This window comes from Apodemus sylvaticus, chromosome 21 (assembly GCF_947179515.1).
Source record: "Apodemus sylvaticus chromosome 21, mApoSyl1.1, whole genome shotgun sequence".
In the NCBI taxonomy this organism is placed as follows: Eukaryota; Metazoa; Chordata; class Mammalia; order Rodentia; family Muridae; genus Apodemus; species Apodemus sylvaticus.
Genome location: NC_067492.1, coordinates 12,249,541 through 12,378,664, shown reverse-complemented (window position 1 = coordinate 12,378,664; position 129,124 = coordinate 12,249,541). Strand labels below are relative to the sequence as shown.

Below are 129,124 nucleotides of genomic sequence, written 5' to 3'. Positions count from 1 at the left end.
TGGTATCTATTTGGCAGATTCTGTACTATTCTTTTCTTCTTTTTTTGAGCCGTTACCTGGGTGCCCAGTGTTTTCAGAGAAGCAGTCAGCATGTGCGAAGTATGTGATACAATTGGCACATTTGTAAGTTATGGGATGCCACACACACAGAGTGGTACCCATATGCAGTCCTATTGTGTGGAAGGGCATCTGTGCCCAGATGATAACCGTCTTCCCCTGTCTGATGGGACAGGCAGGTCCCCTTCTGACACATCATGTCATCATTTAGGCTGACCAGAGAATAAAACATCCCTACAAAATTTATTTCATGTCATCAAATAACTTTTATAACCTATTCATCCTCAGCTATTACCTAGACCATCTGGAGGGCATTCGGGGTCTGTGGCAAAATGAAACGGTCTTATCTCTAAACACAAGGCTCTGTCTAGTCTGGCCTCGGACAATATGTCAGTCCTTCTGGCCCGCTTCTCCTTCAAGGCTTAACTCAAAACTACTTCCTGAGACTGGGGGATGACTCAGTGTGTAAAAGCTCAAGGTGCATAAGCCGTACAAGCTGGAGTTTGGTCCCCAGAACCCTTGCAATAGTCCCGATGTGGTGGTGTGCATATTTAATCCTAGCACAGCAAGATTCTAGCAAGACACTGCAAACAATCCTACAGCAAGATGGGAGGAACGGACAAGTCCTCTCTCTGCTCTCTGCTGTCCCAGCTTCCTACCTTAAAAAGATGTCATTACACCCCTACCTGTGTGTGAGAGAGAGTGAGTGTGTCTCTGTGTGTGTCTTTGTGTGTCTGGGTATGTTTGTGTCTGTGTGTGTCTGTGTCTGTGTGTGTGTGTGTCTATGTGTGTATGTTTGTGTGTGTGTATATCTATGTCTCTCTGTGTGTCTGTATTTCTGTGTGCATCTGTGTGTTTGTGTCTCTGTGTGTGTCTGTGTGTATCTGGGTCTGTATGTGTCTGTATGTATGTCTATGTGTGTCTGAGTGTCTCTGTGTGTGTCTATGTGTATGTCTTTGTGTGACTGTGTGTATCCGTGTCTCTGTGTGTGTCTGTATCTCTGTGTGTGCCTCTGTGTCTGTGTCTCTGTGTGTGTCTGTGTCTGTATGTATCTGTGTCTGTTTGTGTTTGTGTGTATGTCTGTGTATGTGTGTGACTCTGTGTGTGTGTGTCTATGCATGTGTCTCTGTGTGTGTGTCTCTGTGTGTGTGGAAGAGTGGGTCCCCCGTTTCCATGGGTTTCAGACTCTACTCCTCAGCCTTGAGCAGAGAACAGCGTGGGCAGGTCAGTCCTCTCCCTTCCACCATGTGAGCCTTTGCTCTCGGTGTGAGCCGTCCCTCCAGCCTCCTACTTCAGTTTCTGAGACAGACTCTCTCAGTGAACTTGAAGCTCACTAGCTAGCTAGACTGGCTGGTCAGCGACCACCAGGAATCCCTCCTGTCTCCCCAGTGCTGGGATTACAGACACATGTGTCACTGCCTCAGCTCTGACATAGGTTTGGGGCTAGAGCTCAGGCCCTGCTGCTTCTGCGACAGGGATGTTTCCAACTGATCTCTCCCCAGCTCCGTCTGTAATTACCACCTTTTCTCCTTTCTCCTCACTTCAACTAGTGACTATGAGTCTAAATTTCTGCCTCTAGATTTGCCCCTTCTGGACGTTTCATAAGAACAGAATCTTCCAGTTTGTCACTCCCGGTGTGTCTGTGTCTGGTCTGGCTTGTCTCACAGAGCAGCATCATGCCCCCTGGGCTCACACCTGTCATTGTGTGGACTCATAGGCACATATGACCTTTTAACATAACATGACTCTCTAGATGACAGAGTTCGCACTCAGCTGGGGATGTAGAGGGCTTGTTTGCCTGGTGAGTGGGAGGCCCTGGGTTCATTTTCCAGCCCTGTAAAAACAGAGCAAAAAGAAAAACAAAACAAAACAAAAAGTTCACAGTACACACTTCACAACTGTGTCACAAAAACATTACAAAAAAATGTAAAACTTTAATACTTGGGCTGGAGAGATGGCTCAACCGTTAAGAGCACTGGCTGCTCTTCCAGAGGTCCTGAGTTCAATTCCCAGCAACCACACAGTGGCTCACAACCATCTGTAATGGGATCTGATGCCCTCTTTGGCATGTCTGAAGACAGCCACAGTGTACTCATATACATTAAATGAATAAATAATTCTTTAAAAAACAAACTAAAAAAGGTGTTATTTAAAAAAATGCTTTAGTACTTTAAGCAAGTTTACATTTTTAGACTTGTGTCTTTTTTTATAGATACTTTCCATCTATTTATTTTATGTGCACTGGTGTTTCCCCTGCTCATATGTCTGTGTGAGGGTGTCAGATCTTGGAGTTACAGACAGTTCTGACTTGTTATATGGGTGCTGGGAATTGAACTGGGGTCCTCTGGAAGAGCAGTCAGTGCTCTTAACTGCTGAGCCATCTTTCCAGTCCCAACTTGTGTACTTTTAATTTTATACTTATTTATTATTTACTTTCGCGTGCCCACAGAGGGAATTGGTTTCCTCCTTTCATCTTGTGAGTCTCGGGGAAATGAACGTAGGTCATCAGGCTTGGTGGCAAGTTCCCTTATCCTGAACCTTCTTGAGGGCCCTACACTCAGTAGTAGTGGTGGTGGTGGTGGCGGCGGCGACAACGGCGGCAGCAGTGGGGTGTACATACCACCACACATATGTAGAGGTCAGAGGACAACTTTGTGGAGCCAGTTCCACCTTTACGTGGGTTCCAGGGAGTCATCGGACATGAGCAGCAAGCTCCTTGGCCTACGGAACCATCTCACCAGCCCAAAGCTTATGATCTTGTGTTGGGCCATATTCAGAGCTATCCTTGGTCACATGTGGTCCAGACCACTGGCTGGACAACCCTAATACTGCTCTTTTTATGAGGATAGACCTCACTTTCTCCCTGTTCAGCTAGGGAACATTCAGGCTGTATGTCTCTGTGAGTTCCTTGGGGGATAAGACTGAGTCCCTTCAACCATGACTGGCTCAGTGTAGGATTTGATGGGTGTCCACTTGGCCCCGACTTTCAGTGTCTGAGGCTGATCCTTCCCCTCCACCCCCATTTCTGCAAATCTCCCAGAGCCCCAAGCAGTGGAGCTGCCAGATAGAAGATGGGACAGACGGGAGCAGGGAGGATATGGTATCACCAGATGACTCAGGGGCTGGAATGCAGACGGAGCAGAACTGGCCTGTTATCTACAGAGGCCAAACTTCTAGTGACTTCCATCAGTAAACTATGTGAAAGGCCGCACGCAATGATAGTGTATCTCCTGGGTAAGGGCTTAGTTTATACTTCTAATGAGATGAGGGCTTCAGATGACACACGAGAATCTGCAGGCTAACTTCCATTTTCAGATTCTTGGAATTCTGATGAAGTGTAAGTTGCCAGCCTTGGGATTCGTCCTGGTGAATTCACCAGCTCTTGATGTCCCTTAGCCTCCATGGATGTGAGATCCACATATCTATTAGCTAGGACACAACTGGCCTCATGTGAGCATACTGCTACTGACCTGGTTAGTCCTCTGAGCCTGTAGGAGAGCTCAGGAACACGGGGGCAGAAAGGCAGCTCGCACGGTCTAAACAGAGCATGGGTCCTCTAAGGCCCTAAATGGACCAATGAGGAGGCATTGGGGAGGTGGCTCAGTCAGTTAAGTGCTTTGCCAACAAGCATGTGGACCGAGCTTGGGCCCTAGCGCCTATGTAGAGAAGATAGGCTTGTTGCTATATGGTATAATCCCAACCCTGGAGAGGAAAAAAGAGGCAGATGCCTGGGGCTCACTGGCCGGTCATCCTAGCCAGTTCTCTAGGTCTGTGAGAGAATTCCAACCTCGTCAAAAAAAAAAAAAAAAAAAAAAAAAAAGGAGGGGGCAGCATCCAAACGTGCTCTCTGGTCTCCACATGCATGTGCATGCACAAGCACATGACACAAAAAGAACCACTATACTATGTGCACCCTGTGATCGGAGTGTTCTGGGGGGGGAGGTTATACCCATTTAGGCTTGGGATCCACTGAATCCAACACAGGCAAGGATCTACTGCAAGCAGTCTATGTAGGAGGGGACCCAGAAACCACTTGCAGACCCTTCACAGACTCCTTTTTATTGGATATAGAATCTCTTAATTTCTTCCATCACTCTACCATGTTTGCCACATAGGGAGGACCCTCGTGACCATGTTCTCTTGAGCATAGGTGCTACCCAGACACAGCGTGTGTGTGTGTGTGTGTGTGTGTGTGTGTGTGTGTGTGTGTGTGTGTCCCACACTGTGTTCCTCATTTGCATCTGGCATAGCCTGCAAGCTTTCTCTGTGTTGTTAAGGATCATGGTCACAGTTGTTGCCATGGTGATGCCCAAGCATCTCTCCTATGGACAAGCAATGGGGCTCTTGGCCTCCTTCTCACGTGTGACAGGATTGGAAGTCAGCATCTCTCAGGAGAACACAAGCACAACCAGCCAGAGTCAGTGGGCCTTTACCTTGTGAGTGATCAACAGTATCAACTTGACAAGATCGAGAATCACCTAGAAGACAAATCTCTGGGTGTGTCTGTGAGGACCTCAATTAGGTTAATTAACAGCAGGGAAGACCTACCCTAAATGTCCCAGACCAAATAAAAAGGAGAAAGCAAGCTGAGCACAAACACTTGTCTCTGTTTGCTGACTGTGAACGCCATGTGACCAACTGCCTCACGCTCCTGCCGCCATACCTTCCCCGCTATGATGGACTGTATCCCCGCAAACTGTGAGCCAACACAAACTCTTCCTGAAATTACTTCTGTTATGTGGTTTACCTCAGCAGTGACAAGAGGAACTAATACAACTTGACTCCTTCATACACACCTTGGAGGCAGGGGCACCCTATGAGACCAAGTTACTGTATGGGCTAATACCGTGTCGTTAATCTCTCTCTCTCTCTCTCTCTCTCTCTCTCTCTCTCTCTCTCTCTCTCTCTCTCTCTCTCTCTTGAGACAGGGTTTCTCTGTATAGCCCTGGCTGTCCTGGAACTCACTCTGTAGACCAGATCTTCTTGCCACTGTTCACAACATCTTACAAATAATATCTTCTAAAGGGCACTTGTAATGTCACAGTGCCTTCTAGGCGTGACACCATTGTATTACTGATAATCCCTTGCCTTGATGAACTTCCTCAGCCCCTGCTGGAATCTCATGAGTTTACCTCTGAAGACATCTCTGTCTTGGGTTCTACCTCTGGTGCAGTCTGGTTGAGAGTGACCAGTTCACACAGGCTACTCCCAGAACTGGGACAGCAGGACCACCTAGCTTGAACACCCCTGCGATTGTCACCATGAACTCAATGCTCTATTTAAATTAATTAATTCCCCGCCCCCATGCCTCCATAGCTGTGTCGCCAATCCCACCAATCTCCTGGCCGACTGCTCCTAGAAAGCCTGTTTCCCAGCTGGGCAATGCTTGGGGCACCTTCCTGTGTTCTTTAATTCAACATTCGGGAGCCACTGAGGAGAAACTGACACTAACATAGCCTTTGGAATGGTGAGCAGAATTCTATTGATTTAAAAAAAAAACATTTTTAAAGGAGATATGTATTATTTTATGTGTGTGAGTGTTTTGCTTGCATTTGTATCTGTGTGCCACATGTGAGTCTCATGACAAAAGAGAGCATCAGATTTCCTCAAACTGGAGTTACAGGTAGTAATGAGTGTGGGTGCAGGGAATAGAATGTATTCTTAACTGATGAGCCGTCTCTCCAGCCTTGCACTGTGTGTGTGTGTGTGTGTGTGTGTGTCCATGTGTTTGCCATAGTGCCTGAGTGGATGTCAGAAAACAACTTACAGTCAGAAAGGCTGTTTCTCTCCAGCCTTTCATTTAGTCTGTGTGTGTACACGTGTGTATACATGTATGTGTATGTGTATGTACATGTATGTGCACATGTGCATGAACATGTACATGTTACAGCACATGAGTGGATATCAGAAGACAATGTACAGGAGTTGTCTCTCTCCAACCTTTCACTTAGTCTCTGTGTATACATGTAAGTGTTCATGTGTGTACATGTGTGTGCATGTGCATATTATAGCACATGAGTGGATGTCAGAAGACAACATACAGGAGTTGTTTCCTGTCTGTCGACCAGCTCGGGCCATCAGGCTTGGTGGCTGAGCTATGTCCCCAGATTGGTGGCTGAGCTATGTCCCCAGATTGGTGGCTGAGCTATCTCCCCAGCTAGCTCTCATGTGATTTATTTTTTCTTAGCATGCGCTTGCTGCCAGATCTAATGGGATAAGCTGAACTTTGAAAGACTGACCACACAGAATGAGGCAGGGTTTGGGCATGGTGAGGATTGTTTGCAATCCCAGTGCCAGGGATACAGAGACAGGCAGATCTCTGGCACTTTCTGACCAGGCAGTCAAGCAAAATTGGCAAGTTTCAGGCCAGAGTTAGCCATGTTTCAAAAAAACCAAATTGTTCATCACCTGAGAGATTGCACTCAAGGTTGTCCTCTGGCCTTTACCCAACACACATAACAAATATCCAGCTCTTTCTCTCTCTCTCTCTCTCTCTCTCTCTCTCTCTCTCTCTCTCTGAGAGAATGTGGCAAAGGTGGAGGTTGGCAGTAGGGGCAGAGTTGATAGGAGGGGGTCACAAATCACAGAGCTGAAGCCTTGCTTGCTCCTCATTGATAGCCCAGCACCCAGAAAAAATTATGGCCACCCCAGTCACTCTCCACAGAGGTGGGGGTCACACATGATCCCACCCCAGCCTTTGGACATGCTGTTTCCTCAACAAAGGTTGTATCTCTTCAGCGCTTGCCGGCCCGTGTGCGTACTTGCCTTCCCCTGGACAACTCTAACACTGGCCTCTTCCCATCAGTCTCATAAGAGCTGACCGACTTCTTTTCTGTCCTTGTAGCAGCAGGATCTCCTTCCATCTTGGCATGGTTTGAAGGTATCGGCAAGCTTCCCAAGAGGGCAGGGGAGAACTCTGGGGAAGCTAAAAGCGCCTGGCTGCAAGGATCAACCTGATGTCGCCTTCACCCAGGTTTACCCTGCCTTTGCTCCCTCGGTGTGGTGGTTTGAATTGTGTGACATCATCTGGGACAGGCTTTGCAATGTGATCAGCTTAAGACGAGGTTGCACAAGGATAGATTGACCAGTACCATGACCAGGGCCCTAAGAGTGAAACTCAGTCATAGCTACACAGAATGAAGAATGCAAGAATGTTTTATTGAGGAAAGAGCATGTCCAAACTCATGGAAATGGAGGCAGAGGGGAGAGCATTGAGTTATACGCCAAGGAGCACCAAGGTCGCACGCACTCGGTAGAAGCTAAGAGAAGCAGAGAGAACAATCCCTCAAATCCTCTGAAAAACAATGAACCTGTTGTGACCTCCAGAACAGAGGGTCAATTCCTGTTTCTAAGCTAACCAGTTTGTGGTACTCTGTAAAGGACCCCCAACGACCCTAGTGCAGTGGCCACAGCACAGTGAGCTACATACAACATGTGTGTGTGCACCGAGTGCCTACTGAACATCCACCATGTGCCACACCGGTTGTTCTCCTTCCTTGAGGGCAGTTGCTGCCTGGGAGGGGACTTGGCCTTTCACCTTTAAACCTGACAACCAGGATATGGTCCTTATCTGCCCAGCTTATCACCCTGGCTAATTAGCAGCACCATCTAGAACTTAACTTAATTGGAAAACTGCAAAATAATTTAGATATGATAATACTATCTCCAACAGGGAGGGTAACTTCTAGCAAGAGATAGATACAAGGTTGCAAAATAAGACTGTGGGATTGTTTTATAATACCATTTGTATGGCCTGCTGATTTCAGCTTTTACTTCATATGTGTATGTGTGTGCACATGTGTACATGAATGAACATGAGAGAGAGAGAGAGAGAGAGAGAGAGAGAGAGAGAGAGAGAGAGAGAGAGAGAGAGAGAGAATATGTATTTTCTTACAGGCCTATCCTCTGCCATCATCTTCAGGATTGACCTTCTGGCCAAAAGATTATCATAGCTGAACTGAGCTTGTTCACTGTCCTTGTTTATTTTGGAAGGAGGGGGCTGGAAGGATTGAGATACCCTCACCTGCATATCCATCCACCCCTCCCAACCAGTTGTATGCAGTTTTGCCCTAACTTCACATGGCCTCAAGGTCTCTGAGAGGGGCAAAAGGATGTGGGTAGGGGTTAGAGTTGGGGGAGGGTTGGGGGAGAGGACTCCATCATCCATGCAGAGGGCAGCAGACCTCTCAGGGTGGCTGCTCTAAGGTCATCCACCCTCCTGCCTGTAACTGTGACCTCTTGGCCTGTAAGTCAGCCCTGATAAACTTATTGGTTTCCCCAGAGGAAACTTGGGTGGAATGACTCCTGGGTTTGCTATTGTGGATGTCTCCTCTTTCTTAGTTAGGGCTTGCTGCTGTGAACAGACACCACGACCAAGGCAACTCTTATAAAGACAACATTTAATTGGGGCTGGCTTACAGGTTCAGAAGTTCAATCCATTATCATCAAGGCAGGAGCATGGCAACATCCAGACAGAAATGGGTCTGGAAGAGCTGAGAGTTCTACATCTTTATCCAAAGGCAGACAGGAGAAGATTCTCTTCCACGCAGGTAGAAGGAGGTTCTCCAAACCCACCCCCCTGGCGACATACCTCCTCCAACAAGGCCACACCTCCTAATAGTGACACTCCCTGGGCCAAGCATATACAAACTGCCACATCCCCATGACAGGAATTTTAGCAATAAGTATGTGCTCATGTATGAGCAAGTGTATGCATGTGCAGGCCAGATGCCAATCTTAGGTGATGTTCCACTTCATTTTCAAGACAGGATCTCACTGGTCTGATGCTCACCAAGTAGGTTAGTCTGGGGGTGTCAATGAACCCCAGGGAGCTCCCTGTCTCCGCCCCCTAGACATCCTGAAACTCACTATATAGACCGGACTGGCCTTGAACTTACAGAGATCTGCCTGCCTCTGCCTCCAGAGTGCTGTGGTTAAAGGCGCATGCCACCATGCCTGGCTTCCCGGGACCCGGGTTTTAAATGTGAGTTTGGGGCGTTGAATTGGGTCCTCATTGCTTGCACACGGCCAGTGCTTGGCTGCGAGCCATCACTCCAGCTCTGGTGGGTTGCACATAATCATCCTCCAGGTCCTGGCTCCATGGCTCATCCTTGTGGAAGCCCACCATCTCGGCTCCTGCCCTCCCCTCGCACACAGTCTTGAGGATTTCCCACACCTTTCATTGGCCTGTACTGTGGACCGCTCCTGCTGGACAGGGGTGGCTCATACTCAGGGAGCTGACGAATGAGCAGCTGCATGCGTGGACTAATGTGTCCTTGTTTTTCTGATATCGTGCCCTGGGTTGCCTATTCTTACATCTCACACACACTAGAGTCATTTGAAAGGAAGGAACCTCAATGGCGAAAATGTCGCCATAAGATGCAACTTAATTTATTTTTTATTAGTGATGGATGGGGGAGGGCCCAGTCTGTTGTGGATGCTGCCAACCCTGGCTGGTGGTTCTGGATTCTATGAGAGAGCAGGTTGAGCAAGCCATGAGGAGCAAGCCAGGAAGCAGCACCCCTCAATGGCCTCTGCATCAGCTCCTGCATCCAGGGTCCTGCCCTGCGTGAGTTCCTGTGCTGATTTCCTTTGATAATGAACATGGAATATATCATTATCAGAAGAGACTCTTTTCACCTCAATGAAAAATGGAGAGAGGGAGAGAAAAAAAAAGTAGTGTCATTTCCCCCCCTGAGCCCTTAGTGTATCCCAGATATGTGTACAAGGATGTAACTTCCACGGCTTGGAATAAATAATTCTGGCATGGACACATGTGTTTGGGCATGATGGCAGCAGAAATTCCAGTAAGAGGAAAAAAAATCCTTCTTAGAAGAGAGAGAAAAGAGATAATGGGTCTTGGGATTCTGATATCCTTATATCCTGCTTCTGAGCTATGAAGAGAGAGAGAGAGAGAGAGAGAGAGAGAGAGACAGAGAGAGGTGGCTCAGGCCCGCAGGCACTGTAACCCTGTGTCAGTCAAACTTCCCATCTCTTCCCTGGCAATGGGTCCCTCAGCTCCATCTCCAGTTGTGCACAGTAGAGACATTTCTAAACACGGGCCTCTGGTTCCACTGAGATAGATTCTGAGTCAGTGGATCTGGAGGCCAGCCCAGTAACAGCACTTTGCAAACTCTCACCAGGTGATGACAACATGCAGCCAGGGAGAAGCAGCACAGTTTGTTCTAGAATGTTCTGAAACCCTGAACGACTCTCTGTCCAGCTCCCACCCTCCTCCACAGCTGGGCTATGTGAAGGCAAGCATCGTGGCTAAATCCCCAAACTATGTGTGTGTGTGTGTGTGTGTGTGTGTGTGTGTCTGTGTGTGTGTCTGTGTGTGTGTGTGTCTGTGTCTGTGTGTGTCTGGGGGTGTGTCTGGGTGTCTGGGGGTGTGCATGTGTGTATCTGTGTGTGTGCATATGTGTGTATGCATGTGTGTGTCTGTGTGTGTCTGTGTCTGTGTGTGTCTGGGGGTGTGTCTGGGTGTCTGTGTGTGTGCATGTGTGTGTCTGTGTGTGTCTGTGTCTGTGTGTGTGTGGGGGTGTGTCTGGGTGTCTGTGTGTGTGCATGTGTGTATCTGTGTGTGTGCATATGTGTGTATGCATGTGTGTGTCTGTGTGTGTCTGTGTCTGTGTGTGTGTCTGTCTGTGTGTGTGTCTGTGTGTGTGTCTGTCTGTGTGTGTCTGTGTGTGTGCCTGTGTCTTTGTGTGTCTGTATGTATGTGTCTGTGTGTCTGTGTGTGTGTGTGTGTGTTGCACTTCCATGAGCCTGCGTGCATTCACGTGTAAGTTTGTGCGTAGTCCAGAGGACAACTTTGGCAGTTGCCTTTTCAGGTGCCATTCATATTGTCTATTTATTTTTGAAACATGGTCTCTCATTGGCCTGGAACTCAGCAAGAAGGCTAAGCTGGTTGGCCAACAGCTAAGAAGCTGCCTGCCTCCGCCTTCACTGTGCTGAGACTTTATACAGGCCGTGCCAGCGCCAGCGCCAGCGCCAGCGCCAGGCCTGACTTTGCTTTCTTTCTTTGTTTCTTTCTTGCTTCCTTTCTTTTTTGTAACACAGAGTCCTGGGGGTTGAACTCTGCACCTCTTGCAAGGCAAATACTTTACTGACTGATCCCTGTCCCCAACCCCAAAGCACCTTTACAATTTATTTGATTACATAAGACAGAGAAATCGAACATATCCACAAGATGTCCTGTGGTGTTTTGATTCCTGTATGTGTTGTGGAGGGTGGAAGCCAGCTTGTGGAAACCAGCTTGTGGCTGGTGGAAGCCTTCTGCTGCTCTCCTGGCTGAGGGCATCACTTTCAGCATCAGGAATCAAGAATTCCCCAACTCCTACCCAGTGCTCTCAGAAATGCAATGTGGGTTTTAGTCAATATTGTCACATCAGGATATGTGAACATCGGGAAACTCCAGACCCAAAGACAACCATGGTTCCTCTCTCTTAATAGTCTGAGCTGAATCGAAGGGTTTCCGCTGGACTGGCTACGCAGAAGTCCTCAAGGATCTCCTTTTTTCTGCCTCCCAGCTCTGGAATTCATGCGGGTACTCTGGGCAGAATTCCACGCCTCACATGTTCACAGGCCCTGACATTGCTTTCTGTTTTAATTATTCCTTGGTTCCCGATAAAGTCAGTTTTTGTCTTCCCCATCTTTGTTTTTTAAGTGGACACAAGACACATTTCTGAGCCCTATTCCAAAGAGAAAACCAATCAAGTGTCTGTTGATATGATTTTTAAGAGTGGGAAGGAACCAGACCCCAGGTTAAAATCAAAGCCTTCTCTGTGTTCACAGAAGGCAAAGATGTCACCAACACACACCCTGCCATAGCACAATCAGTGCCTTTGTTGGTCCCGAATGCTGTTCTCTCTGCTCTAACCTTAAACACATCCAGTTCTCAGGATGGACTAGCTCAGGCAAACTCAGCAGAATGCACCAAATCTGGTCTCCTCTGACTTAGAGCATCCGTGGCTAAACTAAAAGTAAAATCAGAGAGGAGGAGTCGGAAAAACACTAATGGGATTAAAGATTAGCAGTAACACATGGCTTGGGAACTGACCTTTGACCCAACACTGTATAAATTACCCAGCAGCTTCCGGCAGCAGGCAGAAACCCTGGCCAGCAGAGGGAAGGGAAACAGAGGACGAGAGGGAGGGTACAGGAACTGATGGAGATATCAAGGAGGAGAGAGCAGGAAGACAGGAGTCTCTGAGTACACGGGGCTTTGTACCAACCTCCTCCCCGCCTCCCACCGACTCCATGGAGATAATATTTGGCCGGAATAAGAAAGAACAGCTGGAGCCAGTACAGGCCAAAGTGACAGGTGAGCCTTCTGTATTTACACGGGCATCTTTTTTTTTTTCTTTCCTGTGTCAGAAGTTGCTTTTTGAAGCCTGGAAACCCATATATGGGAACAAGATTCTGAAACAGTCTCTGTAACCAATGGAGTGTATGTTTACACAGTGTCCACGGGGAGAGCAATTCCTTCTCACTGTCTCCAGAAGAGTGTCCGGAAGGCTACGATAGCCACGGCGCAAGTGGGAGAGGCCAGAGGACAACATGCTGGAGTTGGTTCTTCCCACCTTGTCCGTCCCAGGGATTGACCCCAGGCTGTCAGGCTTGGCCGCAAGTGTCTTTACCTGCTGACATCTAATCAGCCCTTAGGTGGAGATTCTTGCGCAATTGCCTTAGAAGTTGTTGGGAACCTTCCCAACTTTTGTGTGTATTTTCTATAATTCAATCCACAGCTCTGTGTGTGTGTGTTTATATATATTAAATTACATACGTTTCGGTGGCTATTGAAATATAAAAGAAAATTTTACCTTATCATTCTTTGAATATATTTCCCTTTTTAAAAGTTTTTATTATCTGTTTTTTTAAATAATTTATTACTTATTTATTTATTTTATGTTTGTGAATACATTGATGCAGTCTACGGACACAACAGAAGAGGGCATCGGATCCCATTACAGATGGTTGTGAGCCACCGTGTGGTTGCCGGGAACTGAACTCAGGACCTTTGGAAGAGCAGTCTTAACTGCTGAACCATCTCTCTAGCCCAAGTTTTTATCTTTAATCATGTGCATGTGTCTACAGGTGTCTGGGAAGACCAGAGGTGTTAGATTCCCTGAGGCTGGAGTTCCGGACAGTTATGAGCTACAAAGGGTACTGGGAACTGAACTCAGGTCCTCTGGAACTAGAAGAACAGTGTGTGCTATTAGGTTTCGCATCATCTTTGCAAACCCTCTCTTAAATTTTCAAAGATAGAAATGTCTTAGGGTTACTATCACTGGGATAAAACACCATGATCAAAGCAACTTGGGGGAGAAAAGGGTTTTTTTTTTTGGCTTCCACTTCGGAATCCCTGTTCATCATCTAAGGAAGTCAGGACAGAAACTCAAACTGGGCAGGAACCTGGAGGCAGGGGCTGATGCAGAGGCCATGGGGAGTGCTTACCAGCTTGCTCCCTGTGGCTTGCTCTTCATAGATAGTGGAAGGAGAGCGCTCCTGACAGCGGCCCTCTAAACTCACATACACCAAGGCCCAAAGTCAGGCCGGGTGCCATACTCAAGTCGGCCTTCTTGGTTACTTGAAACAAGAGCTCTCACCAATCTGGAACTTCCCAGTTTGTCTAGACTGGCTAACAAGTCCCAGGAATCCTCCTGTCTCCGCCTGCCCCGCACTGGGATAACAAGGCCGTGTTACCTATCACGCCTGACCTTTTTTTCATATGGGTTTGGAAGGCAAGCTCAGAGCCTCCTGCTTGTGAAGTAAACACTTTATCCACCGAGCCGTCTCCCCAGCCTCTCGTGCTGTGAAGCAAATGTTCTCCCTTAAGATTCAGCCCGTCACCTCCAGAAAACCACCGCTTCCCAACTCTTAGCCAGGCAAGGCACTTCCTCCATTCTGCACAGCTCTGGGCTGCAGAACTGCCTTGGCGCACTGTATTTGGAGTGTCTATTCTTCTATACCTTAATGGACAGTGGCTATCTTCAGACTAGGGACAGTGTCTGTTCTCCTTGGTCCTCTTCAGTGCTAGCAAACTGTCTGTCCTGTTGTCCCTTTTCTAGAAAGGACCGTAGAGTACATGGACAGATAAGGAATCGTCCACTCTGTGCACTTGGTTCCTTTCCATGACCCTCTCCATCCCATCCCCCCCTTTTTTCCCCTGAGATTTTTTTTCAGTTTGGTTATGGGATCTGGCAATAAACGGGTCGTCTTTCAACAGGCAACATTCCAGCATGGCTGCAGGGAACCCTGCTCCGGAACGGGCCTGGGATGCACACCGTGGGAGACAGCAAGTACAACCACTGGTTCGACGGCCTGGCCCTTCTCCACAGTTTCTCCATCAGAGATGGTAAGAGCCTGGCATGAGTTGGCCGTTGCCATGGCAACAGATACACGGCTGACTCCACAGCCCGAAACAATAGGAGGCTGTTCTCTTTCCATTCTGGAGGGTCAGGAGTCTGAAACTGATCTCACTGGGGCGATGCCCAAAGTATTGGCAGGGTTGCTTTCCTTCTGGAGGCTCTGAGGAGAACACAGTGCCTTGCTTTCACACGATTTCAGAAGGTGGCTGTACCCTTGGCTTGTAGCCACCTCCCTGTCTCAAAGACAGGACTTACAGTCTTACAAGGACTCTGTGATGCCACCATTACCAGTCACACAACCCCAAAGAGTTAGCTGAGTAAGACTTACAAAGTCCCGCCCATCACACGGGTACCACAGGGTTCAGATGCAGGCCGATCCTGGCGGAAGCATCACGCAGCCCACTGCAAACGACTCTTTGGAAAGGGAGCCGAGGGTTCTTCATCATTTCATCTTTTTTTAAAAAGATTTATTTATTATTTTATATGAAAACTGTAGCTGTCTTCAGATGCACCAGAAGAGGGCGTCAGATCCCATTATGAATGGTTGTGAGCCACCGTGTGGTTGCTGGGATTTGAACTCAGGATCTTCGGAAGAGTAGTTAGTGCTCTTAACCGCTGAGCCATCTCTCCAGTCCCCTCATCATTTCATCTTATGATAGAATCTGCTATGAAGGAGCAACAGTCAGAAAGGGGACAAGCTGGGGACGCAGACATGCCTCTGGTCAAGACGAGAAGAGGCAAGCTGGGCACAGCGCCTGCCCCAACCGTCATGGCTGTGTGTCTCTCCCATTGGCAGCCCAGTCCTCTGAGGGAGCTCAGATTGCCTGCCAGGCCTCTCGCCTCCTCTAGGACCCCCAATGGTTTCCCACTGCAGAACAACGAGGTAGAGACGCAGAATGTCAAGTTCCTCCTGCCTAGTTCAGAAGACACATGTGCAGGCAAATTGGGGTCAAGGAATAAAGAAGAAAATGAGGGGGTGTTCATTTTGTGTTGAGTACTTTATGGAGGTCTTTCATTCTTTAGATTTTTGTTTTATTTATTTTAGTAAATCTCATACAGGTGTGTATCCTGTTGAAGCCATCTCCCATATTCTTCTTTTACACTCTCTTCCTCTCACCTCTCTGATTTGTCTCTTGGTTTCATTCTGTTTTTATTACATATATGTGTGCATACATATATGCATGTATATGTATTGTGTGTGCATGTATATGTATGTATACGTATATGATTTTATGTGTCTATGTATTCTCTATATATGTATGTACATATATGTATATGTACATGTACATGTATACGTATATGTATATGGTTTTTTTTTCGAGACACGGTTTCTCTGTATAGCCCTGGCTGTCCTGGAACTCACTCTGTAGACCAGGCTGGCCTCGAACTCAGAAATCCGCCTGCCTCTGCCTCCCAGAGTGCTGGGATTACAGGCATGCGCCACCACTGCCCGGCATGTATATGATTTTATGTGACTGTATACTCTATATATGTTTGTGTATGTATATGTGTATGTGTATGTATATGATTTAAGTGACTCTGTAAGATCCAGGCATCACAAATGAGAGGAAACACTCATTTATCTTTCTGAGGCTGATTTAATTCAGTTAATACAACAGTTCCCCATCTCCATCCATCTTTCTGCAAGTGACATAACTTCATTCTTTACAGCTAAAAGAAAGTTGAATTGTATGCTCACGCCATATTTTCTTTACCCGTTCTTCCAGTGTTGGACACCTAGGTGGGTTCCAGGACAGCTATTGTAACTGCAGTAAACATGGATGTGCTGGTGTCTCTGGGGTGGGTGAATATCCAGGAGTGGTGTAGCTGGGTCATGTTGTAGATCTAGTTTTATGGGTTTGTTTTTTTTTTAAGATTTTTTTTTTTTAACGATGTGTACATTCTTACATCTGTGTATGGGTATGTATGTGTGAGTGCAGTACCCTAGGGGTCCAGAAGGCGGCGCTAGAGTTACAAGTGATTAGGAGCCACCCAACATGGGAGCTAAGCACTGACAGAGCACCAAACACTATTAAATGTGGATCTACCTTTCCAGCCTTTATTTTCACTTTTTGAGGAACCTCAAACTGACTTTGAGTGGTCAGACTAGTTTTTATTCCCACAGGAGTGGATCCTGGCCAGCCCTTGTTGGTTTCCTGGCTACTGCTTCCTCTGAGGTTAGATGAACTCTCAGTGTAGCTTTGATTTTGTTCTTCTGATGGTTCGTGAGGCTAGACATCTTTTTGTTTACTGGCATTTCGTAATGGTTTTCATGCTTTGAAACTGCTCATTTTATTAGCCCACTTAGCTTTTAAGAAACTGAGGGCCAGGGTGGCGTGGTGGTGCACACCCTTAATTTCTGCACTCCAGAGGCAGAAGTGTAGTGAGAATTTTTGTTTCTTTAAAAACACGTGGATATTACGGGCCTGCGTTTTTGTTTTAATCCCAGGTGTTGGGATCTGGGAACTGTTTCACAGCAGGTGGCTATGATTTACCTGGTGCTATAGCATGGGGCATGGTTTTTACCAGCTGCAGATAGTTCTGCAATTGTGTGATGTTTGGAATTCTGGGGACTCTTCAGAGAGTATATAAATGCTAGGGTCCTGGCTGTTTAGTTGGTGGTTAGATACTATTGGTTGTGACTTGTCAAGTTGTTGTGCCCTAAGAAACAAAAAGACGAAATTAGATAGCCTGGCATTGATCAACTTGCTCCAAAGAACTTAATGCCCCTAATCAGCAGAAAGGAGTCTAAGAGTACCATCACCCCCTTTCCCTTCTATCCTTTTTCCTCTCCTACCTAGTGTTACAGGGTTAAAGAGTTGAAGAAGAAGGTGAAAGAAAGAACCTACAAAGTAGGCAAAAGTCCAGCAACACAGAAGCAGCTGGGTCTCTGTGTGTTCAAGCCCAGTCTGGTCTATAAAGTGAGTTCTAGGACAGCCAGGGCTACATAGCAACATTCTGTCTAAGAACAAAAACAAAACCTAGCAAAGACTAGATAAAAAGAAGCAGCGGAGAGGAGGGAAGCCAGAGAAGGGTAGAGAATGGGTGCCTTTGTCTAAATCTCAAAGGATGTCAGAATAGAGAGCTTTGCTTAAAGCGGTGGTAATGGGTAATGTCAGGTCTCTCTCAGCAAAGAGACTGTTTCTGGGAGACAAAGTCATCCCACTGGGATCAGAGTGTTGGTGTGCATGTGCAAGAGTGTGTGTGGTACTTGCATGGAGGGATATAGTATGTGTATGTGTGTCAGGGTGTATGGGTACACACAAGTACATACAGTGTATATTGTGTGTGTGTACATATATGTGTAGTGTATGTTGGGGGTAGTAGTAGATGTATACGTGTGTGTGGTGTGTGTGTATTAGAAGTATGGGTAGACATTGTATGTGTGGTGTGTGTCAGGGTATATGGGTGTACACAGCATGTGTGGAATGTATTAGAGTGTGTTAGTGCACATAAGTGTGTGTGGTGTATGTCTAAGTATGTGGGTGTACATGTGTATGGGAGTGTGCATGTTGGGGAATGTGCATGTACCTATATATGTATGGTGCATGCTGGGACATGTGAACATACATACGTATGAGGTGTGTGTGTCAGAGTAGGTGGGTGCACCCATGTGTGTTTGGTTTTTAATGTATAGGTGGGTACACACCCACATTCCTGCCTTAATCACAAAGCTTTCAGACTCCAGCCAGTTCTCAAAGACATGAGGCAGGAGATTTCTGTTTACTGTGTCCCTTCAGATGGTGTGGTGTAAGACTTGTGACAGCCACGCAGAGGCAGAGGCTTGGTGACTTACTGTCATGCTCCAGCATCCTCTCTCTCTCTCTCTCTCTCTCTCTCTCTCTCTCTCTCTCTCTCTCTCTCTCTCTCTCGGCTCCTCCAGTGCTCCAGGATCCCACAGCTCTGTGTTTATAGGAAGCAGGTGGTCTGGTCCGAGAGTTTACATTTCAAGTGAAAAGAATTCACCTTTCATGCCAAACATCCTGGGGGCGTAGAAAACCTTAGCCAGTGCATGTGGATGGTGGCATCTAGAAGGCCTGACCAAAGAAGGACAGGCCAGCTCTAAAGTGGGTCTGTGTTCGGTGCAGCGCTCGGCTGGGGACCAACATCAGGCCCATCCCCCAGGCAAGCTTCCAGCCTTAAACATCAAGAGTTCTCCTTGAGCATCTGGAGTTTCTGCAGCTGACGTCCACGTGTAAGATACTTCTATCATGGAGGCAAAAGCAGCTTACAATGGAAGAAAGGGTTTATTTGGGGCTCACAGTTTGTCAAGGATAGCCTGCTGACAGGAGAGCGAGACACTGGTCACACTGCACCCACAGTCGGGAAGTAGAGAGACCAATGCCCAGCCCACGTTCCTCCAGCCCCCAGCCAAGGGATGGCCTTACCTACATTCAGACTGGATCTTTCATCCTCAGTTAAACCTCCCTGGTAACAGCCTCTGAGATCTGACCAGAGGTCTGTCTCCTAAGGCATTCTGAAGTTGCCACTGACAGTGAACCATCAGAAGGTATAGGCTATGTACACTGTGGCCAGATGCCCACGGCACCTTACCTCACTGAAATTGCCGACTTTAGGAGCTAGAAAGATGGTTGCCTAAAGTTGACTACAATCCTATGAGGCTGGTGTTGCTATTACAGGCATTATTCCCCTTAAGTGGAAAATGGATGTGGTTTCCATAGAAATGTACACTCAGGCCTCTGGAGAAAGATATGAGAATACACCTGAGGGTATATAGCCATCGGTGCTGTTAGAAGTCACCAGAGTGATCACGAGGGAAAGGACTGGTCATTTCATGGGACACCCCTCATACCCTCTCTATTAACTCTGATGCCATCTGTGTGGATGTGTTATCAGTAGAGTTTAACTGACTGTACGATGTGTTCAGACTCTGCCTGTGAGCGGCCATTTCTATGTTCATTACCAGCCTAGGAATCTATTATTGCTCAATAGTTGTGCAGTTTACTCTATCGAACCTGTCCACACCTCAATTTTATCAGTGAGAATGTTCACATTTGTGTGTTAAGAATGTTTACATTCAAGTGTTTATAACTTCTCTTACTTTGCTGTTGATCGGCAACTTAGGTGTACTTTTTGAAGATTTATTTGTTTTATTTATATAAGTACACTGTAGCTGTCTTCAGACACACCAGAAGATGGCATCAGATCCCATTACAGATGGTGGTAAGCCACCATGTGGTTGCTGGGATTTGAACTCAGGACCTCTGGAAGAGCAGTCAGTGCTCTTAATCGCTGAGCCATCTCTTCAACCCCCAACAACTTAGGTTTTCTTTTTAATTCAAAATATTTCTTTATTTTTAACTTTTTATTGATCCTTTGTGAGTTTCACATCATGCACCCCAATACCACTCATCTTCCCATCTCTTTGTATCTGCCCTCCTCACTGGCAACCTCCTCAAAAGAAAAAACTCCTCTGTCAAGTCCAGAAGGCAATATTTCACTCTGTCCTCCCAGCCTCTGGCTGTTAAAATCAAAGTCATCTTCTCCCTCCCCTCCCACCTCCACTACCTTCCCATCTCTCTCACCCTTCTTCTCTCCCTCCCCCACTCCCTTTCCATTCCTTCTCCCCTCCCCTCCCCTTTCCTTCTCTTTTATCTCTACCTCCCCTCCCCCTCTTTCCCCTCCTCCACCCTACTCCCTTCTCATCTCCCTCTCCATCCCCCTCCCCCTCATCTCTCCCTCTTCCTCCCCTCCCCCTTCCCTTCTTCTCCACCTCTCCCTCTCCCTTTCCTGCCCTCTGCCCCTCTCTCTGACACATACAAAACACATCCACGTTTTTTAAATGTGTGCAAACAAACTCACACTTCAAATTCCCTTCTCACACTTGCATGACAGAAGCTCGTCTGGGTCAACAAACCTCCCTCTGGACCCCAGTAAAGTCCCTAGAATGGCTGACATCAATTTCATAGGTTCCCAAAGGTGCCAGGCTGACAAGTGTCTGCTTCTGTTCCAGGGGAGGTCTTCTACAGGAGCAAATACCTGCAGAGCGACACCTACAAAGCCAACATCGAGGCCAACAGAATCGTGGTATCGGAGTTCGGAACAATGGCCTACCCAGACCCCTGCAAAAACATCTTCTCCAAGTAACAGCCCTTCTGAGTCTTGACAAATTCATACTTTTGGATATTTCTGATGGTCAAAACAGCCCACATTTTCTCCCCTATAAGTTTCCTTTGGGGGTAGATTAAAAAACCCAGCTAAAGCCGTGTGGCCGGGCTGTGACCAGAGATGCTGTATGATTCCTGATCAATGAAAGCAAGGGAAGCAGAGAGCTCTTGACGAATTGTCAGATGTTCACCTGCCCAGCTGGTAGGAGAGTGCTTGGGCATTATCAGTCAAAATTACAAATGTGTGTTCCCTTTAGTCTAGAGATACACTTGCTCCTGTCTGAGATGACAAATAGACAAAGTTATTCCTGGCTATGTCATTTGTTATGATAGAAGCTGCGAACAACCCAAATGCCATTTCCAGAAATCTGATTGGGTACACAGCAGTAAAACTGTGTGAGAAAGTGGCTCAGTAAGGCTGAAGAGGCGTGAGGCAGCTAGCTGTACGGTGCAAAAACAATCTATGATAATATTAAGTTAAAATGTTGTTGGTTGTTGTTATCGATGATGATGATGAAGATGATGATGATGATGATGTTTTAAAGCAGGATAGAGCTAGCTGGTATCTTATGATTTCTATTGCTGGGGAAAAAAAACACACCATGGCCAAAAAGCAGGTTGAAGAAGAAGAAGCTTATACTTCCAAATTGCTGTTTATCACCAAGGAAGTCAGGGCAGGAACTCAGGCAGGAGAGGAACCTGGAGGCAGGAGCTGATGCAGAGGTCATGGAGGGAGCTGCTGACTAGTTTGTTCCCCTGGCTTGCTCAGCCTGCTCTCTTATAGGACCCAAGCCCACCAGCCCAAGGATGGCCCCAGCCAAAAAGAGCTGGGCCCTCCCCCACTGATCACTAATTGAGAAAATGCCTTACAGCTGGGTCTCATGGAGGCATTTCCTTAACTAGGGCTCCTTCCTCTCTGAGGACTCTGGCTTGTGTTGAATTGGCACACACAAGCAGCCAGTACGGCTGGGGAGATGACTGGGGGGTCAGAGCACTTTGAGAGAAAGCATGGAGTCCTGAGTTTAAGTCTCCAGAACTAAGCATGGTCACAGCATGCCTGTGGTGCAGTGCAGCGGTCTGCAGACAGACAGCCTAGCTCCAGGTCTAATCAGAGACCTTGCCTCAAGAGAGAGTGATAGAGAGAGGCAGGGCAGCTGACATCTGCTTCTGGTCCACTGTGCACATGTGCACAGGTACATGGACCTGCACACACATGAACTACACACACATACACAAGCACATGCACATACATGCACACATACACATACATGCACACATATATACACATACATATACCCATACATATACATGTATACACATATACACACATATATGCATACACACACATGCACAGACACAGACACACACAGGCATACACACATACACACATACACACATACACACATATACAAACACACATGTACACACATATCTGCACATACATGCACACATACATGTACACACATACACATATGCATAACATACATACATGCACACCCATACACACATATACATGCATACACATATACACATGCACACATACACACATGTACATACACACATGCATGCACACACATACACACATATACATGCATACATATATACACATGCACACATACACACATGTACACACACATGCATGCACACACATACATGCACACATACACACATATACATGCATATACATACACACATGCACACATATACATGCATATACATACACACATACACACATGTACATACACACATGCATGCATGCATACACACATACATGCACACATATACATATACACACATACACACATGCACACATGTACATACATGTACACACATATGCACACACATACACACATATACATGCATACACATACACACATTCACAGTACACACATGTACATACACACACACACACCTCTTTCTCAAAGCAAGGCACATAAGTACATTCTGTGTTCAGGGAGGGAAATGCAGAAGTAAGTCCAGATGTATTTTTGCTTGCACAGGGCATAAAGAGATCAGAGAGGACAGTCAAGGGGGCGGGAAGCTGAGGAACAAGAGGGTGGGGAGATTTTTCTGGAACACATCTGAAGTCATCTGGGTTACAAAGCAGATGTGTGTATTACACATTCAACAATTAAATTCTTGGCTAGAGAGTCAGGCCTGCTCTCCCTATCTCCCTTCAGACACACTTCAGAGAGCTATGGAAAGATTCAGGGTGGATTGCCAAAGAGAGGAAAACTACCTCTGCTCTTCTGAGGCTGACATCATCCTTCCCTGGAACAGGGTGACTTGCCCTTCAGATAGGGCTGAGCTGGGGTGGCGTCAACAGAGAGAAGGGAGTGGGACTGAAGGACTTCAAAACCTTACCTGGAGGAGAGCCCTGCAGTTACATCCTCTGTCGCTAGGGAGAGCATCGTTCAACGTTCGCATCCAGTCTTTGCCATTTGTACCAATTAAACTCCCCTGGGTTCTCTTCCTGTTTGCAGTTTGCCATTTGGAGAAATGAACCCCGAGTCCTAATGAACATGTGCTTTTTTTCCCTTTTTGCCAAAAATTAATTCCAAGGCTGAGGATGGAGCTCAGTTAATAGAATGCTCACACAAAGCCCTGGGTTTGATCCTCAGCACAAGCTTAAACCAGACATAATGGACCGACGCTCCGTCTGGACAGAGTCTCTCATTAAACTTGGAGCTAAGCTGTCTGCAAGCAAGTCTGCAGCAATCCTACTGTCTCTGCATCACACAGCTTTTGGGTTCCTGGCATGTGCTTGACCATGCCTAGCCACACACTCAGAAGGTGGAGGCAGGATAATCGGAAGTTCACGGACATCCTCGGGTACATAACAAATTTGAGGCTAGCCTGGGATGAACGAAACTTTGTTTCAAAAGAAAAAAAACTGGGCAAACAAACAAACAAACACATAAATAATTTCTTAAACAAATTTTAAATACTGACTAGAGATTCAGATCTTGCCAAAGCAGAGATGAAAGGTTTTTCTAGGTTTGGGGAGTATTATGGGTACAGGTCTGGTAATCTGTATAGCTACTTAAAATAATCGGAGGCATACCAGTTCCTGCTGGCTCTAGTTAAAGAGACCTCTGCCCTTTTGACACTCAGGAGGAGTGTCCTGTGGCCACACTGCCCTAGCACCTCACTTGCTCGCTGACCCCCCATGATGTGGAATGTGCAGGTAACCTGATACAGTCCGCCAGATTCCTCAAGTGACCCTTTGATACCCAGAGCCTTTTCTCTACTTCTGAAGCAGAACTTGTTAAATGGTGAGAAGGCAGGTCATGGAGAGCAGAACTCCCCAGCTGGCCAGGCACAGCCACTAACATGGCCTGCTTTCTCTCCTTCTTTCCAGAGCTTTCTCCTACTTGTCCCACACCATCCCCGACTTCACAGACAACTGCCTGATCAACATCATGAAATGTGGAGATGACTTCTATGCGACCACAGAGACCAACTACATCAGGAAAATCGACCCTCAGACTCTAGAGACCTTGGAGAAGGTATGGTAGGCTTACAGTTAGCGTCCACTCCTGACCCAATGAGGAACCCCACTCCCCACACCCAGGGGAGGGGGGGAGGCAAGCTGCCCACAAGCCTCCACAAATGTCTCAGCCGCCTTAGCTTACACTTACACTTAAACAAGGACTCCATCTTGGTGACTGCCCTCATTCCTACTGGTTCCTATATACAGCACAGACATGTGCTATTTATTTATTTTTTCTTTTTCTTTTTCTTTTTCTTTTTCTTTTTTTTTTTTTTTTTTTTTTTTTTTTTTTTTTTTTTGGTTTTTCGAGACAGAGTTTCCCTGTGTAGCCCTGGCTGTCCTGGAACTCACTCTGTAGACCAGGCTGGCCTCGAACTCAGAAATCCACCTGCCTCTGCCTCCCGAGTGCTGGGATTAAAGGCGTGCGCCACGACCACCCGGCTGCTATTTAAGTATATATCAGTTAACCACAAGACACATGCGCGATGGGGACCCCAAAGATGATTCCACCTAGCGACACTGTAGCTATATTATTGGATAAACTCTTATGATGCCCATGTGATGAAATCATCTCATGGTGGCTTTCTCATGTGTCCTCCTACTGCTGGAGAGATGGCTCAGTGGTTAAAAGCATTAGGTGATCTGAGTTCAGTTTTCAGCATCCTGGCTGTAACTTGTAACTCCAGCTCCGGGGGGGGGGCAGGGGGGGGAAGAATCTGATGCCCCCTTCTGGCCAGGGTGGGTACTGCACACACTCGCCGGTGAACATACACTTTAAAACACACTCGTACGCGCACATACACTTTTAAAAAAATACAGACATAAAAACAAATCTTTAGAACATATCCCCGTCCCTAAAAGTGGTATAGACTTAAGTGACTTAAAATAACAGAAACCCTCTGCCTTGCATTTATGGAAGCCACAATTCTAAATCCAACACGTAGAGCCGGGCTCTGTCTGGCAGGTTATAGAGGGTTTCCTTCCTGTGTTTCCCAGCTCCTGGACTTCTCACCAGTCCTCGGTGTTCCTCAGGCCATAGACATATGAGCTCACTTTAGTCTCCACCTCCTCAGTCCTTTTGTGTCTATGTGTTCCAGTTCCCCGTGTTCTATAAGCACGCGAGGCGTAAGAACCCAGCCCACTCTCACGTGGGACAGAATCACCTTGTGGGGATTACACATTCAAAGATGCTACTGCCACATGGGATCACATTCACGAGCTCGGGGGTTAGGACTTCCTTCTGTAAGTTTGGAAGATGGTACAACTCAAAACCATACCCACAGTTCTTACAGGACTCAGGGTGTTCTACCCACAGTGACCTGCAGAGGGAGGTATTACTCAGGAAGCAAGGGCACTAGCAGACAGCACCGCTTCCTGGGAAGTGCTGGGCTAACATTAAATCAATAGATTTCCCCCGTGTCAGTTTGCTCCAGCTAGATGTTCAAAGCCACAGTGATGTCATAAGGCATTTGAGTGATCTGCTAAGTTGAACACCTATCTCAGCCAGGAAATTACGTCCAGTTCCTTGTAAACTAGGTGGCAAGGGCCCAACTGATGCATGCTGGGAAATACCGGAAGAGCCTGAGCCCGACCTAACTCTTGGCTGCTTTGTGTTATCCTGAGAAAAGGCAAACAACTAGTGCCTACCCATCCCACGGGTCTCCGGCTTTGGTCTGTTCTGAGCAGGGGCCATCGTTCAACTTGTTAGTAGAATTCCTGCTTTGAGTAAATGGCTTTAGAACTTTTTGTTTCCAGAGTATAATTATAAGCGGCCTGGGGAGCTACGCCTCTGCCTCTGTGGACTCCAACAGGGGTGAATTTAAAGGACACACAGAGTGTCTCAGACTGGCTGACAGTGGCGATCTATCTACCTCCGCCTTTGCTTACAGCCTTCTGTTCCTGAGGCACCCTGTCTCTATATAAGGATCCTGACAAGACCAGGATTGGGGTGGGAACTACAGGCACAAAAACAAACAAACAAAAACAAAACATGTGGCTCTCTAGCCCCCCACAACCGATTTCTGCCTCAGCGGTAATACAAGCTCAAATCTGGTCATGAGAATAGACATCTCATAAAAGGTAAATTATGCCTTTTTTCCTCCCGGTTAGGAGATTTTCAAAGAGATCCGTCCTCATTCTAGTCTTAGGCCCAGTCAGGTGTTCCCGGGATCCCATCTTCTCACCTTTACAAAACGGAGTGGCTATTGTATTTTACAGGTTGATTACCGGAAGTATGTGGCTGTAAATCTGGCTACCTCACACCCTCATTACGACGAGGCTGGCAATGTCCTGAACATGGGCACGTCCATTGTGGACAAAGGGAGGACAAAATATGTGCTATTTAAGATCCCTGCCGCGGCACCAGGTAAATCACACTGGAGATCTAACAAAGCAGACAGCGGGGTGACCCTGACTGAAGAGTTCGGATCTGTGCTTGTGACGCACTTCATAGATTATTCAGATGACCTCAAAGTTGGTTTTGTCCTTTAGCCGAAGGCAAGGGTTCTTTGGGGAAGGAACTCAGTTTTCTCCTTTAAACATAAAAAGAGACATTTCTGAGATTATTTTGGATAAAAGAAACCCTGTCACTCTTTCAACTTCCTGTTTTTTAGGCTCCTCCGATTCATGAATTCACTACTTTATCTATCCACCCACCCATCCACTCACCTGTTCATCCTTTAGTCTACACGCTCACCTACTCACCTACACTCTCAATCACCCATCCATTCACCTATCCATCGATCCCTCCATCTATTCATCCATCCATCCATCCGAATTGATCTCCTTGCCTAATCTCTTCATCCATTCACTTACCCCTAAGCCATCCATCCATCTATCCACCTATCCATACCTACCCACAACCACCTATTTACCTATACACAGATCCATACAACCATCCATCCATCCACCTACCTAGGTATTCAGTGATTTATCTATCCACCCATCTTTGTTAGCCTGTTCCAACCTTCTCCCTAGCTACCAGTTTAGTCCTTTTTAAAAGTCTTCTGGCAAACTTTTCTTATGCCAAGGTTGTGCCACCCCCTCCATCCTGCAGCCAAGCTCCCTCCCAGGGCTGTCGAGTGCTCAGCCCTGCTGGGATCCACTCCAAATCCACACCCTGTTCCCAGAGCCTTCTGGACCTCCTCCTCTCAGGGCCGGGTCCTGGAGCAAAGCCCAGGCCAGTGATTGCGTGTTCCCGAGGGGGAAGAGGGTGAGGCTCCCAACCTATGTTTGTCTAGGACCCTCCTGGTGGCCACACCCAGCAGATGAAGCCTTCGAGGGCGTTTGACCTGACCTTCTGGCCTAGGGAACAAGTTTATATCTGTGACCCTGAGAGCACCTGCCTGCTCCCTACCCTTACTGGCTGTAGAAAACTACCCAGCTGCGACAGAAACTGGGAGCACAGCCTCCCAAGGTCGAAAGGTGTCATGAATATTATCAAGTGAAACTGAAGTTACTTAAGTTTATGGAGGAGGCGTGGTCCAGTCCAGTATCTTAGAGTTCAGTCTGGGGTCTTCCAGACAGTTTTATTTGCTGAGGGACTGTGAGGCTCAGATTAGGTGACATGGTGTGTTGGTCACATGGCTTACAGGAGCCCTGACATCACCCAAGAGGAGGGGGCGGGGCATTCTTCACAATGCCAGACCTGACTTTGTGTTCCTCTTCAAGTGCGGAGAAAACTAGCCCACAGCCTCGCCGCATCCCCTCCTACCAGCCAGCTGTTTACAGTGTGCACAGGTGGCCGCAGAGAGGTGGGGACATTGACAGGGAACTCATTATAAGCCAGCCCCAGGACTGGGTGGGGAAGCCTTTTGCCCAGGGCTGATTCATGCTTACAAAGGACTCAGAAAACAGAGCGTACACACACACACACACACACACACAGAGCTAGGACCTTCAGAGCCAGCAGAAGCCTGTGAACTTCGGTTAGAACAGAGCTCTGTGGACCTCCCTCCCCTCCCCCATGCCCTACTGCTTGCTTTTCTGGGTATCCCCCACCCCACCCCCAACAGCACAGCAAGAAGTCACCTATGACTTGGATCATTGTGATAGACATTCACCCCATTTGACCATCTGCGATTGGGCATCCTACAGCCTAGCTGAATTGTCACAGTTCATATAAAGGTCCCTCGACACTGGATGAAACCATGACTCTGTCAGCAGAGGGCTAGACTTCCAAGCATGAGCATTTGACTGTGATTCTCCAGAGCTCATGTAGGAAGCCAGATGTGGTGGCACAGCTGTCTGTGATCCCAGCTCTGCAGAGGTAGAAGAGTGAAGTGAATTCCTGGGGCTCACTAGTAGAATAGGTGGGCTCCGGGTCCTAGTGATGAGAACCCCTATCTGAAAAGGCAGTGACAGCTCTGGTGGTCCTCGGTGCCTGTGCCTGTGCCATCTCACCTCACCCCTGAGACACAGGGCAGTCTGTCATCACAATGGATAGTCCTCTGCCGAGTGTTCTACAGTGGGTAGTCTTAAGAACAATGGGTAGAAACCCCGAGGAACATATTGTGTATGCTGGCTCCCCATGAAACACAAGAGCTGTGGGAAGGGCGCCCCTGGGAACCTTGGTAGAAATGCAGTCTGAGGGCCCTGCCCTAGGAACTAATACATTAACCTCTGCATTGATCACGGTCCCCTCATGATTCATGAAGGTCATGGCTTTGCAGCAGGGATTGGCAGGTTTTTTTTTCGGCCAAAGGACCATGCCAGTAACTAAATTATATAAGGCCCTGAGGACCAACTCGCTGGTGTCTGTCACAGAGGCTCACTTGGGCTACTGTCCTTGGAAGCAGTAATATCAGACCTCAGGGAAAGCAGTAGGTGTCCATCTCCTGGTGAGATTGTATTTGTGAAGACAGCTCGAGGCTCAGTATAGTCCCCCAGCTGGTGTGGAAACCATTGGTCCCTCAAGGCCTCCCTGGGTGAGACATTGGTTTTTTAGGTCAGAATTCGAGAGTTCACCACAGTCTGTGGACTCTAGTAGGAGTCTCTCGGTATCTGGGCCTGCAGGTTCTTTGTTGACGGTGCTCCTGAGAACACAGTCGGGCTGTGGGTGAGAAGTGCTATCCGGCTAGATTTCTGGGTTTGCTCTTCCCCAGGCGGCAAGACGGAAGGGAAGGGGCCCGTGGAGCACGCTGAAGTTTTCTGCTCCATCCCCTCTCGCTCCCTGCTCTCTCCCAGCTACTACCACAGCTTTGGAATCACAGAGAACTACGTGGTGTTTCTGGAGCAGCCTTTTAAGTTGGATATCCTCAAGATGGCCACCGCATATGTGAGGGGAGTGAGCTGGGCGTCCTGCATGTCATTCTGCAGGGAGGACAAGGTGAGACCTTCCTGTCTGCCTACCCCACCCCATAGCACTGACAGGGAGGCCACCCCTGAGGGATGCTTGTGGGACATTAGCCGCCGTTCAGTCCTGTTGCAGGCAGCTGCCGCCCTCTTAGAGAGTTCTGATGTTGGGACGGGTCACTAGAGTGGTCCTGAGTCAGGATGTCAGTAATTCCAACTGCAGACTGTCCTGGAAAAAGGATATGATCTTGGACAGACAAAATCCTCCAAACTGTCCACAGATGCACAGCCATCATGGGATCAAGTCCTTGTCTGTAGCTGGGACCTACACCATCTGTTGGGAAGGCTCCTTCAGTACAGTCTTGTAGGGGGCTTAGTGAGACCTGGATAGCAGAGAGCTTCCATATCGGGATGACGCTGGGGTCCACAGATGTGGAGTAAAAACGTCTCCTTCAGTTAGAGACACATGCGTGTTCTATACACACGCAGATGAGTATGTGCATGCATGGGTGAATGTTAAACAAATGTGTATGTATGTATGTATGTATGTATGTATTTGCTGTTGCTGCTTTTGACAAACACCCAGCGAATCTCAGTGTTACCTGTTCAGTTGACACACCAGTATAGAAAGCCACACATAAGCTCCCTTTCCTGGGCTGCTGCTGAAGCTCAGCTGGTAGGGTACTTGCCCGGCATACACAAAGCCTTGGGTTCAATTCCCAGGACTATATAAATTGGGCATAGTGGTGTGTGCCTGCAATCCCAGAACTCAGAGGAGGCAGAGACAGGAGAATCAGGAGTTTAAGGTCATCCTTTGCTACACAGCAAGTTCAAAGCTAGCCTGAGCTACATGAGATCTTATCTCAAAATAATATTTTTTCCCATCAGACTCTCCACCATCTTCCCTCCCCATCCTTTCCCTCTCTGCTGCCCATTCTGGAGAAAGTCACCATTATCTATTGGCTGGCCATCTCAGTACTTCTGGATATTTACCCATTACCATTTATAGGAACAAATATATTGGCTAGCAACCCTCTTTAACACCCTCTGTCTCATCAGAAGAAGGAGGTAGATGAGGTTGACCACTCATAATAACCTTCTAGAAAGTTCTCAGAATGGTATTCAAGAGGTCCATTGACCACCCTCAGTCCCCTCACACCCCTTTCTTATTCAGGAAGTCTTCTCTGACATCTGACTGCTGGGGGCCTCCTGGTGTTCTGTTTTTCTGGGAATAAGATGGCTTCCTCCCTCACTGGTCTAGATCCCCAAGCCTTCTTTCCTGGACCTATCTGTTATGTTTTATAGAAAAGAAAAAGAAGCCAGGGATATGTTTGGGGGAGGCTCAGGGGGGAGGGGGTGTCTCTGCAGGCCCATGCTGAGGTATCCCTTATCCCTGAGGTCCCAGCCATAGAGTTTATTGTTTATTTAGGGCATGGGGAGGGGAGGGAGAGAGAGAAAGAGAGAGAGAGAGAGAGAGAGAGAGAGAGAGAGAGAGAGAGAGAGGTAAAGGCAGGCCATGAGCACTCAGAGAGTGGGGAGGGGAAGGGGAAGAGAGAGAAGAGGGGAAGAGAGCAAGAGAAGACAGAAGGGAGTGAGGAGGGGGCAAGCAGCCCCTTTTATAGTGAGTCAGACATACCTGGCTGTTGCCAGGTAACTGTGGGGCGGAGCCTACAAGAAATGCCAACACTGTTTGCAGGAAATCCTAGGCTGGCTTTTTCTAGCTCCCAACCCCAGTTCATTTTTTTTTTCTTAAGAGTGCCCATCATCCTTGATGTATTCCAAATTGTATGTTTCTTGTGAGTTCCATCCCCCTCAAAAATTGTCCCTTGAAAGAAGCTACTACACATCACTATGTCTCAATGGTTCCCAGAGAAGTGCCCGGTATTATCAGACGGGCCTTGGTATTTGTAGCATGAAGGAGCAGAACAGGGAAGCCAACTCAAGTTGAATACACTGCAGCCATCTTCAGAGACAATGGGGCTCTCCTACTGCCAGGACCGTGAAGACCAGGAAGCCTGGAATCTTTAGCTGTGGAGTGGCCCTGGGCCAGAGGGTCCCAGGCTCCAAAGTCAACTGGGAGCAAACTCATAAAAACAGAGTGTCCAGCCTGGGGCTGGAGTCACAGCAAAGAAACCGTCTAAATAAATCACTCCTGAGCTTACCTGTCTGCGCTGACACACCCCAGCCCAATGACATCACAGCTCTCCTCTGGCTTCTGGGGGGAGGGGAGAAAACAACCAGATCAAAGAAAGCCACCTCCTCCTTCAGGAAGGTAGTTACAACAGAACTGCTGAGAGAGATAACAGAGAGAGGAGAGGAGAGGAGAGGAGAGGAGGGGAGGGAAGGGGAGGGGAGGGGAGGGGAGGGAGAAAGAAGAGAGAGGAAAGAGATGGGAGGGAGAGAGGGAGGGGGGAAGGGAGGAAGGGGAGGGAGGGGCGTTGTATCAGACAGCCCACCTGTAGAAATAGCTCATTACCACCCAGGATGATATTAGCCTGGTCACACACACAGCCAGGCCACAGCTCCCTGGGGGCCATGCAGCTCCCTAGCCAGTCCTGGGCCCACTCCCCTGCAGCCCTGAGCACAGCATGGGTGGCTGTAGCTAGCAGCCCTGGGAAGTAGGCTCTGGACTGCAGTGTGTGGGAGAGAGGACCCTAGGACTCCAGCCTCAGCTGGAACCTGGTACCTACCTTCTACCCGCAAGACTGTTCCCAGGGAGCTGATCTGGAACCACAGCAATGCTTTCTTGGTGCCCTCCCCAAAGGCTGCCCAGGGACCTGGGTGGCAAAGCTGCCCTACTGTGGCCTGAATGCCATAGAAATGCTGCAGTCCTGGGCTTTGCCTGCCTGTCAGTTTGACAGCATTTTGTTTTGTTTTGGTTTCATTTTCGCTTATTTAATTGTATGTGTGTGTGTGTGTGTGTGTGTGTGTGCACATGCAACATGCATATGTGTTCAAGCACAAGCAAAGAGACATCAACCTCCTGTGTTGTGCCTTAAGACACCACATACCTCGATTTTTGGAACAGTGTCTCTACCTGGCCTGCGATCTGCTAATTCAGCTAGATTATTCAGTCAGAAAGCACCAGGGATCCTCCTGTCTCTGCCCCAGCCCTAAGCACTGGGGATTATCTTCACCACTCCCAGCGTCTTCTTCATGTGTTTGCTAGGGATCAAAGTCAGGTTCCTCTCAAGGTTGTACAGTAAACAATTTATCAACTGAGCCTTCTCTGCAGCCCCTTGTCTGCAAGGGACTGCAGAGATGGGACCGATGGTGGGACTTCATTCAGACCTATCATGTACTTTATGTTTGTCCCCTCTACCTTCTTCCGTTCCCACACACCCATATGCAAAATATAGAATTTTGAAAGCTGTCAACTTCATCTGTTGGTGGGCACTTTGGTTGATTTTGTAGTTTGGCTATTGCGAGTAGCACTACCTGACAGTTTGGGTGGGGACAGAGCTCAGAATGGGGGAAAGGGACACCCATGTGGTCTGTGCCAGGGCAGGCCGGGTGCTGTGACGTCACCATACCAGGAATATCCAAGGGTGAGCTGACCACTGCATGGACTGACCTGGGCGTCTTCTTTCAGACGTACATTCATATCATCGACCAGAGGACCAGAAAGCCTGTGCCAACCAAGTTCTACACAGACCCCATGGTGGTCTTCCATCACGTCAACGCCTACGAGGAGGATGGCTGTGTGGTGTTTGATGTCATCGCCTATGAGGACAGCAGCCTCTACCAGCTCTTCTACCTGGCCAACCTGAACAAGGACTTCGAGGAGAATTCCAGGCTGACCTCAGTGCCCACCCTTAGGAGGTTTGCTGTGCCCCTCCGCGTGGACAAGGTATTGGGTTCAGGGAATTCTCTGCTTTCTGGGCAGCCCTGAGTCTGGGCAGAAATTTGTTTTGATGCTGATGACACCGAATTCCACATTGCATTGGGTTTCCTTTTTCGTTTTTGATTTTCTTTGTTTTGCTTTGCTTGTAAGGATGGAACCCAGGGCACCATTTACCACAGAGTGACAGGTCCCTGTCCTAGGCCTGAACTATGACATTTTTTTCATTGTTTTAAAAGCAGCTATGTTCTGTAGAAACATGAGGAAAATTAAGTAAGAGAGCAAGAAAGAAACAAACAAAGTGTGGACTGTGTTGCCAGCACTGAGGAAGTTAAGGCCAGCCTGGGCTACATAGATCCCCATTAAACCCACCATGCAAGATGAACATTGTATGCGTGTTTACTCCAGTCTGGATACACATTAGATAGATAGATAGACAGATAGATAGACAGACAGATAGATTGATAGATAGATAGATACATACGTACATACATATATATATATACATACATATATACATACATATATATACATATATACAAAACATGAATACGTGTACATGTATATTTTAATTGCACCTTTTTAACAGTTTTTTTAAATTTTTTATTTATCTATTATGAATACATCATTGCTCTTCTCAGACACACCAGAAGAGGGCATCAGATCTCATTACAGATGGTTGTGAGCCACCATGTGGTTGCTGGGAATTGAACTCAGGACCTCTGGAAGAACAGCCAGTACTCTTAACCACTGAGTCATCTCTCCAGCCCCCCACCTTTTTTTAAGTTTTATTGAGATATAATATAATCCACACACTACAGACTTCATCCATTTAAAGCATTCAATTCATTGTCCTTTGTATAGACAGAGCTGAGCATCAGCCCCCACCCTCAGTTTTGAACATTTTTACCAGTCTTAGAGAAATCCCGTACTGTCTACCTCTTAGCCACAACATCCCAGAAACTCTCCCCTTGCCCCGGGCAAGCACGGATCTCCTCCGGCCTTAAAGGTGTCACCTATCCCAATGCATCATGTCCGCGGAGTCTTGCAGCATGCAGCCCGGCAGTTCCCACTTCTCCCACTCAGGAGTCTTCCCTCCCTCGTGCATATCCACACTTCGTCTTCTCGCATGGCCCAGTGTGTGCACACTCTCTTGTCTTCTGCCTGGTGTACCAAGCATACATCTCGGCTTCGCTCTGTGCTCTTATTTTAAATATTCAGCTGATGGTCCAAGGGAGGGACCCAGCGCTGCCAGCTTGCATGATGTCCCCGCTGTTGAATTATTGTCCTTAACACTGTGCACAACCCTCCAGGCCAGGAGTCTTCCTCAATCAGGGTTGCTGCTGTCATGGCTCTGAGCAGAAGGAAGCTTCTGGCTCCAGAACTCACTGACTTCATGATATAATTAGTTTAAATGGAAGCAAGTTGAACTCAATTAAGACGCGGCAGCTCCTATTTACTGAAGGAGCCTTGGCTGCCAGGGCCTTGGCCTTGCATTTTTTCCTCTGTTTACTTTACATCACGTAATGACCGAAACAACTTCTGGGGAAAGTTAGGAGGCTCGTTTTACAGTTGGAAAAGCAAAACAAAACAAAACCAAAAAAATGAGACTCAAAGAGGTAAAGGAATGTGTCCCGGGCCACGGAGCAAGGCTGGAACCCCGGGCCAGTCACTAAAGGTGTATCTGTGAGTAGAGAGGGACAGGAATTCAGTTGTTCACCCTGCAGGCCTTACACCGGGGGAACAGTCCTCCGCAGTCCAGAGGGCCTTTGCCCACCTTCATTTCTGAGCTCTGCAGAACAGGGGTTGAGTCTCACCCAGGGAGCCCAAGAGCCAAGATATGGACCCAGGCTTGTGCATCTCCAAATTCGGAAATCTCTTCTCTCTGTCTGTGCCAGACCCTATCCCACATTTTATGTCACCCTGATTTCACATCCGTAACATTGGTGTTGTTTTAAGTCATGTGAAAGGGGATGTGACCCTCACCAGGGAAAGCAGCACTCCTGCTGTGCACGGAGGAGAGCAGCCACGAGTGAGACCTGGGAGTCCAGCAGAGGTCTGCCGCTCCAGCTAGGGCTGCCTCTTCCCAAGGTCTGCCGTTCCGGGTTCTCCTAGATAGGTTGTCTACTGTTGTGATGAAACACCATGACCAAAAGCAACCTGGGGAGGAGAAGGTTTAATCAGCTCGTGCGACCACATCATAGTCCATCATTGAAAGAAGCCAGGACAGGAACTCAAGCAGAGCAGGAACCTGGAAGCAGGAACCGATGCAGAGGCTGCGGAGATACTGCTTACTGGTTGCTCCTCATAGCCTGCTTGCTTCCTTCCCTCTTCCCTCCCTCCCTTCTTTCCTTCCTTCCTTCTTTTCTTTTCTTAAGATTTATTTATTTGTGAATTTGTGTATATAAGTGCTGTGTCTGCACAGGCACCTGCTTGCCAGAAGAAGGAATCCCATTCTAGAAGGTTGTGAGCCACCATGTAGTTTCTGGGACTTGAACTCAGGACCACTGGAAGATCAGCCAGTGCTCTTAAAAGCTAAGCCGTCTCTCCAGCACCCTAGTTATCTTTCTTAGAGAACTCAGACCACTGGCCCGGGGGTGCTGCCACCCTCAAGGGTCTGGGCCCTCCCCCATCAGTCACTAATTAAGAAAATGCCCTACAGTCCCATGGTATGGAGACATTTTCTCAATTGAGGTTTCCTTCTTTCAAATGACTCTTGTTTCCAGATGACGCTGGTTTGTATCAAATTGATATAAAAGTAGCCAGCACAGGAGCAGATGTCACGGGTGGAAAGAATGCTCAGTACATTGAGACTCTGGGTTTAATCCCTAGGATGACCTTGAAGAAAGCAAGGAGTCAACCCGTTGGGCATGTTAGCACATGCCAACAATCCCAGCACTCAGGACACTAAGGCGGGAGAAGTGCAAGTAGCAGCTAGGTTGGTAAGATGCCTGGTGAGACCTTACCTGTTGTTGTTGTTGTTTTAATTGAAGGATGAATGGAAGGAAAGGAAGGAAGGAAGGAAGCAAGGAAGGAAGGAAGGAAGGAAGAAAAGGAATGGAGAGGAGAGGAGAGAAAATGAAAGGAGGGGAAGGGAAGGAAGGGGAGGGGAGGGGAGGGGACGGGAGGGAAGGAGAGGAGAGGAGAGGAGAGAGGAGAGGAGGCAAGGTCTCATTGTGCCGGCCTGTAATGCCAACTACCCAGGAGGCTGAAGCAGGAGGATTGGATTATTTTTAAGGCGAATGTGGCAAATTAGTGATACCCTGCCTCAAGATAAAAATAAGATCTAAAAGCCAGGACAGGACTACAGGTTTGTTCAATGATATTATGTTTGTCTAGCAAACAGGAAGCCCTGGGTTCTAGGCTCAATTGTTTCAGTTTTACTGAAAAAACTGGGATGCGGAGGGAGGGGGGGACTTAAAGGACTTAAAGCATTAGCTTCCCACCCTCATGAGGGTGACTGAATGATAGTGGCACCCCATAAAATCACCCCAGCCCTGGTCTCTGCACCCCTTGTACTGGGAAAGCCTCACAATACAGTACTGAGGAGTCTCTTCTGGTCTAGGAAGAAGAGGGTGTCACAGACCACACAAGGCATGAGTCACAAGGCTGAACCCAGCCCTGGGCTGATGAGGGAGAGGGACCGGCTCCCTCCCTGCCCCCACTTAAGGTTTTACATCCTTTGATGGAATGGGGGAAAGGTTACTTCCTCAGACCCGAGCTTGAATGGGTTGACTGCGTGTCTTTAAAAGCCACCTTGTAACCACCAGGTGCTTTGAAATCAGCCAAGGCGAGCAAACCCTTGGATGGGCGGCTCTGGCCACGCCACTTAATTGTTGTTTATTGTCCCTTAAAGATGGCTTCTCTGCTTTCAAGTGGCTCAGCTGCCCGGATGTACAGATGGGAAACTTGGGTAGGTGGACACAGCCACACACACCCTGCACCACCGGCCTAGTTCCTTCTCAGAGCCCTTCCTTCTCAGAGCTCTTCCTTCTCAGATGCCTCAATTCAGGGGCATTTGCCTATCAATGCACCCTCTGCCTGCCTCAGTGGCCTGTTCTGGAGTCCTGCACCATCTGCAGCACCCCTGGGACGCAGAGCATCTTGAGTGATTGCAATGCATGCCTAGGGGTTCTCTGGACTTAGAAAGGTCTCTGTGCCCTCACTCTCTCCCCTGTCAGGAGTCTGTGTACACTGTGGCACCCTCTAAGGTGACACACACCTCCAGTATGACAAGGTTATTTGATCCCTTCTTGCTACTGAGACACAGGCTCCTAGATGGCAGGAACACTGTCTTGCAGCAGGTCATCCTTGTATTTAAAAACTCTTACATGTGGGGAATGCATGCATGAATTAATGAATGAATGGATAGAAAACATGAAGCCAAGTTTTAAAGAGGGCACAGCTCTCCTGTTAGCATTCATACCACGTCCTGGGGAGCAGTGCTCTATAGCCAGAGCAGATGGTGAGAGGTTATCCTCAGAGGTCTAGGACCTCATGATTACCTGTGATGCTCAGACCAGCTGGGGTCAAAGGAAGGCAGCGTGGAAGGGCCCCTGACACCCCAGCTGTTTATGTAGCGCTGCGGGCACCTGAGGTGGGGCTCTGCAGGGGTGGAGGAGTGGCAGGGAGGAACCTAGGCATGTCCAGACAGTGGGGCAGCCGCCCTGCCCTCGTCCTGAAGGGCGCCGCGGCACGTTAGAGATGGGTCTGTGAGAATTTGCTGTCATGGTTCACAGGATGCCACAGGAGGAGGCATGCTAGACCTACATGAGGTAGCTTTGGATCCTGAACCAGCAGATCTGGGGTTTGTCTCCAAAGGCCAATGTGAATATATAAGACGAAGTAGTATCCACAGAGGTGGGCTGAGTGCTAGGCCCTGTGTTAAGTGGCTTTTCTGCTGAGACATTGCCAATAGGATCCTCTTCTCCAGGACTGTCACTTTAGGGGCCTCTATCTGTCCCAGGGGGTATTACTAGTGAGTCTGTGAGGTTCCTGGGACTGCCTGGGATTTAGGGTGCTGGGTGGGGCATCCGTGTAGCTCCAGGCAGAACCTGGAGGGAGAAATGCTCACTGGCCATTTCATCTGAGAACTGAGGGGTCCTAGACTTTTCAATCCATACCCCTTCTAGGGAACCCTTTGAGACAGAACCTGCGGTGCTGCCGGAATGTTCTCCCTGTCCATCGCAGTAGCTGCCAACGAGAGTGCGGTGGGAGAGTGTGGGAGATTCGGCTTCATTAGGGTCTGTGGGCATTTCAATATCACTCCATCCTCTTTTGAAGTGTCAGTATCCACACAGGTTTCTTCTCAGTGCCTCAACTTCCTTTACTAAAGACTGAGGGACAGAATCTTTAAAGACCCTAGCAATCCAACTGTGGAAATGCAATAAATTTTCTCTTCTTTTCAGAAATAAAAGAGGAGCTGTTATCATTATAATAGGTTAGTTGTAGTTCTAGTGTTTGGACAGATCAGTTCCCGATGATAAAAGCTCATGTATCTGGGTAGGAGGAAGATTTGGTCTACTTCACCAGCTGCATTTGGGCACAGAGCCCTTGGGCCTCAACCCAGGCTATTGCTCCAGGTCCTGCAACGTTTTATTATTATTATTATTATTATTATTATTAGATATTTTATTTACATTTCAAATATTATCCCCTTTCCTGATTTCCTCTCCAAAAACCTCCTATCCCATCTCCCCTTCCCTGCCCACCAACCTACCCCCTCCTGCTTCCCTGTCCTGGCATTCCCCTACACTGGGGCATCAAGTCTTCATTGGACCAAGAGCCTCTCCTCCCATTGATGTCCAACAAGGCCATCCTCTGCTACATATGCAGCTGGAGCCATGGGTCCCTCCATGTGTATTCTTTGGTTGGTGGTTTAGTCCCTGGGAGCTCTGGGGGTCCTGGTTAGTTCATATTGTTGTTCCTCCTATGGTGCTGCAAACCCCCTCAGCTCCTTGGGTCCTTTCTCTAGCTCCTCCATTGGGGACCGCTGCAACTTTTAAGAACTGTTAACTGCTTGGCCAGTTTACATTGTAACCCTCTGAGTTATTCTTTATCCCAGCCTCCAGTTAAGAGGGAAAGTAGCTTGCTCAGCATCAAAGACTCACCATTGGGATTAGGTCAGGATCTGAATTCGTGTCTGTTAACAATGATGCCTCTGGCCTGGGACCAGATGCTTACATAACCATAACTTTCTAAGATCAAGTAGAAACCACTGTGTTTCACCCAGCGCCCCATTTACAGACAGCGAAGCCAACCAAGTGGGGTCAAGGGTCTTTTCAAACTCACATAGCAAGTTCTGAATTCTGGTTCCACACAGAAGCTGGTAGTTCCTTGGCAGCAGATGGGCAGATATCAGAGCTCTCTGCTTACCCCTGGAAGTTCCCTCTGGCACCAGGACTGCAGAGGAAGCCTGTGGGAATTTTTTTTTATTTTATTGTTTTTTATTTTTTGCTGAATTCTGGCTTATTTCTTTTCAATGCTGAGCAGGGTTTGGCTGCTAAAAGCAGCCGAGTCATGTTAGGTTACTGCTGTGTGTGGAAAATTAAAAGTTTATCCCTTAACCAGTCTGACCAGTTTCAGGCTGGAGCTAAAAGAGTGTCTGTAGACCAACTCCCTGTGGATCAAGGCTGGACATGCCTTGGGCGGGGAGGGGGCGGCACCCAACGAGGCACAGGCACAAGGTGAGATACTATAGTGCACCGGGCATGGGGCTGCTTAGTTCACAGACTCCATTGGGCTCTCCAGCCAATCTGCAACGCAGACACGTTCTTTGTCCCTGACCAATGAAAGTAGAGGAAAGCTTATTAAGTCATGAATTCATTTCCTGGGTGTTACAGGGCATGCACTGAGTGAGAAATGGTCTCTGACATCCTGGAGAGATTGACCATAGAGAAGGACAAAGAAGCTTCCTGAATAAAATAATTACAGCCCAGGACTGCTACCTCACAGGCTCAGCAGATTCAGACCGAGTGGTTAGGGAAGGAGACGTTTGAGCTAAAACCTACAGGATGGAAAGGGCCCCTCACTCTGCCCTCTGTCCAAAATGTTCTTGCTTCTAGGAAAATCTCAACGTGAAGCCATGGGCCTTGCTTCTCTCTGTGTGACTTCTGACATCTCACTTGCTCTGGGCATCAGCTTCCTTTCCTAACAATCAAGGGATCGAACCAGATGAATAATCTCTAAGGACCCCTTCAAGTCAGCCACCATGAAGGACGTGGATAGTTTGCTCTCTTTCCTAGCAGATGAGCTGCTGGCATTATGATAGGTTGTCTCGGGGGTAGCAGGCTGGAGAGGTGACTCAGTCTATAAAGTGCTCACTCTTGGGGCATGAGGACCTGGGTTCCGTCCTTGGCATCCATATGAAATATAAGCATGGCATTAAGTACCTGTAATCTCAGCACCAGAGAGGCAGAGACAAACATCTCTAAAGCTGTCTGGTCAGTGAATCCCAAGTAAAGTAAGAGACCCTGTCTCAAAAAAACACAAATGAAAAAAAAAAAAAAAAAAAGCAGAGTCCTTTCTTTCTCTTTAACCGTTCAACATGAATGACACAGTATGAGTCTCACTGTCCTCACCAGGAAGTTCATGACTAACAGTTTGCTTCAGAGGAAACACACAGTCATTGATGCCCTTCGCCCCAGGAAAGCAACAGTACCAAAGACAGAAGAAATACAGGAAAAGCTAGCCACAAAGTACAAGACGACACCAGATGTCATCTTTGTATCTGAACCCAGAACCCACTTTGATGGTGGTTGGACAGCTGACTTCATGTGATCGCTGAAGTCTTTGGCTTATGCAAGGAAGAATGAAGCTAAACACAGACTTGCAAGCGTTGGCCTTTACTAGAGGAAGACTTCCAGGAGACATTGAAAGGAATGCAGGGACCGGATGAGGAAGATTAGGTGGGGATTGCAAAGGCCAACGCTGGCTGGTGCTGGCGAAAAACAAAATAAGTAGAAATTCTGCTGTGATTCCTTCTGCTGGAACGGTGCGGATTTCTAAGAAGACAAACTAAAAATTTGCATAATAATGATGATAATGATGACAACAACAACAACAATAATAATAATAATGAGAATGACTGAGGAACACACCAAAGGCCAACATCTAGCCTCCATACACAAGCACACATACATACATCAGACACATGCTTGAAGAGAAAAAGCAGATTGGTTTTAATGTTAAAAATTATGTTGAAAAATTGGACAGAGAAGGAGATGTCAGCCATAGTAATAATAATATATGAATATTCCCTCCTCCAGCTTCTCATTTCACCCATGCAGTGACTTAGAATCCAGGGAGCTCCAAAAGTGTCCAGTGAAAGCCTCACCTCGTAAGAAATGTGGTTTCGTCTTTGTTTTTGTTTTTTCTGAGACAGGGTTTCTCTGTATAGCCTTGGCTGTCCTGGAACTCACTCTGTAGACCAGGTTGGACTCCAACTCAGAGAGATCCACCTGCCTCTGCCTCCAGAGTGTTGGAATCAAATGCACCCCCACTACCTAGTTAAGAAATCACTCTTAGGTGTAAAATTGCGTGCTGGTTCTGATTAACAGTTCAAGATCTCAGACTTACTCAGAACTGGACAGGTCGTTTTGTACAATGTATCCATTCTAGATGCACTGCTCACCTCTTAGTCATTCGGCTGTTGGCTCAGGTATCAGATCAATGAGATGCTGTCAGTTACAACACTTATACAAAGTATTCAGTGTTATCTGAGTTTCAGGGTATCACCGAGGGCTTGGAATGAATCTTCTGAGAGTAAGTGCTATAGTATAGACCTGCTGTGTAGTTCCAAAGATGTCGTCATTAACCAAAGTGTCTGTCTAGGTCCTACTGCAAACCATTTGTCAGGTGATGTCATTTAATCCTTGTAATCCGCCAAAGACTTGCATGCTGTTATCTTGCTTATACAAAGAAGGAAAGTGAGCCACAGAGAAGCTAACTTCTTTCCCAAAGTCCCACGCTTAAGTTTGTGGAAAATAGGGAAGTCTCCACCTCCTGCCCTGTTGTTCACGTCTGTGAGATTTCTCACATTGTCGTCCTCGGTGTATTTTATGAGCATATGTGGTTGAGCTCAGACCACGTGTACAGCTTTTTCTGAGGCTTTCTCTTGCTGTTACATCTTAAGCACCTGTGTTACTATAGATTCCCAAAAGTGTCCCTTGAATGAAGAAGCAGCTGTTTACAAGTGAATGGCCCATCATTTAAAAAGAGGGAACTTATTCTTTGGAGTATTTTATTGCTCTTTTAGAGAGATAAAGAGCTTAGGTAGGTCCTGACTGTAACTCCCTCTGTCTGTGTGGCCTTGACAGAGTCTTCTGTTCCTGTTGCCAATCGTCATTACTATTTAAGTGATAGTTGTGTTTTTAAATTGATTTATTTAATGTATAGGTACTTTGCATTTTTGTCTGTTCATTTCTACGTGTGGTGCCTCTTGGAGACCAGGAGAGGCATCAGATTCCCTGGGACTGGAATTAACAGTTTGTGAGCTACCTTGTGGTGCTAGGATTTGAAAGCTGGGTCACCTCTCCAGCCCCCAGCCTCATTACTTCTAACTGAAAATGACAGCAAATAAAATAGCTGCTTCCTGTGGTTACTGAGAGGCCAAGCAAGGTGATTGCACTTTGAAAACCTGTTCAGGTGAATACAGTAAAGCAAGGGTTTGTGGGAATAACCTTTTCTTTTTGTTGTCGTTTTTTAATTTATTCTTTTCAGGATGCAGAAGTGGGCTCAAATTTAGTCAAGGTGTCATCTACAACAGCAACAGCCCTGAAGGAGAGAGATGGACATGTCTACTGCCAGCCCGAGGTCCTCTATGAAGGCAAGATGCCTCCTTTCTCACAGTGTGTCTCAAAGCCCCACTCCATGATATTTCCCTTCCATGCAGGAACAAGCAAGGAAGGTTCTTGGGACCCCCAGGAAAAGAATTTGGGGATCTTTTAAAAATAGCTTCCAACATTTCTGGTCCTTGGATAGATGGCATGCACAGCTGATGTATTGGGATGGCTGTGATATATTAAACAGGCATAGCAGGCTCCTGTGTCTCCCTCTGCACTGTCACAATTCCTACCAAGTAGGCATTCTTGGTCCACTGGGCCCGAAAGATGCTGAGTTATATACGGAATGCCAAACCACAGGACAGGAGCCACACCCATGGGCTCATGTTCCTCAGCCGTGACAACACATGGGGCAGGTCTTCCTTGTGGTAGGGCATTTCTGGCACTGGAGGATGCTCAGAAACATCCCTAGATTCCAAACAGTCCTCACCCTACACCGGAGCCAGCCAAAAGCTCTCTGGGAGGTGCTACTGTCCATGGGCCTGAGTTTCTGTGCACAAAGCCCTATGTAGACAAATCAGTATTTCATACTTCTATGTGTACAGTGAAGCTGGGTGCAGTGGTGCATGCATGCCGGTAATGCCAGCATCAGGAGGCTGAGGCAAGAGGATTACTGTGAGTACCAGGTTAGCCAGAGCCACATACTCTGTCTCAAACAAACCAAATTGTATGCTGGTAATCTCAACTCTTGGGAGATAGGGGTAGGGAAGGGAATTTAATGCTATCTTTAGCTACAAAGTAGCCAGCATAGGCTCTAAGAGATCTTGTCTTGAAACAAACAAACAAAAAAACAAGAACACTGACTAAGCAAAGGGTAATAGAAGTAACTAAAGCTGCAAGATAAAGCTTCAGCCCTGCAGGCAGTGCTGACCACAGTGTTCTTCTAAACTTTCTCTTTGTGACATAAGAGACACACTCTCTAATTGCCCTATTTACACTTCTTAACCTTACCGTATGGACACATCCTGTGATTTGAAAATGTTCTGTAAGCATCCTTTTTTTTTTTATAAAGGTTATAATAGGATTTACTAAATTTATTTCATTTACTTAAATAAGGGTCTCATTCTGTAGCCCAGGCTGGCTTTGAACTTCCAGCGATTGTGTTGCCTCAGTGTCCTCTAGAACTTGTGACTGCACCATCCCAGGAGCCACATTTATATTGTGCACTGACACCCATCCAGGTGCCTATGAAGTTTTTTTTTTCATGTGTGCTTACATACACACTCAAACACAGCATTTTTAGACAGCCTTTTAAAAATTGCAGCGGCCTCTGATTTAAATCTGTAATTCTCTGATTTCTATCATGGATAATTACAGGCACTTAAGCATTTAAAGCCCTCTGGTCTGTGGCACATAACTCCTGAACCTTCTGGCAGGGACAGCATCATTATCTAAGGTCCCTCCCTACCTGTGACCACCTTTGATGTAATCTGGGTCAGCATCAAGGTCAGGGTGGTACTTGGGAACTGTTTCTATGGAATGAGGTCCAGTTTGGCACAAAGAGGGAAGTTCCCCAAACCGATGATGGCAGGGATTTAATTCGTGTTCTGTTCTCTGAAGGCCTAGAGCTCCCTCGGATAAATTACGCTCACAACGGGAAGCCATATCGCTACATCTTTGCTGCTGGGGTACAGTGGAGTCCAGTCCCAACCAAGGTACAGAGCCCTGCATCCTGGGAGTCCCTATGCATGCAGACTGACTTTCCCTAGACCCAACTTAATGTCTGCAAAGCAGACTCCTCAGGGCTTAAGAGTGGGAAAGGAGATACAGGAGAGAAGTCACTTGGAATAATCCTGAAGAGTTCTGTTCCTGTTTGCCCCTAGGGAGCCCTGACTATGTGACACTGTGGTGGGCTCTGGGGACAAATCGATGAGCAGGGAGTGCTGTCTCAAGTAGCCGCCTCACCTTCTTCAGAGCCCAGCGCTGTCCAAAGTGCCAGCCAGACACTATTTTTCTTTCCGATCAACATTTTTATTTACTTTTAAAGATACAGAGCTGACGAGGTAGCTCAGGTGGTAAGGGGATGTGCTGTCAAGCTCGGCTACCTGAGTTTGGTACCAGGAACCCACACGGGAGAAGGAAAGAACCAATGCCTGCCCTCTGGCTGCCACATGCATGCTGCGGCGTGATGCAATGATGCGAGCATGCATGCCCCACCCCCACACGCTGTAAAGATGCAGAGAGTAACAATAAAACAATACATTTAAAATTATTTAAATTTCTAAATGCAAAATATTTAAACAAAAATATTCACAAGCAAAAGTTAAGGTTACACGTGTGGACACACACACACACACACAGAAAGAGAGAAAAGTACAAACACGCCCCAAGCCACTTCCATGAATCTATACCTTACAAGATCAGGCCCATGAGCGCTCATGGGAACTCCCCTCTTTTATTTGTTGTTTTTCTTGGCTTTGTGTTTAGGATGCTGGGACTCAAACCACAACCTCGGGTATCCTGGGAAGGGGCTCCATCCACCCAGACTTAGTCAGGACTTTTTCTTTTCTTTTAAGATTTATTTATTTATTATATGTAAGTACATTGTAGCTGTTTTCAGACACACCAGAAGAAGGCATCTGATCTCATTGTAGATGGTTGTGAGCCACCATGTGGTTGGTGGGATTTGAACTCAGGACCTCCAAAAGAGCAGTCAGTGCTCTTAACCACTGAGCCATCTCTCCAGCCCGGGCTTTTTCTTTTAAAGCAACAAAAGAATTGTATCATATTTTAATTAGTGGCATTAAACACCTTAATTATATAACGTAAAAATTGTGAGATAGTGCCAAATACCAGAAAATTTCAGGACTCTGGGGTCCTAGCCTTCTGTAAGCCGGGTGATCTGTGTCGATATTGGAGGAGTTTGGCTCTTTCCTTCTTAGGGCTGTGCTGCCTGGGACAGATGTCACTCGGGGGTGATGTCACAAGTGTAGGTGTGAAGGCTGGATCTCCCCTCGGTGGCCTTCATGCCCTCCTGCTTCTCGGGAGTCAGCGTGCTTGCAGACACAGGATCCCATCTTTCTCTTCTCTGCATACACAGATACTAAAATATGACGTTCTCACAAAGTCCTCCTTAAAGTGGTGTGAGGAGAGCTGCTGGCCGGCAGAGCCTCTGTTTGTTCCCACGCCGGGTGCAAAGGAGGAAGATGATGGTAAGAGTGGGAGAAGGGAGCCCATGTGACCACACTTGTGATTACCCGTCGATCAGAGGCACCGCCCAGGGGCATCCCACAGTGGGCTGACTGATGGGAAGACCACACTCAATTCTAATATTAAGTGTAAGGTCAAGGTCTTCTACAACCAGGTTCTGTAATCCACTAGGGCTCCCAGAGCTTCCCACCATCTGTTCCCAGTAGATTTGTCTGACATGCTAACTTCTAACAACCAAGCATTTCCAGACATGGACGTTCACCTGAGCCTCTGTATCCAGAGATTTTACTGCGGTGCACTCACATGGCATTGCAGGTATCCTAAGTGGATAACCTTTACTGTTCAACCCCTCGTAGGCCAAGCAGAGACCATGTGGTCCAAGGGTCCCATCATAAATCAAATTGTCAGCTGAACATGGCTGGTATGCCTGAGCTCTCAGCATTTGGGAGGCAGACAGAAGACAATCGGGGGTCTGCAATCATTCTCAGACACACAGAGAATTTGAACTACCAAGACTGTCTCAAAAAAACAACAGCAACAAGGTAGATGGTAGGTAGGTAGGTGGATGGATGGATGGATGGATGGATTGATGAATGATTGGATGAATGGGTGATGGATGGATGAAGTTGTTAGAATACACTACCTGACAAACCCCACAGCCTCTGAAAACATTCTCATAGGAAAGATTGAATAAAGGCCAGACCTTCTTTGGGCACAGTATATATTCTCTACTACATAAAGTCCATATCCCTTCCACTGAGTCACACACACACACACACACACACACACTGTCTCAGAACTTGCAGCTTTAGTTTTAGGATTCTTTGCAAGGGTTGACCCCAAATCTCAAATGACCTCTCTTGCAATCATGTAAAGTTTTCACAGCACCTGAGAAATGTAGGTTTCCACTTAGCCAAATTGTCTTATCCCCTTTTGCTTCAAAAGTGCCCTTCCCACAGCCCTGAGGATACACAGGAAGGTAATAAGCTATGGGTAAAGACACCGCCCAGCCAAGCCAGGGATGGGGCTGCCCACACCTGCAGGGAAGGGCAGGCTGTCCCACTGAGACTGCCAGCTTCTTCCCTCAGGTGGGAGGGAGTGGTTTTCCACCTGGCCTTGGCTTACTTCTGATTGTGGCCTGGCACACAGGCAGGGGGATCCCGTGTCACTGTCATCTCTAAGGCAAGGGACTGTTTGCATCCACTCCTACTGAGGCCAGCCCCTTGCTTGGCTGGGCAGCTGCTTCTCACGCCTTCTCTCCCTGGGTGTGGAGTGACATTGTCCTCATTACATCCAGGGGAGGCTCAGAGTGAGGCAAATTGACCAAAGTCACGAGCTCCCTATGCAGAGGTTGGATTTGAATCCAGGCCAATCTGACATCACCTGTGTTCAGCTATTACAACCCAGGTCCTTTGGGGGCCATCTTGGGCACTCACTAAAAGTTTCCTTACCCTGCTATACCTTGAACGTGAGTACAGAGGATGGAGGACACCCCGACTTACAGGCAAACATTGGGGATCTCCAACATAACCAAGAGATAGATAGGTTGGATTTCTTCCAGCGCCACCTCAAGCCAGACATGGCCACACACGGCTTGGAATCCCAGCATATGAAAGGTAGAGGTAGGCAGATATGAGTTTAAGGCCAGCCTGGGCTACGTCGCAAGACCTGTCACAAAACAAAACAAATACATCGATGCTTTTGCAATTCAAGAAGTCCCTGTTCCACTGAGAAGCACAGCTTAGCCCACGTGTCCTCCCTGAACTGGCTGGGTCTCTCCATACTCGGAGGTTTCAAGGATTATGAAAGAAGCCATTCTTCAAAACACATGAAAATGAACCAAGTGCTCCCATAATCCACCATGCAGATCATCCCAGCACCCAGGAGGTAGGGGATTGGTGGGAATTAGCTTCTCTGCAGAGATGAAGACACGAAGGTTCGTTGAGACAAAGCCACTCTCCTGGAAGTAGGTTTTCTGATTCCAGTTCTGGTTTCTCTTCTGCCAACACAGAACGGCATATATCCTCTTCTCTCCTGTTTGGATCAAGGATGAGTTAAAAGGTGGAGAGGACACACCTCTGAGGAATGTCCTCTCCAGGTAGACAAGGCTATACTTTGAACACTGGACTGGGGATGGAGCTCATGGGAAAGGCAGCCATCTAATTTGCATGGGGGCTGTGGGTTATACTCTCAGTGCTGCGAATGGAAATAAACTGGGTTTTTTCTTTTGTTTGTTTGTCTTCTTGTAGGAGTCATCTTATCAGCCATCATCTCTACGGATCCCCAAAAGCTGCCTTTTTTACTTATTCTGGATGCCAAAAGTTTTACGGAATTGGCTCGTGCCTCTGTTGATGCAGACATACACCTGGACCTGCATGGTCTGTTTATCTCAGATGCAGACGGGAATGCAATGAAGCAGACTACCACCAAAACGCAAGAGGATGAAAATTCAGATCATCCCACAGGTCTGAAAGCACCAGGACTGGGCCACAGTGAAAATGACTTCACACCAGGTCATGGTGGCCCAAGCCTTTAATCCTAACACTCAGGTAGAGGCAAGCAGATCTCTGAGTTCAAGGCCAGCCTGGTCTACAACCTAAGTTCCAGGACAGCCAGGGCTATACAGAGAAATCCTATCTTGAAAACAAAAGAAAGAAAACAGAGTTCACTGGCAGGACCTGGGGACAGTAACTGTGGTTGTTGACACTGTTGTAGATGGCATCTAGGCCCCCTTAAGAAACAAACTTCTGGGCCTGTCTGTGAGAGTTTCTGTATTGTGTTAACTGGGCAAGGAAGATCCGACCTGAACGTGGGTGGCACCATCTCATCCCCTGAACAGAGGTCAGGACTGAATACAAAAGGAAACCCTGTAGCTGGAATGTTGCTACTTCTTGGGTTCTTTTTCTTCCACCCTCTCCACCTCTCTTCATCTACTTTTCAACCCCTAACATTAGGGAGAAGAAAAGAAAGGATAGAGGGGAAAGGGATCAATGATATCCTTAGACTGCTTCCCGCTGATTAGAGGTACTGATTGGAGGCATTGAGTTCCTTGGGACAAGTTTGATCTTTTCTTTCAGGATTCTAATTTCCTCTTTTCATCTCTTCTCACATGACTACATGACAAGCAGCAACCAAAAGCAGTCAACAACCAAAACCAACCAACAACCAACCAACAACAACCACCATAAACAACAGCAAACAACATCAAACAACAGCCAATACAGACAACAACCACCAGCAACTAACAACCACCGCAACCAACAGCCACTACAACAAACAACCAACAGCAACCAACAACCAACAACAACCAACCAACAACAGTAAACAACCACAAACAACCATCAACCACCACAACCAACAACAAACAACAACAACCAACAGCCACTACAACCAAAAACCACCAGCAACCAATAACCACCACAACCAACAACCAGCAGCAACCAACAGCTAACAACAATCAACAACAAAATCCAGCAAACAACAACAATAAACAACAACAAACAGCAACAAACAACAACCACTTCTAGGGCCCTACATCCTCTGAAAAGTCCCCAGAATTCCAAAGGTCACACTCTTGCAGAAATGACCTATAGCCGGCAAAACCATGCCCTGCTAGAGCATGAGGCAAATCATAGTTGTCTGCTTTAAGGCAGCCCCATAGCTCCACACCTTGGATTAAAAATAAAACATATTCCCATAATATTTCTCTGGGTCTTTTTTAAGAAACTAAATTTCTTACTGCAAAGGGCATTTGAGCATCAGCATTCATTCCTCTCAGCTTCTTGACTGTGGGTGTAACTGTTGGTATCAGGGCTTCTGAGACCTGTAACATCACACAGGCCACAGCACAACCCGCACACCTGTTGCCAAGGCAACAGCCATCATCTTCCCAGAATCCATTTGGCTTACCTCCCACCTTTACCTGTAACCATGTCACCATCCATATATAAAGGCCTCTCTCTCTCTTCCTCTCTCTCCCTCTCCCTCCCTCTCTCTCTTTCTCCCTCCTCTCTCCCTCTCCCTCCCTCTCTCTCCCTTTCTCTCTCTTTCTCCCTCCTCTCTCCCTCTCCCCCCTCTCTCTTTCTCCCTCCTCTCTCTCTCTCTCTCTCTCTCTCTCTCTCTCTCTCTCTCTCTCTCTCTCTCCCTTCACTTTCTGCCACCACCTTGCCCTTTCCTCTCTCAACGAAAACTGTTTGGCCTGGTGTGGTCTTTCTGAAGCTATCCGACGGTCCTAACAGTAACCAGTTGCCTCACCCTCCTGACATCATGCCTTCCCCACCATGATAGCCTGTACCCTGGTCCTGTGAGTCAACATAAACCATCACCTCCCTTTCGTAGCTTTTGTCAGTCATCTTGTCCCAGCATGGGAGAAGTAAGTAAGCTTGAACCTCTCTGTTGCAGGAGATGGCCATCCTGCTGTCAGTCTGTGTGCAAATACCTCAGTAAACCACTGAGGCAGCTCTAATTCCACATTATTAGAATCCTTGTTGAAAAATCAAGTATTTACCCATCAATTCTAGTATATTTAAGAAACCCCTTTCTTAGAAAGGCCTTGAGGAATGGGGAAGATGCCTCAGCTGGTGAGATAACCTGAGTTCAGGTACTTGCCCCACTCCCACAGCTATCCACAGAGATGCTGGACATAGCATTGTGTCTAGATCCAAGGCTCCCAGGAGGCAGAAGCAGGAGGGTCTCCTGGTCTTGATAGCCAGACGGTCAAATTAAATCATCATACTCAGCAAACAGATGAAATACCCAATGTTCCCTTCTAGTCCACACATGCATATGCACGTGTACCCTAGTGCACACAAATACACTTGAAAAATACCTTGAATGTGAATCAAGAATTAGATTAACCGTGTTATCATTATTCTTGGAAGAAGCAGCCACGAACATGAGAAAAGGTGGGGGGATCATCATGGTTCCTTCCTCCATCTGCTCCCTCCTTTCTAATGGACCAAAGTATGGGTGTGGCCTTCTGGCTTTCCCAGGCATGCCCTGTGTGTGAGTCGTGTGACCAGAAGGGCATGGTGCTCTGTGGTCATTCCATGCAAGGGTGGTAGAATATAAAAGGGAAAAAAAAACCTTGAAAGTCTGTTGAGAGCACGTTTGATTTTTATGTGGCTGCCTCTTCCAGGTCTTCAGAGCCTATAAAGTAGAGGTGCAGAGCTTCACCCTTCCTGGCCTGTAAGAAGTCCAATTGTATAATCAGCGACTGGAGGCTTACGGTGGAGCCCCTCTCTGCAGGGGGGAATCACTGACCTGGCATTGACCTGATGACCCATGGCGGAAGGGCCAGAGTTGAGGGTGGAAGACCAAAGCCAGGCTGGTCTGAAAACCAGCGAGAGGCACATCAGCATCTGCAGGGAAAGGGGGTATCCTGAGCTACTTGCACTTGAAGGTAGGCTGATAATGTGGAGCAGAGCGGAAGGAGAGCCCCAAGCAAGGCCATGGCTGGGATGGAGGAGCTCAAGAAACAAGCCATGTGGCTTCCCACTCAATTGCTGGGAGCCCCGTGGTCATCGGAGCCTCGCTGCTAGAGTCTAGTGGGTACCCAAAGCACAGGTGAGGTTCCCACAGGTAAAATCCATACATGTGTACGCGAGTAATTCTGGTGTGATCGCCCGTGTAAAACCAGTACCTTCATTTGTTCACCATCGTAGTTAAGAACTACGTGGTCCGTCAGCACAAAGGTCCTCACGAGACTGTCCCTCCAACCTCTTGTCCCTACACCCTGTCAGCCACCACCTATAGAATTTTGTCATTTCAGAAATGTTATCTAAAAACCAGTATCGTGCCCTGCACCTGTAATCCCAGCATTTGGGAAGCTGAGACAGGAGAGTTGCCTGGCCATCCTAGGCTAAAAGTAAGATCTTATTTGAGACAGTGACAGGTGGAAGAAGAGGGAGAAGGAAAAGGAAGAGGATGAGGAGGGGGAGAAGGAGGAGGAGGAAGGGGAACAGGAGGAGGAAGAAGAGGAGGAGGAGGAGGAAGGGGAACAGGAGGAGGGGGGAGGTCCTATATATGAATCATGCTGTGTTAACTCTTTTAGGTTGGACCTGTGGTGACCCCTCAGGCCGCTCTGACACGCCAATACCACCTGGTACAATGTAGATGCTCAATAAGTATTTGTTAAATGAACGTATGAATACATGAGTCAATAGTTCCCCTAGCAAACATTCAGCTCCACAGCACCTCAGGAGACAGACATTTCTCTAAAGAGCAGTGGCTGGGAGCTGGGGAAGACAGATCACACACACACACAGAACCCCTGGTCAACACACACAGTTACTCACTGACATTCCTCTCCCGTAAGTCCCTGATCTATCCCGCCACTCATGGCCCACTGCGTCCTGGTCTCACCAGCCCCTTCTGTTGCCCTCCCCGTGTCCATCTCGCCCTGAGTTTACAGTCAGCACGGATAGGACAGGTGGCGGCATGAAAACCACTGGAGCTTTTCCCCACCATCTATGTCCTTTGTGAATCTCAGCCCTTCAGGCCTGCAAGGTTGGAAATGGCTACAGTGGCCTGAAGGAACCTGGGTTTGGGTGGCAGAAGCGGAAGGGAGGTGACAGATGTGACAGTCGCTTACCCACTCCTGCTCCTGATTTAAATGTTTGAGGGTAGAGTGAAATGTGGGGCGGTTGTGTGCCCACCCCCACGTTCTCAGTTGCCAAACAGCGGCCAGACCTAATCTCAGGAAAGGGCCCAGTTCTGCAGGGAGGAAACAACATCGGTTTGTTGACCTTATTTAAGATGACAGCTGGAATACCATTCTGGTGAGGGAGGCCGGCACACCAGATCCTGTTCTCTCGGTTTCAAACAACCTCTGAAGATTGACGACAGGATATCTGATTTTTCTGGGTCCAGGGTTCTCTAATCCTGTTAAATTTCACACACAGGTTCAGGCCAGGCCACTTAGCTGAGAGCTCCCTCCCTCCGTACATCCTTCTTTCTCCAAAGGACCACAAAACAATGCCCCTTCTCCTCTGGGACTTCCTGGTTATGAAGTGTGTGGGTGGGCAAGATGAACAACCAGGAAGTTTGAGGACAGAAGTATCTCTGGGTTTGTTTACGGCTTTCATCAAGAGCTAGTTCCTGGAGTAAGTAAGTCCCGAGTGTCAGGTGCAGGAAAGGCTCACAGGTGTTTGTTGTGTCTACCACACGTTTCCCTAGTGTGAGCCCAGTGCTGGGACATACTGGATGTGTCACCTGGGTGAATCAACTCGGGAGAAACCTTCATGTTTTTGAGTCAAGTGTGCAGTATTGATTCATACTTGGTTCCTCCGGACCAAAGTTGCTGGTGCTGGGCTCACAGTTTTGAACAAACTGCTGGTCCAGGTTTAGTCAAAACCCCTTTGACCCCTTCTTACACTGTCTAAAGATCCCTGAGGTGGCTTTTAAATATCCAGAATCTTTCCTGTGGCAGATTAGGACACATATGGAAAACCCTTCACCATCAATACCATCTGATAGCATCTGATACTACATGACAGCAATGAGACACCTTGGGGCTTCAATGCCCCCATCTCCCCTCTGGAAGTTTAAACTCATATCCACTATATCACACAGGGCCATCTTGAGACGCATCCTCCAAGGTTGAGTCCCAGCCAAGAGGCAGAGAGTTCTCTTCTTGGCCACAGGATCTAAATGAGGTGTGTAGCACTGACTCTAGGCAGACTAGACATGATCAAGGGTCCCTCTTCCTGGTGATTGGAAGAAGCATCCAGGATGGACGGGGCTTCCAGAGACGCTTGGGAGCCCCTTTGTGGGGTCTGCAAAGGGGTCGCTCTGGCAGGTGGAGGCTACAGCTTGGGACTTGGTCAAGGTTGATGTGGATGCCTGGACAAATCAGGTAGAGAGCAAAGTTTCTAAGAAAGAGCCATAGAAAAGGGAGTAGGTGTGTGGGTTCTCTGATTATAAATTCCTGTGTGTTCATTGTAGAAATCCTAGCTAGATTAAAGTAAGATGAGAGCGGGGCAGTGGTGGTGGTGCACACCTGTAATTCCAGCACTTGGGAGGCAGAGGCAGGCAGATTTCTGAGTTTGAGGCCAACCTGGTCTACGGAGTGAGTTCCAGGACAGCCAGGGCTACACAGAGAAACCCTGTCTCAAAACAAAACAAAACAAAACAAAACAAAACAAAACAAAACAAAACAAAAAGAGCATAGACACAACCAGAATCCCAAGACTCAAAGAAAACCAGTAAAAGCATTTTGGTGTGTTTTCTATAGATTCTGTCGGTGCAGCATCTACAGGCTAGTGATCTATTTATAAGCAACACACCAGTTTGAAAACCTTCCATTTTTTTGCACTTAACAGGTTACCACCTTCTGTTCATGGGTGCATGTTACCCCCTCTTTGGGATGTGGCAGCTTGGGGAGCAAATACTAGCCTATGCTTTAAGTCATTTGGAATTTCTCCCTTTCGTAACTGATGGGTCAGTTTGCATGAAATTCTAGAGTCCTTCCCTTACCTGATATGCAAAGACGATTGATATTGTTTCCCTTTGAAAAAATATTGTCTGTACAAGATTAATCTGGTCAGCTTTATAGCTTGGGTCATGAAGGAACTCATGAGTCTCCACCCCTAGCTGAGGAGCTCTTGACAGGTGATGGCTGGTATAGGAGGGAGACTGGTTTTCTTTCAGAGTGTGGTCCTTGGTACTTGACTATGCTCCTCTGGTGGATAGCCCTACACCCAGAAGTATATGAGCAACACCATCTGGGAATCCATGGCTTATAAAAGGGGGGAGTTAAGTGTGGATGGGAGAGACGGTGGGTCTGAAGGAAAAGTTTCATATACATAGAATGGTATGTTGATTGTTTTTAAAGATTTATTTATTTATTTTATGTATGTGAGTACACTGTAACTGTCTTCAGACCAGAAGAGGGCATCAGACCCCATTGCAGATGGTTGTGAGCCACCCTGTGGTTGCTGGGAATTGAATTCAGGACCCCTGGAAGAACAGCTAGTTCTCTTAACCACTGAGCCATCTCTCCAGGCCCGATTTTTTTTATTTTTTATTATTTTACACAGAGTTTTGTTTAGCTCAGGCTGGTCTTGAACTCAGAGCCAAGGATAACTTTGAATTCCTGATCCTCCTGCTTCCACCCTCCAAGTGCTGAAGTTACAGGTACATGACATCACACTGTATGTGGTACTGAAGATAGAATCTATCAGTGCTAACAATCACTCTCCCAACTGAGCTACATCTCCCAGCCTGATAAGTTGATGTTTTAAAAATTGTATTATATTCATTTTATTCAGTGTGTGTGTGTGTGTGTGTGTGTGTTGATCAGAGGACAGCTTGTGAGAGTCAGTTCCCTCCTTCCATCAAGTGTGGGCCTTGGGGATCGAACTCAGGTTGTCAGGCTTGCTATCGACTGCCTTTGCCTGCTGAGCCATCTCTCCAGACCTATTTTTATTTTTGTGACTGGCTTCTCAGCATAATGTTTTCAAGGTTTGTCTATATTTTCTCATGAGTGACTATTTCAGTACCATCATGACAGAATACTACTTACTGTATGACTATATCACAGTTTGATTCTCTGCATATTCGTTGGTAAACATTTGGGTTAATGTTCTATTGCTGCAAAGAGACAACAGGATCACAACAACTCTTCCTCATTAAGTTAGCATGAACAAATCTACATTATGGACATTCATGCAGAAGTGTTCATGGTGGTGAAGAATCGAGTTCCATGACCTCATACATTCTAGGTATGACCTCATATATTCTAGGTATGACCTCATACATTCTGGGTATGACCTCATACATTCTAGATGGTACTCTACCACCAAGTCATATCCCCAGCACCATGCATCTGTTTTATGTGGACACATATCTTCATTTCTCTTGAGTGTATGCCAACTATGGAGTTCCTGGATCCCATGAAAACTCTACATTTTAACATTTTTTGAAGCGCTGCTAGACTTTTTTGAAGTGCCATTAGACTTTTTTCTCTCTTTTCTTTATGTATTTTTTCTTTACTATGTGTCTTAGTTAATGTTCTATTGCTGCAAAGAGACAACAGGATCACTACAACTCTTACCTAGGGATGGTTTTCAGTTCCTCAGGCTTTGTCCATTATTGTCATGGTGGGAAGCAGCACACGGGCAGACAGGTACTGGGAAGGGAGCTGAGACATCTACATCTGGATCAGCAGACAGCAAGAAGCCAGAGATACTGGGCCTGGCTTGAGCATTTGAAATCCCAAAGCCTACCCCCAGCAACACACTTCCTCCCTCAGGACCACACCTTCCAATCCCTGTCAAGTAGAACCACTCCCAGTGACCAACCACTCAAATCTGAGTTTACGAGGGGCATTCCTATTTAAACCACCACACTACGTAGTTGCTTTATTTTAATGCCCAGGATTTCTAACTCAAGGGCTGGAGCTCCCCCCTGGACTGTGTTAGAGGTGAGGCCAATACAGGTACTTCTTGTCTACCTCAGTTCCTGGGAAGACCCATGCAAGTCACCCACGGTCATCTGGTCAAAGGGAATCATGCTCTTCCTTTTCTCGAGCTGCTTCTCATATCCCTGGATCCATTATTCATCAGGGCCATGTATTTATTCTTGGGCACAGGAATCTTTGTGGCTTTATACTTCTCAGAATCATCCAACAAGCCAGCCTTGACTATATCGGCCTTGTAGTAAGTCCAACCAATCGCTGGTGACTTCCCCGACAGAGCAGCCAACCCTATATCATCTCCGGACTTTAGAGGGTTTACAATTGTCTTTGGATTTAGGGTATGATCAATCAATGCTTTATAGAGCAAGTTTATGCCCAGCCATCATTAGATCCTTTGCTAATCCCCAGCAAAGCTACTAGACTATTTTCAAAGTCTCTAGGCCTGTGGCACTCCTACATTTGTGGCATAAGAGTTCCACGGTGCCCACATCCTCCTTGGCTGCTGTTGTCATTTCAGCCACCTTCACGGGTATGCAGTGGCATCTTGGTGTGGATGTGAGCATGAAGTATGCTTCGAGAAATGCCTACTCAAACCCTTTGCTCCTATTTTCTGTGCTATTTATCTTTTGTTATTGAGTCTAAGAAAGTCTTGAGGGGGGGGCGATGATGGAGAGGTGTCCAGGGGTTAAGGTCTTGCTGCCCTTGTAGTTCAGTCACGTGGGATAGATTACAATTTTATCTAACTCCAGTTCCAGGAGATCAGATCAATTAGACTCTACAGGCACCTGCACTCAGTTATGTGCACGCGCACACAGACACACTTAGAAAGAGTGAAAATTAATTGCTTTCTAGTTCCTTAAATATTATGGTTTTAAGCCCTCATCAAAGGTATGATGTCATACAGTGCCACAGACTGGGGACCAAGCCAGTGGGGGACATTCTTATTCAAGCCGCCACTTGGAAAAATATCTCTCTCTCCTCTCTCTCTGTCTCTGTCTCTCTCTCTTTCTCTCTCTCTCCCTCTCTGTATGTGTCTCTCTGTCTCTCTCTCCCTCTTCCTCTCTGTGTGTCTCTGTCTCTCTCCCTCTCTCCCCCTGCCTCCCCTCTCTCTTTTCCTAAAAGTCTTTTTTTTTCAAGTGAGGCCTCAGTTCAAGCCAGAAAACAAGACAAAAGCCATAGTCACTGGTGGAGATTTAACAACTTCTTCTCTTCCTCACAAGGGCCCGTGGGCAGCTGTATCTATGATATCCCTGCTCAGTTCATATATCTGAGTACAAGTTTCCAGTGTTTCCTCTACAAAGTCCATCCACTGCATTGTAAGATGAGTGGTTACAACTGACATCCCACAGTTCCTGCCCTTTCCAGGAGGCAGGAGAGCCTCTGGTGGCTTTGGGACTGGTGAGGGTCACTTGACCTTCTGATTTTGTTGTCACCTGTGGTTTGGTTGGGAACATATGTGAGACCCCCAAGCCTGGCTCAGGGCTCTCTCTTACCCTGAGCCTAGGAATTGATGTGGGAGTGCCAGCATTGTCCACATTGCTGCCACGTTCTCTCAGCTGGGGGGGGGGGGGGCTACAGTTTGGTACGACAAGAGTGTGTGTAAACTGACAAACCGGCTTGTACCCGAAGGAGGTTCTCGACAGGAAGGACTGAGAGTCTCTCATTGTGGATGAAACAAATCCCACAAGCCTGGGTGTGGCCTGAAGCAATGGACACTGCTGTTCTGGTGGTCAGATGTCCAAAGTGAGCCTCATAGTAAAAAGCAAGGAGTCTGTGGGACACCTTCTTTCTGGAGGCTCTGGGAAAAACTCTCCATGACTCGCCCTCATGCCCTGACCAGTGTTCTAACGTCACAGATTCCGCCCCTGCTCCCAGGGGCACATCCCACAGTTCCTGCCCTTTCCAGGAGGCAGGAGAGCCTCTGGTGGCTTTGGGACTGGTGAGGGTCACTTGACCTTCTGATTTTGTTGTCACCTGTGGTTTGGTTGGGAACATATGTGAGACCCCCAAGCCTGGCTCAGGGCTCTCTCTTACCCTGAGCCTAGGAATTGATGTGGGAGTGCCAGCATTGTCCACATTGCTGCCACGTTCTCTCAGCTGGGGGGGGGGGGGGGCTACAGTTTGGTACGACAAGAGTGTGTGTAAACTGACAAACCGGCTTGTACCCGAAGGAGGTTCTCGACAGGAAGGACTGAGAGTCTCTCATTGTGGATGAAACAAATCCCACAAGCCTGGGTGTGGCCTGAAGCAATGGACACTGCTGTTCTGGTGGTCAGATGTCCAAAGTGAGCCTCATAGTAAAAAGCAAGGAGTCTGTGGGACACCTTCTTTCTGGAGGCTCTGGGAAAAACTCTCCATGACTCGCCCTCATGCCCTGACCAGTGTTCTAACGTCACAGATTCCGCCCCTGCTCCCAGGGGCACATCGCTTTCCCCTTTGGGGTCAAATCCCCCTCTGCCTCCCCCTTGTGCTTCCACTGGACTGCTGGACTAATGCAGGATGCATCTCCATCTTTACTTTGGACACATCTGCAAAGTCCCTTTCTGTAGCAGGTTCCATTCACAGGCTCCAGAAGTTAGGACCTGGGTGTCTTTGGGGAAAGGTATCACATGACCACAAGCACCTACCTCTGTCCTTCTCTGTCTTTTTTTTTTTTCAAGCCAGGGTTTCTCTGTGTAGCCCTGGCTGACCTGGGACTCTGTAGACCAGGCTGGTCTCGAACTCAGAAATCCACCTGCCTCTGCCTCCCAAATGCTGGGATTAAAGGCGTGTGCCATCATCGCCCAGCCCTTCTCTGTCTTGATCCACATTATTCCCTTGAGGCAGGGTCTCTCACTAACCTACAGCTTTCCACTTTTCTTTTTATTTTTTTAAATGTATTTATTTATTATATGTAAGCACACTGTAGCTGTCTTCAGATACTCCAGAAGAGGGCATCAGATCTCATTACAGATGGTTGTGAGCCACCATGTGGTTGCTGGGATTTGAACTCAGGACCTTTGGAAGAGCAGTCGGTGCTCTTAACCACTGAGCCATCTCTCCAGCCCCTCCACTTTTCAATTAAGCTGCCAGCCAAGAAGCCCCGGAGACCCTCCCCTCCCTACCTCCCACCCCAGTGCTGGGGATGACAGGCATATGTGTCCACTCCTGGCTTCCGATGTGGCTGTTAAAGAACCAAACGTGGGTCCTCAGGCCTGAGTAGTAGACACTCTTACCCACTGAGCCCCCTCCCCAGCCCCTGAAAAATTTAAAACCAAACATTCTCACCCAATCTGATCCAAAAGACAGACTGATTTGATACAAGCTGACAGAGGATAGGAGGAATGTCTTACATCTTTGTTTTCTGAAACTAAATTGTTGTTTCTATAAGAGCAGGAAATGTATATGTAATATATGTATACACACATATATACATATACATATACATATACATATTCATATGTATTAGATATGCATTACATATATATACACATACACATTGCATATACATTCCATATCCATCAACACTGCAGTACATCACATACAATGATTTTGAATCGGAGCTGGTGTTTGGCGCAGGATTCGCCAGTGGCATGAGAGGGGCACACTGAGCAAAGCGTGCCTGGGGTGTGCAGAACCGAGGCTGCAGAGGAAATTCCGCCATGCAACACCAGCGAGAAGCCAGACAGGCCTGGTGTTTATGGCACCCCAGATTTCGCACTACTTTTTGGTTACTGAATTTTCGGAAATCATTTCTTGTTGGCCAAAATTTCAGGGCTCCTGCATTCAGTTTTATGATCCTACATGGGATCACAACCCACAGTTTTAGAAGCTAGAGTCTAGACCAGGGCCTGACGTCTAGAAAGTTCCCAATACAGGTATGTTGAGTCAACACACCTGTTAAAGTCAACACATTAATCTTCTACCGGCTGTGGCCATTCTCAGCATTCAAGACCCTGAAGATAATTGCCTGCACAGGGCAGTTCTAAGTAATCTGGGGATTTTTCCATTCGCTGGCCTCCACCTTGCCCAGTTAACACACTAGCACCCTGGATCTCTGAAGCAGGTGATCTCAGGTGTTACCTCCACCAAGACTTGAGAAGCATCTTAAGGAAGAAAGGGATGAGATGGACGCGTGAGGTTTCAGAGGGGAATGGCTGAGGAGTCACAGTGGCCATGGCTGGAGATTTTTGAGGTATACCCCCACGCCTGACCCCTGACCTCCTGACCTCCCCCACCATTGATCTTCCTGGAAGTTCTGTGTTTGTGTCTGTGCTCAGTTCGGTTCAGGATGTCCCCTGTAGAGGGATCTTAGGCCATTGAAAAGGCCACAGGAGGGCTGCAGTTTTCTCATGGACTTCCTGAAATAGTGTGTGACTTGCGGGATGCACAAGTGTCCCCAAGAAGAGTAGGATCCTTGGCAGAGTCTCCACAGAAGCACTTCTGCCCTTGCACAGCAGAGTTGTGACATATGACTGGGATTAGCTCAGGAAGGAAAGGCAGTGTCTTCAACGGTGGCCTTCTCCTTGTAGCTTCCCCAAGCTCCTGTGTTGAAGATGCTGAGCCGGTGCCGGTTCAGCACCAAAGCTGACCAGTCCCCATGTGTCTAAGGTGCTATTGCTTGGGGCTGAACTTTTCCTCACAGGTGAAATGGATCATCCTAGTGTCCTTGATTCTGCTGTGATGCGAAAGGACTTTTCGTGTACAAATAATATAGAGCTGAACGGTGTTAATGATAAAGAGAAGATGCAAATCATTATGTAATGACACAGTGTCTTGTCCTCTTCTCCATCTCTTATCCAACTGTCCATCATTCAACACAGTCATCCCCTACCCATCTATCATCCATCCATCCATCATCTCATCTACCCATCATCCATCCTTCCATGGTCTATCCATCATCTATCCATCCATTAATCCACCCATTAATCCATCCAACCATTGTCTATCCATCCATCCATTGTCTATCCATCCATCCATTGTCTATCCATCCACCATCCATTCATCCATTCATCCATCTATCCATCCATCTATAGTCTATCCATCCATCCATTCATCCATTATCTATTCACTCACCACCCACCATCCATCATCCATCCCTCTGTCCATCATCCATCCACCCATTCACACACCCCCAGCCATCATCCATCCATCCGTACACTTGGCAGAATCATTCACTTTCCCATTGTGAGTATAAAAACTATCATATATGTGCCAGAGTTTCTCCACATACATACATTGCATATACATATGAAAGTCATGAGTAAGCTTGAGTCCAGGATACTCAGCTGCTTGATCAAACATATATGGGTCATGGTGGAGAGTGCTTGAATTGGGAACTCAATGCTATCACACGCAGGTGGCAATCTTAGCCTGTATCCATCGCAAAATATCCATTAGCAGAAGGAGGGGAGAAGAAAGGTGCAGTATAGCGGTCTACCACAACAGGCATGAAAACGCCACAGTGTCAGTCATGGCATTCAACACTTGAGTTAGCATCAAAGGACCCCTCCATCTTTAAGTACAAGTGATACTCTGGGAAGGGGACACATGCACACTCCCTACCATGCACCCCATTTTGCCAAATCAGCTGCTCATCACTTATGTGTGTGTCTTATTCCAGGACAGGGGAGTTTAGATGTTCCTAGAGACCAGATTTGAATCCAATCCCGGATTTCTACCTCCCAAAGCCTTAGTCCAGCACTCGGCATAAAACACCACCATAGCAGATAATGACTTGGTAATGACTTCTTGAAATCCTGCCTACCCAAGCCAGGTGCCTGAGGAGATTCAGACAGTTGCCTGTGGTCCCTGCTCTCCAGACACTTAGACTGGAGCCAGAGAGACCAAGATTTCAATGTCTCCCCATAGAGGAATTCCCCAACACTCTTGGCACATCGTCTTAAAAAAGCTTAAAATTGTAACAAAGAAAGCAATTCATTAGGCAACCAACAAAAAAAGTTCACCAAAGAGGACAGATTCCGTGAAAAGTGGCAACCCGTTCCTCTGGAAGGGCGGCACTGTCTTGATTAAAGAGCACACCTGGGAGCCACAACGTGCAAATTATCGATGTTGAAACCACCTTTCCCAAGAGGGAGACATTGAAAACAATCACCTGCCCAGATGCTATCTGCAGAGTTGATTGACTGGACCTGGAGGGATGTGTTCAGAGCCACGGTGGCCCAGTTAAACCCATGCCCCTTTCTGCATGCGTGTATAGGTTCTGACTCTCTTGGGTTTGATTGCGTTGCTTGACTGTTTACCAGGCTCTTTATGTAGATCCTGGGAGTGCACGGATGGGCAGTGACAAATGACGACGTGTGGAAGTTTACACACATTTCTGAAACAATAAGATAAAAATCCTGACTACTCTCTGAGTTACCTGAGGGTCAGTGGCTCTCTGGGACACAGTCTTTTAGACTGTGACATGGAGTACCTGATATGTAACATTAGGTGACAGAAAGGAAGGTCAGTGCGATGACCAGCATATGAGGCACCGATACTGCGCTCCCTGCATACGGAGGCGCCAATGCTGTACAAATGGGCACCAGAGGAAGTGGTCATTATAGAGAAACTGAGTTGATGCCCCCCCTTATTTAAGAGACCCCCCCAGGGAAGGGAGAAGAGAGATGTGTTCAAACTGCTGCTGCTAATACCATAGGTGTGACTGCGGGTTTTTATGTTTTGTTTTGCTTTGTGTGTGTATATGGTGTGCATGTTTGCACGTGTGGCTGCCGGTGCACATGTGTATGAGCATTTGTGGTGACCAGAGGTTGATGTTGGAGTTATCCGATATCAGTCTTAACCTTGTCCAAGAAGGTAGGGTCTTAAGTCAAACTCAGAGCTTGCTGACCGGGCTAGTCCTGCTCGCCACCTTGCTCTGGGCTCCTTTGCCCCTCCCTCTTCCAGGCTTGAATTTCAGGCTCGCCATCCTGCCCACCTAGCACTCAAGTGTGTTCTCAGGATCCAAACTCCATTCCGCATGCTTGCTTAGCAAGCACCTTTAACCAGCAAGCCCTCTCTTCATCTGGGCCTCTGTGCTTGCGGTTTCTGTTTAGTTTAAATTATTTTAATTTGCATGAGTGGCCGGGCAGTGGTGGCGCATACCTTTAACCCCAGTACTTGGGAGGCAGAGGTAGGCGGATCTCTGAGTTCGAGGCCAGCCTGGCCTACGGAGTGAGTTCCAGGACAGCCAGGGCTACACAGTGAAACCCTTCCTCGAAAAACAAAATAATAATAATAATAAATTGCATGAGTGTATACTCATGCATGTATATGAGTGTGCATGTCTGTGTGGGAGTGAATGTGTGTCTGTGTGCATGTGTGTCTGTGCATGCCAGCCTGCATGTGTATGTGTACTACCCGAGAAGGCCAGTAGGAGGTGTCTGATCCTCTGGAACTGGAGTTTCAGGTGATTAGGAGCAGTCTGACATGGAAGCTGGGAATTGAACTGGGATCTTCTGTAAGAGCAGTATGTGCTCCTAATCATAAGCCCCTCTTTCCAGACCTGTGACTGTGCTTTTCAAAGTCACCATTTACTGGTCACTCACCACAGTGACATGTAGTGGCTTCCAAATAACTGCAGCTATCATGTAGGGTGCTGTTGCAACTGCACAACAGAGTCTGAGACTACAGGCCAGTGAAGCATTCCTCGTTGTTTGCAGCAGGCCTTTTGTCACAGCTACAAGAAAACTAGGTACACGACATATGACTGGGCCAAGTGTGTTTGTCAGTGTGTGTCAGGCAAGTTTCACAGCAGAACATAGGTGTGTTTCAGACATGAACTATGTGACCTGCAGTGAATCAGGTGGGTTCCAACTGAGACAGCTGTTCCCAGATAGGAGCCTGAGGCTGAAGCTGATGCAGGAGCATGCCCACAGTGGAAAACTATAATGTGACAGAGGTAAGACTTGAGCCTGGCAGCTAGACTCTGGGGGAAGAGTTCACAGTACAGCAAGCCCAAAAGAAGCTGAGTGCAAGGGCTCTGTGAGGCGATGCTGGAGACTGCCCGGCCCTGGGGACAGGTACCAGGAAGGGGGAAAATCAGGTACATGAGCCCAGCAAGAAGACGCCACTGGTTCCACTCAAAGGTTCAGGAAGCATGGTTCATAGGGTTGACCATGAACGATGGTAAGGATGTAAAAGGAGACGGGGCTGGCAAGATGGCTCAGTGATAGAGATGCTTGCTGCCAAGCCTGATGGCCTAGTTCAGTCTCCAGGAGGAGGAGGGGAGAATCGACTCCTGCAAGTTGTCCTGGACTTGTACCCTGGGACTGACAGACATGTCTTAGAGACAGGGTGACTGATGGTGGGGTGTCCCCTGTCTGCTGTGTTCCTAGAGGCACACACAAGTCTGAATAAGCAGGCCACGTCTTTGCCAAGTAAATTACTGCTCTCTCGACATTCCTTCCCCTAGTCACCAATTAGTTCCTTAGATTTAGTGCTGACCCTAATTGCCCATGGTCTCCCGCAAGGGTTAGCACTTAGAACTCCGGTTGAATGAACGGGCTGTTCAAGGTGTGAATGGATTTCATATTTAGGCGTATTTGTCGCAGCGGGATTGAGGTAGAGAATAGAAATTGCACACATCCGGGGTGGATCACACACCTAAGATGGGGAGCAAAACCCTTCTAAATGAAATCACAGGAAGACATCCCAAAAACAAGGCCTCTTTGAGCAGAATGTGGAGGAAGCACCAGAGATTTGGTGCATTTCTGAAAACAGTTGAAATTATTTAAATGTTTAAAAGGAAAATCAGAGCCGGGCGGTGGTGGCACATGTCTTTCATGTCAGCGTTTGGAAGGCAGAGGTAGGAGGATCTCTGTGGGTTCAGGGCCAGCCTGGTCTACAGAGTGAGTTCCAGGACAGCCAAGGCTATACAGAGAGAAAGATAAACCCTGTCTCAAAAAATAAAATAAAATAAAATAAAATAAAAAAAAAAGAGAGAAAGAAATGTAAAGTGAATGAGAAGCGGGGAGGGTGGAAAGATTGCTCAGTGGTTAAAAACACTGGCCACTGTTGCTGAGGACCCAAGTTTGGTTCCCAGCATCCATATATTCGATGGCTCACAACTACCCATAACTCCACGTCCAGCATATCCAATGCTTCTGGTCTCCATGGGTATCTGTGTTCATAGGCACATAGCCACACAGAAACACACACAAGTATAAATTTAAAAAGTGGGGTGTGGTGGCACATGCCTTTAATCTCAGTACTCAGGAGGCAGAGGCAGGTAGACCTTTATGATTTCAAGTCCAGCCTGGGATACATGAGACGCTGTCCATCCATAAACAAAGACGTGGCATGCTGTAGAAGAGACGGAACGGGACATCTACAGGTCTGGTATGGAAGGCAAAAGTGTGTGATGGAGCTGGGAAACAGATGGCTGGCTCCCAGAATTAGTCAAAGAAAGATAAAAGGGGGACAGAGGTCAACTCGGCCATGGACACAGTGCTGGCTTCAGGGATGGAGTAGCTAGAATTCACTTAAAGGTCAACTAGAAGTTAATAGTTCCCAAGCTGAGCAAGATACTGCCAAAATCAAAGGCATGGATGGTAGGGGAAATAACAATAACATCATCAACAACAAAAATAGGAACAATACGGCATGTATTGAGGACCTACTGTGTGCCAGACCCTGTTGCCAGCCTTCACAGGCACCAACTCATTGTACCTTCACTATGTCACGGGGAGGAGATGCTCTGGTTATTCCAGGTTCATAGAAACAGGGATGTGTTATAGACTGTTCAGAGAATTACCGACTTACCATTTTAATCAGAGCTGCCGTGAATCCCAGAAGGAAGTAAGAACACAGTCCAACGGCTAGCCATTTGGAGGATTCAAATGCGTTCCCAGACTGTTAGACATGTCCAAGGTGCAGGTGAATAATGTATACTATGGGAACACTGATGGATGAACCAGCACACCACACACCCAACAAGGTAGATAGAAATCTTGCTAAAGAATAAGGTTCAAATACCTTTTATATATTGTCTACATAATTATAAACCAAAGCAAATGTATTGGGCACCAAGTGAGACGGAAGGTGGCACACGCCTTTACCCCAGCACTTGGAAGACAGAGGCAGGTGGTCTTTGAGTTTGAGGCCAGCCTGGTCTACAGAGTGAGTTCCAGGGCAGCGAGGGCTACACAGAGAAACTCTGTCTCAAAAACAAAACTGCCAAGAGGTACATGTCTTAACAAGACAAAACAGGACAAAAAAAAAAAAAAAAAAAGGTTCTAGCACGGGACCTAGTTTGAAAGACAACACTAAGGTAACCTGTGCCTGGAGATGTTGCAGCCTAAGATTTACAAGGCTCATTCCCAGTTCTTTCCATCAGTCTCGATAACACAACATCCTCGGAGTGCAGAGTAGGCTAGGGAGCAGGAAAGGCAAAGGAATGTCTGCCAATAACTAATCTTTTTAGGGCACGTGCTTCCGTGCCGGCTTTTTTTTTTTTTTTTTTTTTTTTTTTTTTTTGGGTCTAGCCACACAAAGACAAATCAATCCTGTGAAGCCTCTATTACAAATAAGTAGCAAGGGCACGATGCACAGGAACATGCGCATAACTCAGGCAGGGGTTGAGTATACGGAAGAAAGATGAGGCAGGGTGAGGGAGCCATTATCTCTGAGCTGTAAGAAGGGACGAAAATGGGACTGTCAGTGGACTTCCTGTCTGAGAGAGAAGGTGATACAAAGGCTCTGGGGTGGAGGACGACTTCAGACTGTACCAGGAAGACCAAGCCAGCCAGTGTGGCTAGTGCACACTAAGAGGGAAAGTTCGAGGATGTGATCACACAGGATATAGGCTATAGATCGATCACTCCAGGCTCTCTCTGTACAGCAAGAGACAGGCTTTCGGGTTTTTGTTGTTGTTGTTGTTGGTGGTGGTGGTGGTTTTGTTTGTTTGTTTTCTTTTTCTTCCTAAGTCGGATGGAAAACCATTAGAGGCTATAGAAGTCAGAAGTGGCTTTATTTGATTACCTTGTCAGGGAGGAAGGAGTCCCCAGAAGGGCAGAGGGAAGGCAGAAGGGCTAAGTGGTGATGGATCAAATGGTATTGGTGAGGCAGGGCCAGAACAGTCTGCATTAGGAGTTCATGGGGTTTACCGGGGAGTGGGGTGAAGGACCCCAGACACAGCAAGAGATACAGGTCGGTGGATGGGGATCAAATATTTCCGTGGCCTGTGTGCACCAGATCCTGGGTTCCATCTCCAGCACCACCACCCCTTAAATGGTGGTTTTTTTCTGCCACCATGCAAACAAATACCATCAGTGAATGACCACATATATGGGAGGGATGATAATTAGGTTTGAGGGGTCAAAGAAGGTTTTTGTAACTTTATAAAGGTTTATTTGTTTTTGAGTTGTTTGTCTGTATGTCTGTGCATCACGTGCAGAGGCCTGAAAAGGGTCAGATCCACTAAAGCTGGAGCCATGCAGATGGTCGTGAGCAACTGTGTGAGTGCTAGGAAGAGAACCCTGGTCCTCTGGAAGAGTAGCCAGTACTCTTACCTGCTGAGACATCTCTTCAACCCTCATGGGGTAATGACCTGCATTAGATGCAGATGGCCATTAGCTACACCAGTGGAGATGTCAGACAGGTTACTGAATAAGCCAGTTTGGAGGTCAGTGGAGAATTGTGGGAAACAGCCTCTGAAGCTATCCGGTAGAGATGGAAAAACATCTATCATCCCTATTAATATTTATTCATTCGGCAAATCTATACAGAGAGCATCTAGTGTTCAGGCATTGTGATGGATCCTGGGTGGGAGACAAGGACAGCCTCTACCTTCGTGGAGTTTTGATACAATTTAATTAGCTCCCTGGTTTCTGAGACACCTCTCCGAGCTCTGTGAAATATATAGAATCAACTCCCGTGCATCATAAACGCCGACCTGCCCCCTGACTCAGCACTTTGGGAAGCACTTAGGCTTTTCAGAAAGAGCTATCTATGGATTTGGACAAATGACAGATTTACCCAATAAACTGTCTGAAGACAGCTTTAAAATGAATCAGAAGAGACCGTCTCGACCAAACGAGTATTTACAAAGAGCCAGCTTTTCAGACTGGAAAAGCTTACAGAGCTGGAAGGCAGGAACCTGACCTTGGTCTCTCTCCTCTCACTCAGTCTCACGACTGACCTTGATGGAGCCATCTGAATTTCAATCTTCTTTTCAATAAAGTGAGCCCATCCAATCCCAGATTTTCAAACTCCTGATTATTTATTTGAGTTACAGTATTTATCATCTTGTGCTAACAGTTACTTTAAAATAAAAGCCCAAACTCCCAAGGGGATACTTCTCTTGAGAGCTCAGTTTTCAACAGAAGAAAGCTTTTAATATTTTTTTTGTAAATGGAAATTGTTCTCTTTTCTCAACTGTAAACATGATACACGGCCAGTGAAGAAATAAAGCAAAGGCAAGTGCAGAGACCAAAGACCTACTGAGGAACGAATGTCTGTTCTAAGACCCACTGATAAACACATGTTTTTTCTCAGCATCCCTACACCTGCTGTGAGACTAAGTAACCAAAACTTTAAAAAGTGTATCTAGTCAGTAACTACTATTAGTATCTTACAAATGCACTTTTTGGGAGGGGTGGAAGGGGGATGGGGAGAGGGAGGAGGGGGAGGGAAGAGGAACAGGAAAAGAGGAAGGGGGAGGGGAAAGGAAGAGGGAGGGGGAGGGGAAAGGAAGAGGGAAAGGGAGAGGAAGAGGGAGGAGGGGAGAGAGGGCAAGGGAGAGGGAGAGGGGGGAGAGGGAGGGGGAAGAGGGAGGAGAGGAGAAAGGTGGGGGAGGGAGAGAGGAAAAGGAAGAGGGGAACAGGGAGAGGGAGAGAAGAGAGGGAGAGGAAGAGAGGAGGGAGGCTGTGAATTCAGTGTTGTCAACAGAGACTGAAACTGGCCAGGCAGTATGGGATCTCTCTCAGATTACCTGTTTCACAATAACTGCTATCTGATACCCATGGAATGCTGGGAAACAATAACATTGTATACACAACTTCAATGATCATAATATCAAGGGCAGATCAGTTTGAGCAACAACAAGAATGGCGGCAAAGTATTTCAAGACACAGCCAGGACTGCTCCTGGATGTGGGGACAGGGAGTTGTTCCTACACCCCCTGACTCCTCCTACCCCTTAGCATCAGGCTGAATACTTCGGGGGACACCTGAACTGAACTGGATACATTTTACTGTGAGCCTAGCATCAGTGGGATCAACTCCCTCCAAAGGCAGCTGATGGTTTTCTGATGATCTTTGAGATGGGATTAAAGCCAGCTCTTGGCTGCAGACCCATGAGATGTTCTTCCCCTTGAGTGGAATGAGTTGCTACCACTTAACCACATATGGCAATCAACTGGCATTAGGGGATGTGTTCTTCAGCTCAGCATCCTACATCACTCTACTCTTGCCTGATTTGCTAACTAATGATGAGGCCAGAGCATCTGCTAGCCACCAGGCAGCCCAGGGAACGCAGGTGCGTCCAGCTCCCACCCTTCCTGAGAAGTGCTCACCACCCAGGGGAGGAAGAAAGTGTACCACTGAAGCACACACACCAGGAGCTCAGAAGGGCTGGGATGGGGAGTTGGCTCAATGCTGCAGCATCTTCCCAACACACACAAAGCCCTGAGCTGGATCCCAGCACCATAGTAAAGTAATGAAACACAGTGTGATGAATATAGCTCTTGCCTGCCTTGTCCTAGGAGGCAGGACGAGGAGGAGGCTTACGGTCATGTTTGAGCTGAGTTTCAAGGTTGAGTCAGAGTTCAGCAAGCCCAGAGTGATGGGGACAACTGGAAACAGTGGAGGTGCTGTTGTGTCCTAATGTGCAGGTGCACCGGCCAGTAGCCACCTTCCTCCCCAACTGATAATGACTGTTAGGAGCCTCTGCCCTACTCGTGCTGTCTCTTTCCAAGGGAAACATTGCACGTTCATCTCTACCAGGAAGAATCTGCCTGCTCTACACTCATTCCCAGTTGCTTCTGTGGAGACAACCTTCCCATCCTCAGATAACTGACCACCATTCTGTTATCAGAGCTGTTTATTTCAGAACCTCTGGCATTTGACTGAGGTTACAATCAACTAATACATTTGTACCAAATACCTGCATTGTGCAAAGCTCTCCTATCATATAAGTCATGGGAGGAAGTGTGCGAGCATCTGAAGACACCAGAGGCTGACATCAGGTGTCCTTCCTCAACCACCTTGATACATTGCTTTTAAAACAGCATCCTTAGGATTCTGATACTGGGCTAAACTGGCTGGCCACCAAGTCACTTCCAGGGATGTTCTTGCCCACCACCCAGTGCCTTCTCCGAGCCTAGCTAGGATCACAAGTGCACACTGTTGCACTTGGCTTTTTACATGGGTCCTGGATGTAGAACTCAGGTTCCCCCGGTGGCACAGTAAGCACTCTACAGACCAAAGCATCCCCCCAACTCACATAATCCACTTTTGACAACAGCACAATAGAGAGAAAATGCACAAGAACAAAACATACAACCCAGGAAACATTTATTTAATATTCACACTTAGAGATAGAGTAGTACACCATCTATCCAACCTCAAGCGAGCAGTGCTATGTACCAAGTATTCTGATACCAAGTACTTGGCACCTGGAAATCATGCCAGGCTACAATATAAACGGAAGTTAGCTAGTCATATGAATACAAAAGTGTCTTACAGAGCAATGTTCAAAACACAGCAACTGCTTAAACAAGAGTGTTGACCGATCCCAGAAGCACTATGCCAGGTTTGTGGAGAAGACGGGCCTGCATTACTTTATTATATTTTCTCAACAAGCACAAATACAACACAGTCCACCACAGGCCTTACTAATTAGTAACTACAGTCTCTTGTTAGCTCTACTCCCCTCCACTTTCCCAGACCTTAATTTTGACACAGCTTACACATTTTTTTTCTTTTTTAGGAAAAAATAGGGGTGTTTTTTTAGGGGTTTGTCTCTTTGGTTTTTCAAGACAGAGTTTCTCTATGTAGCCCCTGGCTGTTCTAGAACTCTCTTGGTAGACCATTCTAGCTGAGAACTCACAGAGAGACCTGCCTGCCTCTGCCTCCCAAGTGCTGGGATTAAAGGCATGTGCTGCCACCTCCTGGCTTAGATTCTAGATATTTTTTTATCACCACAACTATAGATACTGAGCTGTGTTTGAAACGGAAACTGGAAATGTATTGATCTTCTAACTAGTAACTTCCTTGCCTCACCTGGTCTCCTGTCCTGAGTACAGTTCATACTCTGATTCCTACCAGTAACACCAAGGCCTTGCTGCTTCCAGGGTAAAAACCAAGACTTTCCTTGGGGCCTTTGAACTAAGGGAGGCTGTGCTGATGCACTAAAAACTCCATCCTGCCTTACATTGAGTGCTGCCCCTTGGTCCTCATAAGACCAAGTTTTCTGTAGCCTTGAGCACCTAATGTTTTCACAAAATGGTAGCTACTATGCATTTTCAGGAACTTCCAGGTACACAGACAATATGAGGCAGAGTGAGCACACCCAGAGTTGCTTACTATCATAGCCTTGATCTGCCTCTGTGGGAAGTCTAGCCCCCATCACTTGAACATCTGACCTTTATACGCCCCCCCCGCGTCTTTCAGTTTTTATCTTTCCTAAAGATAAAGACCATGTAATTAACTGCATCCCCTCTCCTTCCCAACTGTACTCTAGTGCGGAGGTGGAGGTGGGGCATATACCACAGATCCAAGGCACCGTCTAATCTTGGCATCGATCTGCTTTAAACACCCCGATCTTAGTAACTTTCGTAACATGGCTTCTCGGCCTTTTGGCTGAGATCATGTGTAGTAACGTTCGTAACTCCTTACCCCTACAGCGGTATTTAAAGCCCTTCCATTGCTCCTGGTCCCCAATCGCAGACCCGGCAAGAGGAAAACAACTTCCTTGCCACAGTCTTGCAAAACTGAACTGCTTATTCTCTCGCTTCACCCGCAACATCTCCAGCAAATGCTTCTGGCGGACTCCACGCTCTGCCCGGGAATAATAGACGTGAACGTAGCGAGGCGTAACTCCCACGAGAGGAATAAATCCTCGGCTTCACTCTGCGTCTCACTCCCTTCCAACGCTGATAGTACTCGGATCACCGAAACTCGGAATTCGATTCCGCAGAACCGCTAAAACCTTCTTCCGGCACCAAGTACAGACAGTGGGTGCGCCCGGCGCTCCCAGCCCAGCCCTTCTGATTGGTTACTGCGGGTAGGGCGGGGCGAGAGGGCGTCGCGGAAAAATGACGCAATGCCTCAGCTCCTTAAAGGAGCCGTCCGCACGCGCTGCCGATGGCGCAGGCGCGTTGTTGAACTTCCAGCTCTGACTCCAGAGCTTCACTCAGTCCCGGCGGGCGGACTCCCGGAGTGGCCGGCGGGGACGCGCGCGGGATTCGGGCGGGCGGGCCGGGTGGCGGCGGAGGAGCGGGAGGCGTGATGGCTGAGGGCAGCGCTGTGTCCGACCCTCAGCACGCCGCGCGCCTGCTGCGGGCGCTCAGCTCGTTCCGGGAGGAGGCGCGTTTCTGCGACGCGCACCTGGTCCTCGACGGCGAGGAGATCCCGGTGCAGAAGAACATCCTGGCGGCGGCCAGCCCGTACATCAGGTGAGCGGGCGCCGCCGCCCATCGCCTCCGCATCCCTCCCTTTCTCTGGCCTGGCCGCCGGCGGCTCCCGTGGCTCTGCCGCCGCGCCCCTCGGGCGCCCGTGGGCCTCTCCGGGACACTCCCTTCCCCACCGAGATCGCCCCGATCCCGGAACCCCGGGAGATCTGCAAAAGCCCCAAACACGGTGAACAGGCCATCCTGAACCCGTACCCGCGAGCAGGGCGGGGCTGCTCCGGGAAGAGCCGCCCCTTCGCCCCGACAGGCCCCGCCCGGCCCGCGGAGCCCCGCAGAAGTTTACCTCCGAGTCACCGCACAGTGGGCCGGTCAGGTTTTGCGCGGGGAAGCCAAAATAAACAGCCGCGGCGTAGGCAGAAGGAGAACCCTGTAAGATGTCGGTGGGAAGCCCCCACCCCCAAAGCCCAACTGTCACTTTGCCACTCCCTTGTTACAAGCAGGTTAAACTGTTGCGAGTTTGAGAAGACCCACTGTCATTCTTTGGCTACAGTTTCCATGGAGGACCCGGAGATTGTAACCACCAAGAGGGCACTGTAAAACTTAAGCGACGCACCTTAGCCCAATTTACTAGGTTAATGAAAAGGTTGAGGCCAAGCTTATAGCATCGGATCAGAATTTGTGAGAAGGGCTCCTGTCTTTTCTTTAGCAACTTTCTTTCAGGCAAACTGGGTTGTGCTTTTAATATTGGGAGAAGGGGGCACTAAAAGCTAGAGAAAGTGCCCAGTAAGCTGGTTAAATATAGACTAATGGTAGACAATGTCACTAGAATTGCCTGGTCAGAAAATGGGAAATGTGTATGTCGTTTATTAGAGCTCTCTCCCAGCAGAACTCGACACGTACAATGTACTTAAATCTTTGCATTTGGAGACGTTGGAACTCAGAAGTAATCCAAGTGCCCTTGAAACTTCTGGCTTCTATCCTAGCCTGGCCTTATAACACTGGGCTCTTTGTGGTCTTGAGGGTCAGGTGTCTTTGTTAATAGGAAATTTAGCTCACCAATATGACAGCTGATAGCTGGCAGTTCAGAGGTTAGGACAATCAATTAAATTGAATTTCCAGGCCAGACTTTTCCCGTATCCAGAGTAATCCCTGTTTGGGAAATGCTTAGGAAAACTACAATGGATGCAGTATTGTTACAGATCTTTAAAGGGCACCTGGCTCTAAAGTTGCACATCCGACACGTTTGCTGTCTCCATCTTTCTCTATGATGGAGACTTAACAGTACTTAACACTGCAGTAATCCCTGTATGTTGTTCATCTCTGTGAGCCACAATGCAAAGGCAGTAGGCCAAGGGTTTTTGCTGGAACCTTCATAGAGAGGGTCTGGTGCCTGGTGCCAGAATAAATGTGTTGAATGAATGATTACCTTTCATACAGTGGACATCAGAGGATTGGCTCTGTTGTAGTTCCATGTTAACTGGTTGAGAAGAGGACTGGGCTGGCGTTTGGAGATCTGTTTTTGTTTCAGCTCCTACCTGCCTCGCTGTGGGCTCTTGGGGATGACTTACTCTTGGCTCCTGCTCATTAATATGACAAATGAGGGGCACAGTGTGGTTTTGTGTCATTTAATCTCTGAGGCACCTATAATGAAATGTGTAATGAGTTTCAGGCCCTCTATAGCTCTCCATGCAAGTCTGTCCACTAGTTAGGATAGGTTTCCTTTGGTCCAGGTCTGTCAGTTTCCAAGTAGAAAAATGGTATCTCAGATCTTAGGTCTTAGATGTCCAGGCTCCTAGTGCTTAGTGGTTGAACTAGGAGTTAACTCCCAAGTTTATTATGCATAGTTTCCGGCTCCCACTGTTCCAGATGACAACATCAGTTGTATTTGGATATACTTGGGATAAAACCAACACTTGAGTGCTTATAGTATTTATATCTTTTAAACCAGTAGTCTCATTTTGTGGGTTGCAACCCCTTGGGTGTCAAATGACCCTTTCCCAGGGGATGCCTAAGACCATAAGAAAATACTGAAATTTACATAGAGATTCATAATGGTAGCAAAATTAGAGTTGTGAAGTAGCAACAAAAACAATTTTATGGTTTGCGGGGAGGAGTCACCACAACATGAGGGACTGTGTTAACGAATTGCAGTATTAGCGAGCTTGTGAACCTCTGGCTTAAATACTTGTCAACTTGTCAACATGGTCATAGACTGAGCTATTTTTATTTTCATTTTTAACCAGTTTTTGCAATTGGTAGGGAAAGTGATGTTAATATTTTCTCAATAAATTGAATTTTCTTTATTAACAGATTGTGTTAAGTTTGACTTACTGAAATGCTAGAACATTCCTGTGATATTTTTAGATTATCGATTTCAAGGGTATTCCAAAGTAATCTGAATTACTACTTAAAAACAAAGCTTATTTTTTGTTTTATAATATTTTTATTCTTGGATAATTTCAGGCTGCCATGTGGGTGCTGGGAACTGAACCTGTGTTCCCTGGAAGAGCAGCCAGTGCTCACAACTACTGAACCATCTCTCCAGCCTCCAGTTTAATAACTTTTGACACCAGTGCTATTGGACTTTCAAAATGTAGTTTTGTTGAAATGGCATTGAAACAAAGTGACTTAGGTCTGTGATGGTTTTAATCTAAAAATCTAAAAGGATGGGTTTGTTCCATGCCCTTAGCCTAGATAGAATAAAATGTTACAGGAGGTCTGACAGTGTGTAGTCTAGGAAGCCAGCCCAACTTTGTCACTTTAGGAAAGATGGTAGCACGACCAACATATGTCCTACTTACTATTCAAAGGTCCTGCGGTATAACTTACTGGTTTAGTCTTTTCTTGTGCTTTCTAGCATTTTTTTTTTTGTCTTCTCAATAAATAGACAGTTTCAAGCATGCCGTGTTAAAAAAAGATTTTCAGTAAAAAGGAGAACCGCCAGAAAACTCAGTTTCAGCAATAAATCCCTCATAACCAGCTGAAAGAAGTCTGAGGTTGAGCCTGTGTGTTCTGAAGTTTGAGTGTCAAGGTGCTCAGGGGAGATGGGCAGATCCCCTATGATCTGTGCATCACTTAGCTCTGCAAATGGAAAGCTACCTTCCCCACAGGCTGCTTTCCCAGGCCCATCCTGCCTGGCATTTAGTTATAGCGTGTTGGGGAAACTAGACCTCAGTGCAGCTGCAAGCCTTGGAAATGACAAGACTGTATCGTGGATGTGATGCTCCCCCATCTTTCCTTTCTCAGCAACTCTGACTCCCCAGGGAATGGCTGCTTGAGCTTGTAGAGATTGCTTTGGAATACTGTTCAGGTTCCTGGTCATGTGTGCACTTTGCAGAATTTACACATTTCTGGTGCCTGAGATGATGATATTGTTTATCATTCAGTTCTGGACAGTAAAGAGTTCCCCAAGATTTTTTTTTAAATCCTTTGCTGAGTCAGCTGGCAATGGAAATGGCTTTGTTTGTTTGTTTGTTTGTTTGTTTTTCTGCATGGTCTACTGAAGGCACGTAAGACGCTCACCTAAGCTCACCTAAGCCGTCTGGCCATCGTGACCTTTTGTAGGACCTGATTTCCGTATTGGTTGAAGTTGGCTGTGCCACATGAGGTCAAAGTCCATGTAATATGTAACTATGAGGGTTTTTCCTTTGCTTTTCATGTGTGTAGTGGAGGGGTTGTCTCTTTCCAGTTCTGTGTATGTCATTATATGCCTGATGCCAAGATGCTCCCCTTGCCTTGCCCTGCAGGATTTTGCTGGGTATTCTGTATGAATGCAGCCAGTAGCATTGTGTCATAAGGAGCATTGGTTTCCCACTGTTAAGTTGGACACATTCCAGGCCTTAATTATTGACAATCCTGTTTGGCCATTTAAATCTAAGATTTGACTCATGGGTAGTGTGGAGAGAAATACTGAAGGAGACTAACATTGGAGAACCAAGTTTCATAGTAGCATAGAAATTGTTAAGATCCATTTCAGGGAGATCTGAAAACGTAATGTCATTGGGATTTAAGTATTATCCTCTAATGTTGTTCACTATATCCAGAGCATGTTGTTAGCTCCCAAAGCCCTTTTGCTTGACTTACACATAGACTTTAACCCATCTTTGCATTCTTTATCCTGAAGCAGAGCCCCTCCCTCAGGCGGCCACACCCACTCAGGTCCTCGCTATGAACCAAAGGCATTGTGGAGTGACATTCTCCGAGCAGTCTTTTGCTTTCTTTGATATTTTCATCTTTTCCCTGTACTTTGAATTTGGGGCAGCTCCTGAATGGCTGCTGGAAGGGTTCTGAGGAACCAGGATTGCCTATTGCATTTCTCAGGATTCTTCCGATATCCTGGGTTCTAAGGCTCTGCCTGAATGTGCACCACTCTTTGAGGCTCATGGTACCCATCCCTTGTCCGGATCTTACAGTGATGGGAAAGAAATTGAACCTATATCTTCTAAAAGATCCGGTTTTTGTTTTTATCTGCTTACTCTAAGACTTTCCTAGCAACTGCTTGAAAGAGTACATCTGTCCTGAAGATTTTTTTTTTAAGATTTATTTATTTTATGTATATGAGTATACTGCAGCTGTTTTCAGACACACTAGAAGAGGGCATCGGATCCCATTACAGATGGTTATCAGCCAACATGTGGTTGCTGGGAATTGAACTCAGAACCTCTAGAAGAGCAGTCAGTGCTCCTAACCACTGAGCCATCTCTCCAGCCCCTGCCCTGAAGATTTTAGAGTTAAGTCTTTTAAATGCCCAGCAGGTAAAGGTACTTGCTGCCAAACCCGGTGACCTGAGTTTGATCTCTGGGACCCACACAGGATAGGACGAGAGGCCTGACTCCTAAGAACTGGAGTCTGATCTTGACACACATGCTCTGCTATGTGGATAAGAATGCACACACATTTAAAATGAACACATTTAATGTTTTAAAAATGCAATGCTCTTTCTTCATCTTATTTGGTTAAACCCCATACATATGTGAGTTTTTCAAAAGGAAGATTCAGATTTCAAATTTCAAAAGGAAAAATTAAAAAAAAGTTGTGATCCCTCTCAGATCACCAGAGTGCTCTGGTCTGGCCTTCTATGGAAACTAACCATTCCTACACTGGTGCCACCTTGTTTCATTCCTTCAGCTTCAGCGTACTTGTTTGTGAACAACAGTGAATGTCACTGTAGTCACAAATGCCCTGATTAGGAGGAAGGTTTCAAATGCAAAAACAAATCAATACAATTCTTGTTAGACTGTTGCAGGAACAGAGAGAGAAGTGTTGTTGTCCAGAGTTCCGGTATTCCTTAGAGTCTGGTGATAAAGCTCAGCTGTAACTGGTGCTGCTGGTCTGATTGGTCCATCTCTGCCCCACCCCCATTCCTTTGACTTTTACACATATTTTGGATGTCCCCATTAGACTCCTTCATCACTTTTACAGTAATTCTCATTTTATAGCTAGGATTCAAGTAAAGTGCTTTTCCACATAGGAACTCTGAAACCTTGGGAGTGAAAACCACATCACCTATTGTGTAGAGTGCTAATCAGTTCCTCTCACACTGTCAAAGAGGGACCTGCCAGCTCTTTATAGTCAGTCCATAAAGAAAACATAATTAAGACAAATAAGGAGGCATTTGGTTTGAGTAGCAGGGTGCAAGTGTCAGGGAGTTTCCTCAACCTTCCCAAGGAGAAAGGCTATCATTTTGTGTACTGAAGCTATAATGTAAGTGAACAGTTTGCAAGTTAGGATTCTAGGTTAAGGGCGGAGATGCGGGGGTGTGGGGTGTGACAATGGCAGGCTCCGGTTACAACTGTGAACTTCGGTGATTGCCGTGGCTCTGTGCCTGCGAAGCCATGGGAAGCCTGAAAAGGAAAGGATGGATGGAAGGCCCAGGTGATGGGGCAGGCCTAGCAGCCGAGAAAGGCTGCGCGTGTCCGGCAGAGCCCTTACTGCCAGAGTGACAGAACCACATGATGACGGGCTGATGTTGGCCTCCATCGCCCGTGGATGTCAGTGACAAAAGTTGTCACTGACAACATTGTCACAGAGTGACCGTAGGAAACAAACAGTCTAAAAATCGGAAATCTCCAAAGCCTGAGCCTGCCTGGCCTTATTTCATACGGGTCAGAGTTCAGTGTAGACACAATACAAATATATATGTATATAGTAACTACGTGAACTTTAGTTGAAGTCCCGACCCCAAGATATCTCATGCGTGTGGAAATGTTGTAAATCTGGAAGATTAACTTCTGGTCTGAGTAAAGGAAGTACAAACTTTCTCCTCATCTCTCACTCTCCATGCTCCACTGTAGGAAAGAATTCTTGAGTTTCCTCAGGTTGAAGATGCTAGAGAAAGAAAACATAGACTGCTCAGTCAGTGTGTGGCTGTGTAAGACAGTTTAATAAAGCCTTCATGAGAAAGATGCAAGGACAGACAGACAGACAGACAGACAGCACATGAGCAAGCTGCAGGGGCCGGGCAGGTGGAGCATCGGGTACAAGTGTGTGCTGTGCGAGCCTGAGGACCAGATTCCCCAGCATCCACATAAAATCTGGGTGTGGCAGCATGTGTTTGTAACACATGCCTACAGCAGCGAGTGCTGGAGTTAGTAGAGGCAGGTGGATGCCCAGAGCTGGCTGGCAAGCCACTCTAGCTGAAATCATGAGCTACCGGTCAGTGTAAGATGCTCTCTCTCAAAAAACAAATAAACAAACAAAACCACCAAGGTGAAGACTAAAGAAGTGCTGTCAAGGCAGAAGGAGGTGCGCGAGTGGTGAGATTCTCCTTCACAGACCTCCGTGCACCACAGAGGTGTGCGGATGCGAGCACACACTCAGTTCTCCAGAGCCTTGTTGGGCAGTGTGTGGCCTAAGTGGAAGACAGGCTGGTTTTTAAATCTCTGCTGAATTAAGAAGCCCCGAGGGGAGCAATGCTTTATTTCTGTTTGGAGCTGCGTGCTGAGGGAGGCCGACTCTCCCTTGTGCCGTTTTTTATTCTGTTTTTTCTCTACCTGGAAGTGTTGCCCTGTCTCTTTAGGAACAACTTGAGAGAGGATTCAGAGTCAGCCAGTGGTGGCACACACCTTTAATCCCAGCACTTCGGAGGCAGAGGCAGGCAGATTTCTGAGTTTGAGGCCAGCCTGGTCTACAGAGTAAGTTCCAGGACAGCCAGGGCTACACACAGAAACCCTGTCTCTCGGGGGAAAAAAAAAACCAAAACAAACAAAACCAAAACAAAAATAAAGAGGATTCAGTGCTAACAAACTGATCCTCCTTGGAGTATGTTTTTCTATTCATATTAGCATTCATCAGAAACATCTGCTGGTGCCTCTGAAAAATTGAACACTGTTTGTACTGTGGGGCTCAAGATAGCCCCAAGCTTCTGTCGCTTGAATTGTTTGCCAGCCAGTCTCTGTACTGGACCCCAGCCTGGAGGAGCTCATGATTTCAGCTAGAGTGGCTTGCCAGCCAGCTCTGGGCATCCACCTGCCTCTACTAACTCCAGCACTCGCTGCTGTAGGCATGTGTTACAAACACATGCTGCCACACCCAGATTTTATGTGGATGCTGGGGAATCTGGTCCTCAGGCTCGCACAGCACACACTTGTACCCAATGCTCCACCTGCCCGGCCCCTGCAGCTTGCTCATGTGCTGTCTGTCTGTCTGTCCTTGCATCTTTCTCATGAAGGCTTTATTAAACTGTCTTACACAGCCACACACTGACTGAGCAGTTGGGTGTGCCTTTCTTCTGACCTATGGAGAGTGACACGTGAGGCCAGAAGTTTAACAGTGGGCTTTCAAACAACAGTGAGAATGCCAAGAAGAGTCGCTGGTCCTCGTGTCTGCTCTATCTTCTGTGAGCTTGGGTCCAGCTTCATCAGAAGATCTGAGATTGTGAGGCTGCAGGTACCCGGGCTCACCACACAGGCTTCGGTTCCGTAGTACTCCAGCTTTGCCTCCAGGGGAGCTGCTGTAGGACGGTTTGATGTAGTTTTTAAAGATCTCTCTCTCTCTCTCTCTCTCTCTCTCTCTCTCTCTCTCTCTCTCTCTCTCTTTCTCTCTCCTTCCCTCCCCATAACCCCCCCCCCCGTGTGTGTGTGTGTGTGTGTGTGTGTGTGTGTGTACACATCTTTTGGAGCCTCTGGATCTGGATTACAGGTGGTTATGAGCCATCCAACTTGGTAACAACTTAGAACTGTCCTCTGTTCTAACATTTTCAACCTGAGCCATCTTTCCAGCCCCTGCTTATCTTCCTTTAGGCAGGATCTCAGCGTTGTTGCCCACAATAGCTTCCAATTTAGACTCCTTTGGCCGCCATGTCTCGGGAGTCAGGATTACAGGTGTATAACCGTTCCCTCCTGCTGTGGATTCTTTGACCTCCAGCAAGCGGTTTCCAGACTTCTCTTGGGTGTGCAGTTCACCACTGCGCTCTCCTGCCTCCTCAGAGTCGCTGTCCCCTACATAAAGTTTTACAGTGCATGTCATTGACATGGACGTATAAAATGCTCTCTCCTCCTGCAGTGGAGCCCAGGAGCAAGAAGTCAAATGCTCCCTTCTGTCTCCTTGTGGGCAGAAAGGGTACCAAGGACAGTTCATCATCATGGTAGAGCATTCTTCCCAAATGCCATCATAGCCTTCACACATGTGCCGATGGGCTGTCCCTGTCAGTCACGATTAGGGAGGGAGTGTTGTCTAAAGTTGCTGAAATGCCCTGTGCTTTTCAGTTTTTCTGATACAGTTAATAGGGAGGGGCCTTGATGGTATCGTGTCAGTTGTTTAGGAGGCTGAAGACGGGGCTAGCCAGCTATCAGCAGAGACATCCAGGAGGTAATCCCAAGTCTTGGCAGCTACAGGGTGCTGGTCGCTGACCTCCCAGGGCACACAAGGTCCTTCCTGCCATTTGAGTGGATATTCACTGCCCTCCATAAAACAGGGTCAGAGCTAAGATTGGGTACCTGGAACTCTAGACTGGCTCTTTAGTTTTCTACCTCCATGGAGTTAGTAAAAAAATAAACACATGTCTAAGATGGGTATTCATGTTTTCTCATAGTGTGGTTCCAGCATCTAGGAGAGGGGTCAAAGGTCAGGAATAATGGAGGAAACTTTGTTTACTGAGGTAGACACTTCCGAAATCTCACTGTAAACATTGACCAGTCTCTGTGAGGCTTCCCACACAGTGGAAGCTCCCGTTCCTAAGAGCAAGAGAGACTCCTGCCTGGTGTGCTGTCACAGGCTTGCTAATCTTTAATGTCCGTATACAGCCCTGCCCCGAGTCAGCCAGGCAGTGCCCCAGCACCTGTGCAGTGTACACTGGGAAGCCACAGTACACAGTCCTGTAATGGCAGAGGAAGGGAGTGGGTACTTGGGAGACTGCGTCAAGAAACTTGTTCTGTTAGGAGTACCTGTGAGAGAAGAGACATCTATCTAAGCTGAAGAGCAGGGGGGAGCGGCACTGGGTCAGAACCAGCAGTTGGGGGGCAGGGTGCCCGCAGAGCAGAGGCCCACGCGTGGCTGTGGTCCCAGAGGCATGCTGGTGCCACAGTGCTCCTAGATCAGTGCTCCTCCCTGTATTAGGAGGTGGCAGAGTAAAGGAGGACAAGAGCACATTCATGCTATCACTCAGTTCATGGTAGAGCTGGCAGGCTGTCAGTGGCACTGGAAGCTTCTTGGAAAGAGAACCTGTGGTCTTGTTTGTACATTTCTTTTACGGTCTCTTGAGAACAGGTTAGAGGAGTCTGGGTAGAAGCAGGAGCCCTATGTGAGGCTATCACAGTTTTTCTGCTGGAATATGGGTACCCCGGGCTAGGGCTGGACTGCAGATGGAGGAAGGGGGCTGAACAGGTGATGTTTGCATCGGGACTTGGTGAAGAGGCTGAGGAGGCACTGAGATGGCCCCCTGACTGCTGATGATGTCTGCATTCCCACCTGTGGAAAGTGTTCCCGTAGCTGGTGCACGCAGGACAGGAGACAGTGGGTAGATGTGTGGCTGGACCCAAGTACTGTGAGGGGCACGGGGCTGGGTTGGGGGGGAGGGAGGCAGAGTGTTCCAGGAGGCCAGGACTCATTGGCTTAGGTCCTTATTCAGTCCTAAGCTGTTGTCATTACAGAGCATCTCCTGGAATGTGGTGGAGAATCGTCTGCTGTGCAGCCTGCAAGGGGAAGAATGGGGTTCTCATCCCTTGACAAGGGCGAGGCCCCAAGCTTGGCTGAGGTCAGGGTTGAGGAGAAATCAGCTGCCTCCTATTTCAGTGCAGGGGTGGGGGACCTACCCATATAACAAAATAGGCAGAGCACAGTTGTTGAAGCAGGATATAGCCGTCCACGGATCCTCGCCCACCCTCCTGCTTATGTGACTGCTGACCAGGCCTGTGGCTGCTCTCTGCCTTTCTGGGCCTCCTGTTACTTTAGGGCGGATAAATCCATGGCCGTCCTTCAAGTCCTTCCTCAGCTGGCTCAGAGGACAAAGAGCTTGCTGTGCAACCACGAAGCCCTGAGTTCAGATCTCAGGGCTGGGAAGGCGGAGACAGATGACAATGACCAGAGCTCCCTGGCCGGTCACTGTCTCTGAACCTGTAAGCTCCAGGTGCAGTGAGGTACTTCATCCCTCTAAACAAGGGGCAGTGTGACAGAGACCCCAGGGACCTCTGCCCTCCACATCCATGAGCACATGCATGTGTAGGTGCACACCCACACCACACACACAGAGCTGCTTCAGATATCCATTTGCCTTACATTATGGGCATGTATGTATGTATGTACACACACACACATACACACACACTCAGGCCTGCTTCAAATATCCCTCTGTGGACAAGTTTTTTCCATCACTGCCAGGTCACTTCCCCCCTTGCACAGGCCCCATTAGCCTGTGGCAGAGTGCGTCAGTGTGCTCTCCATCAGTCCTGTGTCCAGCAGAGGGAACAGACAGCAGCGGGCTGGCTGCTTTCATAGCCCGTCATTTTGTATTTCCAGATAAGAGGTGCTAGCGGCATAGGTGGACCTTGCATGTATGAGAGGTAGGTAGGTATAACCTGTAAGTGCTGATGCTAGCCTTCAAGATGCTGTGTGTACCACCCTGTAAGAAGAAACCTTTGGCCAAAACATTTCGCTCCATGGCTGAGTGTATATTAGTGTGGAAGGAGGGACAGAGTCACCGTCTTACATAAAGAGTACAGGGGCCCGATGTGCTGTCTTCAATGACATGGTCAGCTCTGGTGCCAAGAGGCCCGGCTTCTGAGGCCAAACTCTGTATTCAGAAACAGTAGCAGCAGTGAGAGCGCCACTGTTCCTGCAGGGCTGGGACTCAGTAGAGAAGCATTCATTCCCTTGACAACGCTTTGGAAAGCCGTGTGCGGCCTCAAGTTGTTTGGAGCCGGTTATAGCAGCAGGTTATAAATTAAGGAGCTGCCAGAAGCAGAGACCTGGCTTGAAGCTGGAGCCTCGAGCTGCTAAGTAGAGGCTGATCCTGGAGCCCCCTCCATGTGGGAGCCGCTAGCCTCTGTTGATCCTGCTCGGGCAAGATAGACAGCCCTTAACGCTCATGGAGCACTCTGGCTTGAACTTCTTTGAAAGGATGAACTTGTGGAACTTCTGCTGCCCCCTAAGGTTTATTCAAGAGGCTTGGTGTTTGAAAAGCTATAAACCCTTCTCCTGTTCCCCCTCCTCTTCTTCTTCCTCCTCTTCCTCCTCCTCCCTCTGACTGCTCCATATGGAAAGAGATAATGGAAAGTGAGAGCAGTTTGAACCTGCTGTTGGAATGTGGGGTGGTATTTAGAGTCATTTGTGTACTGTGGCAAAGAAGGACCCGGGCAGCTCTTTGTCAATGAGGGAGGGAACGTTAGCCCACATCCCTCCCAACCCCCAACCTGTTTCTCTGTCTGCATGGGTGAGCCGGGAGGAGCCTGAGCAGCCTGGCACCTCTCTTTTGGCCTCCAGAACTATAAAAAAGTAAATGTCATACGCAGTAGCCAAAGCAAAGATCTAGACTTCCGATATAACCTTTTGCATGAGGTCTCAAGGTCACTGAAGGAGCCGCTTTTCAGTGATATCTCAAGAAATAATTCCCAAGGAGAAAATCTGAAAGTGTTAGCATGTCTTGTCATGAATGCATCTCTCTTGTGTGTTTTCCAAAGATTGGGGTGTGGCCAGAGCAAGACTTGGGCTTGTTTCATTCTAGAAGAATTTGCTTCAAAAGTTGCTGGGTCACCATTCTGCTTTGAGCTCATGAAATTTAATACGCATTTTTCCAGCTTTGTCTTTGAAAAATGTAAATGTTACCGACTGGCTAGGGAATTACAAAAACTGTACTTAAATTTAGAAAATGTATTTCCCATGTGTAAAAAGAAAATGCCATGAGAGTCCAGCTCAGTTTATTTCTGATTGTGAGTGTGAGCCGGTGTGATACTGGAGTCCTGTCTGTGTGCTTACTATTTAGGTTCATGCTTTCCCTGGAACTTTCTTCACGTCAAATCTTTCTGTCTCAATAAAAATGCCCATAACCGTGTGTGTGTGTGTGTGTGTGTGTGTGTGTGTGCGTGTGTGTGTGTGTGTGTGTGTGTGTGTGTGTGTGAGAGAGAGAGAGAGAGAGAGAGAGAGAGAGAGAGAGAGAGACATTGAGAGAGACAGGGTCTCGTACCATAGCCCATGACAGCTTCTAACTCATAGCAATCCTCCTGCCTCATTCTCCTCGCAAGCGTGAGCCACCACAGCCGGTTCACATAACCATTGCTTTCCAGTGCTGTCTATTGCTACATCCTACAGTATTCTCTCGGTTGATGCTCCTGTTTCTGCTTTTACCCCTGAATAGTGTGACCCTGTGAACCCATCGGAACCCCCTGAGCTTCCCTCTGCTGTGTGTCCTGCAGGTGTCGGTGAGCTGACCTCGAGGACCTATGTTCTCGGTGGATGATAGAGCCAGACTTCTTGTTGCTGTGTGATGTCTAGCCGCTATCCAGGGGCTCATTTTTTAAGAAGACCTGTCACGGTTATTTAGCACTTTTGGAAGTGGGTTTGCAAAACAATTATTTTGCCTCTCTAGTTGATGGAATTTTAAAATCATGGCTCTTTGGGGGTCAGAAATGTTGGCTTGGACGTGTCCTGTGATTTTTTCTGTTGTGTATCCTTGCTGTTTGTCCTAACACACTTTGAAAACATAAAAACTTCTTCACTCAAGATCTTACAGAAACAGGCAGCAAGTTACAGTTTTCCACCCTTTCTGTTACAGGGTTAGAGCCTTAGGTGTTTGGACAGAAACATAAGCATGGTTCTCTGTTTATCTGTGTTATGCACATTCCAATGTGTAGTGCCCCTGCACATGCGTCAGCATGCGTGCGTGTGGAAGTCATAGGTCAGCATCAGGTGTGTTCCTCTATCACCCTCTTCTGTCTGTCTTTCTTCCCTCCCTCCTTCCTTCCTTATTTATCTGAGGGGTCTGTGTATGTATATGTGTGTGGTGTGTGGTATGTGTGGGGTGTATATGGTGTATGTGGGGGGTTGTATGATGTGTGTGTGTGTACATGCATGCAATGTGCCATGCCAAGGTTAGAGGTTGACTTTGGGTATCTGTCGCTCTCCGCCTTATCTTTTGAAACAGGGTCTCTGACTGAACTGGAGCCCCCCAATTCAGCTAGACTGGCTTGCAGAGAGCCCCAGGGATCCTCCTGTCTCCACCTTCCTAGAGCTAGGATAACAGGTACTCATTACCCCAAACTCAGGTTTTTACATGGGTGGGTTCTATGGATCCAGACTTCAGTTTCTGCTCGTGTAGGACGTGCTAGGTTTCACTGTCTCCCCCTCGAGGCTCTCTGTTGACAGTTTGGTATGATTCTTACTGGCTTCTGCATTCAGGGTGGATGCTGCCGCCTCCCTTCGCTTACATGGAACCTGTTTTTTCAAGCTTCCGTGCTGTGTTCTGTCTCCTTTTCTTGTCCTTTTAATCTCTGCTGAATCCCTGTCCCTGCTGGAGAGCGTGTCTGACCTCACATGTGCCTCAGTGAGAAGCAGAGGGGCTGGCCCTTCTGGCGGAAGCTGGCCTCGACTTCTTAGCTAAGGCTCGGGGAGCCAGCTCTCTAGGTGTAAGTCCCCTCTTGCCTTCACTCTGCAATTAAACGTGCGTTTCATGGCTCCACTAAGCCTGTTGTTTGAAGAGCTGTGAAATGTAATCTCCAGACGCAGTGTAAACTGAGACACTTCTCTCCCTTAGCCTGTTTATTGCTGTCTGTCACTTTCTTGACAGTCCGTCTTTCCTTGCTTCAGTGACATCTTTTGTTTCTCCCACACTCCACTTCCTGTCCTCTCCTGGCTCTCCTCCCTGCTGTCCCGGGACGGTGGTCAGCACACAGTTCTGACCTTCCTCAGCCACCTTCCCCCACAGCAGCACTAGCTGGGCTGAGACACCTGCTGCCCTCTCCCCTGTCCCAAGCCCGAAGGTCACTTACCTAGCACCTGGCCACCTTCACCCCTGGTGGTCACACTGCTCCTTCCAAGTAAGCTGTCCTCCTTCCCTTTTGTGTATGGGCAAGGGTGGGACACACCTGCGTGTGTGCACACCCGAGAACAGTATGTCAGGTATCTTCAACTGTTGCTGTCTACATACTTTTTGTGACAAGATCTCAAATCCTGGCCTTAGAGGCACACAGAGCCATGTCCATGTGAGCGGCTCAGGATTTGAACTCAGATCTTCCAACCATAAGAACAAATACTCTTACCCACTGAGCTACCTCCCAGACCCTTATTTTACAAGTTTATATACACAAATAATATTTAGGTGTGCATATGCTGGGCTGGTGCGCGTGCCACAACAAGGGTGTGGGGGTTGGGACAATTTTGTGGAGTTGATTCTCTCCCTCCACCTTTCTATAGGTTCCAGGGATGGAATGAGGTCATTAGGTTGCAGGACACTCACTTCACCCATTGAGCCACCTTGCTGTCCCCTTCCATTACCTTTAATATGCCACCAGGCTCCCCAGGAGAGAGCTGAGAGCTGTTGGCCAGGAGGCCTTCTCCCCGCTTTCCTTCAGCTTCCAGCCCGTGCCAAAGCATCCCTTCTGCCCTCCGTTCCCTGGAGTCTGTCTCCTCTGGGCTGTAACTGCCCACTCAGCCTCCGGCTTCTGTTGGCCCTAAGCTGTGTGGGTCGGGCTCCCACTGGCCTGTCTCCCTCCACGCACAGTCCTCCTCTGCCTTCCACCCTGTCGCCACCAGAGGGAGGTTTCCAGAATAGAATCAGATGACACTTAAAACTCTTATGTCTTCAGAGACCTAGTTGGCTTGGTGCCAAGGCAGGAAAACTACTCCATAGGCCTGAAGTGCCTTGTGCCAGAGAGGAGGGAGGGACAAAAAAAAAAAAAAGCCAGCCTCCAAAACCTGTAGTGGCTGAGCTATAGCAATTCCAGCAGCAGAGGACCATGCTGAATTATAGTTAGAATAAAGTGAACGGCCACCGTGTGTCTGTGAATGAACGGAGGAATGAACAAACACATATTTACAAATGGGAGAGGAATGCAGTGTGCCTCTTACAGAAGAATCTCAGCTAACATCTGTAAAGGGAACTGAAGGGGGAAGTGCTCAAAGCTAACACTTAGGCAGCTGAAACAAAGGAAGCCCGAGTTTAAAGCCAGGCTAGGCAGCCCAAAAGAGACCCCAGTGTGTGTGTGTGTGTGTGTGTGTGTGTGTGTGTGTGTGTGTGTGTGTGTTGTGGGGGAAATGAGAAGGCAGATAGAGGCATAGGTGGGGGTGGACATCATCCTTGCCAACGGTGGTAGTTGTTGCAGGCAGATGCGCTGGTAGGTACTGAGGTCACTGGGCAAGTTGGAGAAATCAATGGATTTTTATATTTTCCCAAATGATCTTCCAATGTGTTTATTACCTATAAAAGGTAAGCTAGTGGTTGTAGTGGAGAACCCTGTCAGAGCCATTTGCCCAGCTGACCAGTAGGAGACAGGGTCTCCCCTATAGATGGGGCACCTGGGAGTTCTAGAGAGTCCCTGCCTTACCTCAGCCACAATGTAACCATATAAATTAGCCAATCCTGCAGTGAAGGATGCTGTCCAAGGTACCTGCTGGCCAGGTCAGTGGAGTCAGAATCAAGAAAGACAAGGAAAGGGGGCTGGAGAGACCCCCTCAACTATCAAGAGCACTTACTGCAGAAGACCCAGGTTCAGTTCCCAGCACTCAGTGGCCTGTAACTCTGGGTCCAGAGGATCTAACACCCTCTTCTAGCTGCTGTAGGTACCTGCACTCAGGTGGTGCACATAAACCCATGCATGCATGTATACACACATACATACATTCATGTACACATACATGCATGCATACATACAATCACCATGAAAAGATGGAGACGTCACAGATGAGTGTCTGCCTGTGGTGGTTCCTCAGCTTTTCCTGTGAGTCATGACTTTGATGCCGGGTGAGAACCAGTCATCCCTCAGGTTAGTCAATGACGGCCACCATAAGAGTGTGCCCGCCTGGGTGTCTGAGATCTAAAACTGCATGCTGGCAGGGGTGCCCCAACACTAGCAGACTCGGGTCACAGACATCGCTATGGCCTATGCAGCTTCCTCTTGGTAACCAGGAAGTAGATCTGGGAGTTAGTTGCTACTTTCCCACTGTCTCGCCGGTTTCAGCAGCCACCTACAGTCTGTAACACCTTTCCCCCTGGTGTTTATTGGGTTGTCTTCGTACACAGCTGGGCAGAAAGAGTCGTTTACTAGAGGAGAGGGGTGGACATTGAGCAGGCCGGAAAGAAGGGAGTGTGGGCTGTACTGTTTGACACAAGGGAGTTAAAACACAAACCCCAGGGTTCATCAACACATTTGATCTTGTTGACACTTTGTTTAGAAGTGCTGTTGCCATAGCTGCTAGAGTTTGAAGCACCAGCTGGCTCTCCGAAGTTCTGTCAGCACCTCACTGGGATGAGGAAGGACTCATTGCATAAAACTAGGCCGAGCGGTTTGTACTGTGGGGTCACAGGCTGTCTCTGTCTCAGTGGGGGTGGCTGCTCTGCTTGGAGTCGTTGTCACTGTGAGTCTTCATTCCTGGGCTTCCTGCAATGCCATGGTCACTGCCTACTCCCTCCCTGTCCCAAACTCCTGTATGCACTCAGGGTGTCTCCATAGCATCCTGTTTGTGCGTCACACATGAATTTTACGTGTGTGTGCGTGCATGTGTGCGTGTGTGCGTGCGCGTGCGCGCGTGTGCTTCTAGAGGCCAGGACCACTATGCCACCCCACGATACCTTTTCAGACAGGATCTCTCCATCTGTATTGCCTCCCACAAGGCTCAGGGAACCTAGAAGAAGGCCAGAAAGAGTCTGAGCCAGAGGATTTGGAGTACTATGAACAAGGCAGACTGGTGCACTCATGACCTCCCAGTGGCTCTGGGACTGTACAGAACCAAGCTGTCAGCAATGTCAGAGTAGATGAGAGGCCTCACCCGAGCTGAGGAGCCATTGGCAATTGATGTTCACTGGGAGAAGGGGTGCCGTGTCTTTTCAAGAATGTGACCCCAGTAGTTTGCCTGGGAGGCAGGCAGCACCAATCAGAATCAGTGGTCATTGGCTTTTTAGAAAGATCGTGATGGTAGGAGGAGCATGTACTTTGGGCTGGAGGGTGGGTTTGCTCTAGATACATTGTATAGGGACTGGATCTAGAGGGCTTGGAGGGTGGGTTTGGTCAAGATACTTTGTGTAGAGACTCATGTATGTATGCCTCAGCTGTTGAGAGCGTGGACCACTCTTCCAGAGTACCCAGGTTCAATTCCCAGTGCCCTATGGCGATTCTCAACCATCTCCAGTTCTAGGGGGTCCTCCACGCTCTTCTGGGCTCTGTGGGAAGTGGGCAGACAAAGCACCAATACACTTACATACGTTTTCTTTAAGTATTTAATATTTTTAAGACCAAGTCTCTCAGCCCAACCTGTTAGCTGTCTCCACCCTCAACCCCATCACTAGAGCGCAGGCAGGTGACCACACGTGACCACACGTGGCTTTTGCACAGGTGCTGAGGACCCAGTTCCAGGGTCTCATGCTTCTCTGGTAGGCGCTTTACCAAGAGCCCTTTCCCCAGCCCTCTGCTAAGTTGTAATACGTGATGAGTTCCCACTGTCTCTTTTCAGAAAACATGGCCTCCTTAAGGTAAATTCCATTTTCCTTTAAGTCACCAACTCTCAAAGATAAACATTTATCTTCTTGTGTGGCATCAGAGCAAAGCCAACGCTGTGTTTCCTTCTTCGCAGTGGAGAGCAGGCTCCCCAAGGAAAGTAAAAAGCAGCCTGTGCCAGTGCCAGTGTCACAGCCTGGGGAGGTGGGCACAGCTGTGCCAGGAGCCGCTTCTGAACCTCTGGGGGACCCAGGACAGCACCTGAACTAAGGCCAGGGCTCTGGAAACCTTGGAGTCTGTATTGCATTACAAGTCTAGGTTTCCCTGAAGGCCACTGGTGACGGTGACCCTGGGACACTGAAGCATGGAAAGGTGAGGCATGGCTAGCTAGCCCACAGATGAGAGCTCCCTTCCCAGCCAGCCCTACGAGCAGCTCCCATGTGAGGGCATCAGCCCAGAGGGTGGCTGAGTGTTCGCACATTCAACTGCAGTGTGCCTGGCCAGCGGTGGGAGGCCACCGCCATCTGAGCACGCCACCGTGTGATGGCGGATGCTCTCAGCTGCTCTGCTGGCCAGCCGCGCCCTGTCCCGACAGCCATGGTCACTTTCTTTCAGCCACTGGTTCTGTGGGGTTGGAAGCCATGGGTTCCCACTCCTGTCCTGTGCTTCAGGTCAAGTTACAATGTGTCAAACACCATGAACGTTGATGTGGGGTAGGGCAGTGCATTAGTTAATTTTCCTGCTACCGTAATAATAAGTCCCTGGCACAGCAGCTTAAGGAAGGAAAGGTTTTGCAAGGCCCTGGGTTGACGTTACAGTCAGTCATGGCCGGGAAAGCATGGAGCCTGAGGCAGCTGGCCTCGTGGCATCCACAGTCAGGAAGCAGAGAGATGCACGCTGGTGCTCAGGTCGCCTCTCCTTTTATTCAGCACAGGACCCCAGACCATGGGATGGTGGCACCCAGAGCCAGGGTCTTCCACCTCAGTTAACCTGACCTAGATGATCCCTCACAGCCACCCCACGGTCTAACGTAGTCCAATTTTAGATCCTGTGGGGTCGGCTGTAGCGTCATCACGGTGGAGGAGGGAACAGTCCGTTTTCGTGGCAGTTGGCATAAGCAAGTGCAGTTCATTGGGTGATGAGCAATCCTGTGAGGGAAAATAAAAGCAGGGCAGCGCCAGTGAGGGCGGAGTGCGGGCTGCCGTTGTGGGCGTCGGGCACACCTCGCAGAGAAGGACGAGAGCATGCAGATGTGGGGGAGAGGCCCGAGAAGCATCCTGGGCAGCAGGAACGGGCCAGAGCCGGGGTATGTCTTACAGTCATTATGCAGTCTAAGGCTGACCTAGTTGGTCTAGGATGAGACCCAGATATCTGGTGCTCTATAGTGGCTCTCCAGAAGGTTCTGTGAGGTCAGCCCACGGGACTACTCATAAAGTCATTCAAACTGTGACTCACAGGATGCGTGTGAGAGAAATTTTTGAAAGTAAATAAACACTGTTTCTTGGGTAAAAAGAATCGGATGGAGGCGTGAAGGGACAGCACACAGACTGGGGATGCCATCCCTTAAGACGCCGTTTGCGAGGACCAGGGGCAGCGCAGGGTTAAGTGTACTTGCTGCCGTTACACAGGACCTGAATTCTCACTCAACACCCATGTCTAGTGGCTCATAGCTGCCTGTAACTCAGGGCTGGGGACCTGACACCCTCTCCTGTGCCCCTCAGGCACCTACCCATATATACATGCACTTAGCCACACAGATGCACACACATTCATAATAAGTGTTTTATAAACATGGCATTCAGAGTCCCGTGACCCAGTGCAGTTTCTTCCTTTCCTTCTTCCCAGACAGGCTCTGTTGTTCATGGTCAGTCCCCTGCCGTGGCTTGGCTATAGGAAACACTCTTAAGATTGCCTGGTTCACCTAGAAGTGGTGGGACTGAGCATGAAGCTGGCCTGGGTCTCTAGCTCCCAGCACTCATCCCCCTTGGCTCAGGCCTCCTGCTCTGTCACTGTCACCGTCTCAAGGTGGATGCTTTTCTCCATGTCTGTGGGAGGCACTGTAAGGCTAGCTGCTGTGTCCCTACTAGACACAATGCCATCAAAGGCCTGTGTCAGAGAGTACCACTACCATCTGTTGATTGAAACCTTAGCAACAAATGATACAACCTCAAGTGGGAACTAGGAACGATCTTTGAAGAAAAAACTCCACAAAACAGACATTAGGGACTAGAGAGATGACTCAGTGGTTAAGAGTGTGTAGTTATATTCCAGAGAATCTGAGTTAGGTTCCCAGCTCCCAAGTCAGGCAACTCACAACCTGTAACTCCAGTTCCAGGGAATCTGGGGCCCTCTTCTGGCCTCTGTGGGTACTGCACTTATGTGCACAAAACACAACTTAAAAAAAAAAAAAAAACTGTTATAACTTTAGAAAAAAAAATTTTTTTAGCCAGACCATATTTCTTAGGGCAATTATAAGCTCACAGCAGGATTGAAAAGGAGCTACGGAGAAGGCCAGATCTTCCCTGAGCCCACACACACATGGCCCTATCCCCCTAGTCCTCCACTAGAGTGGGACGTGTGTCACATCTAACAAACCTGTGTTGCCACTGCATAGTAACCCAGACCATGGCTGTGCTGGGTGTGTAATTTGTGCACTTAAGTAAATGTGTGAATACACATTTGCTAGTACTGTGTCACACAGACTCTCATTGCCCTAAACCGTGTGTGTGTGTGTATGTGTGTGTGTGTGTGTGGTTTCTGGAAGCTCAGAAAAACAGAAAAAAAGGAGTGTAGTGTGTGTATGTGTGTGTACGTGGGAGGCGGGGTCATCTGTAAAACAAATTCTCCAAAAGAACAAATGACTAGTTTGCCAGTTTGGGGTGAAGAGTGCTAGCACAGGCTGTCTCCGAGCACCTCAGGCTGTCTCTGCATAGCCGCAGAGTCCCATCCTGGGTGATGTGTGTCATAGCAGCTGGTGGGAGTCATACCATGAATCACCCAGACTGCAGCGCCTTGACTGCGGACATCGCCTTCCCCCACGGTCTGCCTGAGTGTGTTTCCTTTATTAGAAATGAGTGTTTGCATCAGCGGAGAAGAAAAGGCCTTCATTCCTGCTTGTCGATGTTCTGTGGAACTCTCTTCAGTAGCTCTTTTCTATGTGTTTTGCTTGCATGTGTGTATATGCACCACGTGTGTGCAGAGGTCAGAAGAGGGCATCAGATCAGTTATCAGTGCTGCCTATATAGGTTAATTCTCACTCAGCTCTGTTCTTCTGAAGTTCATCTGGTAGCACTTTTCTTTTTTTTTCCATCACCCCTTCAACAGTAACTAACAACTCAGAATGCTTTTCAGACAATAGTGGCGCATTGTGTTAGTTACAATTCAATTGTCGAGATGAAATACCCCAAAAAAATCAAGAGGGAAAGGTCCTGGGGCTCCTTCCTTCTGTCCATGGTTGCTTACGTCTGCTGAGGCTGAACATTCTAGAAGAAACACTTGTCAGAGCAAAGGTGAAGAAAGAACGGCTCCTTCACCAAAACCCAATCAAGCTGTGCATCTACAAATAGATTGTCTCAGTCAAGTGGTCAGAGCCCTAGTAAGCCAGTCATCTCCCCAAGGCCCTAGACGCTGGCTGCAATGGGGACCGTCCCTTCAACACTTGGGTTTTAGGGGGACATTTAAGAGCATCATTTTCTCTCTCCAAGCCTGCTGAGTTTCCTGGTAGGCTGACAGTGGTTGGAAGAATTCTTGCCTTAGGCCTGGGAGCTCGGCAGAGGAGCTAGGATGCAGCTCAGTTGGCAGACTGTCTGCCTAGCACACACGAAGCCTTGGGTGGCAGCACTACCCAGCCAGTCAAGTGGTGGCAGGAGGATCAGAAGACTGTGGTTATGTCTGAGTGAGTCTGAGGCCAGCGAGAAATACACGAAACCCTGTCAAGGGAAACTAGGACATAGACACACATGCACGGGCACTCATCCCAGAAGTTCACACACACACACACACACACACACACACACACACACACACACACACACACACACAGAGTGAACCTGACTTGTTTCTGTCATGGTAAAAGGGAAGTTTAGATGTCTTGGTGAGGGTGACAGTGTTACCCATCCCAAGAGGAGTCTCTGCAGATCCCCGGCCATGGGAGGTCCCGGCCATGGGGGATAGCAGTTAAGTGTGCTCAGACAGTGCTGGGTGGGGGCCCAGGGGTCGGACAGAAGGACAGGTGAGTTTAAAGCATAAGTAATGTTAGTTTTGTTATTTAACCTCCAAATGTGTAGAGTATACAGCTCATTGGTCATGGGTTCTGGATATGACCACATTTATATGATTTATATGATCACTCCTGAAGTGACATGTTTTAGCTAGTCAGTTTTCTTTCCTCTTAGTCCTCTGTCCGAGAAAATGACACAATCTAAAATGGATCCCCACTTGTTGGGAAAACATGTAACAGTACAGTCATTTTAGAATGAGTTGTAGCTTCCTCGCCCTGCCATCTGCAACACAGCACAGCCAGGCCTTCTTTGAACAGTACATTAAGGTGAGAAAGCGTCCCCAGCTAAGCACATCTGTAATAGCCTCATGCTTCTCCATTTAGGTCAGAGAAACCACACAGTAACTTGAACATGAAAGTTTAGAGTTTTCTTTTTTGTTTTTGTTTTTAAGGTTTATTTACTTTTATTTTTGTATGAGTACCTTGCCTTCCTATATGTATGTGCACTGCATATGTAGCTGTGCCCAAGGAGACCAGAAGAAGGAGGGTATTAAATCCCCTAAAACAGGAGTTAGGAGATAGTTCTGAGCTGCCACATAGGTTCTGGTAACAGAACCTCGGTTCTCTGTCAGAGCAGTAAATGCTTCCAACTATAGAATCCGCTTTCTATATCTATATATTGTGGCGGGGTGTTTTGTTTTGAGACAGAGTTTCTCTGTGTAACCCTGGCTGTCCTGGAAGGAGCTCTGTAGATCAAGCTAGCCTCAAACTCACAGAGATCGGCCTGCTTCTGCCTCCTGAGTACTGGGATTAAAGGTGTGTGCTGCTGCCATCACTATTGGGTTTTGACTCTGGTATTTATTATCTTTTTTCATTTCATTTATTTGGGGATGGATAGGGGGGGTGGGTGTCCCCCGTTGGGTGTGCCAAAGCCCACGTGGAGATTAGAGGATAATTTGCAGAAGTCATTTCTGTCAGTCCACCAGAGTTTCAGGCTCCTTTACCTGCCGAGTTGTCTCTCTGACCCTGAACAAAGAATCAGTCATTGTAACAGGAGCTGTGGTGGCAGCGGGCTGGCTAGTCCAAGGGGAACCTTGAAGATGTAGGAGTCACTAATCCGAGGAGCAGCCAAAGCCTCCGAGCTGACCTTGTACAGGATGTGCCTGTGACTCGCTGTGTGGCCACACTGGTGAAACTTGCGGAAATTGATTTTCTAAGGTGCATGGGAAAGCGGTGACCGAAGGTGGCCTCTGGATAGCTGGACAGTGCGGGAGCCTGAGCCAGGAGAGACTTGCACTGTGGGAGCCTCCCATGCAATACCTCAGAACCAGGAAGCTGGCGCTCCTGTCTTGTGGTTTTCTTTCTTTTGTTTTGTTTGTACTGCCCTCTCCTGATGTGTTCAGCATTACCTCACTAGGGGAATGCTTTAGAAGACCCGCCCCAATTAGACAGAGCGGGCAAAGAGGGAGAATCAGGAGCTGAATGGCCATGCCAGCAGCACGGTGACTCTGACAGACAGATAGATGTCAGGAGTGAAGGTTGCTGGGAGACACGCTTGCTCACACAGGGTGCATTTGGGAGGCGTTGGTTCATACCATCTCCTGACTGAAGGTTGTCTGGCACTGCCTTTTTATTACCAGACATAGTGATAGACCCGAGGGTGTCACAAGTGGAGGCCCAGTAAACATTAGCTCAGAAAAAACTGGAGTCAGTCAGTAGTCAAGAGACTCAAATACCAAAAGGAGCATCGTTGTCTGACTCCCTGCATTACAGATCCTTTGGAGACGCCTGCAGGGCCTCCTGAGCTGGTACCTGACTGCTGGCCCAGGCTGAGGGGCAGTGTCTTCAGCACGCCATGTTTGTCAGTGTGTTGACAGTCATGTTTGCTCTGAATGCGTGCCTTCTTCCTGGGTTTGCCTTGGTAGCTGGGACACACTTTCCACCCACATTCTCTGAAAGGCTGACAGGTTATTTGGTGACTGAAAATAGTCTGTCCTGGAATTTTTTTTTTTTAAATCTCTTTTGGGCTATTTGTTTGTTTGTTTTTGTTATGTTTTGGTGGAGGGGTTTTGTTTTGTTTTGTTTGTTTTGAGACAAGGTCTCACTATACTACCCGCCCTGGAACTTAAAAGGGAATCTTGCCTCTGCCTACCAAGTACTAGGATTTAAAGTTTGTGCTAGCACCCTAGCTTATCCTCACATTTTGAAGCCTTCTCTTTCTCCCAGGCATTCTCTCTTTCTCTATGTAAAGTAGGCGGCGGTTCTAACCTTCATCCCTTCCTTTATGCCCTATTCTCCTTCTGAGGGCTTGTAAGAATCCATCCCACATCCACCATCCTCCAGCAGCGTGATGAACCACCTCGGCTGGAGTCTGTCTGTCTCCACTCACAAGTGCTTGTTAGGTGTTTTGTCTGTGACTAGGAGACAGTCCTACCTTAAATCCAACCTCCTGGATTCATCTTCCAATTTTCTTAGGGTATCTCTTCTATTTTCTAACTTTTTTTTTCAGATTTTATTTAGTTTCCCTTTATGAGTATAAAGGTTTGCCTAAATGTGCCTGTGCACCATATACATGCAATGCCCACGGAGACCAGAAGGGGGCGTCGAATCTCCTGGGAATGGAGTTACAGGCACTATGAGCTGCCTTGTGGGTAGTGGCAATCAAACATAGGTCTTCAGAAAGAACAGCCAGTGCCTTTAACCACGGAGCCATCTCTCCAGCACCCTTTTTGTTTTTTTAAATTCAAGACAGGGTCTGTCTCACTGTGTTGTACCCTTGGCTTTCTTCTCTTGCTGAGGACCTCAGTTCAGTTTCTGTCACCCATGTCAGTTGGCTCCTAATTCCTGTAACTCCAGCTCCCAGGGGAATCGATGTCTTTGGCCTCCGTGAGCACTTGCACGTATCAGGACACATATGCACATAATTAAAAATAAAGCTTTAAAAAGATGAAGTAGCATTTGTGTACTGGGACCAATGGTTTTTAGCTAAAGCTGTGTATATTGATCTGAAGCTAAGTTCTCTAAGTGGAAGTAAGTTTGCTACGCAATATGTGTTGTATTATAGTGTTCAGGGCATATATGTTCATAGTTGTTTCTGTTGGTTCATAGAAATTTTTACATTTTTTCCCTTTCTTAGGACAAAGTTAAATTATAATCCTCCGAAAGATGATGGATCCACTTATAAGATTGAACTTGAAGGGATATCGGTAATGGTGATGAGAGAGATCCTGGATTACATCTTCAGTGGACAGGTATGGTGAGACCCAGGGCCAAGGCCTAGCCGAGACTTGGCAGCTTCAAAGTGGTGCGGCCATGTCATCTTCTGCCATCAGAAGCATCTGTTGGTGTCTCCCTGGCGATGGCCTCACATACACGCTCTTCCAGACTCTGTCCCTAGAGGAGCAACCCAGATCATAGACCTAAACCCAGTTCCTGCTCCTCTGAGCTCCACCCTCCAAGTCGAGGTTAGAACAGCTCGGTACACCCTTCACCACCAGCTCTTGCCACCACATCTTGAATCTGGTCTTGTACAACATCCACTCTGTCTGACCCTTTTCTGTCTTCATGGAAATAGAAGCATTTCTTTCACTGGGACTTGTTGTGTAGAAACAGTTTCTTCTAGAACATTCCAATGAAAGGCAGCTCCCACGGAAAGCCACCTTAGCACAGTATTGGCTGGTCATGAGCTCCACCCCACCCCTGCCGTGTCTTCCTGTTTTCCCTTGACTCTGTGACACGTTGTGTCTGAGATGTGATAATGTGCAGGCAGGAAATGGTAAGCCACTGGCCCGCTTTCTTTTCCTGCCACCCAGCCCTGTTCTCTTTCTGTACCTAGGTTTTAGCATAGGACTCTCAAGACTCTTAGCAGGGAAACAGATGGTTGTGTGGCCGAGAGAGCTGGCTAGCCTCTGGTCCCCAGCACCCACAGCTCACGACCATCCGTGACTCCAGCTCCAGAGGATCTTCTGGCCTCCATGTATGCACGTGCATGCGCAACATGCTCACACGTGCACGCATGCATGCACACACAAAGAGGAATAAATCTTTAAAAAACAAACAGAAAAGACAAGCTGGGTAGGTATATTGGCCAGAGAGCAGAGTGGTGTGTTGTCTGTGTAGGTGTGGGAAGCTGTTCTGCCTCAGTCTCTCCGAGATCTCATCCTTTACCCCACCCATTGGAGCCTTCACCACTGCTGTTTCCCGCCTCCTTCTTTTGAAAGGTCTGATTTTCCCACCAGTTGTTAATTCTTTGGAGTGTGTCGACTGCCTTTTCTAAATGCATCCGTTCTGTCCACACACTCAGGGATTCCAGACCTGTTGAAGAGTATGGTGTGATTTCATGGCACTGGGAAAACACAGTTTAGGGAAACTCTCCCCTAAACACAAGGCAACGGGGTATGCACATGTGCAATTGTTAAAATGGATGAAGTTAGAGCTCTTAAAATCCTAGAAACTCTGCACAGCAGGAGGAGCCAGGCGGCCTACTCTCACTGGCAGAGTAAGGCCAATGCAGTTGTGAGCACAGCCAGTGACAGACCAAAGGGCATGCTCTGTGCGGGCTTTGACTGCAGCCCAGCCCTGGGACTGTCCACAGACTGACTGCTGGGGTCTGTCCCAGTTTAAACTTTAGAACCTAGGTGGCAACCTCCTGAATAAGTGTTAGATTTCATTAAGATGTGGTCTACTGTGTTTTCACGGGTTTTATTTAGATAGTCTGCAGCCCTTCCCTCTCTGCTGGCTAAATTTAATATTCCTGGGTCTGGGGGTGTGGCTGAGTGCTAGAGCTCATCCCCACATGCATGAGGCCCCACCCACAAGGTACAGGACCTCCTGCATCAAACATGAAGAAAATGCCCTTTAGCCTGCAGCCTGATCCTCTGAAGGTGTTTTCTCAGTTGATGCTTGATCCCCTCAGATACCTCCAGCTTTGGTCAGTTTGACATAAAAGTAGCCAGCACAAAAATGTAGCCATACAAAAAAAATGTAGCCATACAAAAAAATGTAGCCATACAAAAAAATGTAGCCATACAAAAAAATGTAAAAAGAAGTGGGCTGGAGAGATGGCTCAGTGGGTAAGAGCACCAACTGCTTTCCCAGAGGACCCAGGTTCAATTCCCAGCATCCACATGGCAGGTCACAACCATCTGTAACTCCAGTTCCAGGGGATCTGGCATTCTCCCACAGAAATACATACAGGCAAAACACAAATGCCCATAAAATAAAAAAGAAATTAAAAAAGAAGAAAAAGTTATTTATATCTTTGGGACAGGAAATTTTCCCTATTTATTTTCCAACAAGGTTCTGTGCTCAGTTTTGGAGGCAATTAGTAATACCACATTTTTACATCTATGGTATGAAAATGTATAGAATCTGGTAAAATGGTTTTTGCTTGACCCTGAGCTCCCTCGTTTCTGAAGTAGTGAAGCCTGGGGGGTTGTGTGTGTTATTGCACGGAGACGTATGCAGCAGGGAGAGAAAGCAGCATCAGTAAGGAAACTGGAATTTTCCAGAGAAACAGAAATTTATCAGAAGAGTCGTAAGGAGAGAAACTTTTACATTGTAGGTGTGATCCAGAAGGGGGTTTGAGGCCCAAGCGTTTTGTGCAGGGCCACTGTGGAGATCCAAAGCTTGCACCCACCTGGCGTTCCACTCAGCAAACAGAACAGATCACTCCAACTTCCATTAGTAGCAGAATGTAACTGTCCCTAAATGCTCAGTCAGGTGTTTGTGTGAGTTGCAGATGTGAACACATGGATAGGTTCCCTCAACAGTAGATCGTGCTGGTGGGGGAGGGGGAGCCTGGACAGGTGGAATACAAACCAGATGCGTCAGCAGGGTGATGGTGGATGGCACACGCCTTTATCCCAGCACTCAAGAGGCAGGGATAGGTGAATCTCTGAGGCCAGCCTGCTGTACAGAGCGAGTTCTAGGACAGCCCAGGATACCCAGAGAAACCTTGTCTCAAAAAGACAAACAAACAAACAATTATGTCAGACATATCTACTATAAGATAAGGACTCTTGTTGGAGAGATGGCTCAGCAGTTAAGAGCACTGACTGAGCTTCTAGAGGTCCTGAGTTTAATTCCCAGCAACCACATGGTGACTCATAACCATCTATAATGAGATCTGGTGCCCTCTTCTGGCCTGCAGGCATACATGCAGGCAGAACACTGTATACCTAATAAATAAAGAAAACAGATAAATAAATAAAGGTTTTTTAAAAAAAATTAAGGCCCCTTGATGCCTCAGAGTTTTGGAAGATGTGCAGTGTATGGTCAACAATACTTGGTCATCTTTGACCCACATCACTGGGGATTGGGGAACTGGAGAGGTGGCTCAGTGGCTAAGCGTGCTTTCCTGCTCTGGCAGAGGACCTGAGTTTGGTTATGGCGCCCGTGTTGGCATCTCACTACTGCCTGCAGCCCTAGCTCCAGGGGGCGCAACCAATGCCTCTGACCTCTGCAGGCACCTGCCTCTGTGTGCTCATACACATAACTAGAACTAACTCTTTACTGGTAATCGCACAGATCAGGTTGAATGAAGATACGATCCAAGATGTCGTGCAGGCGGCTGACCTGCTGCTGCTGACGGACCTTAAAGCCCTGTGCTGTGAGTTCCTGGAGGGTTGCATCGCAGCAGAGAACTGCATCGGCATCCGGGACTTCGCGCTGCACTACTGCCTGCACCACGTGCATTACCTGGCCACCGAGTACCTGGAGACCCACTTCCGGGACGTCAGCAGCACAGAGGAGTTCCTGGAGCTGAGTCCACAGAAACTCAAAGAAGTGATCTCTCTGGAGAAGCTCAATGTTGGTAACGAACGCTACGTGTTCGAGGCTGTGATTCGGTGGATAGCGCACGATGTAGAGATGAGAAAGGTACCTTCCCCTCAGGACATGGCCTTGGGTTTCCTTCTCAGGATGGATAGGGATGTGGTCTGTGGCTAAAGCTGTCGGTCTCAGACTGTGAACAAGGGTCCTTCTGGCCTTCCCAGATGGTGAGGAGGAACACTCACAATGCTGGCAGTCCCAGGTCCTCAAGTGTCCAAGGCCTAGGTACTGAACGGACCCAGAGGCCCACACTCCAGCCTTGAGAGCCAGGAGCCTGTTTGACCAGGCTATTTAGTCAGACTTAAGTTGTAGATGCCCGCATTGGAGGTTTCTTGCTGGGCGTTAATGACCAGTGGCCCTGGCTTTTAACAGCTGTTATAATCCTGGGCTTCTAGCAGCCGTGGGCAGCAGGGTAACCCACAGCTGTTACAGCTCCTCAGAGCCCTCACGTGTTGAGACCCTCAGCTCCTACAGGGTTGAATGTATGTCTCTCAGGCCTGGGATATCTGAGATGCCTGGATTTTACATCTAAACAGCTCTCTGGAACTCCTCCAGTAACGGGGCCATAGTTTCTCCTTCTCAGCTCTTCACCGCCTTCCTTATCTCCTGAGCCCCAGTCGATCCTGGTCACTTGAGGGCCGCCTTCAAGTGTCTTACTGCTGCTCTCACTGCTCGGCCACCACCAGTTCATTTTCGTCCATTCTCTCCTCTGTAACAGTTCACACGGGCTCACAGTTAAGATCCAAACTGGGAATGAAGGGCCACTGAAGGAGAACCTTCTGTCGGGGCACGGGAGAGCAGCTCCCAGGAGCTATGAAAATGTTTCCTCTATTGCCAGAAAGGAGGGATAGCAGTAGTGTTTGGGGTAATGATAGCCATCCTTCGGGACTGTTAGCAAGGTACAGTCCCTCGTGTTTGTGTCAGAGAGGAGATGGCTATAATAGTGCCAGTCACAGCAGCCGTCATACCAACAAAGGACTGTTTGCACGAGCCTCAGGCTGGCCACAGGGACATGCTTCCCCTCTGGCCTGAGCAAGAATGGCTGCTGGAGGTTCGTGAGGCTTGTGATGGACAAGGGCCCAGTGCAGGCTGTCTGAAGTAGTTGTGGTGGAGACGGTGCTTGCTGGAGCCAGAGTTTGCTTCAGCAGCAGGCATCCATGGTTGCCAAGCAGTGCCTCTCTTCAGCAAAAGTAGCTGTGTTCCCTCCCAAAGGCATCTACAGACTGTAAAGCACTGGGCTGGCTGACAGTCCTTTGCTCCAGGAGCCAGGGCACCAGGTAAGGGTCTAACCATTGTCAGGTGGTCCCAGTCCCGAGCGGTTTAGCTGATTTGGAGGAAAAAATTAAAATTACAAAGGGATACTTAGGCTTAGGCAAATGCCTTGATCCCAGAAGCAAGTGAGTCTCTGAGGTCAAGGACAACCACAGCTGTATGAGATTCTACCTGAAAATTAATAAGCAGACAGATAACAAGAACTGGGTGGAGGAGGCGGAGGAGTGATAGCTGGCGAAGTGCAGAGAGGGTTAGCCTGTCGGTCCCCATCGAAATCAGCAGGGATGGAGCCGCTCTTGATTCTTCTCTCCAGTCACCTGTTTCTAAACAAGAGGTGGATGTACTGCATTGGTTTCGGAGAGTAGATTTGGAATGCACAACAACACTACTCAGTGTTCTTGGCAGTGCAGCTCAGTTCTTAGTGATTATTTTGTAGTTTTCAAATTCTGTAAGCCTGTGAGGATATACACTCGGAAACTAGGGAAGGGTGATACTCACCGGGGCTGCCAGGAGACGCTGCTCCTCCTTGGCCTGCTGCACCATCTTGCCTCAGAGGTTCGGGTTGGCCTAGTACTAGGGAATGTGACACTGGGGCAGGACCTGCAGTATGAGAAAAGCTCCTGACACATTCAAACCTTTCTTCCCAGAGACTGTGGACATCCAGCAAAGCGCAGAGCAGAGCGGCACACGCCTGTCCTCCCAGGACTGGGAGGCTTGAGGCAGGAGGAAGGTGGGCTTGAAGGCAGCCTAGATTACAGCAAGGCTAGGTCTCGAAAGATGGCGAGAGAAACAACTAAGTCTGCTGCTTTTGCAGAGGACCCAGCCTGAGTTCCTAACACCTACACCGAGCAGTTCACAACAGCCATAACGCAGCTGTGGAAAATCAGATGCCCTCTTCTGACCTGTAGGTGCCCACTCACACACATGCACACACACACACACACACACACACACAGAGGAGTGTGGAGGGGAGAGGAGGGGGCTGGTGTGCATGTTCAGACAGGACTGACAGACACGATAGTATCAGCTAATAGACTGCAAACAGTCACCATCTGCTGTGAATCAGAGAGTGTGTTTCAGAAGACCTGTCTCATCCCTGTCCTGTCCCTCCTCCTCCCGTCTGCAGGTCCACATGAAGGATGTCATGTCAGCGCTTTGGGTTTCAGGGCTGGATTCCAGCTACCTGCGGGAGCAGATGCTGAATGAACCCTTGGTGCGAGAAATTGTCAAAGAGTGTAGCAACATCCCTCTCAGCCAGCCGCAGCAGGGGGAGGCCATGCTGGCCAGCTTCAAGCCCAGGGGCTACTCAGAGTGCATAGTGACCATTGGAGGGGAGGAAAGAGTGTGAGTGTGGCTGGGCAGGGTGGGGGAAGGGGACTTGGGGGGGAAGGAGGAGGAGGAGGGCGGGGCTTCTGGGAAGGGGGAGGATGTGGGGTTCTGGGAAGGGGGAGAAGGAGTGACCACAGAAAATGCGGGACAATTTTCTGTGTCTAAAGTGTAACAGTGGTTGACTGTCATAAATGTTCAGCCATCTGTAGAGTACTGAGATTGACAGTGGTTATCATGAGAGGAACTGTAAAACATCAATTATGTACCTCCTTAGTTCACGGAAACCCACGGCGGCCATGCGATGTATGTGTCCTCTCTACGACCCTAATCGGCAGCTGTGGATTGAACTGGCTCCTCTGAGCATGCCCAGAATTAACCATGGAGTTCTTTCAGCAGGTACTCTGTTCAATTTCAGCAGAAACTTGTCCAAGTAATACATCATCTCAGGGTTGTACAGATAGGCGGGTATGATTTTTGCCGGGTGGTACACAGCTTTAATCTCGGTACTCAGGAGGCACAGGCAGGAGGATCTCTGAGTTTGAGACCAGCCTGATCTATATAGTGAATTCAGGCCAGCTAGGGTTGTGTAGTTGTATACTGTCTCCAAAAAAATTTTTGATGCTTGGGGCTGTAGCTCAGATGGTTGAGTGGCCTGGGTCTGAGCTCCAGCACCACCCAACACAGGGGTGACATATGGGTTCTAGGGATCAAACTCAGGCTGTCAGCCCTTGCAGCAAGCACTCTTACCTCAGAGCCATATTGCCTGCCCTCTTGTCTTCCTCGTCCACTTATTTTCCCATGTTCCTCTGCTCTTGGATGTCTCGCCAAGCACGTCAGACCTTTCTCCACATTCTCTGCTTGTCTTTGTCAGCTGTGTCCTTTTTCCTGGTGTAGGAGGTTCTCTGTGCAGTCCTGGCTGTCCTGGAGCCCACTCTGAACCAGGCTGGCCTTGAACTCACAGAGATCCTCCTGCCTCTTGAGTGCTGGGATTAGGTGTGCATCATTACCGCCCAGCACCTCCTGTCTTTTTGTCTCTCTGTCATGGGGTTGATGGTTGCTTTTGATCTGTCTTGGTGACTTTTCAGCTCTGAGAGCTTGTTTGGCCACCTGTGGGATTTATTTCTGTGTCTCTCTGTGAGTGGTTCCAAGTGCGGTCAGTCAGTCGGTAGCTGTGTGTTTCTCTGTCAGTGATTCTGTGTGTGGTCAGTCAGTAGCTGTGTGTTTCTCTGTCAGTGATTCTGTGTGTGGTCAGTCAGTAGCTGTGTGTCTCTCTGTCAGTGATTCTGTGTGTGGTCAGTCAGTAGCTCTGTCTTTCTTGGGGTTGTGGTAACTTTTACTGCTTTGTCTTCCTGGTCACCCAGTACTTCAGGTCTTTGCAGCTCTGTGTCTGGTGTTTGCTTCTGCTCTTATTCCCTAGGACCAGAGCTCTTGCTGTGCCTGAGAGCCTTTGCCATGTGCTCTTACTTGTAGGAATAATCTCCTAAAAAAGCAGAAGTTTTAAATCCTTTGAGCCTGCTAAGGTGGGAAAAGGCAAGTTCTGCCACGGTTGACAACCCAAGTTCAATCCCGGGACTCAAGAATGTGGAAGGAGAGAAAGAACTCTCGCAAGGTGTCCTCTGACTGTCTGTCATACATGGTTCATGGCATGTGCACATACATACACACAAGCACATACTCTACCTTTTTAATTTTAATTTTTTGAGGCTGTCATACATGAGAACTTTGCATTTATATCATTTCCATCCCACCTTCTGTTGTCTTCACCTCTCCCCATGTCCCATGATCCCCCAACTAGTGACCTCCTCTTCTATGACTTATATGTGTGTGTGTGTGTGTGTATACATATATACTTATATGTAAATATAAATAATATGTAAATATATATTATAAAAGCTTAACTGTATATTATATATTATAAATTATGTTCATATGTATGTATATATATGTGTGTATATATACACTCACATATATATATATATATATATATATATATATATATATATATATACACTCACATATATAAATAGGTATATAGATAGTATGTACATAAAATCTCCTGAGTCCGTTGGTGTGGACTGTATGTACTTGTGTCTAGGGTTGACTATATAGGATTGGGAAACCTATCAGGGACTCATCCCTGACCAACACTGATTCTCCTCAGCACCCATTGACTGTCTCTGGTGCTTCACCTAGAAGCATGTGAGGCCTTGTGTAATTTTCCCCTGTCCATATTGGCATGAGGACTAGCTGTCGAGAATTCATGGGGGCAGCTTCCCTGTCACGTCTAAAAGACACGGTCTTGCAGCCGACATCCACCTTCTGACTCACAAGTCTTTCCCGCCCTCTCTTCCATGATGTCCCCTGAGCCTTGAGCACAGGGCTTGCATTGTTGATGTCCCAGTGAGGGCCCGACGCCCCATGGTCATTCGCTTCCTGCATTTTGGTCAGTTGCGCTCTCTGAGCTGGGGCTCCGTCTGCTTCTTCGATGAGGCGAGAGCTGCGCTTACCAAGAGAGTGTGTGCGGTGTCAGATGCGATTTTAAAGAAGAAAGTTGAGTGCTGGTTCAGGCTAGCCCCCCTACTTATCATCTCATCTCTACAGTGTTGGGATAAAACTTGGGACCTTGTCTGTGCCCATCGTGTGCCCGCATCACTACCCCAGCAGCAGGCTCAACGGTTAATCTTGCATTCTGCCTGCACATCAAGTGCCCAGTGCTGAGAGAATCCCTGTGACCTTGAGAACAGATGTGGACTGTAGGTCGGATGCTGCTGAGACTCAGAGGATAGGGAATAAGTGAGGAGCCCTGAGCTGCCTGGTGACTGGAGGGTGGGACCACCTTCCTCTCCTCCTGTAGGGTAAGAAGCAACTCAAAGACTGTGTGGAATAAAGCAGAATGGCCAGAGTGACTGACAAGCTTGACTCTGTCACCAAGGAGCAGGAAGACTGCCGGGGTTGGGGAGGCAAGTCTAAATGGCAGACCACTGCTCCGTGGCATCTACTGGAGTGTCCTGTGTGTCCCTTGTGCTTCTTACAGAAGGATTTCTGTTTGTGTTGGGGGGCCAAGACGAAAATAAGCAGACACTGAGCTCGGGAGAGAAGTATGACCCAGACGCCAACACGTGGACCGCGCTCCCACCCATGAATGAGGTACGGTGCGACTCGCGTCCGGGCTGTGTTTCCTTTCTCTCTGGTACTTTTATTGGGTGTGGGTTCCTATGCAGGGAAAGAAGAGGTAGCCTGGCCTTACCCTACCTGGAGTCCTGTTCTCCTGAATCCCCCTCTCCCCCCTGCCTCCTCCTGGCCTCCTGCCTAGCACCACCTCCCTGCAGAGACCTGTTCCTCACCTCTCTTACTGCTCGCTCTGGTCTCAAGATGCCTTCCCAGCACCTTCCCCTCTCTCTGCTCTGCCCCACCTCTGCACACACTGGCTTTACACGTTCCTACGAGACTCCAGAAGCCAGGAGTTTTCTGTGTTCTGTTTGGGCCGTGGGTAAATGATAAGCACCTCAGGCTTTCCGGATTCCTGATACAAGGGCGTCCCTGTCGTCCCTGCTGCCTCCTGGCCACAGGTAGTCCACACGACACGGCTCCTGCCGCCTTTCATAGTCACCTCAGAAAGTCATGTGCACCGTCGCTGCACAGGAGCAATACCATGCAACCAGCTGTCCTTGGAGGCACTCTTCTCAGTCCTGTAGGTTAAGCACAGCATCTCTGCTGATCAGCCTGCATCTTTTGTCCCTGGTCCTGAGGAGTGACTGACTCTGTCTGTTGTGCCAAGGAGGCCACACACAGCGAGGAGACATTTCCAAGGAGAAACCATGTGAACAAGTCTCCTTTTGCTGGAACAATGGAGTAAAATAATGTGGAATATCCACTTTGGCCCATAAGGTTTGCCATGTCTTTCCAGGCAAGGCACAACTTTGGGATCGTGGAGATCGATGGGATGCTGTACATTCTCGGAGGGGAGGATGGTGACCGCGAGCTCATCTCCATGGAGTGTTATGATATTTATTCAAAAACCTGGACGAAGCAACCTGACTTGACCATGGTTAGGAAGGTGAGTACCTCCGTCTGCTCAGCTGGCTTCAGAGTCAGCGTCTCTTTCTGGGGCTGGTTGTTGCAGGGGGAAGGCTCCCCCCAGGGCCTCACACAGCACCCTAGTGCTGAGCAAAGTCCTTGGCACACATCCTCATTTCCTAAGTGTGCCTTCGGCACGACAGAAAATGCCCTGAGGATCCAGGCCTTAGAATTCTGTCTCTGTTGGCAGCTTGCCTTCCTTCACGTCAGCAGCATACATCACAGCAGGAAGGAGCCTGTGAGTGTTTGTCTGGCTCTGAGTAGCAGTGCTGTGTTGTCTGGAGTGGGTACTTTGGGAATAGCTGGATCTCTCCCTCATTCCTGACTTACTCTACAAGGGAAAAGCTACAATGGCTTCCTCCTGTGAGCCTCTGTCATTTAGAGGCAGGTTACAGATAGCTGTCCATCAGTCCTGGCCATGGCGCTGGTTCATGCCGTGGATATCCTGTCTTCTCCTACTGTGTACATTTCTGTCTTCGGGTTTTATTGCTGTGAAGAGACGCCATGACCACAGCAACTCTTATAAGGAAAACGTTTAATTGGGCTGGCTTACAGTTTCGAGGGTTCAGTCAAGTATCATCAGTGCAGGAGGCATGGCAGCATCCAGGCAGACATAATGCCGGAGAAGGAGCTGAGAGTTCTGCATCTTGACTCACAAGCAGCAGGGGAAAGACTGTCACACTAGGCATAGCTTGAGCCTATGAGACTCAGAGCCCACCCCTCAGTGACACACTTCCTCCAACAAGGCCACACCTCCTAATAGTGCCACTCCCTGTGGGCCTATGGGGCCATTTGATTCAAACCACACCATCCAACTAAACAGTTGTAACAGCAACTGAGCAACTTACTGTTTCAAAATCTTAACTCCTGGGAATGGAGTAAGGCAATAAGATGCTGCGAGAACCTTCTGTTCCCCATGTCACCCAGTGTAGCATGGGTGGAACTCACGGCTTGTGCATACCAGGCAAGTGCCGTGCCACTGCTGGCAATGCCAGTAAAAAGTTAGCTTATAGGGACATCAGGATGACTCAGTGGATAAAGGTGCTTACTGCAGAGTCCACACGGTAGATGACGGGGGCAAGGTCAAACAAAACGAAACATGTTTTCTAGGATTGTAGGCTGAGATCAGTGTAGTGGCAGAACCCTGGCCTGGCATAGTTGAGGTTCTGGGATCCATGCCCAGCATGTCCCCCAAGAAGTAAAGGAAAGTAGAGTTACTGGCTTGTGTTGTTGAAGGTGGATGAAGACTCCTTTTCTGGAGATTTCTAGTGCATGTCACCATCTCTTTCCTTCCATCTCTGGGATCCTGGGGGTCATGTTAGAAGGCATCACAGTTTTGCCATCAGGAGTAAGAGCTTGTCCTACCTATGCGGTCATGCTCTCTGGGTCAGTTTCTGTCTGTCCATCCAGTTCTAATGACAAATGGTCCCCTTCCCCATCATTGTTCTTTCCTTTCAGATTGGCTGCTATGCAGCTATGAAGAAGAAAATCTATGCCATGGGCGGAGGCTCATATGGAAAATTGTTTGAGTCTGTGGAGTGTTACGACCCACGGACCCAGCAGTGGACTGCCATATGCCCGCTGAAAGAGAGGAGGTGAGGCAGAGAGTGCCCATCAGTATGCTGCTGTCAGTGTCTGAGGCCCCAGAGCCCAGCAGCCCCTACAACAGAAGGCCCATATGCACGTATACCACAGAGCATTGCAGGTGCAACAGAAATAGCTGCTGGGGGTGCGGCTCAGTGTCAAAGTGCCTGCTGTGCCGCACAAACATGGGGGCCAGCACTCAGATCCCCAATATCCAAGTAAATGTCGGGCAGGTAGTCCCAGCACTGGAAAGACAAAGACAGGGGTCCCTAAGAAAGCTGGCCAGCCGGACTACCCTGTTGACAAACTCTGGGTTCAACTGAGAGACCTTGCGTTAATGAATCACTAGTGATATCATGGTTGGGCCTCACATACGTGTGTGTGTGTGTGTGTGTGTGTGTGTGTGTGTGTGTGTGTGTGTGTGTGTATGTGTGTGTGTGTGTGTGTGTGTGTGTGAGTGCAGTGAGTGCATGCGTACTGGCACACACACACATATGCCTATACACATAAAGATGAAAAGGAATTGGGTTGGCATGGTGGCATTTGCCTGTATCACGACACTCGGAGACTACTGAGGCAAAGGGATTGCTGTTAGTTCAAGGACAGTCTGATGTGCATGGTAAGTTCCAGCCTACCCTAAGGTCTCAAAAAAAAAAAAAAAACAGCAAAGAAAAGAACAGTAGTAGAGGGATTGGGGCTGAGGTCCTGACTTCTAAGCCAGCACCTGGGTTCTGTGACCCTGCAGGTTTGGAGCAGTAGCCTGCGGGGTCGCCATGGAGCTCTACGTGTTTGGAGGCGTCCGAAGCCGCGAGGACATCCAGGGCAGTGAGATGGTCACCTGCAAGTCCGAGTTCTATCATGACGAGTTTAAGAGGTAATCAGTCTGGGGGCCTCCGCGCCTGCTCTCTTTCCCCGTGCAGCAGGCAGTCTCAAGGCCCTCCCTCCTGTTCCTCCCTCCATGCTTCAGAGTGTCTTAGCTTTGCTTCCCGGGACATCAGTAAGTTCTCTATTTAGGAGGTGTGTCCACTACATGCTGGATATGTTTTCAGTGACTTGAGAAGTTGGTGTCTGAGTTACTTCTCTATTGCTGTGATAAGACATGATGACTAAGACAGCTTATAGAAGAATGTTTGTCACTGGGCTTATGGTGACAGAGGGTTAGAGTCTGTGAGGGTGGAACAAAGGTGTGGTGATAGGAACAAAAATTAGAGGCAGAGAGAGAGGTGGGGGGTTCTGGTAATGGTAAGTCTCTTGAAACCACAAAGCCCACCATCAGTGACACACCTCCTCCAACAAGCCTACACCTCCCAAACAGTTCCACCAACTAGGGACCGAGTGTTCAAATATATGGGTTTATGGAATTTATTCTCATAGTGACTTAAAGAAACAGCACAGAACCTGAAACTTAGCATATATTTGATTGTCCTATTAGTATATATGGCTTTCTCTCTCTGTCTCTCTGTCTCTCTCTCTCTTTCTCCCTCTCCCTCCCTCCCTCTCTTTCTTTCTTTCTTTTGGATACAGGGTCTATGTAGTATCTCAGAACTTGCTACATAGACCAGGCTAACATTGAAATTTAGAGATCCACCTGCTTCTGCCTCCCAAGTGCTGGGGTTAAAGGCGCACACCACCACACCTGGCCATATGTAGCCTTTTGTGACAGGGCCTTCATCTGTTTTGCTGCTGCTGTCTGCTGGCTCCACACTGAGCCATAGCTAGCTCAGCTCTAGGCTGCTTCTACCTGAGATGTCCCTTATCGCCCGTCTAGTTAAGTTGGCCCTTTCCAAAACTCCATGTAACTGCCACTCTCCAGAGGAAGCCTTTACTGGCTTCTTCCAGGCTCAAACACGCTTCTCAGCCCCTGATCCCCTATTCTTTGCACATGTGTCTGATGTCATAACTGCCGACTGAATGTGTACAAGGTGTGGGCAGTCCCATGTGGTCCTCCAGTGTCAGACCTGACAGGCATCACATGCTCTGTCAGGTGTCAGTTGAGCTGGAGTCTGAGATATTAGAACACTGACAGGATTCAATTGCCAGGATCCCCAAAAGAAAGAAAACGGAGTCCTGCAGCCTGTCTCTGACTTCCACACAGCTTGTCAGTGCGTGCACACAGACACACACACACACACACAGAGATATACATTCAGAGAGACACAAACACACACACAGATATACATACAGAGAGACACACACACACATACACACACACACACAGATATACACACAGACACACAAACACACAGGAGACACAAGCACACAACACAGACACAAACACAGACACACACACAGTAAATGAATAAATGAGTAAATGTAAAAAGAAAAACCTTTTTAAAAATGCCTGACAGGCCATGGCGTGAGCCTGTGGCAGGTGCTGCCCCACCCCTCTCCTCTCACAGATGTTTGTAAGCCGAGGCAGTGTACTCCCTGCAATGACCTGTTCAGACCCCAAGGGGAGCCTGCTGCACGGTGTGATCCTGTGCACTTTGGTCATGTTACCAGATGGGGGTGCCATAAGATAGCGCCTCCTTTCCTGAGGGAGTGTAAGACATGCGTATGATTGCTGGGCTGTCACATGTTTCCCATCTCGATACTTCAGACGTGTCTGACTTCCCGTCATTAGAGGTAGACTGCCAGGGGAATTCACTAGACAGAAAACGAGGAGGCAGCTTCAGCGGCATTTGCTGTGGGGGTGGCAGGGAAGGATGTCGGGCTTGTTATATTCTCCTTTGATAAGCCACAGTGGGGGAGTGCTGCCTCCGTAGGAAATGGTGTAGTAATCTCCTGCCCAGGGAGACAGTCTGTCCTGCTTAATTAACAAGCAGTAGCAATGTGCTTGACTTTTGATAAAATACGGACACAAGCCTTTTTTTGTGACGACTGACTCCGTGCGTAGACAGTGTGAGCTTCGTCCTGTCAGAAGTCATCTGCTTACGTTTTTCATTCCTTTTGTCTGCTGCCTTGGGTGGGATCAAGTCTGACTGTGACGCTTCCCCGGTGTCCCAGGACACACTGTATTGTTAGAACCTTGGTATTCCAGTCAGCCCGCTTGTTTGCTCGCTCGGAGTCTGTTCTGAGCAGGAGACTCCAGTGCTGTGAGGGAAAGGAAGCTATGCTTTGTCTCTGTTTGTCTGCTTTAGCTCTTTGTTTTTCTTTTTTTTCTGTTTTGAGGTCTCACTCTGTAGCCATGACTGACCTGGAACTCTATATATTCTGGCCTGCCCTGAACTCACAGAGATCTGCCTGCCTCTGACTCCCCACCAGGCCTGGCTCTAAATATATTTTTGTTCCCTGTTTGTGTATATGTGCCGTGTGTGTGTGTGTGTGTGTGTGTGTGTGTGAGATCCCCAGGAGCCGGAGTTGTGAACACCGGACATGGGTCCTCTTGAGAAGCAGCTAGCACTCTTGACTGATGCCCATGTCCCCAGCCCAATTCTTGTATTTAAAGGGGCAGGGGAGGGAGTCAATACGTGCTGCTCAAACCTGCGGGTCTTCATTCTGTCCCTAGAACCCTCAAGAAATACAGGCATGACATCAGCCTAGACCCATGTGCAAGCACACCATCACACACGAATATACATAAACTCACATGAATACATACACCATCACAAATGAATGCATACCCCATCACAGGTGAATACATACACAAACACAGTGAATACATACACAAATGCGTGAATACATACACCATCACACATGAATACATCCATAAACACACGTGAATACATACACCATCACATGTGAATACATACACAAACACACGTAAATACATACACCATCACATGTGAATACATACACAGATGTGAATACTACACCATCACACACGAATACATACATAAACACTAAAAATAAATAAAGCCCCGATCTTAAAAATGTCTTTTCTCTAATAAGCTCCACACATCTCCAGCCCTTGTGGAGATGTTTACATCTCCCTACGTTACTTCCCTACGTTAGCCTGTAAACAGAGAGCAGCTGCAAGACCTCTTGTCAGTGACACACAGGACACTCACACATTTGTAAAACACTGAGCATGAGGAAAAGCAGATGCTGCACAGTCGCTGCCTGGCTGGTGTGTTCCCCTGCAGCCTGTGAGGCTCCAGCACTGCCAGATGGTCGTACAGTGAGCTCAGAGCAGTCAGCTGACCTGGAACCCACCCACCGGCCTGACTATAGGCCTGACCATGTTCCCATAAGTACTGGCCGGAAAATGCCACCCAGCAGCGGGGCAGGCTCGTCCCCTCCTGGGCATGCGCTCCTGCACACTGGCAGCTGCTGCCAGATGAACATGCTGGGTTGGGTGGGGGGCCGTTGGATTGTATGTAATCTCTTGTCTTTCCTGTCTTTGTTCCTTTATTTTTAGATTAAAACTTTCCTGGAAAAATGCCATATCTTACTATATTCTGTGGTTTCTGAATTTAAAAAAAAAAGAAAGAAAAAAAAGAAAGGCCACAGAAAGACACACTGAGAGCAGGGCCTTCCCTCCTCGGGCATCCCTGAGCCCCTGTGGTGTCCTCAGTCTCTCTGATGACTGCCCTGCTTTAGCTTTCACCCTCAGGAGGTCTGACTGACTCTGAAACATTGAAATAAAATTAAATACAGCCCTACTCTTCAACAAGATAGTTTCACTCACACACACACACACACACACACACACGCGCGCGCGCACGCACGTTCAGACCTGACTGAGAACTCAGGAGGGACAGTTGGAGAGGCCATGTCAGGTCAGTATTAGAAAGCAGTGTGCGGTACCTTCAGCCCTGCGGTGACTAGACAATCTCCATTGATCTAGCTAATGTTTTCTCTTTGTCCTTCCTATCTGCAAAAGATGTGCAGAGGCAGTTTCTGTATCTTAGTGTTATTGGCAGGGCCAGCAGTTAACCTGCTCGGCGTACGCTTGGGGCTGAGCCAGCCATGGATAAAGGTTGCTCTCCCTGATGCTCTGCAGAGACACCACACGACCTGGCCTTGCGCATGTCATACCATTCAGATCTGATGGCTAGAAGGAGGGAGTTCTTCCATTTAGTAACACTTGTGAAGCCACGAGTCCCAGGGAGCAAACCCTGCTCTTGACCGCCACCTTAAATCATGGTCCAGCCTGGAGGCAAACCACACCAGTAACCTAAAGAGAAAGTGCAGTGGTGTATGTACTTACTGAGCAGCCATGACAGGGGATGACAAGGACCCTGAGGACGGTGACGGTCAGGCTGGGATATACTAGGTAAGAATACATGTGTGTACGAGTTGGAGGCCACATTCCATATTTCTAGCCCCAGTAAGCCACTTGGGAGCAGGCTGGACATGTGACTCAGGAGAGAACATGATGGGGTCTGGGGGCCCTCCTCCGTACCCCATAACCTGGGCATGTTATCCCGCACTTAGGCAGTAGAAGCAGAAGAACAAAAGCTAACGGCCACCCTTGGCAGCTCAGTCTGGGCCCTGTCTCAGAAAGGGAAAGGAAGAGGGAGGGGAGAGCCAGGAAGGAGAAAGGGGGAGACTTGTAGCGGCTTAGCTTTGTTTTATAATCTTGGGCAAATTATCTTGTTTCCTTATTTCTTGGAACTTAAAATAAGGAAGCTATGTGTTTTGTGACAGTCAGTGAAGAGTTTGTTGATGTGAGTGGTGTTCTTTATGAGGTGTTTCTTTGTGGGTAGTTGACATCGGAGGCCACTCACCTACTATGCTGGTTCTTTTAGCTGCTGTGCAGCAGAGTGGAGAGGCCGGGGTGTCCCCAGGACAGCGTGCACCGTCCTGCACAGTGGGGCCTCAAGGCTGCTCAGGCGGTGGCTGTGATCTGGCATGGCTGTAGGCTGTTAGCAGGAGATGGGTCAGTTTCCTGAGAGAACATTACTACATGGCAAAGCCTAGAATTTATTTATCTCTTTGAAGGTCAGAGAACAACCTTTGCAGGAGTTGGTTCAGTAATGTGGATCCTAAGGAGCAAACTCGGGTCAACAGGTTGCCCAGCAAACACCCTTACCAACTGAGTCATATCTGTTTGAAGTCATTTTTTTTTTACATTGATTTATGTTTACAAGTGTTTCCCTTGCATTCTGTGTGTGCCACGTGTGTGCCTGTGGAGGTCAGGAGAGAGCATCATATCCCCTAGATCTGGAGTCTCAGATGCCTGTGAGCTACCCACCATGTGGGTGCTCGGAATTGAACCTGTGTCTTCTAAGAAAGCAACAAGTGTTCTAAACCACCGAGCCACCTCTCCAGCCCCTGCAGTAAATTTAGACTGGCAGAAATGCTTCCAAAAGCCAAGGTGTCCCGTAAGCCACTCGCTTAGCCGCAGGTGTTAGTGTCCCCTGATCAGAGCATGCACGTCAGCTCGCAGTACTAGCTGAGTACAGACTGGCTTCAGGGTCACCCACTTCCCACCAGCGTGGCCCTTGCCTCAGGTCGGCCTGGGTTCTAGTTGCCAAGAGTTATGCTTCCTCGCTGTCCATTAGCCTGTGATAGCCCATCTTTCCTGACCTTGACACTTGAAGATGGGTCAGGCATTTTCTAGAATGCCTTTTTTTTTTAACAGATTTATCTCATTTTTATTTGTGTGTGTGTTTTCTAAAATGAGCGAATTTTCGAATAGGTGTTTGCAAAAGAAGGCACATGAAGTGGCCAGTAAGCTCTTGCCAAAATACCCAGCATAGTTAGAGATTAAGGAAATAAGTCTTCAAAGGACTGAGGGCGCCAAGACCTAGTGAGCATAGCAGCTGGAATTCCCATGCCTTACTGACTAGAAAACAAAGCAGCGTTGTGCTTCGAGAAGAGAGTATTTTCTCATCACTCGCGGGACACATGCCTCTTCCATAGAATCCAGCCGTTCACCAAAGTCACCAAAACCCAGACCCAAACAAGGCTCACCTAAGGTCTCTGACTGTTGTAGTGACAGCAGCCCAAGCCACAAAGCATCCAGATGAATGCCTGCAAGTGTGGGGGAACTCTAGCCATGAGACGCGTACCCCTGGGCTGTAGACATGCTCAGTTAGTAAGGCCACTCGCTGCACTTGCAAAGGGCCAGATTCAGTTTTCAGTACCCACTCCAGTGGGCTGTTACTGTAACTCCAGCTCTAGGAGTTTTAACCTTGTCTGTTGGCCATGGGCACTGCATTAATACACATATACCTACCTACACACACACACACACACACACATACACAATTAAAATTTTAAGTAAATAAAGCAGTGTGTGAGTGATAGAAGCTGAGCGTGACTGAGCGCCAGGGGCTGTGGTGTGCAGCGGAGACAGTCCCACTCTGTGAGAGGCACTGTCTGAGCCTCTCCTGTCTGCCCTGACAGTCACTACAGTCGTGGTCCCTGCGAGGGCAGTGGGGGTCGAGAGAGGCAGGGTTCAGTGTGCTGATGGCATGCTGAGCAGTGTTGTCCGTTTGTCTTCCTAATCATGTCAGCTGTGCGTACTCGTGATTTCCTGAGCCGTGTCTGTCGGCCTTGCTTCCAGGTGGATCTACCTTAACGATCAGAACCTGTGCATCCCCGCCAGTTCCTCCTTTGTCTACGGAGCGGTCCCCATAGGAGCCAGTATTTATGTTATCGGAGACCTTGACACAGGTGAGAAAGCTGCGATGGTTTCCCGGGGCTGCTTGCTGTGGCTCGGGGCATCTGCTCAGCTCTGCCCCTCTGTGCTTTAGGTACCAACTACGACTATGTGCGGGAGTTCAAGAGGAGCACGGGCACCTGGCACCACACGAAGCCACTCCTGCCATCCGACCTTCGGCGCACAGGCTGTGCAGCCCTGCGCATAGCCAACTGCAAGCTCTTCCGCCTTCAGCTGCAGCAAGGCTTGTTCCGCATCCGGGTCCATTCCCCTTGAAGAGGAAGAGGAGCCAACCGTGAGATCCTGCCCCAAGCGCATCCCACGCGTGCGGCTGGACGGCAGCAAGTGCAGAGAAGCGGCCCCATCTGCTGTGTGCTGGGCTTCCGTATGGTTACTCTTTGGTGGTTTTTTAATGCTTAGGAGCTCAGGCTTCTGCCCCTGTCTGGAGACCGTGTACTGTTGAAAAACTACCTGGGAGGGATCAGTTCCTCCAGCCCGATGCGTCTGTAACCAAGGCTAGTGAATGTCCTAGGAGGAGGGTGTGGGGGCTTGGTGTCATGTGAAATATCAAAGTTAAAATCCTAAGGTGCATCTTCCCAGAAGGGAACTCTTAACCTGACTGACTGCTGCGTTCCAGTGTGTGTGGCTGTGGTCAACAAACAACAGAATCCATATATGCAAGCCAACATCCCCAGCGTACAAGGTTGCCCTTGTTCTGCGTGTGTTCTGAGGGCTAGAATGCCTGGCCCTGCCCAGTAATCGAGGTTTGTGCAGTTAGGTCCCATTTACCCTTAGTGCTCTGTCTTAAGACTCTTAAAAACTACATTCTGATGAATTGAAACTAAGATAAAACTCCTCTCTGGCAACAGTCTACCTTAGTAAAGAGTCAGTCACCTGAGGAGCTCCGGTCCGAAGCCTTTGTGTGAGCTTAAAGGAATTGCTCACTGTGAAAGATGCTGTGCCAGGCCAAGAGAGTTCTGGAGCGGTACTGAGACCGATCGGAGGGAGCGCAGACACGCCATTCTTCCCTCCCATCTGGAAAAGCAGAACTGTTTTCTTCGCTCCGGGCTGCTAGTGCAGAGGAGGTTTTAGACAGAGTCGGGCAAAGGAGAGTTCCGCTTTGACTAAAAACAGTGAGACATTTAAAAAAAAAAAAAAAGAAAGCTGTCCAGATAAAGTGTATAGGGATCAAAAGGTCTGCATCTGATCTGTCTGAAAGCACACTCAGTCCTGTTTACTGCTGCTTAGAGCTAAGAGCTTGTCTTTGAATGCAGGTGTGTGTAGAATTGTGTCTTCATAACAGGCCGCTCCCAAAGGTAGGAGCTTAGATGGATTTTGCTCCCAGTAATGTTTGGCTGGTAGAATAAACTACCTCAACTTAATTTTATTCTGTTCCCATTAGTACCCTCCCTGCCCCCTTCCCCATCACTTGCCCCACTTTCACCCTCCCGGTCACTTCCCCTTAGTAAAAAGAATTCCTTAGTTAGTGGGATTTTTCTCATAAGATGCTTTGTTTTCCATTTAGATTGTGGCACCTTGGGGTGAAATGAGGCACTTGGCACACTGTTATTTCATAGTGTGCAATATCAAGTTTCTAGTCAACTTGATAGAGTTCCTCATTTCTGTTTCTTCAGATTTCTTTCTCTTAGAGTATGAGTGTAAAAGGCAACATTGTATCTTAGTGATTGCTAAATGTATAAGTACATCCTTTGGTTATATTGGAGAACAGGAATCTCTTCTGGAAACTTCTTACGTGAGATGTTTATATGCAATTAAAGTGCATATAAGACATCAACCCTCTTTTCCTAAAAGGGTGGCCTTCTCACACCTGCTGGGAGTCACCTGCACTAAGAATTTGCTAAAAAGAGGCAGGTGGGGTAGGGTGTGAAGGGCAGGACCCAAATCCCGACTGCCATGGCCAGAAGCAACTTGGCAGGAGGTGGTCTAAGGTTTATGCCTTTCTGTAGGCCAGGTGTGCACACATTCATGCCATCCAGGGGATGCGGTGTCAGTCCACACCAGGCTTGGGTTGTGACGGGTTTTGGCCATGTGTCATGTTGACACGTTTCCCCATTGGGAAGCTTTCCATCAAAGAAGTGACTGCAGAGAAACGCTTTCTGCTGTTGCAGAGATGGTGGCTTCAGAGGTCAGAGGAGAGAAACTGCCGAACAGGGCAAGGTGACTGTGGTGAGCTGTCTGCACAGGGCAGAGCCATGGCGGGCCAGAGCAGAGAGAAACTGCTATCCAGGACAGCTGGGGTAATGGCTCTGTTTTGGTTGATTTTTGTTTGTTTGTTTTTAACTCCTAAAATTTAAAATTCTTCTCAGTCTGCTTCAGGACTCTCCAAGGAGACAGTTCCTTGTTTAGAGTGACAAGTGTAGGTGGTGTCGCCAGCGCCTGGTGACTTGGTCAGTTCACTTTAAAAAAACAAAAAAAAAAACACAAACAAAAAACAAAACAGGTGTTCAGTTCAGTTTATTGACACAATAGCTACAGAAATTAATGTTTTGTAAAATAAATCTGCAACTTGATATGGGATGCAATATCAACAAAAGCTGCTAAGTGCCAAACTATTATTTTGTATGTGTGCATATGTGTATGTGCGTGCGTGCATGCATGCGTGTGTGTGTGTGTGTGTGTGTGTGTGTGTGTGTGAAACTATCTTGTTGAAGAGTAGGGCTGTATTTAATTTTATTTCAATGTTTCAGAGTCAGTCAGACCTCTTCATAACTCCTCTTCCAGCATTGTGAAGTAGCTCGTAGCTCCTGCTGCGAAGGCTTCTTTCACTACCCGACTTGTGTCTCAGCGTCTGAATGGTCCTTCCCTCCTCTGTAAGGCGCGTTGACCAGATGCATGCTGTTACATTTGGCAACTGAGGCTAGACCTTAAAATTTGAAATGCAAACATCTTCGGGGGAAGTGCAATTTCCTTTTACTGGAAGGTTGTCTCTCAAACTCCAGCAGGCAGGGCAAGGCGCTCTCCTGAGCTGGGCGTGCTGCTTGCTTGCTTGCTTGCTTTTCTAACATATCAAACACAGATTTTTCAAAGATGTAAGTGTTTAATTTGAAATGAAGTTTGTTTGTTTGTTTGTTTTAAATCTCAAGAGTGCTTGTGTCCTGTGAGAAGAAAAAGTATGCAGGGTGAGCGAATGTGTGTGTATGTGCTGTGCCCCGTGACTTGAAAGTCTGTCTATGTTTACTTTTGAATTGTAGTCACAAGCTACATGCACTACTGTCTCCTGGTGCTTCCGATAGGCCCCTGAATCCTTCGACCTTCGGTTACACACCGTGTCAAACACACGTTGTGTGTCACTGTGGAACTATTCATAGACAGTAGCCAGTTTTGCTAGGTTGCATCTCTCTTCCTTTGTAGGATTTTACAAATGTATTTAGCAGCTAGTGTTTGGTTCTGGACAGGGCCAGTCTAGGGCTGGGCACGACTGCTCGGAGGAGTCGTGGCTCTGGTTGGACTTTGCACACGATCCAGCAACCAGAAGACCTGGGGGTGTTCTGTGTCTTGTCTGTGCTGGAGCAGGTGTTCTGTTCCATCACTCTGAACACTGCTGCTGAGGTATTCTGATGTCCATGAATTCAAAGGTGTCATTTTCTTCTTTATGAGTGGGCAGAGGCCACCCCTAAGTGGGGGTGGGGGATGGGGGGTGAAAGTCCTTGTTGCCGTGCCTCGAGTTTTGAAGGGCCACCAATCAGTGTCTGGGGAAACAGCTAGCACCTCTTGAGGGCTCCACTTAGCATCAGCCACCCAGTACACTACCCCAGGGGTCCCAGAAGTTCTCCATGGAGTACAACAAGCCCTGCAGTGCTGTCTTCTAGAAGGCTGGCTTTCCTGACTGCGCAGCCCTCCTGTGGCCAGTAAAGACATTAGATGCTGTGGGAAGGAGTGAGGCTGCTTTCACTGTATGCACCTAGAGGCCCAGGGCTGCCTGGGAAATGCCCAGAGAAGGGAGAAGCAAAGCTTCTTTGTGACAGTGACTCCCCTTTGGCTGAGGAAGCCAGCGATTGGTGGGGCACGACAGTGCCTGCCCTGCATCATGCAGCAGATACTGAGCAACTCCCAAGAATTGTGCTTGTGTTTCTGGGACCCTCACAAGGAAGCAGGTGGAACTCCGCCCTCCCTGTGTGGTTTATGAAGTCACTGGAGCTTGAGTGAGGGCCCTACCTCTGTGACTTGCTCTGGGTGTGTGAGCAGGTACTGAGTCCCAGCACCCCAGCCTTCATTGTAAGCCTCTGCACTAGGCAGAGAATGTTCTCGTCAGTTCTGCTGGGTTTTAACTGAAAAGCTGTGTGCGTTGATGGGCTGGCCTGTGAGGCAGGAGAAATAAGACAGAATCAGAAATTCCAGGTGCCTCATGTGCCAAGCACACGCCCATGCCTTCGAGTGCTTCCGCGGGACGCACTGTTGACAGTGCGTTGAAGCCCTGTGCGCTAGCACGCACCTCATGTCCACCATGTTAGCATTAGGTTGATTCACGGCATCTTATAGGAGCTTAGAGTCGGCTCCAGAACTTTCTGCTTTGATCCTTTCATGTCTGAGGTGGGCGTGGATGCTGTCCTCCTCCTCCTCCTCCAAGGGCTTTCAGATGTGAGCAGCAGCCAAGTGCGGAAGCCAGACCTCTGGCTGCCCAAGGGTAGTCTAGCCAATTCAACAGGAACTTGATTTTTTTCTTGGCACACAGGTGTTTTTATTTCTAAAAAGCATGCATCGCTCGTAGTATAGTTTCAGCTTCTAGAACGGAGCCTTTCCAGCCAAAGAAACTGAACAACCTTTGCTTCTGCCCATCAGTTAGCTGTTGGAAGGCTTGGACTTTACTGAGTAGTGTCTTCTGGAAACTACATGGGGTTTGCTCATAAAGACTAAAGCTAACACTTCACTGAATTTTCCCCATGCAGTCAGAGGCGAGGAAAACTGCCTTGGCACATTGGGGGGTCTTTCTGCCTTTTGAATTGTCCCCAAAGACTCCTTACAGCTCCATTAGCTATACACATACAGTTATGGGGCAGGCAGGCGAGCAGGCCCTTTGGCCCAGCGTGGAGAGGAACCTCTGCTCAGGAAGAGATCTTACTCCTGCTGCCTATAAAGCCGTGCGGAGCTGAACTGTAGGCTCAGCTACATTTTTTTTTTTTGCAACTATGAGTAGCTCTGCCTTCTGCCTGGTGAATTCTGTTCCTTCTTTTTCTTTTAAGCATTGTAGCACTGACGGTAGATTTGGGGGCCCCACTCCATCATTCTTCCTCATCAAACACGGAGAAGATACACCTTAGACACTGGTGCTAAATTTCTTCTAGTAGCACGAGAGAGGTCTCTGTTGCCTGCTGTATGGCGTTTCCTGGTGAGTTGGATGGGAGTTGCTTCCATTCGTTCCCGTCCTTAGTGTCTGTGGTCAGTTACCTCACGATGTAAAGTTGGACTTGGTTCCCTGACAGATGAGAAGAATTCAGGGTTCTGTCCTGTCACGAAAGCCTGGAAGCAACTAGTGAGTGGCCTGAGGAACTGCTTCCTCTAGGGCGTGTTTTCCATCCCCACCCCCACCCCCTTTATTAGGCACTTTAAACCTAGAGGAGCAGTAATTCTTCTGGCGCTACTGCAAGGCGATTACTTGAAACTCATCTTGAACTTGAAAGAGTCATTTAAAAGGCTGTGTTTTCCTGTAGCAGAAAAGTAGCACATGCACACAGACTAGAGGCCTTTTTTCTGTCCCTGTTAGGATCAGAGAAGAGCGAGTGCGTGTCTGCTTTGACACAGTTTGTAACCAAGGCCCCTGAGGCTGCTGTTAGGATATTTGAAAAGTGCTTTTGTTTCTTGGGAGTTTTTCTTTGACTGGCTCCTCACTTCATTCTCTCCCCTTCAGTCCTGATAGACCAGATGTCAGAATGAAGCAGATGTGTTCCAGGTTCAAGACCAAGGTTGACCCAAATTACCTCAAGTCACGGTCTGCTTAAAATCATGGCTGGTGTGATTTGTCACACACAATGGGATGCTCCTACACTTCACCATGCATATCAGTTCTCCACACCACCAAGTAACAGATCCTCAATGCCCCAGCCTCTGGTCCCCACCCCCCATCCCCAAGTCAGGATGAAGGAACTTGGCAGTTGGAGACCCTCTCCCAGGAGTTAGCTCTCACAGGAACGGCCATTTCTCAGGTCACAGTTGGACCTGGCCTACTTAAATGGCGCAGTTGAGTGATCATCAGAAGTCAAAAGAACCCTGTTCTCTTCCCAGGGCCCAACCTCAGCCTCCCCTCAGGGCCCTGCAATTCCCTCATAGGCCTCAGCTCCCCTCACAGGCCTGCATGCTTAGACTAACTAGAGAACATCACGCAATAGCCATTAAATGTGGGTGCTGATGCTCCTCACAGTTGGCCCAAAGAGTAGAAAATTGCAAAGCCTTTCCTTGGGTGGCCATATATGGCAGCGTCTGAGCCCAGCTGTGCTGGCAACAGGAGATCATGATTTTGGTGAGCAGCCCCCAAGAAAACGAATCCCCCCTTCCTGCTGTGGCCCCAGATTCATGGTTTCAGTTGTTCCTAGGAAGTCACCTGGGACTTGAACAGGTCCAGTTGTCAGGAACACAGGCTCTGGAGTTGGAAAACCCAGGGTTGCAGACTTGTGTCACCTGTCTTTCGGTCTCAAGACTCAGTTCGTCTTTGGAGGAAGGGCAGTGTAGGTTTTGACCTTTGTGAGCTCCCAAGAAAGGGTGACTGTGGAGTCTGGGCTGCTGTGTTACATGTCAGGATGACTGTGGAGTCTGGGCTGCTGTGTTACATGTCAGGGTAACTGTGGAGTCTGGGCTGCTGTGTTACATGTCAGGGTGACTGTGGAGTCTGGGCTGCTGTGTTACACGTCAGTAGCTCAGTAGCGGTGGCACCGCTGCCTCTTTGGTCATGTCTACTCTCCACACAGACAGTGCTGTGAGACACTGGGCCAGCAGGGCACTGGGTGGAGCTGAGCATCCCTGGCTCCTGTCCCTCCTGGCCCAGGGTCCACCACCACCTTAGAAAGCAGCTGACATCTGTTTGTGCTTAAAAAAATCCTTTCCCTTCTGGACACACCCCTCACGTGTGTATCAGAAACACCCCCAAGACATGTGCTTGAGTGTTGAGGAATTACCAGCAAGCCAGGCGTAGTGGTGGGAGACAGATGCAGGTGGAGCCCTGTGAGTTTGAGGCCAGCCTGGTCTTTAGCAAGCGCCAGGACAACTAGAACTACATAGAGAAACCCCATCTCAGAAAACAAAAACAGAAACAAAAGAACATGGTCAGCACTCTCTTTTCTGAACTTGTCTAGCAGAGTCCTCTAGGGTCTTTAAAGTCCTTTACCAAGGTGCAACTTTTTTGTTTTCATGAGAATATCAAATTTGTCATCTAGGTTAGCCAAGGAAACTGGGTGTTTTCTGTACTGATGGTTGAGGCTTAGACTTCATCTTCTTCTTTGACTTGGGTATTGTATCTGGAACCTACTGCCCTCTGTGCCCGTGTGCTGAGGCCATGACCCAGCCTGGAGGGGTGTAGGCAGGTGTGCAGTGTGAACCCCAAGCAGCCCGGAGCCAGCTAGCCTCTCAGCAGGTGACCAGGTCTGGTGGTGGGCGTACAAAAGAGCATTTCAGGCCAGTAGGCAGAAGGCAGAATTTTATTGTCTTGTTTATTTATTTTGTGCATTTTTTCTCAAGTGTTTTGAGTGAAGGGCTTAAGCCTTCTGCCTCTGCTCTCATCAGGTGGAATGGCGTTGGGGTAACAGGGAGCCTTCTGTAGTTCTGACTGATTGTGTCTGCCGACGCTCCCGGGCGGGGGGACCCTCGCGCTCAGGACAGTCTGTATGGTGCTCTGCCCACATCCAGAGCTCTCGCAAGCCAGGAGCTCTGGGGACTGTTTATTTAGTAAAAAGGAGCCATTCCATGAGTCCTGTGAGGTGGTCCTGCGTCCCGTCCAGGCCTTGGCTCATGCCGTCCACTGCTTTCCCTCATTTTGGTCCCTTGACTATGGCCACCGGCCACCGGCCACCAGGCAGTCCCTTCCCAGGGTGCCTCATGGTCTGCCTTTCCCTAACAGTCCTTTATTTCCAGAGATTTCTTTAAGCCATAATGCCCACCAGAAGCATCATGTTTGGTTGGCACACCTTTTGTTTTGAGCTCCTTGCTGCCCACCCTACCTTAGGCTGGGAAGTGGCGCTCGCTCGTGTGCTCGCTCTGTCTCCCAGGCTGGGCTGGCTGCCCAGGAAGGTGCTTGGTGAGTTCGGCCAACCTCCCCTGCGAGTCAGCGTGGTTCTTTGTTACCTCTTGTGAAACATTTCCCAGGAGCCCATTCTTTTGTTCCTACCCTGTCTCTCCTCTGGTGAATGCGTGCTGTAGAGCCCCTCAGCCCTCTGGTAACAGTGAGCCTGGTCCCTTCAACCCTGCCTGGAAATGGGAAGGAGCTCTATGGCCATGGGAAAGCAGCCTCAGCTGGTGAGAGCCAGCTCCCAGCTCCCCTCCGCATCCGCATCCTCGCATTCTCGGGGCACTGGGCTGTTTTCCTGCTGCTGGAAGTAGGCTGAGAACAGGGTCCTCCCCGCAGCCCTCCAAAGGGAGGGATCTGGACCTGTTCATCAGAGCATCCTCAGCATACACCGCTCATTTTCAAGCCCCCCCGCCCCACCCTTCTCCCCACCTGGTTTTCTAGTTGCTTGAACTGTGTCAAACAGAAACAAGGAAAGGAGAGTCAGCCAAGTGGCTTAACAGATAACGCTTGGTGGCCTGAGTTTAATTCCCAGAACCCATGAGGTAGAAAGAAAGGACTGATTCCCACAAGTTGTCCTCTGGCACGCGCACATACACACACACACACACACACACACACACACACACATACACATATATTAATGAGTAAATGTAAAAAGAAAATTAAGCCAAGTGCTGGTGGCACATGCCTGTAATCCCAACACCCTGGAGGCAGAAGCAGGCAGATCTCTGAGTTCGAGGATAGCCTGATCTACAGAGCCAGGACAGGCAGGGCTATACAGAGAAGCTTTGACTCAAAAAAAACCAACAAAAGAAAAAAAACTAGAAAAAAGGAGAGAGCGGTAACTCCCGCTCCCCGGCCCCAGAGCCTGGGAGTGGCAGCCTGCCCAGACCGTGCCTTCTCAGCCTCTGACCATGCCTTCGTGCTGGCGCTTCCCACCAGCCATCCCTGGCAGCGAGAGAAACATCCGCCTGCCAGTCCCAACAGCTTCTGGGTCAGCACCCAGCATAGCCAAACCCATCTCCAGCCTGGAGCAACTGGAGACTAGAACAGGAGTCTTCTGCCTTCTCTGAGGCCACCACAGGCTCTCTCAGAGTCAGGGGCCAGCACCAGGCCACACACACTACCTCAGCATCTCGCCTCTGTCACAGCATTGTGTGGTCGCAGATTGTCCATCAAGATGTTCTCAGAGCCTGGTGGCCTCACAGAAGCTGGCTGGCACCCTCCCCCCTGCACTGGCCGCGCAAACCGCTGTGGGATTCCTTCCTGCATCCCATGGCCGCTCCAGCGAGCAAGCCAGGCCTCCATCTCCCGCCCTGTTCAGCTCTGCCGTAAATACACCTCGAACCCCCAAACTGAGTACAGTCAGAAGTGGGACTAGCTTGTCTGCAGTGAGAAAGGGACCACGTTTTCATAGTTTCATCACAGGGGTCTTTGTTTCAAGGGAAACTCTAGAAACTACATATACAATGCTGATGACTGTCGTGATGCCTAGAATAACTCACAGAACTTGACTGTAGGCTTTGTATAAACAACAATAATAAAGAACGTAGGGCTGGAGAGACCTCACAGCGCTCACGCGGAGGCTCACGGCTGCCGATAACTCCAGCTCCAGGGGATCTGATGCTCTCCTTCTGACCCCCTCAAGCACGCACGCACGCACGCACAAAGAAAAGCAGGTAAATAATAGATAACTTGGAAACTGGTACCCAGGGCAGAAGTATCCTCAAACTTAAAAAAATAACTAAGCCTTTACCCTCTCTGTCCTGCAACAACTTCTAGGTGGTACCGTAGGGTTCAGCTGTATCATTTAGAGGTCATCCTAATCCTTCGGGCCGAAGGACTTTATGTTAGGCGCTATACCAAGTGGCCTTCCGTGGAGAAAGAAGTCAGGCATGGTGGTGACTACCTTTAATCCCAGCGTTCTGAAGGAAGAGCCAGGCAGATCTCTTGAGTCCAGGCTAGCCTGGTCTACAGAGCAAGTTCCAGGATAGACAGAGCTACACAGAAACCCTGTCTCAAAAAATAAAATAAAATAAAAGTAAAATAAAAAGCTAACAACTAATTAAATAGGAAAGAAAGCACAAGCTGCCCATTGCTTAACTGAGTAGCCTGTTAGTGACTTTTTCTGCTTGTGGGGTCCCGTGGGCTCCTCTCATTCTGAACCCACTTGAGACCTAGCTTGCATTTGTACCCTCCTTCCCGGGAACTTCCAGGTCATCAATGGCATGTGGCGATACTTCCTCTGACCATGTTGTCCCATTTGTAAATTGTGACAACCACAAACAAAGATGGTGACTTCAGTGGAAGTGCTGACTGCATTTCACGGTGAGTCCCATAGTTTGTGCCCAGCGCCGCCGGCCCCCCTTCCTTGCCCCTCCCCCAGCCTAGAGACTCCCCCGTACTTGCTCCTCGTCCATATCCAGGCTGCAGATACCACAGCCCAGGCAGAACGCCGTCTGCGGCAGTCAGAATGAGATCTACCCATGACGCACAATGAACGTGGCAATTTGCTGATTTCCTGTCTCTAGTGTGTGTGTTCTGCTAGGACAGAAAACTGTCAAACCCATTGCAAAGAGACTGGCCATCCCCAGGCTGGAGACCACCCTTCCTGGGGCCCTGCTTCAGTAGAGAGGTCTGCAAGGACTCTTACTGTGTGTATTGTGTATTGAGCACTTGATAGTAATTACCCCTGCAAAAAGCTGGTTCCTGGCACATTGCTGGCTTACCCTGTGATGCTTCTCCTACCATAAGGCTAACTCCATAAAAACTGTATACAGACCAGGTTTCAAAACTACCATACCAA

The 129,124-nt window shown here is 48.2% G+C and overlaps 2 protein-coding genes and 1 pseudogene across 2 annotated transcripts; all 3 read left to right on the top strand.

Moving 5' to 3' along the window:
- The first annotated feature begins 12,205 nt into the window (after positions 1 to 12,205).
- Positions 12,206 to 49,795, top strand: Bco1 (beta-carotene oxygenase 1). Its single transcript, XM_052166566.1, has 11 exons — positions 12,206 to 12,382; positions 14,288 to 14,416; positions 20,404 to 20,533; positions 23,919 to 24,066; positions 26,268 to 26,415; positions 29,153 to 29,376; positions 32,935 to 33,192; positions 42,904 to 43,009; positions 44,586 to 44,680; positions 46,066 to 46,177; positions 48,425 to 49,795. Exons 1-11 carry the CDS (start codon positions 12,319 to 12,321, stop codon positions 48,709 to 48,711), a joined length of 1,701 nt encoding a protein of 566 aa, XP_052022526.1. The 5' UTR covers positions 12,206 to 12,318; the 3' UTR covers positions 48,712 to 49,795.
- Positions 40,753 to 41,145, top strand: LOC127671682 (40S ribosomal protein S24-like; annotated as a pseudogene).
- Positions 49,796 to 72,872: 23,077 nt separating the features above from the next.
- Positions 72,873 to 128,723, top strand: Gan (gigaxonin). The gene is made up of 11 exons (XM_052166213.1): positions 72,873 to 73,189; positions 98,577 to 98,691; positions 101,969 to 102,319; positions 104,670 to 104,887; positions 105,147 to 105,268; positions 107,907 to 108,019; positions 108,780 to 108,929; positions 110,408 to 110,544; positions 111,279 to 111,407; positions 117,990 to 118,099; positions 118,180 to 128,723. Exons 1-11 carry the CDS (start codon positions 73,023 to 73,025, stop codon positions 118,359 to 118,361), a joined length of 1,794 nt encoding a protein of 597 aa, XP_052022173.1. The 5' UTR covers positions 72,873 to 73,022; the 3' UTR covers positions 118,362 to 128,723.
- The last annotated feature ends 401 nt before the right edge of the window (positions 128,724 to 129,124 follow it).

What these genes read in the sequence shown, in the direction of transcription:
- Bco1 (XM_052166566.1), top strand. Translation starts at nt 12,319, where the DNA reads ATGGAGATAATATTTGGCCGGAATAAGAAAGAACAGCTGGAGCCAGTA. An exon ending in AGTACAGGCCAAAGTGACAG is followed by an intron (nt 12,383 to 14,287) that starts GTGAGCCTTCTG and finishes GTCTTTCAACAG; the next exon opens with GCAACATTCCAGCATGGCTG. An exon ending in GCCCGAGGTCCTCTATGAAG is followed by an intron (nt 43,010 to 44,585) that starts GCAAGATGCCTC and finishes TGTTCTCTGAAG; the next exon opens with GCCTAGAGCTCCCTCGGATA.
- Gan (XM_052166213.1), top strand. Translation starts at nt 73,023, where the DNA reads ATGGCTGAGGGCAGCGCTGTGTCCGACCCTCAGCACGCCGCGCGCCTG. An exon ending in TGCCCGCTGAAAGAGAGGAG is followed by an intron (nt 110,545 to 111,278) that starts GTGAGGCAGAGA and finishes GTGACCCTGCAG; the next exon opens with GTTTGGAGCAGTAGCCTGCG. An exon ending in TATCGGAGACCTTGACACAG is followed by an intron (nt 118,100 to 118,179) that starts GTGAGAAAGCTG and finishes TCTGTGCTTTAG; the next exon opens with GTACCAACTACGACTATGTG.